The sequence below is a fragment of the Rhinichthys klamathensis genome, unplaced genomic scaffold, assembly GCF_029890125.1.
Source record: "Rhinichthys klamathensis goyatoka isolate OS25496 unplaced genomic scaffold, OSU_Roscu_1.1 h1tg000196l_1, whole genome shotgun sequence".
Lineage (NCBI taxonomy): Eukaryota > Metazoa > Chordata > Actinopteri > Cypriniformes > Leuciscidae > Rhinichthys > Rhinichthys klamathensis.
In genome coordinates, this window is record NW_026606722.1 from 3,106,855 (window position 1) to 3,214,320 (window position 107,466).

Consider the following 107,466-nt stretch of genomic DNA (forward strand, 5'->3'; position numbering starts at 1 on the left):
AGATTCACATCATGAATGTGCAGCTGACAAATCGGCAGCAACTGTGTGATGCGATCATGTCAATTCAGACCAAAATCTCTGAGGAATGTTTCCAGCACATTGTTCAATCTATGCCATGAAGAATTAAGGCAGTTCTGGAGGCAAAAGGGGGTCCAACCAACCCCGGTACTAGCAAGGTCTACCTAAAAAAGTGGCTGATGAGTGTATATTCAGCCAATGCGACTGACATCATAATATATACTCTCAAAAACAGTCAATGTTGCTGCAGATATGGACTTGGTGATTAATACAGCTAATCCCTAGTTTTTAGCATACCCAGGGCAGATTGTCTATTAAAAATCAAGCATGGAGGTCATGTTTGAAATGCATCCTTGCAATATTTAGATATAAAAGGCTTTTAGGGTGCATGTATACAAATATATAATGTATAATAATTCAAATGTATACACAAAGCTTTAGGTCTAGACAAACTCTGTATGTCAAGTATTTTGAGCCAAATTCCTGCCCATGTTTCCTGGCAACTTGTGGCAAACCAAATAGCAAGGAGCAGGCCAAAAAAACAACCAATGGAACAGACCTGTCAATCAATATCTGTTGCCACATGAGAAGCCAGTAAACTACTTTGTAAGTAAAATGTATTGGTCATGTTTCTTGCATCAATCTGAACAGTTTCTTATGATTCTTTAATTACAGCTTCCACCAACCAAAGTTTCACAATTCAGCTTAACAGACAGTTTTTTAACAGCAACTTAGTGAAAAATGACTGTATAAGGGTTTTTTATGAGACTGTTTTGTAAGCTTTATTGGGTGTGTACATGTGTGTGAACTACAGGAATATTTCAGAGCCAAATACAATAGATCTATGGAATAAAACTAACAAAAAAAGTAAGGATAATCAGTCAAACAGTCAAATGTACCACTGCTACAAAACATCGCACAATGTTTAAGCTATTAAAATAAGATTGTGGATAAAACAAAAAGGCATTTACATTACAACAGATATTATACCAAGGCCATTAAGTGTACTAAAGGATCGACCAACGACTGAAGAGTCAATGCTCTTTCTTCATCAGGCAGTACACATTGGAAATGAAGAATTTCATGGTAACCTGCAACAGGAAAAAAAGACAAGTTAAAAAGACATGAACAGAGAATTTTTAAAACTTGTTTGTAATAATGACAGTGGGTCGCATTCACTACTAAGAACATAACCATGGGACACGTCAACCCAAAATAGAAAATAAAAATAAAAAACTACAAAAGCTGTTTTTGTTGGATTTTATGCTCAGAATGATCTTAGGCTTAAAAGGTTAGTTCACCCAAAAATTTTAATTCTTTCATCAATTACTCCCCTCATGTCGTTCCAAACCCGTAAGACATTCGCTCATGTTCGGTACACAAATGAAGATCTTTTTGATAAATTCTGGGGGATTTCTGTCCCTCCATAGACAGTTCAAATTTTTTGAAGAGACACAATCGCTTTATATGATGAACAGATTGAATTTAAGCTTTTATGCACACAGACATTCATCAATGCACACATCAGTTACGATAAACAGAAGCTCAAGCATGTTCACTTGACGTGCGAGAACCAATGAGATTCATTCTCGTTACACAGAATAAATCGTAAATTAAATATGTTCATCATATAAAGTGACCGAGTCTCTTCAGAAAATTGAGTAAACCGCTCAATTCATATGGATCAATTTTACGATCTCTTTATTAACTTGTTTGAAGCGTCAAAGTGGTAGTTGGAGGGACAAAAATCTCTCAGATTTCATCCAAAATATCTTTATTTGTGTTCCGAAGGATGAACGAAAGTCTTGCGGGTTTGGAATGACATGAGGGTGAGTAAATGACAGCATTTAGATTTTTGGGTGAACTAACCCTTTAGGCAGCATTTGATGTAAATGAGTAACCTGATGGAAAACATGTTCTAAAGTTTAGAAAAATGGGAACATTTAACAAAACAGGAAACAAAACTCATGTCTCTAGCTTTCTATCCACATAGAGCAATTACTATCAGTCTTAGCTACTCAAAAGAGCTGAATTACTAGCAACTCACCTTAAATGCTGTACAATTGTCATTACAAAATCTCCTAAAAATACTTGGTGCGGTTGAGAGCTCTCTGAGCAAGCTGGCCGCTCTCGTCCGTGATTTTCTCCCAGTCCGTCTGACCGACTACAAAACCAATCGCACGTTTTCTGTCGGCATCCTTCTTCTCTTCGAGATCAGCCCAGCGCACCTGGAAGATCAGCATGTTTAATGAGTGCAAAATGTTTAAATCATGACCCTCCCCAAGAAAAGCAATGCAAATTCAAATGAGATGGTCAGCAACTGGTGAGAGTCTTTGTTCAGAAAAATAAAAATACAGACCAACAATTCAATCATTTTTAAAACAGGGCTCTCAATCTGCAATTCTCAAGAACATTCAAAATGAAAAACTGAACAATAGGTGACCACAAACAGTGAGTGAAAGCAAATACATAACATAATATGTGCACCACATTACCCTTTTTTTGCCAGGTTCAGACATGCGACTGGCATAGTCATCGGGCAGCTGAAGGAAGTCTTCCATGCCAGACACATCAGTGTCTCGTTTTCTCTTGCCTCCTCCAGCCAGACCATCCAACTTGTCTGGAAGGACAAAGTAGCATCTAAAGTCATCATCAATTCGACATCTGATGAACACTTATTTGTGTCAAAGCTACTAACAACTGGTAAATTACATAGTAATATGAAAAAAAAAAAGCTATTATGTCTTTGCACAGCCACATATTATAACAGAATATGTCTATCACAGTTCATTAGGATTAAGTAGTTACGAAGGCTTTTTAAACAGGGCTGGGCCGGCATTTTTTACACCAGCTAGCGCTCATGAAAAGCGTTAGACCTGTAGATTGTTCGAAACAGGGATTAAAACGGTTGGATTTTCTTCTTGGTTCGGTTCGCCTTCACAAGGCAACATTTCTAAATGGACCAAAAGTCATGTGCAAGTAAACTGTCCTCTCATTGGTCAGCAATCCCGTTTGTGTTCCGGGATTCTGCTCATCCATCAGGATGGGATAGACAACAGCTCCACAGGCTTATTGTGGCTTTGTAGCGGTCGCTATATTACTTTATCATTTTGAGCAAGAATAAAGGCTGTTTTGGACATTAGTTCTGAAATATGTTCATCAGAACAAATTTCAAATGGGTATTTTACTTTGTCTTTGCTCCAGGTTAACCCACAATTCATTTTGAGAGGCATAAGCAAAACAAACAATGCTGCTTTCCAGGCAACATGTGTAATGGTAGGTTGGGTTGGATTGCTTTCTCACCACAAGCGAACCACTCAAGACCACTTTGTTCAGGTGATCAACGGCCGATTGTTTTTGGTGTGGATCCGAACGCGACTGCAGCGTTATATATATGCCTAATCGAACTAAGGGGGAATTTTTAAAAACGAGTTTACACGGCATGTTCCGAAACAAGCGCTTCAAATGCGCCAGGTGTGAAAACGCCCCTAAACATACATGCATATACTTTCATGCAGTGTGTTTAACTGTCTGACAGCAAAATTAATGTTTCAGGTGACTTAAAGCAGCCATTCGACGATATTCTAACAGATGGACAACCAGTTAATAAAACAGTTCAGATGCAGTGTTTGTCCAATTGTTGTTACTGACCTAGTAAATGCAAATAGAATGATTTGAATTTGTACATTTGAAAATCCAGGGATAATTTACAATCGTACAATGTTGCAAATGTACAGTGTGAAATCTTGAAACCTTAATTAACCCAGGGGAAAAGTTTTAAATCACCCATTAGACACCAAATATTTAAATAAATTATATATAAAAAATTAAAATAAAAGACAACATACAGTACAGACATAAACTGCTTTGATTATCTAACTTAATAAATAAATACCCACCAAGCTTTGCTTCTGAAGTGTCCATCTCCCATTTGCTTTTCGGAAGGTATCCCTATATTACAGAGAGACACTCCAACTGTTAATCCTCAGGGGATGAGAGACAAGAGGGGACAGACAGTGTGACAGAGGGTGGACAGGGATAGAATAGGGGCTGGGGAGCAATGATGATGCTTTGGATGATGAGAGAATAAGCTTGAAAAAGAGATCATTAATAAGTCACAAAGGCATCAATGAGCTCTCAGCAATTGATAAACAGTCCTTATTCAGAATGAGGAAATGTCTACTGAATACAGAAGAGCATGCAAATATTAATACTACTGAGGTTTTTATATATTCCTACATCGTTGACTGCTTTACACATTCATTTCATTGTAAATCATAAAGCCAAGACACATTTTTGCAGCAGAGATCGGTCATTATGGGATAAGACAAAAAGCCAACAGCACAACACACAGAGGAATTACTCAAGACTGACAAAGGAGTCCACTTTTAAATGCAAAAGGATTATTCTCTGCAGCCTTCAGAAGTATTTCTCAATCCTGCCCAAGAGAAACAACCACAACACTGGATTTCTGGATTGAGAAACACTGACCTAAAGGACGCTTTTCTTTCATCTCCCGAATATATAAATAGAAAAGTAGGAAGTTCTGTCATTTTTTTAATTAAGAATTTCCATTCAATTATAGGGATACAGTTAAAGTACCAATCCGTAAAACTGACTTCACCCAATTAAAATCTGAAAAGTTAAAATGTAAATACCCATATCATAATTTAAATTAAATGTCTACGTGTTAACTCTTTCCCCGCCAGCTTTTTCTTTTCTTTTCTTTTTTAAAGTTGCCAGTCACCGCCATCTTTTTTGGTCATTTTCACAAAAGAAAAAAGTTTCATGGCCCCCAGAATATTTTGTTGTATGAATATCTGAACATGCATTTATCAAAAGAAAGAACAGACCCCCTGTTTTATTCTAGCGTCATGCATTCTTTTTTAATCAACACTTGAATGTGGCTTACTTTAATAAAAAAAAAGCAACATTGAGCAAAATCACGTTTTTGTCAAAGACTACATCTGGATCAGATTCAGAATGATGATCAAAAGCCAGATGGAGTAGATCAAGTCTATCAACACCACTAATGCTTTCACAGTCCTATAGCTCGTCCCGGGTCGACATTTCATTCGGTAACATTAGGCAGGTTTGATTTATATGCCGTTTAATGTTAGTGATTGCTTTATTTTACATATGCATGATTACATATGATATAGCTTGTTTTTGTATCTTCCTCGCAAGTGTTTTGATCAGGAGGTTTAGTACTCTTTCAGAAGGTGTGTAATAGCGCCCCCTAACATATAACAGTGAAAACACAGATTGCTGAAAAATTCTGTCAATGGCGGGGAAAGAGTTAATACTGGCTTTTTACACAAATATCAAGAATGAAAACAAATCTTTGGTATAAGGCAGTGGTTCTCAAACTTTTTTGGCCACACCCCAGTTAAAATCAGTCTGAAGAAGAACTACTCAGTGGAATTGGCGTCCGGTGCCGCTTTTTAAAGGCAGAGCGCCCCACACACTTTGAGAACCACTGGTTAAAGTCATCCACACAGACCATCTACACCAAGGATAAGGCAACGTAGGTCCTGGAGTGCCGCTGTCCTTTAGCTCCAACCCTTAAAAAAAAAACTCACCTGCCCGTAACTCTCTAGTAATCCTGAAGACATTGATTAGCTTGTTCAGGTGTGTTTAATTGGGGTTGGAGCAAAACTCTGCAGGACAGCAGCACTCTAGGACCGCCGTTGCCAATCCCTGATCTACACTGTAATAGCACTAAAGATAAACACATTCATTCATTTTGTTGGACAATACGTTAATTTTCTGGATAAGAGATTCTAATGTTTTATAATGAACACACATTTTGCCGCAATGCATTTTTTTTTTCTATTGTGTGTAGAATTGAATAAAATTCTATATTTTCAAGTTTTTACAACCACAAATTACACAGCCACAAGTACAGATCGCATGCTTGCTTCAGTCCAAAAGCACTTTGCTGCCGAGTACCAAGTCTATAGACAAATAAACTAGTTGATTATAAAATCTTACATAGATTTAGAACTGTTTGGTATCATTTCTCAAAGATACACAAATATACATAATCAAAAATAGTAATTGGTGTTGCAACTTGCAACTAATCATGACAAAGTTTGAAGCTGTAAATATGCACTCTTTGGTAAGAGTGTGAACACTCAAAACACCCTGGAACATTGATGCATCAACTAAGTTAAGGATCATAAAGATCCCTGTGCAGGTCATAATTGTGTCATATCTATAGTTTATAATAGGGATGTGTGAAAGTACTCGACTAGACTGCTCTAGTCGACATTGGAAAAGCTAGATGTTTACATTCATGTTTTTTGCACATTTATGTTTGCTTTAAATTTTTACAAAGGCTGCATTAAAAATTCTGCCATGTTACACATTTCAAAATAATGTATTGTTTTTAAAGTGTATACTAGAGCAGGAAATTATTTTCTCAGACCTTGCATGCATTCGTTTTTCCCATGTGTCCACTCAGTAGATGAGCAAGATAGATTGTTTTGTCAACACTTTTCAATTTTCTTCTGCGTCATGTCAAACTGGCATATCAAAATGACCTTGATCAAAGGCTTATTAGGGAAATATGAAATTTGATACCAGCTTAAATGGGAAACGTTATGAAATTAAACTTACTTGACAATATGTCAGGGCTTTTTTTTTCTGCCCATTCAAATCAGGACTTTTATTTGAGGATTTCTGTTTATTCTGGCTATTGGGTTTGTACTTATTGGTCCTGCACTGCCAATTGATTCAGTTGATTTTATAAATTTGGCTTATGTTGAATAAGTGAACGCTTTAGTTTAATTTGACAAGGATCACCATTGAAATGATCTCTTCCAATAATGAATTATTCATGGCGCACATGCCTATTTTAAAGGACATAATTGCCCCAGTTCCAATAAATATAGAATTCAAATTAAATATTGCTGCATAATTTGCAAGAACATGGAACAATTTTAAAGATCTGAATAAGTATTGCAAGGTATGGGACTGAGCAGCCAGGTTGGAAGAGATCTAGTGTTTTACAAAGATCTGAACGGTCTCTTACATCCCCAGCTGTTCATTAGAAATATATGAATATTTAGAATGCATATAATCATGGTTAGTGGTTGAAAGTAATGTGTACTGAAAATGGTCCTGAAATATATAGCATTTTTTAAGCTTTACATGACTGCTACTGACACCAGCAAAGAGGGATGGATTAAATGTTGAGACCAAAACAAGGATACATAGATTTTTTTTTTTACTTTTCTTTATGCTTTACTTTGTTTCAAGCCAAAATACATGTATTAAGTTGGAATCTTGGAGTATGGAAAATGTAAATGGCTTCCGGCATCTGCAATGATTTGTGCTTAAGCTTTTTCTTCATTCAGTGCTACTCTTTAACTCATATTCTAAAATGTCAGCTTTACAGTGCATAAAAAGCAAGTTTACAAAGACTGTCAACTTAATTTTAACAATACTTCAACGAGCAAAAGGGGCCACAAAGCTGGATGTACAAAAATTAGACAAAAAAATAACCATTTATGAATTTTGTATTGCAAGTAACCAAAAGCATATGGACAAACTTTATCGAAAACAACACCTGAGTTTGAGCTTGCTTTTTTAAAATAAAAGAATCCTTTACTTAGGCTAATGACACGGTGTATTTTAGTTTGTTTAAAACAGTGCTGTATAATGCCAGGTTCAGACTAGATAAAAATATAGTCTGTTACGATAATCACTGTCAGATTATGTGATTTTGACTCCTAAATTCGTGTCGTGGACAAGAAACATGTCGACTACACGTTGCTTCCAGACCAATCATAGCTTGCCATCTTTAACAACATATGTGATGTCATTGAGAAGGCAGAACTAGCGACTGACTTTCGGAAACAAGAACTTAAAAACAAAAGCTACAGAAGCGGCCTGTCAGCTTCATGCTAATTCCAGAACTCACCGGGTTGCTGAGGCGCCTCTGCTATCGTTCGCCAGCATTAATCTTTTTTCACTCTGTCGTGGTAGTCCCTCGAACAGGAGTATTGTTGCCATAGTTCCACAAACCTTTTCTCCATTGCATATTTCCACCTAGCAGCACCAAAACCATCGTCTCGCTCTCGTTTCGCCATGTTTGAAAGCTGTGTACGGAAGAGCTTATTGTGCTGCTATTGGTCAATGCCACTCGTCGTGAGAGTAACGTGAAGGCCAAGTATTGTAACCCATACTCGGAATGTGTCCTCAGCATTTAACCCATTCAAGTTAGTGCTCACAGGAGTAGTGAACACACACACCAGAGCTGTGGGCAGCCATTTTTGCTGTGGCACCCAAGGAGCGATTGGGGGTTATGTGCCTTTCTCAAAGGCACCTCAGTCGTTTCCTGCCGGCACTGACAATCGAACCCACAACCTTTGGGTTAATAGTCTGACTCTCTAACCATTAGGCCACGACTGCCCCTAAAACCTCCACCCTTTTTTCAGTGTACCGAAAAAAAAAAATTAAATATGCAAGTCTTTCTGTCGTGAAGCATCACAGACGTGGCGTCAGTTGTTGTCCACAGTGACACACTTAACGAGAAAAATCGATCGATTGTCTTTTACGAATGATTGTCTTTTACGAATGATATCGTGTAGTCTGAACCCAGCATAAAACAGACTGAAATAGTTCTTTTTTTCAAATGTAGAAAAGCTTAATTGCCCTCATTTGGTAAGCCATCATTCAGGTCAACTGTTCTTTAAGCCCCCCAATCTCCAATTTTTAAATGAAAGGAAAAACCATCATCTCTTTAGTGTGCATGTTAAAGCTGCTGTAGGTAACTTTTGAAAAAAATTATTTGCTAAAACTGTCATTATGTCCTGACAGTAGAATATGAGACAGATAATCTGTGTAAAAATCAAGCTCCTCTGGCTCCTCCCAGTGGTCCTATTGCCATTTGCAAGAAATACACGCTCCCGGTCAGAAACAACCAATCAGAGCCAGGAGGAATGTCTTAGCAGTGTCAATCACGCTCGTGTACGCGCTGATCACACCCCTCTCTTGCACAGCGCGTTGCGCAGCCGTCGTTCAAACTCAAGATTGCCGGCGTGCTGCAGCTGTGCTTATGACGGAGAAACAACCTAAACTGCCAATTCTCGAGTGACACCTGCTCATAAAACAAAGAGGTAAAAGGAAAAAGACTGATGACGATAAACAAGCGAAAAAGAAAGAATTACACAGAGCCCATTGACTCGGTGTCAAAACTCTAGCCGCATAACATGTAGATAAAATGTCACGCACTCTGCTAAGCAACAATTGAAACCTGCTAATTCACTGGCTTGTCATGTTGCTGAAATAACGTACTAGCACACCTTATCTAGCATTATATATCGCTAGAATAATTACTTGCATACTGTAACGTTAGTTACCGTTATATTAACGTTATCTTACTAGCTATTTATAACTTATAGAAAGAGTGCAACGTTATAAAGTTACATGTAGGCTATTGCAAAATACATAATGATTTGAGGACCAAGTTTGTAGTCAAAGTATGGGCAGGCCATAGTCAATGTAAAGCATATTATTGACGTTTAGTCCCTATTAGTGAATGTGCCATATAACTTTATCTGCTGTTATCGGTGGCCCTGTTTACTAGCCTGCGCGTTCACGACAGGCTCCGCTGTGGAGGACGAGCTGTGGAGGGAGGGCTGTAGCGCAGCAGAGAGCAAGGGGGTGGGACCTGTAAGTTATGCTTGTTCAAATTTTCAGGCTAAGTCAACGTTTTCTCAAAACTCCCTACTGCAGCTTTAATTCCTCATGCAAGAGCTTCCTCACTTTCTTACAATGTTCTGACAATATCCAAAATTACTACATTTTTACTGTAATTCCAGCTTGTTAGAACAATCCTAGTTTAAGCTTTTATCAACATAATAAAGACCAACTTGTATGGCAAGCTTGTGATTTAGGTTTAGGTCTTCACACATCTACAGAATTAATGGCTCTATTGTGAGACCCGTTTTAAAATAAGCCACAAAGACAATAGTGCAGAGTAATGTATAGCTTCCTACAAGATGAAACTGAGATGCATTCAGCCTTGCATTGAATTTCAAGTCCCACAACAAAAGGTCATTATTAGGAGTTCAACAACTAAATCAAGCAGGACATACAATACAGGTGTGTATCTGTGTGAAGAGCATACTAATTGTTGTGAGGTTGTTTAATATTTGGCTACATAATATAAGATTTATTACACAAAACACCTACATCATGAGAAAAACTTCTCCATAGAAGCCAGAGCACAAAAATGCTCTAAATAAGCCATCAAAAGTCTGAAGTTTTACTAGCTGACTTGTATTTTGATGCTTAAATCTTACACTCAAGAGCAGCCATAGCAATGCTTGAGTTGAAAATGGAGACTTATCAAAAGTGAAATGAACAGATTCACTTCATACCATACTAATAAAGTTGTGCTTTACCTCTAAATTTGACACACTGTAACTAACGATTCTGCTGAAGGAGTTACAGGTCTTAGTTTTTTAAAAACAGTTTTAAAAGCTTAGCTTACATTCTACTCAAGAGATCAGTTTAAAAAATATATATACATTACCAATTACAAGTCTCAATGGACAGTTTCGTAAGTAAAATATTATTTTAAATGAGCTAAAATGTTGTGGATCTTAAAATAAGGATTAAGTAAATGTGAAGATTTGGGAGGATAAACAGAGAAAGACAATGATAAATACCATTATAAATTACAATACTTTTGGACATCAAAGTTTGTTAGTTTTTCAAACACTTTCAAGTTAGGTCAACTAAGTGCCTTTAGTGAGACAACATGATATTTGCTGTTGCCAATATATTTGCTCGAGAAAGCATTTAATAATCCATATTTAGAATATGGATTGCAATTATTTAAAAAAAAACCCAGGAGATCCCATGTCTCAGGAATATTCTTTTTTATTTGTTTCATCTTTGTCAACTTGGATTGGGAAAGAATATCCTGAAACATTGATCAATAATAAGAGTACTTACCTTGTTTAGTTGAGAAACTGGGTCAAGTAACTATAAAATCACAGTTTAAATTATTGGATAAAAGAAGCATGCATGCAACGTGAGGTCCTACCATATCCGTCTCGTCGTCATCCTCCTTTTTCACTTCAGCCTTTGGTTCTTCTTCAGATGGGTTGAAGTCTTCCATCTCCACCTATCACAAAAGCAGTTTATGTTACTATGAGAAGAAAAGAATAAGAAAAACTAATTTACAATTTCTTTAATGAACATAATAACGGCACAAGTCATCAACAAACGTACATCTTCAATTGCCGCATCCTGCAGAAGAGACCTGATATCTAGTCGTATCATATGGGGTGGTGCAGACTCCCAGCCACTGGCCAGCTGTGCACAAAAACAAAATGCATATTATTAGTCAGGCTCATGAAAAATGACATCATGTAGTTCTGGTGGTTTTACTCAAACCATACATTAAGTTCAAGAAAATACCTTTGTAATATCCTTTAGTATTCGCCCATGTATGTTTCTCTTTGTACATGTTTGGTGATCAGTGGTGATTTCAGCCAAGTACACCTGAGAATAAAAAGTGAGATTTAATGACGTAGATCTAAAAAGTATATACTGCAGCTCTACATAGATGGCTAGCATTTCAATTCATTCCTAGCAACGAACAACTTAAATTTACATTAAATAAAGATAAAGCTCACCTCGAAACCTTTTGTCTTAGCAGCACTCCAGAACTGGTCAAAGTACTTCACTTTATCATTAATGGCATCCAGGATTATGAAGGGAAAAAATCCATCATCCAGTGTTTTCTTAAATGTCTTCAACATGCTGTTTCGATATGTGTCTTCCATCTCCGGTTCATATTCATATTCGAGCACCTGATGAGGATGGCCAGGAAAATTTACATGATCAGTTAGAGAAAATGAGTAGAGGTTTTCTACTCTAAAAAGAACTAGTTCAAACCTTGTTCTTGACGCGCTTCCCAGTATCAGGGTCCTTCTCAACTTTTTCCACTTCAGTCATAAAATAATCGTCCAGACCAAGCACTCTGGGTGGTGCACCTCCACATTCAACCTCTTTGTCCTACATCAGTAAAAGCATAATTACTTCATGGATGAATTGAAATGACAAAGTCATTTACAAAAAAAAGAAAACTACATTAGCAAAAGTGTTATTTTGTTCTTTCCTTTGGCTTTGTGAAGTCTCTCTGGCCCAAAACATCTAATCTCAAACACTTCTAGCTATGCGAGCTTGATGAAATCATAATGAAATGCAAAAATGCACTGCAGTCTCATTATTGCCAGCAGGGGCAGTAGAGAGAACATTAGCATGAATGGTTTCCTACTGCGGCTAGTTTTCTGTATATTTATGAGATAGCTTAAAGGGATACTCCACTTTTTTTGGAAATAGGCTCATTTTACAACTCCCCCAGAGTTAAACTGTTGAGTTTTTACCGTTTTTGAATCCATTCAGCCGATCTCCGGTTCTGGCGGTACCACTTTTAGCATAGCTTAGCATACATCATTGGAGTTGACAAGACCATTAGCATTTCTCAAAAAAAAATGACCAAAGAGTTTTGATATTTTTCCTATTTAAAACTTGACTCTTCTGTAGTTACATCGTGCACTAAGACCGACGGAAAATGAAAAGTTGCGATTTTCTAGGCTGGTATGGCTAGGAACTATACTCTCATTCCTGCGTAATAATCAAGAAACTTCAAAGCCGTACCATGAGAGCAGCAGGCGTAATGATATGACGCAGCGCCTGAAAATAGGTCACCTTCCGTCAACACAACGGAACTATTTTCAGGCGCTGCGTCATATCATTACGCCTGCTGCACTCATGGTACCGCAGTGAAGTTTCTTGATTATTACGCAGGAATGAGAGTATAGTTTCTAGCCATATCAGCCTAGAAAATCGCAACTTTTCATTTTCCGTCGGTCTTAGTGCACGATGTAACTACAGAAGAGTCAAGTTTTAAATAGGAAAAATATCAAAACTCTTTGGTCATTTTTCTTTAGAAATGCTAATGGTCTTGTCCACTTCAATGATGTATGCTAAGCTATGCTAAAAGTGGTGCCGCCAGAACCGGAGATCGGCTGAATGGATTCAAAAACGGTAAAACTCAACAGTTTAACTCTGGGGGAGTTGTAAAATGAGCCTATTTCCAAAAAAAGTGGAGTATCCCTTTAATAACAGCCTCTAGTTTAGTATTTAGTCATTTGAAGGCAACTCAACATTCACCCTGAGGGACTTGTCAAATTCCATAAACGGCCAGAGTAGACCAAGCATACTTTTCCCAAACATTTTTGGGAAAAATTATAATAATTATGAACATTAAAATATCTTATAAAAGATCTTATGTATTACCCTAATAAGTTTTGCCACATGACTTTTGCCACTTCCAGGTAATCCACGCATGATGACTACAATCTGAAAAGAAAAAAAATACTGTGGGTAAAGCATGATATTCAAAAGTAGAGCACAATTATAATAATAACAACAACAAAATAATTATGGCATACCCTGTCAGGTCGAGTTGATCGACCTGGGTGTTTGAGGATGTCCTCAGCATTCTTTGTCTCTGGTTTCTTCTCCACACGAGGAGGGGCAACAGGTGCAGGAGGGGGCAGTGATGTGGAGGGTGGGGGGCGCTCATCTGGATAGCTCCTCCGATCACCTGGGTAAGAAATATAGATATCTTACACAGGTCCCAACTTTTCAGGTGATTACTCAGTTATTCATGATATATTGACCAGGACTTATTGGTTAATAACGTTTTTTGTTTTGTTTTGCCTATAATTTATTCCAGAGCTTGAATTGAACTTTATACTAAGAGCTTGTGACTAAACCTCGAAACTCCAGTGGATCCTCAAACTGTTGGCAAAACCTTATACACTCATTTTGGAGACTGTTTGCAGTGCAGAATTCATGATTGGTTGACTGCCAAATTAAAATCTTAACAGACCGATAAAATAAGGATAGTAACCAGTTAATGTTAATTTCAAGTAAGCGTTTCTGTTCAGAGCATTTCAACTTGATTTTGTTTTTATGTATGTGTTCACCATGTCGAAAATAGCCAAAGTTACACTTTCATTTAAAGTGAAATGTGTCATTTCTGGGCCACTAGCTGTTTTCAAAGAGGTTTCCCCAAACACTGATCCCAATTCTCATCCCATATTCACAATAGCTGAGCCAATGTTGTTTTGATCAGGTTGTTCAAACAAACAGATTTTGATTAAACCACTGTGTTTACACTTTACAAGGGGAATCAACCAACAAGTGTATTTCTTATACCCGTCTTTGCTCTTCGCATTACAGATGGAATAGGAGAAAGAATTTTAACATTAAAAGAATTTCCCATTTCATCTTTAAAAGTTGAGTTCTTTATAAATCACTTACTTCCATAGCTTGAGGATCCATGGTCATAATGCTCAAGACTCCTTTCATAGGAAGACCTCTCATAGCTTGATCGGCTATAAACCTCTCGGTCCCTGCTCGAGCGGCTTGGGTGCTCTCTTTCTCTGTCTCTGTGTCCTGGACGAGGCCCAAGTGGAGGTCTGAAACCAGACATACGAAAAACAAATCTAGATTTAATACTGCACTCTTGTTTTCCAGTCTGTGACAAACTAGTGCTCTTCACAGATATTTGGATGTTTATAATTAAATGTTTTAATATTCATGAACCAACATGGGTATAAAATACATAAAATATCAAATGCTACAGTGAGAAATGAATGCAGCAGCAAGGTCTTGAAGTACCTACCGTTCATCTCGTAGGTAACGGTCCCTTTCATATCTGTCTCTCTCATAATCCAGTGCTGGCTTCTCCCTATATGGATCTCTCTCCCAATCCCTGTCATAATCTCTGGGACCACCATATGGGTCACTTCTTCTGTCATAGTATGGGTCTCTAGGGCCAAGCAGTTCTAACAAAGAAGATAAGTTCATCACACAAAGAAAACACAAATGAAAATAAACAAACCCAATATTAACAGAACAGAGCCAACCTTTCTCATACAGTCGCTCAGATGGCGGTGGGGCAGGCCTCAACACAATCCTCTCTCCATAAGATATCCTTTCCACTGTTGAACCTACATCTGTTAAATGAAAACACAATATAGTTTGACTAAATACATTTAAAATTATGTCAGTTGAGAGGCAGAATATATACTGACCACGGCCATGCCCATAGTCCACTGTTTTAGCAATGAATGTGGCAGTAGGGACAGGTGCTGAAGAATGAAGAAAGTCTGTAGATTGATTTGAAGGGGCTAAACCAGCTTCCAAGATCTGTCCCGTTTCTGACAATAAATTGGTAGCCTTTAAGAAAAACAAAATAGTCATTCAATCAGTGGCTTTTCAATAACATACTATCGCAATATTGGACATTAGTTTCTGAATCAAGGAGCATAATTTGAAACCCAAAGTTCTCGGCATACCTGCAGAGCACTTTTAACCTCAGGTGTAATTTCCAATCCAAGAATTCTAGGAGGAAGTTCTGTAGGCAACCCAGTTGAATCTGGGTTGGGAGCATCTCCCAAAGACCTCTGGCTTTCCTGGAGCTCTCTATGATGTTAAATAAAATCAGTAAGATTTCAACTTATGAAATCTCATCGTTGGCCTGTATGCCTTGAATGTTATTTAAATGATACACTGTTGGGAAATAAGTTTTACCTTATCATTTTCAACTCCTGAGCAGCTTTTAGAATGATCTCATGCTGCCTTTGAGAAAGAGCAAGTACAGTTTTATTTGCAGTAGGTGAAGACTGCTCAAGTGGGGTATCCGGGGCATGAGGTGCAGGCATGCCAGCTAGAGGCTCTGGGTTATGTTCATATTGGGGCTTCATTTCACCAACTGGATGAGAGTAACCTCTCTCTGGTGGGGGTGGAGGTGGTGGTCTTTCCCAATCAGGATGAGAGTGAAATGAAGGATCCCTATCTCGTTCTTGATAAGGTGGATCATCAGGGTAACAAGGTCGTCTTCGTTCCTCTCTATATCGATCCTCTTCCTCAAATGGGAATGATTTTTCTCTTCCCTCTAACCAAGGATCCTCTCTAATGACCTCTGGGCGATGATGTGGAGGATAGTCTCGGTCAGGTTGCTCCCTGCCCCATTCCTCACGAGAACCGTAATACTCATCGTCTTGCTCATAATCTGGATGATAATCATGAATAGGCCTTCTGAGTGCATCATCTTCTTCACCATATGGGTATTCCTCATCATAATTTCCTTCTTCATGGGGTGGTGGGACACGCCACCTCTCCATTGGCATTGGGGGCCTCATAGGTGGTCTTCTCATCTCTCTGCCCATTTCTTGCGGAGGTAAAGGAGGACGTCTCAGCCCTCGACCACGTGGATGAGGCCATCCAGGTTCTCTGTCTATTTCTTCATCATACTCAAGAGGTCCAGCTGGTTCCCTTGCCAAGATTTCATGAGGTGGTGGTGGCCGTCTCATGTCTCGCTCCATCATGTCATGGCGGGGTGTTGGTCCCCATGGGCCTACACCGCGTCTGAATCGTGGTACCATTCCCCCACGTGGTCCCATGTGAGGAGGTCCATGTGGGTTGTGTTGCAAACTTCCAGGAGGAGGGGGGCGCCTTGGACCATGAAGCATAAATCGTGGATTGAAAGGGGGTCTTCTGGGTCCCCCTGGAGGAAAAGGAGGTCTAGCAAGCATTGGAGGTCTTCTCTCTGCCCAGTATGGATCTTCTTCCTCCCAATAATCTTGTGGTTCTTCTTCCCAGTGTTCACCTGGAGGAGTGCTCTCTGGATACTCTTCTGGGAAGTGTTCCTCCTCTGGATGCCACATCTCAAGGGGTGCTTCCTGGTCCTCTATTTCACCAGGAACATCTAAAGAGGGATCTCTCCAAACCAAATCCTGGTCCTCTTCATGCCTTGTGTCATCAGTTTCCGGATGGTCATAGGGATCCTCCTGCATAATTTCTCTTTGGCAGTTGGGATCAGCCATTTGTCCCCCATACTGCCCTCGACCACGTGCACGGCCCCTGCCCCGAAGAGGCACTGGCCCTTGGCCCCTGCCCCGAAGAGGCACTGGCCCTTGGCCCCTTCCTCTCCCTCGTGTGGCCTGAGGTGGACCAGTCTGAGTCATCATGTGTGGCCCCCTAGTAGCCTCCTTAATTGTATCAGGTTTAAACTTATCATTTTGAGGAGGCTTTGCATGTTGTGGTGGCCCATTTGCAGCATGAACGGTTTTAGGAGGTTGTGAGCTAGAGTTCTGAGATTTCTTGTTTGTGGTGTTTGGACTTTCCATAGGTAAGGATGGTTTAGAAGCATCTTCTGTTAGCTTATCCTGCTTTGCAGTATCAGCAATGGTTTTATCTGATTTAGTATCCTTAGTTTGAGGAATGGGTTCACTCTGAATAAAAAATCCATCCACTGAGTCCAGTATATCATCTGTCAGTGAAGGACCAGTGGAAGCACCATCTTTTTTGCTACTTTGATCTAAGCGATCTTTGTGTTTTTCTGGGGCTGTTTGAGTTGGAGGAACTGGTGGTGCATCAGGTTTTGCTGATTGTTGCTTTGTTTGAATTCCAGGTACAGGATTGGATTGCTGTCCATGCCCTGGTTGTTGAGGGGGTATATGGGGTCTTTCAAAACGTGGAGGTGCATTCTGTCTAGGGGGGTTATCAAGTCTTGTTGGAGCCCCCGGGAGTAGAAGATTACCTCTGGGAGGTCGACTAAATCGCTGGCCACTGTCAAATCTGGGTGGCCCACTAAACCGTTGCTGGGGTGGCTGTTCAAACCGTGGGCCTCTGGGACCTTCAAATCTGAAAAGAAATTAAATAAAATCAGAAATTAGTAGCTCCAGAAAAATAAAATATTACCCAATTAAACCTTATTCTAAATAGAATACCTTGGGCCATCAAATCTTCCATGAGGCCCAGGGGGTCGGACCCCCAGTCCAGGTGGTCGAACCCCCGGCCCATGTGGTCCAGCATGTGTTTCAGAGACAGAATCTGGACCAGATGATGGGAAAGGTTCTCCAGGTGATGGCCCCTGTGGAATACCTGGTCCAGAAGGTGGTGGGCCCTGTGGTCTTGACATGGCATCCATGTTAACTGGTGGAGGCATAGATGGAAGCCCTGGGCCGGCTAAATGCATGTTTCCATCTGGTCCGGGCAGTCTGTGCTGTCCATATGGTCCCATCATGCTCCCATATGAAGGACCTGTACCATACTGAGGCTGCATAGCTCTTAGAGTAGTGACTCTCTCTTGCAGATGAGCTGAAGTTGAATTCATTTGCTCCTGCCATTGCCTCCACTGGGCTTCATAATCCTGCAGCTGGTCTTTGTGTGGGTATGTCTGAAACTGTTCTAACCACAAATTAAAGTGCCGGTCCCATTCTTGGTACAATGGAGAAAATCGCTGTTGCTGCATTTCATAGTGTTGCAACTGCATTTCCATGGGCAATGTCTGGTGGATATAATTGAACAATTGTAAATAATATTGTAACCTTATTTTACACTTTTTCTGAGCCAACCATGCAAATTAAGAACCACTGAGAAATTTAATAAGACAGGAGATTGTACCTGGAGATGCGCCGGCTGTTGAATAACCTGTTGGTACTGTTGCAGGATCTGCTGTAGTTGAGCATGCTCTTGCATCAGTGCCTGGTACTGAAGGCTGGCCCTTTGATGCTGCACATGCTGCCAATGGGCAGCTGCCGCCTGCAGCTGCTGAAGACGTGCTGCTTCAGCGGGGTCTCCTGTATCATTGATGCCACTGGGCTGTAATGAATTTCAGTAATCAGTTAAATATGATATAAGTTATTAGGGGTGTGACGATACACAAGAGAAAATGATACACAATACTTCACGAGCACAAGATTATTACACCCCTATAAATTTTATACAAGTAATCAATTAATGCTGTACCACATTTCTAAAGGTATAAAACTGGTTGGGTGAAAATAGTGTGAAAAAGAAATTACCTTCGATTCCTCAGGTGGTGGGGGAGGAGGGGGTTCCTCTTTGGGAGGTGGTGGGGGAGGGTTGTTCTTTGGGGGTTCAACTGGAGGCGGAGGAACTGAAGCATGGCCTCCATTAGCTGAATTTTGATTCTGCTTCGCCTTCTCATTTTTCAGCTTTTGCAAATTTTGACGGTGCTGCTGATACCAATAATCCTGCTGCTCCTGTACACATTAAGACAAATATAACATTTGTTTGAATTCAAACACTGTACACTGTACAAACTAAATACTTTTAATAACATAAATATTTCACTCAAATGAAACACTAAAAATGTATATATTAATGTCCATGTCTATTGAAAAAAAGCCACCAACAAAAAAAAGCTATATTCCAAGACTTCTGAAGACTACTCAATTAAGTAGTTATATCTCTAGTTATACTCCATTGCACATATTCCAATATGTGTGCCATGTTTGATTACGACATACAATTTTTGAATGAGGCAAGGAAGCATACTCTCTTTAAATGAAATTAATTAATTTGTTAAAATTGACCATAATAAATAGATAAAGTCATTTGTACGGCACTATCATCCCACACACTTTGGCTTCAAGCAGGAAAAGAGAATTCTTTCATGAACAAAATGAAAGAATGAAGGGAAAGAGAGCATTCAAAGAAGCTAATAAAAAAACACAAGGTCATTAATGTGCAATGAGAGAAGGCCAGAAAGTATGCAACATCCTGTGATATGTTTTAGTGTACTTGAATATCATCATGGCAGTTAAAATATAGATAAAATAAATCTTTGAATGTAAACATTCAAATTTGTAAAGTCGTTCATATATGATTTTTCCGACTGAATGTTAATGTTACTGTCCTGCACTGTTTTTTGACCTGTGCCTTTTCTTATAGGGATAGTTCACCCAAAAATTAAAATTATGTCATAATTTACTAGGCTAACCCTCATGTTGTTCCAGACCTGTATGAGTTATCATCTGTTCAAAAGAAGGTATTTTGAAGAATGTTGGTAATCAAACAGTTGATGATCGCCATTGACTTCCATAGTAAACTACTATGGAAATCAATGGCTACCATCAACTGTCTGGTTATCAACATTCTTCAAAATATCAGAAGAATGAAGAAGAAAGAAACTCATACAGGTTTGGAACAACATGGGGGTGAGTAAATGATAACAGATTTTTTTTTTTTTTTTTGGTGAACTATCCATTTAAGAATTTCAATGTGTATGCTCTGCTGTACAAATGTAAAAAAAAAAAAAAAAAAAAAAAAAAAAAAACTAGCCTACATGAACTTGACAGAATATTTACTTAAATGAGTATGATATGATAATTATATTGTAGGCTACTCTACCCAAAGTCTAATGTTCTGTATACATGTCTTTGTTGTTACAGTAACACAACATTAATAAGAAGAGGAAGAAGAAAAGGAAAAAGAAATGCAAGAGAAGCTTGCCTGCTGAGACATCGACGAAAAGTCTGGCTTTTCATCCGCCACCGATGAACTGGTTTCGCTAACCTGTGGTACTGGAGCTGCAGGTAAGGAAGAGGATGCGGGCTCGGGCGCTGGAGGCTTCACCTCAGGCGGAGGAGGCTGAGGCGGGCCGGCAGGACCTCTCTGGGTTGAGGGATCCTGAAAAGTGTTGGGTGGTGCACCGCCGGCCTGCCAGTACGGAGCAGGCCCGCTGCTGGTGTTGTTGTTGCCGGAGTGGTGCAGCACAGACTGAAGCTGCTTCTGATGGAGCTGCTGCAGTTGCTGCATTTGTTGTAAATGCTGTTCGTGTAAACTAGAGAAATTAGATGACGCTTGCACCGGCGGAGCTCCATATCCTCCAAATCCTCCTCCTCCAGCTGCTGCTTGTGCTGGTGGTGGTGCAGCTGCTGGTGGGGGCTGAGCTCTAAACTGATGAGGCCGCGGGCCGAAGTGTGGAGGAGGTTGGGGTCCACCTCCGTATCCTCCCCAGGAGGGATGCATGGTTGAACCGAGACACTGCGGGCCAGGCGAGGCCTAGCCGCCTGATCGCATAAAGCCGGTTCCTTCGAAACTATCGCTACTACAATTTGAAAATATGAACGCAGTTATAGACACAGACTGTAACTATCTCATGAAAATATAAAAAAATTATTTATCTTTACAGATGTTCAAGAAAGAAAACGCTTACATACATAATTATTGTTTGAGTGCTATTTCCTCGCCGAGCCTGTGCGTGCGTGCGTGTGCCCGACTGCGCCTGCGCCCAAGCGTCAGTGTGTGACGCCCACTTGCGTAACACGTCATCGCATTTCCTTTACTCTTCTTCATGAACGTGCGATGGCGCATTACCACCACCTGTCGCACTGGTTCAGTGACTAGGGCCTGTGCTTCAGATGAAATTGATTCGATTTTTAAATCATAAATTGAAAAAAAGTATTGTCCACAAAGCTCTCTTAACTTAACTTAATGAGACATAGTTGCTAGGATTTAGTTTTTTTTTTTACCTTTACATCATTGTGATCACACTCCAACTCAGTAGGTGGCGGAAATGAACCATAAGCTGGTTTGCCAACCGCCATAAAACAAAAAGAAGATTCTTGAAATTGTATTTTTTTTGTTTGTAAATAAAAACAATAAGTTTAGTCTAACTTATTAACACTGAGTAGAGAAGAATGGGTCTGGTCCACTTACTTGCCCTCCCAGCACAAAATGATCTGAAATCGCATAATTTCTTGAAGTACTTTTTTTTCTTTTTTAATAAGACATTACTACTGGGTATTTTTTGCCTACTCTTTTATGAGTAGGCCTACTGTGAATTCGGACATACCAGTACTACTTCTTTTGTCACATACTGTTTTTCGCTTGGCTAAGGAAGTATACGATTTTACGATTTTACAATGTTTTTACAACTTCACAAAGTTGTATTTAGGTAGGCTACTGCTGCAGTATAACATTTTAAAAACGCACCCAAATGTAAAAATTATGTAGGCTTAAACCGAAACATTGAACAGACCTTTTATAAACATTGTGAAAATTATAAGCTGATGTAGGCCAGAGTTTTTAGTTCTCAAAAAAAAAAAAAAAAAAAAACCTGGGGGAAGATGCCTCAAGAACAATGTGCATTTTTTTAACCAAGGGGGTAATCCACCAGCCAACTCTGGATTTTAGTTATAGCTTGTAGTGCTGCTCATCACCATAGTAACTTACATGGGGAGATCTCAAACCAAAATTGGACCAATCAGGATCCAGTTGCAAGCATAGCCTCTAAGTTAAGACCGTGTCTTAAAGGGATAGTTATGTACATGCTAGTTATGATAGCATGTAGTCTAGGATGGCTTGAGGGTGACTAATTCATGGGCTAATTTTCATTTTTGGGTGAACTATCCCTTTAAGAACTAGTAGTTAACCGTCTAGCTAACTAGGGCTAATCACTTTTTGGATTCAAATTAGACCACTCAACCTTTTTATGACTTAAAAAAGTTATGACCAGTCTTGAAGAAAATGTTAGAAGACACTTGTAAGACTAGTCTAAGCAGTTAATGCAATAAAGTCTCTCCCCTTGTTTCTCTTGCTCTAAATTAAAAGTCACTATATAATAAAAGTTTTTTAAATACAAAAATTGTGTGGCTTTTAGCGATGATAATTGATTTAATAATAATTACACTTAATACGTTAAACATTAGCAATTTTACTTTAACAATTATTATTAAGCATTTAGTGTAAATTAATATACATACTAGTATTTTGATGTAGGCTACTTCATATTCTTCAATCTCTTAATCTTCGGCAGAAGAGAAAATTGAATCACACTGATTCTCTCGCGTTAAGTGAATCGCAGTTTCTCAATGTTTCAAGGCATGTGATTGGCTGTCCGCTACTGATGTCACATTTTCATGACTTCACTCCATGAACTCAGGATCCAAGTCTGAGTTGACAGAGAAAGTTGATGATCAGCGTTATGGTACCAACACACCCAACTATTGGGTTGATTTGGTTTTGTTGAATTGAAACTTATCCCGTTACCCTGAGTGTGTTCAACTACCATCATGTTATGGGCCCCAAGTCTTAAAACACTAACTGAACTCATAGCCCCTAAGAATCAAATCTAAAATCTTATGTGCAATATTTTATGAGCTTGATTCCAGACTGTTGCCATTACTGTTCGCATATTTGCATTATAGCTCAAATAGTAGAACACTGTGACAATAAGGTCATGAGTTTGATTCCCATGCAGGGATTGAATGAACTGAAAAAACAATACATGCGATAATGCATTTGGATAAAAGTATGCCAAATGCATAAATGTAAGTTTGATGCAACAGAAACCAGTGTTTAATTCCCTTTGTTTGCAGTTGCTTACCATACTATTCAACTGTTGTCACATTTGATGAAACGCAGCCAAGATGTATGGACAGAGGCTGCAGTTCAAATATGTAATAGCTGGTGGTGTTGCCAAGCGACAGGTTGAATGCAGGTTTTGCTAATGGATGCATTAGTGTTTATTATATTCATAAGAACTGGATGGGCTACAAGCAGGTCTATAAGCATGGATGAAGAAAAAACATTTTTTTCATCCTTCTTTTCCTTTATCGTCTTTATCTCCGTGGTTTTCTTCATCTTCTAATCACTTGTGTCCGCTCACTACATCTGGTCTCTCATGCTTTTGAGAGTTAATTATGATCTCTTTCACATACTGTATAATATGTCCTGTCCTTTAATCCCACACACTGTTTCATTATATCAGTGTCTTTACCTTTGCAGACCAAACAGCACAGTTGATGTGTTCATTACAACAAATTTAATGCAGAAGAGCATATATGGACAACAGTTTACACCTGAAACCATGATATTGTTCAAAAACGTTTTGTTATTTAGGCATTGGTCACGCTCAACATTTACACAAACTCCTTGTCTTATTGGAAATGCATCTCAGCCTGAGCACAAGGAAAGCTGGTGAGAATCTCTGAAAGGTTATCGAGCAAGAAAATGTCATCTGAGCTGTGATCATTTGAACCTTGAGAGAGTTTGGGTGATATTCACTCCTACACAACTGCGGTATAGTCGATCTGGCTGAGCACACGCTGTTCCCTACTAAACACACACATAAACACACACACGCACATACATAAACACGCTCAAGAGCTCACAGATGCAGGCAAAGGTCTTTTGTTTAGTCTTAGAACTCTCTGTGCCTTTGCTCATTAACCCCAGCATGGCTATTATACCATATAAACCACAAGCTGCATACTACTTAAAGTCAAGAAATATGTTTGTCAAATTTAGTTCTGTCTCAAAACTCCATTTAGAGTCTTCATTGTTTAATAAAACACTGGATATGCATGAGTCATAATGTCCTTTAAACCTTCATGGACCATTAAATATGGAATATTGACCATATTTCCAAATGTAGCATGTGATATCAAGCCAAAATGGAGTGATACAGTATAGTAGCCTTAGCCTGTACATGAACTACAAAGTCTTATATATTTTAACATTTCATGAATGGATTTGAAAGTGCAAACATAATTTAAAAAAAAAATCATAAAACTGTGAGAGACATTCATGCGGTTAACAACAATTTAATGTCACTAGCACATGTTTGAAACCACCCTCCATACTCTCATTCACTATCCTCTACATAACTCCACTAATATACAGTAGTCAGCATTTGAAGAGGGTCAAAAAAAGTTAGTCTAAGTTGTCCTAAGACAAGACCGGGTATTGTTCAAAATTCATGTATAACTTTGATGAAAGGTTTTGATCCACTTCATATGTTGACTACTTGTAGTTCACTTGAAGAAGTGAGTGAATTCGGACACCGAGTTCGCCGGAAGGCTTGCCGCTTGTGGGCCTATAGTTTGTCAATCATTTGAAACTTAGCAAACTGAAAGATTGATCTTGAACTCTGTCATGGAAACTAGCATGCACAAAGCTTAATTAAACAATTTAATAGCCAATTAAAAAGGAATGCCTGTATGATATATTACGCTGTAGCCACATTGGACCAGCGTTTTAGAAAAGGCATGGATGGATGATTCAGCGGCGGACGTATCTTCTGGTCAGATGCGGGAATTCATTTGGCGTGCGACTCTCACAGTGCATTATGGGTATTCTAGTCGTTGAGAGTACATCGGTTGTACACCACTGATCTATATGAGAACATTATACAGATCAGTGTTGTACACTTGTTATTGCGGTGCATTGTGGGATTGAATGAGGGCACTCGATAAGGTCCACTATGGTTTCGGACACCACTAAATGGCTGTATAGGGTATAGGGGACAAGGTGTGTTTGACTTGGGGCGCGCTGTGCAGACCGATCTGAGTATGACATCAAAGTACCACGAGATTGATTCGAAAGCATTCTCTTCTCTCTAATCGCTCTCGCGGTACTTTGATGTCACACAACGATCGGCATTTGCAGCGCCGCTTCAAGTCAAACACACCTTTTACACACCAACTTAACTCAAACTGATTGAGCCATCTCTGCCATCTGTTTGAGGTATGTTATGCCACAAAGATCCACTAGATGTCACAGTGTCAATCAACAGCACTTGTCACAACACTTCTTCTAACATGGATGTCAGAAACAAATAAATCACCTCAGCCATGTGAACAATGCACTATTAAAACTTGGTTGTAATGCTTTGGAATAAAGACTTAAGTTTGGTCTTTAAAGAAAACACTCAGCAGATTATTGCTGAAGTAAAAGGACTTCAAAAAATAAAAGTATGAAAAAGTTATGGAAGTTTTAAATTTACATTAAATCAAATATACTGTACTATTTTTTCTTTTATATAAAATATATATTTTACTAAATATTTTTTACTATAAAATGACTATAAAATCAAAGCCATATACAGGTCCTTCTCAAACAATTAGCATATTGTGATAAAGTTCATTATTTTCCATAATGTAATGATAAAAATTAAACTTTCATATATTTTAGATTCATTGCACACCAACTGAAATATTTCAGGTCTTTTATCGTTTTAATACTGATGATTTTGGCATACAGCTCATGAAAACCCAAAATTCCTGTCTCAAAAAATTTGCATATTTCATCCGACCAATAAAAGAAGTGTTTTTAATACAAAAAAAAAAAGTCAACCTTCAAATAATTATGTTCAGTTATGCACTCAATAGTCAATACTTGGTCGGGAATCCTTTTGCAGAAATGACTGCTTCAATGCGGCGTGGCATGGAGGCAATCAGCCTGTGGCACTGCTGAGGTGTTATGGAGGCCCAGGATGCTTCGATAGCGGCCTTAAGCTCATCCAGAGTGTTGGGTCTTGCGTCTCTCAACTTTCTTTTCACAATATCCCACAGATTCTCTATGGGGTTCAGGTCAGGAGAGTTGGCAGGCCAATTGAGCACAGTAATACCATGGTCAGTAAACCATTTACCAGTGGTTTTGGCACTTTGAGCAGGTGCCAGGTCGTGCTGAAAAATGAAATCTTCATCTCCATAAAGCTTTTCAGCAGATGGAAGCATGAAGTGCTCCAAAATCTCCTGATAGCTAGCTGCATTGACCCTGCCCTTGATAAAACACAGTGCACCAACACCAGCAGCTGACATGGCACCCCAGACCATCACTGACTGTGGGTACTTGACACTGGACTTCAGGCATTTTGGCATTTCCTTCTCCCCAGTCTTCCTCCAGACTCTGGCACCTTGATTTCCGAATGACATGCAAAACTGAGCAACAGTCCAGTGCTGCTTCTCTGTAGCCCAGGTCAGGCGCTTCTGCCGCTGTTTCTGGTTCAAAAGTGGCTTGACCTGGGGAATGCGGCACCTGTAGACCATTTCCTGCACACGCCTGTGCACGGTGGCTCTGGATGTTTCTACTCCAGACTCAGTCCCACTGCTTCCGCAGGTCCCCCAAGGTCTGGAATCGGTCCTTCTCCACAATCTTCCTCAGGGTCCGGTCACCTCTTCTCGTTGTGCAGCGTTTTTTGCCACACTTTTTCCTTCCCACAGACTTCCCACTGAGGTGCCTTGATACAGCACTCTGGAAACAGCCTATTTGTTCAGAAATTTCTTTCTGTCTTACCCTCTTGCTTGAGGGTGTCAATGATGGCCTTCTGGACAGCAGTCAGGTCGGCAGTCTTACCCATGATTGCGGTTTTGAGTAATGAAACAGGCTGGGAGTTTTTAAAAGCCTCAGGAATCTTTTGCAGGTGTTTAGAGTTAATTAGTTGATTCAGATGATTAGGTTAATAGCTTGTTTAGAGACCCTTTTCATGATATGCTAATTTTTTTAGAAGGAATTTGGGGTTTTCATGAGCTGTATGCCAAAATCATCAGTATTAAAACAATAAAAGACCTGAAATATTTCAGTTGGTGTGCAATGAATCTAAAATATATGAAAGTTTAATTTTTATCATTACATTATGGAAAATAATGAACTTTATCACAATATGCAATTGGTTTAGAAGGACCTGTATCTAACCAAGTTGTGTTCCAAATTTGAAGTTGATATCACAAAAATTGAAGTTCCCATGAGATTTTGTTTAGGCGTAATACCAAAAATAGCCCCCGGGTGACAATTGTCTGCATTCTGCCGTTACAAATTATCCAATAATTGTCCAAATATCACTTATGTCACAAAATATGGAACCTTGAGACTCAGACCATTCTGACAATGTGTTTTGTCAAGATTAGAAAAGGTTTTGATCATAAATTATGATGGGCAATGAAAAAAAAAAATCCTGTTGCTCTACCACACTTGACGGCATGTTTCTTGAAACATAAAAGCCTAAAATACCATTATATTACTATCTTTTGCTCTCTTTTTTATTAAGTTTTTGAATGCAGAAAGAATGTAATTTCTTTGGTTTTGTTACTTTTAGTTATTTGTGTTATTTATTTTTCTGATTTTCATAGTATATGTGTATGAATTCCGGTACCATTTTTTTTTACCATTAAGTGACATCTCAAGCATTTGGTAGAGGCCGATATTTTAAAAATGATGGGATGTGCTGAAAAACAATACATTGAGTGTGGTTACTAGCGACATAAGGAGATAAGAAATGCAAAAAAAAAAAAAAATTCCATCACTTTTTTCTTGGTGCGGACTAAATAGGCTATAATTATTGTTTATTCATATTTATTAAATTATTAGAATTGACTTATTCTTTTTTTTTCTTAACCCTGATGACATTTAGCCTATAAATCTTACTATAAAATTTAAAAAATATATAAATAAATCATGTTTTTATCTATTTTGCATTACACAGGCTGCATCAAATATATGGAATAATGTGACTAATGTTAATTATATCAGTAATAAATTAGGCTATAGCCTATCTTAATGCAGGAACCATAATTAGACTGTGGATCCCGCATGGAACCCTGTCCCCTTGGAGCAGCGATGAAAAATTAACTTTCGCAGTTCACATTGCTCGAAGAATGATATGCAGGATAATGACAGATAGCCTACATCTGTGCTTCATACACACACACACGTGTGCTTCTGGGTGCCTGGAAATATATGACGTGACTCGCTAAGGCAATTCCACATCCCGTGAAAAGGTTGCGCTCTGACGCAATTGCCCTTTTTAGGAGACATTCGCCAAATAATTATAATTAGGCCAGCAGCGAATGCCTGTTGCTCCACTGATTGAATTGAAAGAAAAGTGGATGGGCGGAACTGGAATTTCAACACCGGGACTAATAAAGCTCAACCTTGGTAAATCCTTGATAGCTTTGACGTTTCTTTTTAATGTATCCGTCAGCAAATGGGGGAAAATACCATTTCGTTTGGAGATATCTGGAATGGAGCTATCTGATCTCGCAATTGAACGAAACTGCATCTCTGGAGGCGAAATCTCCAATTCCATCAGGTGAGTAGAATTTATGTGTTACGTCAATCAATTCGCGTGTTTTTTTAAACCATATTTGTACGTACAAACGCAATATTTTCCATGTTTTCTAATTTATTTACAGCATGTTTTCCCCCTCTCCCCTTTTCAGACATATCGAAATGCAGGTCTCCAAAAGCCCTTTCATCTCCACTGTCAATGCAGTCACATCGAGGCAAGAGCTGCGGTGGATAATCGAGCCAGTGATGGCTAGTGAGAGACTGGACCAGAGCAGAGAGTCAACAACAACCGACAAACGAAATGTACAGGTACAAATACTTAACATATGAAATATTAAGGCATTTTCACTGAATATTTTTTCAGGGTTAGCTTAATTTCAGAAGTGATTTCTATAAACAAAACAAACAAAAAATAAAAAACAAAACATAAAATAACTAGACAGTTGACTGTAGCCATTGAGATGACTTGGAAAAAGTGTCCCAATTAACCCAATTGTGTTTTGCAACTTCAAAACCATGTACTGAGATAGCGCTTGTGACAAATTCCAACTTCCCAGTTTGACAATTAGCTCCTCTATATATAAAATTACTATCAATAAAGATCAGTAAACCAATGAAGGACAGAAACAAATTATTCCAGTTTTTTTAAACAATCGCTGACACATTTCTCAATGTGCATACAGGCCAATTTGCACGTTTACTTACTTTTTTCAAAACTGTTAAACTTAAGTTCAAAACTTAACATAATATATATGACAGTAATTTGCTGCATTTCTACTGTAATACCATTTTGAAATGTATTCTAAGTCTAAAAAAATGAAATACTATCAAAACTATGTAGCTGAAGCCCTACACAGGTGTAGCCTTTCAATTTCATTACCATCTATACAAAAGGGACAATTAAGGAATATTTTTGTTATGTAATCATGGATCATGTAACTTATACTGTACTGCAGTGACTTCTAAACAGTAGAGAATGTCACTCTTGTTTTGTATAGGAACTTTACAAAAGAAAACATTGCTATTATGTGTTGTAATTGTTTCTGCTAGTGTTATAGAAGAATAACTTGATTTGAGACAAAATGGTAGCTTTAGTGCATTTTAAATGGGAAATTAACTGCTGTGCAAAGTTGGTTAGGAGAACTGTGTGAAGAGTTTTGAAAAAAGTGACCTAAGTATTGAGAAATGTGTCCTAGCGATTAAAAAAAACTGTAATAGTTATGTATAACAATATAGTTATATTGCAAAACAGTTGTTTTGTTCCATTATTAGCTCAGTCCAGAAGAAGAGGAGAAGAGAAGACGGAGAAGAGAGCGTAACAAAATGGCTGCTGCCAAATGCCGCAACCGCAGAAGAGAACTTATTGACCTTCTGCAGGAGGTGAATAATATGGCTGTACTGCCAATTTTTCATTACGTGTTCAGGGTGGTGAACATGTATCTTGTTTGTCCAGTTTTAACTTGAGACTTTTGTAATTATGCAAAGAATCTATCACGAATGACATATGATGAATGAATCATCCAGGTATTAAAGGGATGGTTCGCCTAATAATAAATGATTTCATCAATTACTCACTTCAATGTAATTTCAAACCCACAATACTTTTGCTCATCTTCACAAATGAAAATCTGAAAGATTTTTATTGTCATTTAAAAGTCAATTCACCCAAAACTCGGACGCTTCAGAACGTTGTTACGGTTTCCTGATTGGTCTAGGGCAGGGACGCAACCGCAAAATGGATGGTGGTGAATGAGTGTACAACAGCATGAAACCACCCCAGAACTGTTTCACAACAATAACCCAAATAACCACATTATATTTCACAATAGACAAGTGTTTATTTAAGCAAAAGAAAAAAAAGGGTATCTATTTTTTAAAGGCGGTATCAAAAATGGATAAAAATAGATACCCTCAGTAACCAAACTACCTAAACTAAAAGAAAAGAACACAAAAGTACAGCAAAATAAGCTAACTGTCTAGATAACATACCAGAGCCTGGGGCCCAACAGACGGAGGCAGAGATAGCGACAGTGGAGAACCCCGCAAAGCTGTGAGGACAATGACCCATGGCGAAGTTACAGAGTTAGAAGTCCGAGGCGACACTGCCGGCTTGGGTGGCTGAGGGAAAAAATTGGCACAGACGGAAGGAAGAGGGAGCTTGGTGGAGCCCAAATGACATCGGGCCATTACGAAGCTGAGGAAGAGTAGAGCCAGGGTGGAGCCAATGAGCTGATAGGCCGAGGTGGAGTAGATGAGTCCTGGGGACTGGACGGAGCCAGCGGTGATGGATACAATGGGGTTGGCAGGTGACAGCGTGAATGTGGATCATCTAGAGTTTCGAGGGACTAGGCAGAGCCAACAGTGATGGAAACAACGGAGTGGGCAGGTGGCAGGGTGGGAGAGGATTGCTTAACAGGTTACCAGGTGTGCTGGCTCCGTCGAGAAGCTGATAAGCCAGCGCTTCTCGACTGGCTCTTGAGAAGACGGATGTACCTGGTGGTTATGGGCTCTAGCCTCAGGTGGAGGTTCTATCCGACTCTAGCTCAGAGACGGACGCATTGGGAGGACTTGGTTATGTGGTGGGAGGCGGCTCTCACACATGGTCAGTGACAGGCCCTAACTCTGGCTCAATATCTGTGGTGGGCTCGGAAATCAAATTCAGATCCACAACGCAAGATCTCCCATGCTGTCTAGGACACTCCAGGCTGGGATGAGATCTGTCTGAAGCAGGCAGGAAGATTGCTGCTGCCGATGGAACATGTGCCAGGGAGTTGGAGATGGTGTTGTTATCCTCAATGACTCCCATGGTGAAAGGAGAGCGATGCTCCCTCAACAGCAGCATCTGGCCAGGTATATTGTCCATCCCACTCCAGAAGAGGTGTTTGAGTGTTTTTTTGTCCCAGCATGCCTCGTTCTAGAGCTCTAGGAAGCCCTCAACATTTTCCTCCAGCGTCCAGCCGTCTTGTAGGAAACAATCCTTCTCCATTTTGGCTTGGTCGGATATTCTATCACAAACACTGTGGTAGTGAACAAACGCATGATGCATGATAACTCACCAAAAGATACTATAATGAACACAGAGTAGAATCAGGTATATACACAGAGTATAAATACACTAACTACATTTACCAACAATGAGGACCGACAAAGCACTGAACAGAACAGGGAGTAAATGAGGGCCCAAACGAGAAACAGGTGAACAAAATCAGTAACTAAGGAAACTAACTTGGGCACAATAAAGACTAAACTAAGGGGCCATTTACATGACACTGTTATCAACTAAAACCTGAACACTTTTTATCCAGTTTGGCCATTTATTTACATGACAATGGCGTTTTGGGGGCCTGAAAACGCAAACTTTTGAGAACTGGTATCAAAGTATATTTTTGAAAAACCCTACGGTTATTGTCTCCATGTAAACTACAAAAACACGAATTTGTAAAAACAGTGACATCATGCATGTGCGTATTGCGTGTTCATTCTATAGGCGAGTTTGTTTCTTTACGAAGTGACATGATAGTGCAGCGTTTTTAGTCGTTTTCGCTGATCCGTGTGAACGGGGATCGTTTTAACTGCGTTGTAGTCACATGCACTGAAAACAAGATAGAACCCTAACAGTTCCGAAGATTAACACAAGTCTTATAGGTTTGGAATGACATGAGAGTCAGTAATTGATGACAGAATTTTCCTTTTTTTTTGTATACCCTTTAACAACACTATTAAATGTTTTGATAGTTTCAGTTCATAGTTTTCAGTCACATGACCTGGGGGGCAAAACATCCATAGGACTGCGGCACAGGCATGTTAATTTTGTCAATCCACGAATATCTAGATCACTTCTCAAAATAAGAAAAACAAAAATATGTGAACAAATTGCAAGTTTTAGATGCTTGTGAGATATACAGCACCTGCTGCAGTATTTCAATCACTAAAACCAGCAGGACATTCGAAAACACTAAACGTGAAAATATGTAATATTAAAAGATCATCGGTAGGCCTACGTAGGGTTTACACTGAATTTGATAAGGAATGCAGACAAGCAGATGAACCCAGAATATGAATGCAACACAATCTTTATAATAGTTTTCTATGGAAAAACCCTTAATGAGAATATGGGCTCATGATCAAACCTGCACAAACATAGTATGCATAAGTGTATATTGAATTTGGTCCCACTATATCAGTACTTAGTACAAACTTGACTGGTAAAAATCAATGGTGGGCAATGGAGGAAAGCCTCGTTCCTAAGTGTTTGACGTAATGTGAAAATTATGAGTTGAGAAAATGGAAACAATTCCATTGGACAATCCAGCAGTGTGTTTCAGGGAATCTGGCACTGCTACGTAATTACCAGAAGCACATGCTAATGAGAACCAGCTGTGAATTTGTTTTCAGGAGACCGAGCGCCTGCACATGGAGCAAGTCTTGCTGCAGAGGCAGGTGAGCTTCCTGCAACAGGAGAAGGAACAGCTGAAAATGCTGCTGGCGTCCCATGCATCCACCTGCACGCTGGCACAGGACAAGCCTCCTTCCTTGGATACCTTTCTGTCAAGAGAGCTTCTACCATCCAGAATTTCCATCGCGATTAAACGGGAACCTTTGGATGATGTTAGCGGGTCAGAGAGTTTGGCGCTCCAAAATGCAGACATACAGAACTGACAGAGAAAAGCCATGACTTACACTAAATTCAGTGAGGAAGATGATGCACTAGCGCTTTTTAATAAAATATCTTTGTAAATACCTCATTACCCTTACCTTACGCAAGAGACATTCTGGATTCAACATTCAACTTTTCCTGTGGTAAGAAACCCATTCCAGATGGGGATGAAATCACTTATGGTGCTCTGTCATAAGTTTTTTTTTCCCTTATTTGTTGAGTGACATGATAATTAGTCTATTATACCATTTGTCTTTGAAATAGTGATACTTTGTAACAATGGCTGTTAATGTTTGGTATTTTTAAATGTGGTAAGTCTGAGTCTAAATGCACTGACCTTATACATTTACCTGATTTGTCAAATACATAGCAAGGGCTTGACAAAAAGAACATCCTGATGTTGAACATATTGAACATGGTTGCCAATCGTGCTGACCAACGTTATCTAATGATTTGTAATGGTTAGAAGGCACCAGTTAGAATGGTTTGAAAATTATAAACCAAATCAATGATGTTTAACACATCACAGCGTATCATTTTCTAGCCAAAGTGTGTTTATGAATTTATAACTGTCAATATATATATAAAAAAAAACATGTTTAAATTTGTGAACTATAATAATTATATATATCAGAAATATGTCATTTCATTTTTGTCTGTGCTATACTGCAAAGTTATCAGCGAAACTCTGTTTTGAACAGAAGGCACAATAACTGTTGGTTATACTTTTCAGATTATGTAACTTCATAAGTATGCAAAAACATATTCTACATATTCTGTCTGTAAATAATTGCAATTTACGACTATTACGAACCCACTGACTATCATTGTTTAGACAAAAATATAACAAAAAACTCTAAAACATTTTTTTTTTTAAATATCTCCTTTTGTGATTCACAGAAGAAAGAAATGCACATAGGTTGAGTAAATGATGAAACAATTTTAATTTTTGGCGTACTATCCCTTTAAGCATTTAGCTTACATGCAACAAGACAGAACATGCCCCATGGAGGCTATTTTGACATCTGCAAAGGAGTGGCAATACTCAGGCACACATGAAGAGCCCCCTTCCCCATTCCATTACAACAGGAGGAGGATTTCCACTACGCTGTGGGCATGAGTTCCTGTTTGGGATTTGGGAATTTGACTTTCAATTCACACAGGCTTTTGCGTTTTCTATTTAAAGGGCACAGGATATTGTGAAAAATCCCCCAAACTTTTAATAGCCTTCTTCAGGTGTGAAGAAGGAAGAGTACTGTTAGGTGTCCGGTGTTCACACGGAGATGAAACCTTGACTCACGTTTCCTTCGATAAACAAAACTTAGTATTTTGCTCAATCAGTAAGATGGATAGGCCTATCTACTGTAGGCCATATGTTACTCAATCAGTAAGAAGGAAGGAGAGAACTTCCGTATGAAATGTCTTGTAAACTTTTTAACACTGTTATATTTCATTGTCATATTGATTAGCATTGTTTAATTTCTAAGATTATTTCAAATCCTGTTGCAAGTGTAACAGGATTTGAAATAATCTTAGAAATTAAACAATGCTAATCAATATGACAATGCGATAATATAATGTTGGAAAGTTGGTCACACAACCACAGATCTCAGATCTTTTAACTCTGCAGAGAGATCAAGACAAAATAAACCACCGATGAAAAAATGTACTGACTGAAAGAAATGTTATTTCATAGAAATAAATAATATTTTAATGTAGATTAAAATAGTAAACTATTTTAAATTGTAATATTTGACAAAATTACTGTTTTTTTCCCCTGTATTTTTTATCAAATAAATGCAGGCTGAAGTTGCCCTGTGTATCATCACCTTAAGAGACTTACAAAAAAATAAAAAATAGAAATGTTTCCAAACATTTGACCGGTACTGAACATTTTCGTAAGTGGAACTTGTCCATTGTTCATGAGATGACATACAAAAATAAAAAAGTTTATTGGCATCAATGGTTCGGTTTCATGAGGAGCCTTAAACATCATTGGAACCTTTGTATTGGAAAAAACAACAACAACAACAACAAAAAAACGTTCTTAGTGGAAAAGTGCTCTTTAGATTATTCAAATGTTCTTGGAAAATTGTTGTTTTAAGAACTATTACATGGTTATATTACATGGCTACTCTGCAGTTTGACACCTGTGTGAACTTGTGCAGAACTGACTTCATACATCGATTAAACACCTTAATTACAAAAATGACTAAGAAGAGTTGAGTTCTGAGTTCTCTTTGTCATCGAATGTTTTCATAGTCTTCATACTTGCGTCATTAAATATGTCTATACTTTAAAACTAAAATGTATCTTAGAATCTATTACAGAGCAAAAACCAAAGAAAACCTCAGGAAAAATCGTAGCCTCAAGCAAATCCGGACAGGCAGACACTCCTCGCGTTCACACTTGCAGGCGTGGTTCCGAATTCAACTTCCCCCTCACCCGCATCATTACTAGTAACACATCACCAGAAACTTGGGAGACTTCAACAACAGTGTTTGCTTGGATGTAACTGAGCAGAGAAAAAGTAGGCTACTCCAATATTATGGCAGACAAAGGACCTATTTTGACCTCAGTCATCATTTTCTACTTGTCCATCGGAGCCGCGATATTTCAAATTCTCGAAGAGCCTAATTTGAAATCAGCTTTAGAAGATTATAAAAATAAAACTGCCATATTATTAAATAAATATCCTTGTTTAAAGAAGGATGATCTGGATGACATCATTAAGGTAAGCTGATTTTTGATTCCAAAAGTTTAGGCAAACTGTTTGGTGGTTATAGGTAAACATTTCAGAAACTCTTTAGAAAGTTTTCAAGTGTTTTCAAAGTGTTTATCAAGCGTCGATTGTTGCCGACGTAAAACATTCACCGTTGCTATGGTGTTTCTCAAGCACAAGCGACTAAGAAAGTCTCGTCTGAACTTAATATGAGTTTAGAGTTTTCAACCCCTTTTCACCTGGTTTTGTTACGCATGTACGCATGGGCTACATAACCTTCATACAAGTATGGGCTATACAAAACAAACCGAAACTTTGTCGTAAACGTGTCAAATATCTGGAGGTGACGGGGTTCGTGATCCTAAAAAGACTGAAGCGCTATTGTTTCATGTTTGTGGACTTTTCGCCCCATGGGCAATAAAAGTGGCGAAGTCATTCTTAGGAATGTGCCTTTGCCAGTCATACATTGTACACTCGCTCAGGCGCGACAAAGTACCACGAGAAAGCGCGCGCCCACGTGCTTTGTGGAACGAATAGGAAAACAAAGCAAGCTTGTATGTTTATGATTGTTTCACTTTGATGCAGTTTGTTAGTTACTATTCAAAACTACCTTCAAAACTTCTAGGTCTAATCTTAGTACTATTTTCCCCAAACTGAATTAAGTATAAGACACAAAATCACCTAGTATTTTTAACATTAAGTTCCATATAGGCTAAATGTAACCTAATACAGTTAACTATTTTCTTTTACATCTCATTCTGGTTCATTTGACTATGATTTAATCCAGCAGATAGTAGTTAATAGTTAATTAATAAACCAAGGTTTGTTATGCACTTTTGTGTAATCGATCAACATCTAAATTACATGTTTGAAACATGATAATTGTATGCTCATTTCATTTGGTAACCACAGATGTTTAATTTGTCACCAGAGAACATGATATACTGCAACAGAGAAGAACCAGACAATTCCTTTGCAGAGGCTACACAATTACTGAAAAGATGAACTAGTTTAAATTCAGTCATACTATAAGAACATTATATGAAGAACACCAGTAACTATGCAGGTATTGAGTATGGCATTCCTCCTGTGTGCATTAGTGCAGATACTAGTTTCACAACCTTTAGTAGGCTATTTGATTTACAGTATTGATACGGGCAGTAATGGCAGTGTCATATCTACACTGATCACAACATTTAAAACAGTAAGGATAAATATTATTTATGTAAAGAGTTTTTTTGGTTTCTGTTTTCAGTTTGTTTTGGGATATGTTTTCTAATATGACACTTAACATTTTAAGTAGTGTAACATGTCATTTGGAATCTCTAAGGCTCTAATTGTTTGATATTGAATTAGCTGATTGTTAAATTTGACTATAGTGCTAACATGATTATACTTTTTTTTTTTTTTAAAGCCATCATATTTATGTTTCTTGGGCGTGATGTAACATGATGTGGCAAAATAAAACCTGTTCCTCGGGTTTTCATACTACAATACTGAGGTGACGTTAAAGGTTCCATGAGGGTTTTTGCATTGATAATTTTTTTGTTTCCCCAAAGAACCTTTCAGCAAAAAGTTCTTAAGATTTGAACAATCTAAAGAACCTTATTCCTATATAAAGAACAAGTTGTGCAATGGAACCATAGATGCCAATAAAGAACCTTTATTTGAATGTAATATACTGTTATTCAAATAAGTGAGCTGGAAGATGCTCAATAGAAGTTGTTTTTGCTGTATTTGAAGGGATAGGAAAAGAACATATGAGTTGTTTCAGTGACATATAAAGTCAGAATGAGATCAAGACTGTAGGGCGTCCTACTGTTTTAGTCATTTTGGGTAGGGTGTGTGTGTTTGCGTAGCCGCTAATTTAGGCATTTAAATAATAGCCATGTTTACCGTCTGCAGAGTAGGCTGACTCTTATTAGTGTATATGAAGACAGGGCTTTATTTTGCTGATATCTTCACAAACGCTAAACACTCTTCCTCTTTTCCTGTTGTTTTGACTGTCTGACTGACGTATATGGAAGCCCGTTTCCGTCTCTTGAGTAAAAAATAAAACGGTTAACTGTAAGATAAGGTAAAGTAAGAAATTAAGATTTCTTAAAATAAGAAATGAAGTTGCAATTGTGGAATACATTTTTAATTATTAAGTCACAGTTGTGACATTAAGTCTTAAAGAATTAAGTCACAGTTACCTTTTTACTCTGAGGTGGAAACTGGTTTCTATTGCTACTAATGTGATTTGCAACACAAATGAAATAAACCCTAAAGCTGTATCTAATTATAGTTTGTAAAGGCGAAGAATTCTTCTTTCATCCCCATTGTTTACATACAAACATTGTGTATTTCTCTTCTAGTTTCAGACTCTGCTCGCAGTGTCCTCTTTTGGCATTTGTATTTATTGTTATATATTGTAGTTAATATTTTGTTTAATGTTTCAACATCAGGTTATGGCCGAGGCAGCTGGAAGAGGTGTGACTGTAACAACAGAGAAACAATTCAACAACTGGAGTTGGGAGAATGCAGTTATTTTTGCTGCCACAGTCATCACTACCATAGGTAGATATTCCCTATAGAGACATGTTTTTTTTTACTGACTTTATTGACTTATTGCAGGCTTAAGTTAGAACTAGGGATAGCTCGATTCCACTTTTTATCAGAGCTTTTATCGATACTGTAGCCTCGTGTATCTGTCTATACCAATTCGATATTAGTAGTTTATATATATATACTGTATATACAGTGTATATATATATCCTATCCTAGCCTATCACTTGAAGAAAAAATCCATCCTTCTTTTAAATGTCTGGGTTAAAAGAGCACGTTCGGCCGTTTAGTGAAGCTAATTGCTGTATAGCCTATATCCAATTTAGGCATGGGGTCTTCCTTCATTTTGTAACTGTTGTTTGAATGGTAGTTTAGTAAATTTTTGGGGGGCTGGGCCTCCTTTGCCTCCCCTGACGAGCCGCCATTGGTTCTTTGGCGGTGGTTTGGTGTGTCCCTAATAGTGTTGTCACGATACCAAAATTATTGTTTCGATACCGATACCAAGTCAAGAATTGCGATTTCGATACTTTTTCGATACTTTTCCTGAAAAGGGAGAAACACTCTCAAATATCATTGCTGTGCTTTATTTTAAAACTGGGACAACATTCCAATCATAACACACTAATAAATGAACATTTGAACAGCAGATAGGCTATAATAACCATTTGATCAAAATATGAAATATGAAAAATATAAAAAAATAAATTAGAGCAATGACATTCAAGGTAAAAAAAAAAAAAAAATTTAGCAGCATTATCTCAGTTATCATAAGAAACATAAGATTTTATCAATATCAATGCCACTGACGATTCTGCTTATCGATCCGATTCTTTAACGATTCTCTTATCGATTCATGATAGCATTGTGTGGAAAAAAGTAGTCATAAGCTTTTTCGGGGGGAAAAAACAAGTGTTTTTATTTGTTTTATGTAATTTATGTAATAAATGAAACCTTATTACAAAGTGTTAACGAGACAGATCAGTTGTTTTAACCATTCATTAAAACGAATCGGTTCAAATGAGTCATTAGTTCGCGAATTGGACGTGTCATTATCGGACGTGTGCGCGTTGAGTGATTATCCAGGCGGTTACATCCCACTGTCATCACAGAAAACATTTCATGACTGGATAGTTTTTTTCGATTATTTAAAGTGTGGTTTATGTCAGCTGAATGTGCGGAACGATTCAGAGAAGATAAGGCAACGTATTTTACCACAATTTACACCCAGCGGTAATTCAAAAAAAAAAAAAAAAAACTCCGAATGCTCCACATGAAACTTTAGTCTCCCGACCTTACCATCGTGTCGAATTATTTTGATTAATATGTGCGAGGGAGAGAGAGAGAGCAAGACAGCGCTTAGTTTTGAGACGGTGAAGCCTTGTTTATAGGCTACTTTCGCCTGGCTCCGCAGAGAGAGAGAGAGAGTGCGCGCGCGCGACCGGGGCTCGCTCACTCTCTCTCTCTCTCTCTCTCACTCTCTCTCTCTCTCTCTCTCTCTCTCTCTCTCCTCTCTCTCTCTCTCTCTCTCTCTCTCTCTCTCTCTCTCTCTCTCTCTCTCTCTCTCTCTCTCTCTCTCTCTCTCTCTCTCTCTACTTTCGCCTGGCTCCGCAGAGAGAGAGAGAGTGCGCGCGCGCGACCGGGGCTCTCTCTCTCTCTCTCTCTCTCTCTCTCTCTCTCTCTCTCTCTCTCTCTGCTCGTTCAGTTCACGCGCCCTGTCACACGCGCATGAGGAGAAAAACACAGACGTCCATAGGGAGGCACTGGAAGCGTGCGTTGCACACACCAACATGCAATACTCTCTTACAAATCTGGAACGCGGTCATTCTTAGAAGTATCGATACTAATAAATTTAGGTATCGTGAAGTTTTTAATTTCCGAGTATCGCGATACTTTTGAAGTATCGGTGCACCTTGCAACACTAGTCCCTAATCTAACAGCCAGTAAATGTTGATTTAACCCTGAATAAGATATTCATCTTTAAAAGAACAATTTGTTGAGTAAAAAAATTCGTTTTCGGAGTCAACGCATTATTATTAGTATTTGATTGAGTCGAGTGTCACTTGGATTTGTAAGTACAATAATGGTTCCCAGATCTCCTAATGACAGAAAACAAATATTTAACATGGACTTGTCTACACAATGATTTCAGGTTACGGTAATGTTGCTCCGAAGACAACTGGAGGCCGTATATTCTGCATCCTGTATGGACTCTGTGGCATTCCTCTTTGCCTCACCTGGATAAGTGAGCTGGGTACTTTCTTTGCCGGCAGGGCAAAGCGCCTGAGTCAGGTGCTCCTCCACAGAGGCCTCACTGTGGTAAGAACATCATGATCCGAGCCTTTCACTTGTCTAAAGAGAAAAACAATGGTTTTACCATTTCCCTGTTCATGTTTTCTCCTTCACTACAGAAAAAAGTGCAGTTCATCTGCACTCTTGTATTCCTTTTATGGGGTTTCCTGGTTCACTTGATCATCCCAGCCTTTGTATTCATGACCATTGAGGACTGGACTTACTTGGAAGGCCTGTATTTCTCTTTTACCACCATGACGACTGTTGGTTTCGGTGACTATGTAGCAGGTATGTAGATTTTTTACATTTTTGCTGCATGCAACATGTAAGGTTTCTGTAATACATTTATATCATGCACACTTGCACGGATTAATACACAAGCTCCAGGACACTATTAGCAGCCTGTTAGCCAGTGTTCAAAGCGCCAAATGCGAGTAAAAGTCAAAAGAGTTGGAACGGTGTTACTTGCCAGTTGCCCGGTAATTTTTTTTTTTATGAATTTTGACAATGCATGGTGGTGATAATGTGATTATGATTTAGTGCAATAATCAAATCGCAACAGTTGTGATGTAATTATATAAATATATAGTCTGATGGGGGTGCATGTTTTGTAGGGATGTAACGATTCACTCATCTCACGATGCGATACGATTCACGATACTGGTTTCACGATACGATTTTCTCACGATTTTTTTAACAAATGAGATTTAAGACAAAAGTGTCCCTTTTATTATTTCTCAGACAAAATGCTGCACATTTCTTTTTAATTTAGAATATATTTGTCAAATAATAAAACTACATTAAAAAAATTCCCTTCAAGGTTGTTTCAACTCAGTCTTTCTGTCTGTTTGGTCAAGAGGCTGGACACTGGTACCTTCGCACACTATGTAAAAGACTGTGTAAAATTAGTAGTACCAGATTGACAGGGGTTTTACATTGTAATAAAGGCAAGATTCTAATTTTGTTATAATTTGTATCATTACACTAGTAAGAGTAAAAAAAAAACACATTTAGAGAAAGAGATAGTAAAATAAATACAACACCTGGTTGCCACGGAAACACTGATGCACCTTGTGATCTCCGTGGCTCTCGCAATTGTAGTATTAATGACTTTTACATGAAAACGGAGGTGACTGGTGTTACTCACGGTGGTGATTATTATTAGTCTACGGAAAGTCAAAATGCCGCCACACCTCCGATTTGAATGAGTCAACGTCAACATCTACGCTTGCCGTCGCCAAAGCCATGTCTACTGTTTGACGGCACGTGCACACCAGTCTATGGCACACACTGGTGCGGCGCGAGCGGAGCAAACCGAGCGTTTTCAGTTCATTCCTATGGAAGTTGAGCTTGGCTCACACAAGATCAAGTTCCATGAATGAAGTGAAAACACTCGCTAGCTTCACGCCAGTGTGTGCTCGCTGCTATTGTGCTATTGTAAAGCGAGGTTCACAACTTCACAGTAGGCTATAGTAAACGCGCCCTGCGGTTTAAAACGTGTATCGCGATTCGTTTAACATTTCAACCGACTTGAATCGTCACACATTTTTATCGATTTTCAACCGGTTGCGAGTGAATCGTTACATCCCTAATGTTTTGCCTTGCTAAAACTGTAACAGTACTGCGTTTTCAGTTTCGATTCACTGTAAATGCTACTCTGCAAGTGCTATGTGTTTGAATCGCTTATATGTTATATGGGAGTGCAACATTCGCCATGAGAATCGTTTCTAAATCTCTTGTTGTATCAACAAAGAGAAGCAATATTGTCTCCCTGCGGTTTTCCGCCCCAAAAAAAGCTCAATGGTTTAAAGGGATACTCCACCCAAAAATGAGTGAATGAGTCAAAATGAACAGTTGTTTGGCACCATTGACTTCCATAGTAGAAAAAAAAAAATACTATGGAAGTCAATGGTGCCAAAGTTCCAATCGTTCTTCAAAATATCTTCCTTTGTGTTCAGCAGAAGAAAGAAACTCACAGGTTTGCAACAACTTGAGGGTGAGTAAATAATGACAGAATTTTCATTTTTGGGTGAAGTATCCCTTTAACTTTGTAAAGTTAATAATAATGATAGTAAGAATTAATAAAATTGATAATAATAATAATAACATTATTGAAATAAATATAACATTACAATATGTTGTTATAACATATTGTATTATAATATAATATCATGATTATTAAATAATTTTTGTTTTATTATTATGCATTTATTCATTTTTTTAATCCAATTCTGGAATTGGATACTTAAGGTCAGGAATCGGATACTTATTTAAAATGAAATTTTCAGTTCTGCTTATTGATTCCTGTGTACGCACTTTAATGTTATTTTTAAATCGTTCAAGCGCAAGAATATGTGAAATAGGACTCAATTCGGCACTTGCGTGCTGTTTTCTATGAGCAAACATCCGCGCAGAAAGCCGCCTCTGCAACAGATTGTTTTCCATGCATAATTTTATTATATCCATGTATGTGGTTACAGACAAATCATATAAAACAGTGAATCAAATCACTCTGGAACTCTGTTCTGTCTTGCCTGCAGTCGAGACTCGAGACGGTGACGTGAGCTCTACTGACAGTCTTCACTCCTATTGGTTGTCGCTCGTAAAACTTAGCTTCTCATTTGCATAAAGTTGAATTTTCTGAACTTGTGTCTCGTGTCTCTCGCCCACATTCTGTCGCCAACGGTCAATGTCGCTCGTGTCGCGGGAAGTCACCAGCCCTCCATTGAAATGAATGCGATCATGTCGCTTTGTCGCTGCGTGTCGCTGGCGGTGTGAACGGGGCTTAAATAGGCATATAGGTGTAGGCTATGTTTTGAATAAAGGAAATTCACTTTTGTTCCTATATAGGTGTGAACCCAGAAAACAACTACCCGAATCTCTACAGATTCTTTGTGCAGCTATGGATCTGCCTGGGTCTTGCCTGGTTGTCACTGTTCTTCAGCTGGAATGTGCATATGGTGGTCGAGGCTCATAAAGTGCTGAAAAAAAGGAGGCTGAGACGCTACAAGCTGCCCATTGATGACGTCCCGGATAAAAAAGAAGTAAAAAAAGCCCAGAAGCTGCCGCGTCGCACTGGCGCCATCGACATCTTTGAGTTCATGTCTGAGAAAGTCGAAGACTACACCGATGTCATCCAAGCTATCGGGGCAGCCGAGAGAAGGAAAAAGAAGCAGGAGGAAGAACTGGCACGGTCTAAGAGCTGCAGTGACCTATTGCAGGGCCTGATCATCCCACTCGATCACTCTCCTCGACTGAAACGGCGTTTCAGCGTCAGTGCGAACATGCGCATGGACATTTCTGGAGAGTCAACGGATTGCCTCAACAACAACCAAGAGGAACAGGCACTACTGAAAGAGCACCACAGAGACAAAAAAGACCCTAAGATTGATAGAAAGGGAATTAAGAGAGCTGAGAAGCCTGGACTCTGTTCATGGGAAACCAGAAAATCTGACCCATCAATCTTTCAGAGCCCTGTTCAAAGCCCTACCGTTACTACCAGTAATAGGGGTTCAAGATTCTCAGTGTCCAAAGTCTCAGAAGACCATTTAGTAGGAAAGAGAAAAAGCATTGGTTGAAGAAGAGACCGATCTACGATGTCTTCAAAACCAATTCAGCTCTGCTTTAAATCTGTAGTGAGGGAACACGATTATCCATGTCTAAAGTATTGAAGACTATTTGTTAAAGAGAAACAGCATTGGTTGAAGAAAAGGCTTATCTACAAGGTCTAAAAGACTGATCTACAAGGTTGCAGATCGAAAGGTTGATCCACAATGTCTTCAAAAGCAATTCAGCTCTGCTTTAAATCAGTAGTAGGGGATCAAGATTCTCAGTGTCTAATGTATCAAAGACTATTTGTTAAAGAGAAAAGGCATTGGTTGAAGGAGAGACTGATCTACAAGGTCTGAAAGACTGAAGGAAAGACTGATCTACAATGTCTTCAAAATCAGTTGTAGGGGATCAAGATTCTCAGTGTCTAAAGTATCGGTGGACTATTGGGGAAAAGAAAGGGCATTGGTTGAGGAAGACTGATCTACAAGACTAAAGAAAAGACTGATCTACAAGGTCTAAAAGACTAAAGAAAAGACTGATCTACAAGGTTGCATATAGACTGGTCTACAATGTCTTCAAAACAACTCAGCTCTGCTTTAAATCATGAATTTTCAGATGTGAAGATCATTAGATTGAGCTGATACCAGAGGAGCTAAAATGAGTAACTTCAAGACCCAAGAATGTTGCTCTGATATGCAGACCGCTGCGTCCTCTTGCGAAATCAAGCTGCAAAATTATTCATTGCTTTTCACAGTATTGAAAAACATTCAGGTAACACACATGGTCTTGCGGACAGTCTGTGACCAAGATAAGGATATGAGGGTTGGCAGAGGAAATGAAACCGATTTCCTTCCATGCCCTGGACCTTCACAGACTTTGGACAGTTTGGGGTGTGGTACTGTGGTTTTAACCATGGGTTTTTCATTCTTTCTCTGGATTTATGTTACCAAAATGACTGCCAGGACAACGTTTGAAATGGAATACTAGCGCACTGCTAACTCTGCAGTATATACTGAATAATGCGCTCTTTTTTTTAAAGTTTTAAATTTGTTTCAAATAATGACTTTTCAAGCAGGTTTTACAAACACTACTTGTAGCTTGGTCGGACAACCAGATAGCCCTGCCCTGAACTCACGCCATTGGTTGAGCCAATATTGCTGTGTCTGGATGCTCAAGCAAACAGACCAATGTTTTGATACCATTGCAGTGTTTTACAGTGTTGTCAGATGGAATCAGTTAAATATTAAGCTGAGATTGTCAATATCCATATTTAGTATAGACAGATGGAATAGAAAATGACATCTATTGAACCGGGAACTTCCCTTTAAAAATGGTTTGTGAAACAGTATGAGTATAATGCTGTTGTTGTCACGACCTCATTGTATGTATAAATCTGTGTTTTATCCAGTTTTCATTTATGAGAAGGTTTTACCCAATTTTATGTAAACAAACAGTACATTCTGAGTCTGATCAACGAACTATTTAAGAAAGGGCTGTTAGAATTGTGCGTTTGATTGTGCTTCCAGTTTATTTCCAGTCAAACTGGAATTGAAAGGTCAAGTTGATCTCACTGCATTGTGGGATACAGTATTCCACACAGTGTTGTTTCATTGTACTGAACATTTTGGCAAATGTTGTAGATTGCTTTTGCAATATTTGCATACGGCAAATAGCATGCCGTGTAGTTAATGTATTTTAAATTCTTAAGGATACCTTCTGTCTTGAATGCTGTGGCTGTTCAACTGTTTGGATGCGTTTAAACACGGGCCGACTGAGGAAGCACCTACTCAGGCTTCCAGAAAATTGCCTCCTCATGAAAGATTTGTCTATGAAAGATGTTATGGGACGTAACTTGATCTTACCACCTGACTGACTATGGATTTTTATCAAGAATTTTGCCTTCCATTCTTTTTGATTATCCTTTGTATTTTCTGTTTTGTTTTGTAAGCCATTTTTGCTAATAAAAAAAAAGTATTTTTTCACAGTATGCCTCTTTTTGCTGTTGCCAAACCTCATCCGGCCTGTTGTCAGAAGTGATGAAATGAATTATTAAGCATGACTGAGCATGATGAACACCTAAGTTCTTCTTAGTTAAGTCCTTCTCATTTGCATTTACAGCATTTCTAAAAACATTGATCTTCTCAGTAAGATAAGGTATAAACGTGCATTTGAATTCCATTATCAGTTAACTGTAAAATTGTTTTTCCAAGCATAGTAAAGTTCATAACATCACTAATGATTGCATAAGTGTTTTTAAATTCAGATTTTATTAAATGTTTACATTGTTCAAAGATTAAAAATGAACCTGAATCAGCGTTAACATACATAATGCAGCATTTACTTCCACAATATGAAAACAGATGACAAAAATAACGAGTTAAATTACTCACATTTGCATCAGTAACATTTAGGCATCAGTTAAATGGTTACATTTAGACAGTCTTCAGCAGCCCTACTTTTTGTACATTTTCATGTTAAATATTTTGCAACATTGCTGGTGTGAAACAGTCCTTATATCCCTTCATAAAACAGAATTATGTATGTGAACTTGCGCTTTGGTCCTATATTTATTATGAATTTATTCTCTTGATGCTTCAGCTGTTACCATGCAGTGCATATTTGCATTTGCATATTTGCAAGTCAAGTATAAAGGCAAAACCTCAAGTAGTTTGAATGCTTATGCAACTGCCAACGGTACAGTTATAGTTATGCTATGATGTGAATAAACAATTGGTACAGATGGCAGTGCCAATGGCAGTGGGTCAGTTCTGTATAGTATTCATAAGGCGTCTTTTTTTTCAGTCGGTCGCTTTTCTCAACACTGCAAAAAAACAGCAGCTCCATTACTGATATCCTGAGGATTATCTCAATTACTAAGTGGTCAACAGCTCCTCCAACATGGAGGATTCCTGTACATTTCAAATTAAGGTGCTGTCGCATTTACGTTTAGTAGAAGTTCCATGGACGAAATAGTCATTCCAGAAGTAGCCTAATCAACGCGATTGGGAATTTAGCTTGAAGAGCTAATGACTTGAAAACTCCCCCATGCGGATTTCGCATCGGATTCATGATTTTGCATCAGATGCAAAATTTACTGCGTTAACCGATATAAAGCTGCTTGTTTTAGAAGTGACTACTAAGCAGTGCTTCATGCATGGACAATGAATGATAGACCTAATTTGCCCGCATAATTTCGCTGACATTTCGTTAACGTGACTGCGACGTCACCCACTTCTTTCGGAATAGTTTGCTCAAAAATCAAACGTTCTGTAATAGTTTACTCGCATCCATGCCATTCTAAACCCTCTATGACTTAATTAAAGTTGATTAAATAAGGTGTGTCATACTCCAAAAATGACACAAAAAAAGTATCATAAAAAGTACTTGATTTTTGTACTAAATTGCCAGTTTTCTGAAGCCTAAAGATAGCTTTATATGATGATCGGATTGCAATTTAAGTTTATAATCTTGACATCAACTGAATCTGATCATTCCGGTTGTTATTTCTGACTATTATACACACAGTGTCCTTTTTGAAGCTTGACGAGTTCCAATTGAATAATTGAAATAGCATGGAAGATAATTAACATTATTTAAATGTTCTCCCTTTGTGGGGTTTGGAGTGACATGAAGGAATAAATTAGGATTGAATATTCAATTTAGTGTGAATAAATCCTTTAATATTTACTCATACTAATTCCTACTAAAGCCAGGGGTGTCTAAACTCAGTCCTGGAGGGCCACTGTCCTGCAGAGTTTACCTCCAACTTGCCTCAACACACCCGCCTGGAAGTTTCTAGAATGCCTACTAAGACCTTTATAAGCTGGTTCAGGTGTGTTTAATTGCAGTTGGAGCTAAACTTTGCAGGACAGTGGCCCTTCAGGAGCATGATTGGACACCCCTGTACTGTACAGATGACCAAAAACCACATTTCACGTCTTCCCCCTATGGATTAAGGAGCGTGTGCCACTGGCAGACCTGCTGTCCCTCTGACTCTTTCATCTGGGTCCAGTGTTCCTCTTGTTCCTCTGTGGTGCTGTTGAGGCCCAGAGCGACCCAACCCACCCGCTCTCTCCTCTTCATGCTGCTCCGCCGACTGTACACCGACACCTGCAGGGTGACCTCAGATAACTGGAATAGTGCCACCTGGAAGACAAATGTCTCTTTGTAGCTTGGGTTGGGCTGGCCATGGCAGACTGAGGTCTTACATTTGGACATCTCTTTCCCTTTGGAGTCCACCATTGTAAGCTTCACATAAGTGTCTGATGGAATGGGAAGGGGAAAAGTGAGTTACCACCACCTGGTGGTGATGTTGAGCTCATGCAACAAGTCAAACACATGGGCTATGTTCAGAAATAAATACTAGCTTACTATTTACTGAATACTGTGCAGTATACTGCATACTATTTTAAAGTTAAACAGTTGGCACTATAACATGACAAATATTACAGTAGTATGCTATATTATCACATTGTTTATCACATGACTTTATCACCCATTCATTTTCATGCATTGCACAATAGACATAAATAGAAAAAGTATGATGATAGTATGCTACTCCTATGGGTGAATCATAATTTGAGTACACTCCAAACTATATATTATGCCAGATTAGACCAAATGCCAAATCTTAGCACATTGGCAAAATTAGTTCCCGCCTCCAGCTCGGACTACCTGATCCACTCACTAAACTGTAGTAAACGCTACACAATGGCAAGTGGAAATAATTGGTTTAATTCAGCGATATATGTTTGAACCAGAAAATGATTCCGAAGAAGAAGAGGAAGAGCGAATTATACAAATTTATCTACAAGTGAATGTATCAGAATGCTAATGCGTTTTATGTATCGCTCTCTACAATGCCGGATACATTACGGTAATTGATATGATTAGCCTTGGCTTGACTACGTTATTAAACGGCTAATAATGTGATGCAAACCATGTTCCCATTCTCAGAGTCAGAAAGCTGCTTTCTAAAAACCAGCATCCTTAGAAACGCTTTGAACAACTTAGAAAGGGATTGGCTACATGTTTGTGACGGTAGCAAACATCCGCGTCAAACTTCTTTTTTTAGACTGTTTCACGAGTTCACACTTACAAATGATCAGAGAATAATGGTTATGTGTATTTGGCGTGCTGTCTGGGGGGAGGGCTCCGAGCTCGGAAATTGGGCCCGAACCCAAAGTACTCCCCCCGTATCTCTGTTTAGGAGGATAACTAGGCAAGTGTGAGGAGATGGGGTGGTGGAGGGATGCTGAAAACTGTCGAGGAATATGGGTAAGTCGACTGAGTATATTTATAGGCTTTACTCGTGCTGATTGAGTGGACCTGTTGATTACTGTTTGCTGACAGCTGGCTGGAATGACTTGATTGTTTGATCATTGGAACGTGTTCCTCCCGAAACTTATTAATAAAACATCAATTTTGGTGCAGTGCAGTTTTAAGGAGAAAACACTCAGCAAAGGTGTTTACTGATGAATTTCCACATGGTTTTGTTTTAAAGCACATTAAAAACACCACATAGACATACAGGGGTTGGACAATGAAATTTAAACAACTGGCCACTATAGTGTTGAAGGTTTCAAAAGTTCAAAAGAGGACAACTTGTTGGTGCAGGTCTCACTGGCTTATCTGTGACCAGGACAGCAGGTCTTTTGTGGTGTATCGAGCGCCACAGTATGCAGGGTAATGTCAGCATACATCCATGAAGGTTGAACCACATTTACAACAACAGTAACTGTGGACGCAAGAGGAAGCTATCTGAAAGGGATGTCGGTAACGCTTCCTTTTACAGTACAGTACTTACGTGTACTTACAGTGTACTTACCTAGAAAGTACTGGCTAATATAAGGTAAGTACATGGGTTAGGGGTAGGTTCAGGGTTAGTACCTAGTTATTACCCAGTAATTATAATTACTATAATAAGTACATAGTAAGTACATGGGTAACAGGACTGTAAAAGGAAGCGTTACCGGGATGTCTTGGTACTATCCTAGATTGTATCCAAAAACATAAAACCACAGCTGCCCAAATCACTGCAGAATTAAATGAGCATCTGAACTCTTCTGTTTCCAGCCAAAACTGTTTGTCGGGAGCTCCACTGGGTCAATATTCATGGTTGGGGTGCAATAGCCAAGCCTTTGTTCACTCGTGCCAATGCCAAAAGTCGGGTTTCATTAGTGCCAACAGTTAGCCTGGTTAAAACCAGACCATTCTCAGTTGTAACTGAGTTATGGTCTGGCAAAGCGTCATAGACAAATCATTTCCAGACGGGCGTCACCAACGGACGTCGCGGATAGACCTAAACCCAATCAGAGCGATGAAGGAGATGACGTATGCAGAGCGGCGGAAAAAACATCTCCGAGTGTTGTTCTTTGCTCGGTTTTTAACAAAAAGGAAACGTTCAAATCGCTTAAAACAGACGCGATAGCTGATTCGAACAAGTGATGTTCGATGGCGGCATCCATCTTTGTAATGTAGGCTACAAAATCTGCTTCAAAATCCCAGCGCTGTCGTCATCGTGTAAAGCCCGCCCCAACGTTTCTGATTGGTCCCGCGATTTCGGCGGATTGGAAATGAGCTTGAATGAGCTCTTTGCCAGACTAACTTTCAGAGCAAATCTAAATTTGCCAGAAGTTGTCTGGGTTTTCCCAGGCTAGCCAACAGTGCAAATCTTGGGCTGTGGACAATGTGAAACATGTATTGTTCTCTGATGAGTCCACCTTCACTGTCTTTTCCACATCTAGGAGAGTTACGGTGTGGAGAAGTCCCAAAGAGGCTTAACACCCGGAGTGGGGTGGATCAGTGATGGTTTGGGCTGCAATATCATGGCATTCCCTACTGTCACTGCCAAGGACTACTGAACCATTCTGGAGGACCATGTGCACCTAATGGTTTAAACATTGTAAATGTTGGGGGGGTGCCGTGTATCAGCATGATAATGCACCAATACACACAGCAAGACTGGTGAAGGAGTGGTTTGATGAACGTGAAAGTGAAGTTGAACAACTCCCATGGCCTGCACAGTCAGCACATCTAAATATGTTTGAGCCACTTTGGGGTATTTTGGAGGAGCGTGTCAGAAAACGTTTTCCTCAACCAGCATCACATTGTGACCTGGCCACTGTTCTGGAAGAGGAATGGCTCAAAATTCCTTTGGCCACTGTGTAGGACATGTATCTGTCATTTCCAAGACGAACTGATGCTGTTTGGCTTCAAAAAGAGGCCCTATATCATACTAATAAATCACTGTGGTCTAAAACCAGGTGTTTCAGTTTCATTGTCCAACCCCTGTATAAACAACATTAAAAACTTTACGTTCACCACAGGGGGTCTTTAACATTTGTGTTGTTGAAAAACTGATCAATGAATGTAAGGCGAAGCTGTGTTTAAATGTCTGAATATTAAATCATTATGCATTTTTTGGGGGTAATGAAGTTAGCAAGACTTTGACATCACCATTGCATTACAATTAGTATCAGTAGAATTTATATATAAATTATGATTCACCAATGGGTGGATTATAAATATCCCTCATGCCTTTATCAAGTGATATCACTGAAATAGGTGTCCTGAGAAATTATAAATTGTTTCTATAAATCTCACAAATGTCTTTCTCTTTTGAGTGAAGTAGAATCTGAGTGTGAGCTGCAGGTGCTGGCTAATTAGATAACTGAAAAACCTAGAGAAAGCTAACCGTTAACATTCCCATTCTCCATGGCAACTGCTTGGGATCTCGCAGAAGTATGCAAGTAGAATTTGACCAATTATTCTAGAGCTAGAGCCACAGGAAGGCATAGGCTGCATCCAAAATCGCATACTTCTCTTCTATATAGTAGGCGAAAAACAGTATGTGACAAAAGAAGTATGTCCGAATTCACAGTACTCATAAAAGACTAGGCAAAAAGTATCTGGCTCAAATTGTAAAAGTATGCTTGGGAGGGAGTATGGAAATAAATGTTGTGATGTAATTTCCATCAAGAGGTGCATACATTTTTGGTCAAGATCTTGTATTGACAATGCAAGAGTCCAGCACTCTGTAAAGTCTCCTCTAGCACATCCTAAAGACTTTCAATGAAGTTAAGGACTAGACTTAGGGCTCGTTTACACGACAACGATATGCTTAAAACGGAGAAGTTTTTCCTTCGAGTTTTCCGCGTTCAGACATTGTCAAAACGATCCCCATTCACACGGATCCGTGGAAACGACTAAAAATGCTGTGTTCTGCTGCCAGGCCATTATATGGCGATGAAACACTATAGATTGAACACGTAATACGCATGTGCATGACGTCATCGTCTTCAGAGATTCGTGTTTTTGTTGTTTACATGAATACCGTTTTCAAAAACTTGCACTTTGAAACCCGTTTTCAAAAGTTTGCGTTTTCAGGCACCCACAACGCTGTTGTTGAGTAAACGAACGGCCAAAACCCAAAAAAGGTTTTACGTTTTTTACGTTTACGTTTTTGTCTTTTTACGTGTCGTGTAAAACAACCCCTTAGAGGTACCAATTCATGTGTGAAAATGATTATTCATGCTCCTTCCAACCATTCTTTCACAATTTGAGCCTGATGATTCTTGACATTGTCATCCTGGAATATCCTGGAAGTGTATATTCTACAAGATCTACAGGACTACAGCTTGCAAATACAGTACAATTAAACTTTACTGAAAGTCAAATGTTGAGGCAGTTGAGCACAGCAGGTAAAGACGGAGAGTCTGTTAAGCCTGGAACACACCAAGCCGACGCCGACGAACTAGCGCTCAGTTAATGTGACGTAACATAAGATATACACATACCGTTTTGACTTCTTTGCTCGTTGTTTTGCTATTATTCTCGTGCACTGACTAGTTCACTAAGCTGAACAGCCAATCAGAGTTCCCTCTTTCAACGACGGCCCGACGCCGATTCAACATGTCGAATCGGCCGACCGTCGGCTTGGTGTGTTCCAGGCTTTAAGTTGGTGGTTTTGACATTTTGACATGGCAATAGACTTACCTCTCATGATATACAGTTGCCCACTAATGAAGTGTTTTACACAACAAAACAGGCCAACTACAGGACAGGACACAGAAAAAGGAATATGATAGAAAATACAGTGACTAATAAAAAGAGAGCAGTTCAATTTACAAGCAGAACAGAAAAAGGGAAAAACATTAAGACTGCACATGCATGAAACGGGTTTGCTTTTAAAAGGATTATCCAGGTGCATTTCTTACTTGGCAGTTTATCGGTGGCAGAGTTTTTAAAATGGTTGCCCTTAATAACCTCGGCGGACAGTCTCCCTGTGGTGGCGTTGTAAAGGAGACCCAGCAGAAGCTCTGGAGTGGAGGATTCACCAGTTGAGCGGTGCGACAGAGCTCCCGCACTCCGAGAGACGCTCACCACTGATCCACAGCCCTGAAGAACAGTGACATTACAGGATTCCCATTATAAAATGGATTGTTATGACTCTAAAACCTGATTGGCTATGGAAAATGTATCCTGCATGCACACAAACACTGCTTACAGGAACTGAGGTGCCAGGCTCCAGAGTGACAGGAAGAGCGAGCTTGCCCTGCATATTGAGTTTGGTTAAGTAGAACACCTTCTCCCCTAGGACCTTCTCCTTTTTCATGCGCCGCACACTGTAGAGACGAAACCGGACTGCATAGTCCCCCAAGGCCTCCTGCTCCACACATGAGAACCGAAATGTTTCTGTGAAGACGGGACAGGGTCCCTTCTGGACTCCTGTTTTGGCTCTCTGCTTTTTGGTGGGCAGTAAAACCAGGTGGACCTGCCAGGAAATGTTTCCAGTGCTCTTAAGTGTTGGGATATCTGTGGCAGCGGTCACTGTCACCGCAAGCCGTTGTTCACCAGGGTCGTATTCGAAGGCCACATCCAGTGTGCCATATTTCCCCAATGCCTCTGGTTCATATGTTTCTGGAAGGGGTGGGATTAAGCTATCCTGTCAGAGAAAAGGAAAGACGGGGCAGGTTTGATGGGGGAAATGGATGTGCATGTGAAAAAAATGAACAGCTCAAAATTCTTGAGGGTGCCTGTGTTGGTGACATGGCAAGTTACTGTATATAATTTTGTTTATGATCATTTTTCCACTCTCCTGCTTACTCACAGAAATAATTTGCTTTTGCTTTTTTGTAAACATTATGTTTACATCTATGTAAACAATATGTTTATAAATCATTGTGACTGCATATCAACAATCCACACTGCAATGTGCTACTGAAACCATTATGATTGGGCATAAATGATCAGAAATCTTGTTAGGAATGAAAGTTAGCATGGTGGCAAATGCTACACACATCCATGAAAAGTAAAAAGCTAACATAACTTTCCATTTTACTCTTACAATATTAAATTGACGGACCGTTTCTAAACACTGAATAGCAAGCTCAACACGTTTTAGACCCCGTTTACACCTGTATTTAGCGTCGTCAACTTGTCATACGACCGACCAACGCATCCTAATGTACCACCAGCTGTCTTTTTGGACTGGAAGTAAGTTTTGAGTTCTGAGAGTTACTGTATAGAGTACTATAAAACTTTTTCTCCAAAAATCAATCAAGCAGTCTGATCTTTGGAGTAGCCTGAAGTAGTCTGGCTTTACGCACAAGATGTCTATATCTGCATTCAGGCTTTCAGTGTCTCCAATCACAAGCAAACTCAAAGGAAAACTTACCAGATGTGGCCAGAATGAACCAAACCTGCCACAGCCTGAGAATCCATGAACTGTCGTCCTTGCTCCTCATAATTAAAACCATCAGTGATATGACTCATTCATGTGACAATGAAGTGATATTTTAATAAACAGCTGAAAATGTTACTGTTACAATGGTCTCTAAAAGAGAGGACACTAGTTAATGGGAATCCAAACAGACAGAAATGTAAAAAAAAAAAAAAAAAACATGGAGAAATGGATGACAGGGGCCAGTTGCATAAACATAGGCATTATGTTAAAGGTGCTCTAAGCGATGTCACACGTTTTTTAGGCCAACATTTTTTTTTGTCACATACAGCGAACATCTCCTCACTATCCGCTAGCTGCCTGTCCCCTGAACACACTGTAAAAAACCGCGATCTCTGTGGACAGCCCAGGCTCCACAAACAGCAACAAAAACAAACTGGGGCAACCCACTCCACGAAACAAAACAAACAGTGTTCCAGCCAATAACCGACAAGAAGGGTTTGGGGGTGGGGTTAGTGCGCGTACACATGAAGGGGGGTGTGGAGGAGAGAGAAGCATGAAGAGGGAAGTTAGAATTACAACTCTTTAAGTTTGATATGGCCGACACACGACCAAAGAGACGACGTTCCGATGAACAGATTGCAAAAATGCAAAGAAAGGGGGAAAAGAAGAAAGAACGCGTGATTGTCCCAAATTTACATTGGAAAAGCCTTTGAAACATGGCGAGAACTCCGCCGGCAGAAGGGCTTCCAATCCGACATTCAGGTAGCTCTGTTTTTGCTGGACAGGTGGGTAAATCCAGTTTGGTTTTTCTAAATGGACTTTCATGTTCGCCTAACAAACACAAGGATATAATTAGCTAGAACAATGCAGTCAGTGCTAACTTTGGTGAATACAACATATAGGTTTCTAGCAGCTAGCTATCGACCTCTATTGTAAATGATCAAGCAAACTCACAGTAGGGTGACAGTTTGTGTGAATGATTCAACTGTTTGTTATGAATTTGAATGCTCATTCATAGCCTGTTGACAACTTTGACTAAATTTGTTTACGACGGAGCCGTTGTTTATGCTCACTGGGAAACGCGAAGCTAACGTTATCTTGCTATTATTGCGTCCTTGTATGGGAGCTAAAGTTATAACCTCAGGTGGCGAAACGTTTTATCTGGTAATGTTTCTCTTTTTCGGCATTATATGAAAGCATTTATCTAACTTGGCGACATTACACATTGAATGAAGTATCAGTAAAACTACAGGGAGAGGGGGCGGGATGAGGAGGAGTGAGGGTCTAGCTAGCCACCATTTTGTTTGACAATACTTCGAACGTCAACAAGAAGTGACGTCACCCAACATCGCTTAGAGCACCTTTAAGACTGTGTCTTAAGAACTAGGACGCAACTAGCTAGTTAGGGGTAGATTAGGGGTAACTAGTTAGGGGTACTCTGTCTTAATTTATGGTTTCAAATTAGACCAATCTACATTTTTATGTACCTGACTTGATGGTTATGAACAGTCTTGATGACTACCTTGTAAGAATAGTCTTAGCAGTTTATGCAACCGGCCCCAGGTGTCTTAGTTTATCAGTTTGGCATTGCATAAGCATTATCGTAGATGAACACAATATTACTCAAAGAAAAGAAAATGGATTAAAAAAACGAATCTCATGTCAAAAAATAAGGGATTGGTGAAAAAAGTAAAAAAAACATGCAAATATTTGTCACAACATACACTGAAGTGAACAGCTCTCTTGGAGACATAACAACACTGTGTGAGGATTTTGATAGTTTCATTGGTGAATAAGAGCATCGGAGGGTGGGGCCAGGATTCTCATAGAAGAACACATCGGAAACGACGGGACGAGGCGCTCACCTCCGGGCCCAAAACGGCTGTGCTGTCACTGGGTGCGTCCTCCTCATAGCCCTTATTCAGGTAACTCTCTGTGTCCTCAGGGTCTTCACTGCCCTCACTTCCACTGCCCTCTGCTGAATCACTGCGGCCCCTTGAGCCACACTTGAGATCGTCTTTGTCCAGGTATGGTGGAGGCTGGAGTTCATTCAGGGAACTTGAACCTTTTTTCCTTTTAACTGGTTAGTGAGACAGAAATACAAAAATGATTACATCCTGATTGCAGCATAATTAAGATTATTTCATCATTCAGACAGTGTACAATATTTACCCTGCTCAGCTGAGGCTTCACTGCTGCAGTCCTCGTTTTCAGCATCCCTGTTTTTCCACCCACTTCTATGCTGGTGAGAGGACGAGTCTTTGTGTTTTTTTGGTGTTTCGTCCCCACTCTCAGATGATCCTTTATCTGGACAACCCCCGTCTAAGAAAGAACAGAGAACTTTATCTACAGTCAAAATACCCTACTGTAAACGTTTTTGCAGATCAGTGGTATGCAAAAGCAGAGAGTCATTGTTAATTTCTCACCCTCTTGTAATTTATAACCCATCCCCATGTTACAAACAAAACTATTGGCACCAAACACAAAAGTAACGATTGTTTCCAAACAGGTTTCCCTCCTACTCCACACCCCAAGTGCACTTCCATTGTTTGAAGAAACAGGTAGTCCTGCCACAAAACTGACACCACTTTTTAAGCTAGAAGATGACAACCAATAAATGGCTCATTTAAAGTCATTGTCAATTTGGTATATGAAAGTATTTTACAGTGAACATATTACACTCTTCATCTATAAAAAGGAAAACATCAGTAAAGGGAGGGCCATCACTAAAATTCACAAGGCCTGGGACATCATTTTAATGGGTGCGTCTCACTCAGCTCCCTAGTTCAGTAGTTCAGTAGGGCACTGATCAGGGAGTCGGCCATTATAAGGGCTATCTCAATCGCAAAATCCTTCCAGTGCACTGGAACGTTCGCTCCCTAAAAAAAATCCCATAATGTACTGCAAAAATCAAGGAGCATCGATGCTCCCTTACCGGAAATTAGGTCACATTACTGAAGCGTGAGCATAAAATGTTCTACAACGTTGTACGTTGATGTTGTCTGTAATCATGTCGCTGGAAATTGAGTAATAATGTGTGGTGAATGTGTGGTGAACCAGGGTCCTTATCAGTGCCCGGATTCCTGTACACGATATACTGATTCACAAACTCGGGAGCTGATTGAGACGCACCATATGAGTTCAGTTCCAAGCCTGCATCAACACACATATTTGCTGGTTCAGGTGTATTTCATTAATGCCCGGTACACATTGTACGGTTTTGGGCTATCCCAGAGGGAAGATGACCAATCGTGGCGATTTCTGTGGTTTTGGCTCCTACGTCGTACAGTGAGAGAGGTTCAAAGCCGGCTGTTGTCACAGTCTTGTGACCAAAGATAGCCTGCGATAATTTTCTGATCAAAATTGACGTGTTTTGGGCATAACGTGCAATAAACCAATCAGAGTCTCATCTCCCATTCCCTTTAAAAGCCAGTTGCTCGCGCACCATGGCGGATTGCTATTTACATGGCGGAATTTGCAAGCGGAAAGACTGCACGCTTCTCTAGAGAGGAAAAAAAAGGTTAAGGTTTCGCGAGGTTAAAGCACACAAGCAGACCGTCTACGGGACAAACCGGATTCTACCATATCTTTATGTACACAATAATAATCTTTTACATGGTAATCCTTTTATTTTTAATATTTGGCATGTTTGTGTGCTGCTGAGTGTGAGTAATAAGCTTTGTGTGCCTTGAGTGTGTAATAAGCAGAGTGTACGCGCGTTGTGCATCCGCCTATAGGCGCATATTACTAATGCGCCCTTTAAATAACAAAGAAAAATACTGCGCCATTGACTTTAGACCAGGTTTCAGTTTTGTCAATTTCAGTTGCCTCAAAATAGCAACGCGCCAACCACGAGCCTGAACACACCTCGTTTTCAGACCAGCAGCCCATGGGCGCAAATGCATTTGCTATTTAAACAACGTGGCTCAGGACGTGAAAATGATAACTGCGTCAAGCTGAAACTACCAAAAAACACTTGCGTCACGCCTGGCGCCGCATTGCGCCGGATGTATGATATAGGGCCCATCTCTTCAATATGTGTCATCATCATAGTCTACATACATGTCATACCCAAGTTTATTAGATCCATGTCATACAGTGTGATTTGTAATGTTCTTATAGGATTGCCGAAATTGCACAGTCTGTAGCACGCATAAGATTGTAGGTCAAATTTTCAGGAAGGTAGATCTCCAGGTACAAGATTGATCACCCGTGGACTAGGCCAGTGGTTTTCAATCCTGGTCCTGGAGACCCAAAGCTCTGCACATTTTGTCTCTCTAATCAAACACACCTGAACCAACTCATTAGATGATTAGTAGAGACTCCACGACTTGAAATAAATGGCTGCGTTCGAAATCGCATATTTCTTGAGTAGGTGCTTATTTTGAATACATGTAATCCGGACATTCTACATTCACCATGCTGTCATTTTCATGTGACCTTCCAGCATCAGTTGCGCCACTTCACTGCCATTGACAAATCCTCTTCCGTGGCTCATGGGATAGTAAAGTGTCCATCGTATGCGCACTTCAGAATCTCGCCATAAGCAGTAGGTCATCCGGGTACTTTTTGCCTACTCTTTTATGAGTACTGTGAATTCGGACATACTTCTTTTGTCACATACTGTTTTTCGCCTAGTAGTAGGGATGTATGCGATTTCGGATGCAGCCAGTGTGTCAGAAAAGGGTGGCATCCAAAATGTGTACTGTTGGGAGCATTCTGGGTCCAGGGTTTGGGACCACTGCAATAGTCTCTAGTGGGCCACCCTGGCCACGAGACAATTTTCCAGGTTGTCCTCCCCTTGTGACAGCCCAGGGCTGCTTCTCAAAAGCATTGTGAGCTAAATTAATTGCAGAGACCATTGGTGCCAATGGTTCAACAATCTACTTTAGCATACAATGCTTTTGAGAAACACAGTCCTCGTCAGGAGTAAAACAGAAAATATTATGAAGAGAAAGGTTTTAAAACCTATAAAACACTATCCATTTTTATGTGTCAATCAAGGGGTGCAATAAGAAAGCCAAAGAGAACCAGTGATACAGAACCAGAAGAGCACAGCAGCACAGCAAGTCCAGCATACAGTCTCACCTCTACCATCTTTGTCCTTCTTTGCCTTTGAGCTCTTGGACTTTGAGTCCTGAGTGCCCTCCTCCTGTTCTTCATCACTATAAACTTGTCCTTTCTTCTTTTGTTTTGATGTCTTACCTTCTTCACACGATGCTTTGTCTTCATCTTCTTCATTTCCATCTTTTCGTCTGCCTTTAGATCGTGTCGTTTTCTCACATCTTTCAGAACTATCATCTTCCTCAAGACTATTGTGCTCTCCATTCTTTTCATACTTTGATGCTGATGTAACAGGATCACCAGACAAGTCCTGTTCTTCCAGACTATCATATGGGTGCATCCCATTAGCATTTTCATTGTGGTTGTCACCTTCATTTTTGTGTTTGCTGGACAAGGAGGCACTTTCTTCCTGAGAGGCAGACTCTACCTTTTGTGACGCCTGGTCACTGTTCCCTGTCTGGTTGTCTGTACTCTGAGATGAGCTTTGTGGCTGGTTTGGGTCCCTCCTTTTACGATACCATCCTTTAGCAGGGGCGTAACACCACTCCCACTCATCATCCTCAGCTTTTCTTGCTTCCTCTTGTCTTTTTTTCTCTCTCTGGATTTCCTCTTCATCTATTTCAATAGTCCACATAGAGTTCTTTTTTGATTTCCGGCTCTTTCGACCTTCCCCATCAATGTCTGCAGCATTAGCTTCTGTCTCCTGCCGCTTCAGCTTGCTGTTTCTCTTGTCCTTTTGGACTTCGTCAGTAGACCCTTCAGCCTCATTTTCATCCTCTTCAGTCTGTACTTTATTGATGATTGTATTGACCTGCTCTGTTAGTTGGTCACTGACAGTATAGGTGACGTCACTCACTGCAGAGGACAAATCGTCCACAGCAGTCGAGACAGTGTTTGAGACAGAGTCCAGAAGGGAACTGACGGAAGGGAGACTCTGTTGAAAGTTCTTGAAAAATGCCATTGCTTTGTGCCTTTGGTATGTGTCTGCTAACTGACCGCAAATTCTGTTGAAGAGTCAGCTTGTACATTAATCTTCAGGATTTTTCATCAGTAACATTTTGTCTGTAAGCATCTCATATTTAAGGAACAAGGCTAAACAGGACAAACAGGTGTTTTAAAACCTAGTGAGCTAACTTGATATAGGCTGCCTATGGCCAACCTGCTCACAGATCTATTTGCTTTCAATACTTTTGAAAATTAGAAATAATTTTAATTGTAAATAATTTTAAATGGACCTTGATGGTTATAAATGCTAGAAAGACTGCTCATTTAACCCCAAAAAAGTCATTTTGGAGATGATTTTATTTCCCCCGAAAATGCTAGTTAACGTTATCGCATTAGACTAAAACTTACTGACTTTGCTCGCCCAGTGAATAACTACTTCTACAAACATTTTTGGGAATTTTTTTCAATTTTTGTTCCCGCCCCTCCCCCAAATTTGGTGTTCCTGGTCAAAAATGATGACTACAAAAATTACTTATAAATCTCTCATTACTCTATATTATCACACACCAATTATTGGATTTAATCTTTTTTTCAACTTGTTTTCTTTCAATATGCTTTATGCACTGCTTCACTGCTTCCTGAACTTCAGCCAGCTCCTTTGTTTCCTGTCTGCCATTATTGGACAAACTGATTAATCCAGGTGTGCCTGATTATTGTTACTGAGGCCAGGCACACCTGGATTAGTCAGTTTGTCCAATAATGGAAGACAGGAAACAAAGGAGCTGGCTGAATTTCAGGAAGTGCTGCAGCTGTGCATAAAGCCAATTAGCACAGGTTTTGTATTTCTTTTTTGATCTGATTGATCGTAGGCCTCCTTTATCTGAGTTTAGGACCTCAATGTTTGGCAATATTGAATACAATTTAAAACATATTCTGTACAATTTATCACGCTAGTGTGCTTTAATGTTTAACCAGGAAGTTTGTTTTGAAATGCTTTTATCTTGTACAAAATTGCACAAAGTCACACTTGTGGTGTTCCAGGTCAAAAATGACCAGCCTGCAAAAAAAATTGCTTACTGTATAAATCTCACATTACTCTATATTATGACCAAATGTTGGATTCAATCTTTTTGTCAACTTTTTTTTTTTCAATTACCACAGGTTTTGTATTTATTTTTAAAGTATATTTAAGTATACCCAGGCCTTCAGATTTGATACACACCCATATATATAACTGAACAGTGAAAAACATTGAAAACTCTCCAAATATTTACCTTGCAAGTCCTTGTTAAAACCCTCAAAATGTGGCAAATCACTGCTTGGGCTCTCCACTGACAGCTTGCTGCTGAGGTAAAGAAAAAACAGAGCGATCACGGCCATGAAGAAAGCAATGGAGGACAGGACACCTAGCAGTTCAGGAGATACTAAAGGAAAAAAGAGAAACAGAGAAAGAGAAAGCATAGGGTTGGAGGACAAAAGCTGAGAAAGTAAAGGTCAAGAGCTGAGAACTTGATCTACCAAGATAACAGATAAGCAATGTAGATGGTGATGGATGCTACTGTGATGACAGGGCAACAAACCTTGGTATAATTTCCTTAAAGGAAAAGTTACATTCTCAATGTCAATATGGGACAAATCACACTGCCACTGCTCGATTACCATTATTTTTATTCACATGGACAGATGACAAGACATAAGCCTTTTAGAGATGTTTACTAAACTTTCAGACACGTTTTCTAAAAATTGCATTAGATCAATGAGAGAAAGTTTTAAACAACCATTAAACCTGTACAACTGCAACTCACTTATAAGTTATACACAAGTCACTCTTTACAAGTGCAGAGTATAGACCAAAAAAAAAAAATGTGGGGACCAAAAGTTATGAACACATTACTTCTATTTTGCAAGATAATAATATTTGAATATAAACCTTTAGTGAACCTCCTATTTAGAGTAGAAACCTGAGAGTAAAGCACGGACTTCCTCTGCTTTTTCAACAGACCATGAAATACATAAGACGCAATTTAAAACTAATAGTGCATTACGATCAGCAACACTGTAAAAGCACTAAACACTCCAGCAAATATTACCACAATTTGCAGGTAGCAGGAGTCCATCAATGTGTCTTAAATCCAATTATCCCGTTGTTCAGTCTGCTCCTTATTCCTCATAGATCAGTTAAGCCATGATATTTAAAAGGTTTTGCCTTCTATCCCTTACAGTGAGTGAATCTATAGCTCCTGTCTTCAATCTATCTCTCCCAGTGCTGAATAATTCACTAGTCTAAGGTAATCGGATGCCCCTTGACACTTTGTGCACACAATACTATTGGACCTTCCATTGGAACCTACCCTACATTAAAAGAAACTGGAACTGGATTGACAGGGATATAAGTGGCAAAACATGTCCTTATGCTAATTGAACCAGATAGACTATGATTTAAATATAATTTGAAACACCACCAAGTTCAGATTATAAAGCAGTGTTTGTAGTGCATAGCATTTAGAATAGCACTGAATGGCATTTTATGCTGTACATGTCAAGAACAAATATCTTTGTACATGTACTTAACAGTATACTCAGATCTGTGAGTTACCCCATTTGTGACAATGCAAGCAAATGCAGTTTTGCTAATCCAAATGAACTCAAATCCCATAAGGCAAAGATGTTTTACATTTCACCCTTAATCTTTCACAGTTGCCAACTCTTATGTAACAGAATCTTCCTCTTTCCTCTGAGGCAGTTATAGACAGAGATAAAGACATGATTATTTAAATATCAGGGACTAAGTAGAAATTGTGTTGTTTACACATAAGTCTTCCGGCTCGTAACATAATCCTTTGCCATGAATTAATAACGACGCTTGTTTTTGTTCACCAAACTCGATAGGTCATTCATAATTGATAGAAGTATGGGACAAGGGAGGTGAAGGGGTACAAATTATTTACTTATATTTTATCTATTTAAAAGTATAAAGCACTACAAGTCAGGCACAGTTGGTGCATGTTATCATCGAACAGGAAGATGCTCTCACCTCGTCTAGCGCAGATGAGTTCATGAACACCACAGCTCCGCCCCCCACCTGAGGACAGGATACAGCTCTTTTAAGATAGCACTTTTGATAGAGAAAAAGCCTACTGACTCTTTGACGTCATAGCAATATATTTATGTCACTGACTTTACAATTTATATTCTACATGCACACTGCAGAGACACCATTCAAAATAAGTAGCTGTTAAAAATGTTGCCGTGACATTTTGATTAATGAAGATGCATATCTCACTTACTTACACACACACTCTCTCTCTCTCTCTCTCTCTCTCTCTCTCTCTCTCTCTCTCTCTCTCTCTCTCTCTCTCTCTCTCTCTCTCTCTCTCTCTCTCTCTCTCTCTCTCTCTCGAAGGAGCTTCATTTTGTACACAGTGGGCTGTACTACACCTTTCTGGCTCAAGCTATTCCATTTTCTTTCCATTAATATTGTCACATACTATTCTTAAAGCAATAGTTCACCCAAAAATGAATCACTGAATCAAAATGTTTTTTTTCTTCTGATCATTTAATCGCCCTCATGTTGTTCTAAACCCACATGACTTTGTTATTTCTTTGAAAACACAAAAAAAGTAAAATTTTTGAAGAATGCCATTGTCTGTCTTTTCAATGCAATGAAAATGAACGGTGACTGAACGTTGTAGGCCTACATAAAGTGTTAATGTGCAATTGATACCTTAAACAGCTATATCTACTTGATTAAACTTTGTTTTGTTGGTATACATTTTAATTCAGTGATGTTAAATAATACATTTGATTGGAATAAAATCAGTTAATTTTTGGGTTACCATTTTTTTCTTCCAGTGCAGATTCGAGAATGGATCATTCAGATTGGTTTTGTTAATTTTATTAACTGATTCATTGCAAACATCTTCCTCAGACATATTGCGAATTCATGAGAGAACCACCAATGAGAGTATTAATCTGTAAGTGTTGTTACTGTTACCCAAAACTAAAGCAATTAAAACGCGTTTTCATTAATTGAATAAAATAAAATATAACAATTAGATCAAAACAAACAAAAGTTAAGAATACAAATAAAAATAAGTAATTAAATTGTTAAAACATTTATTTTGTGTTCGTTCGAAGAAATAGTCAGACAGGACAACATGAGTGGCAGTGACTGGATATTTTTAAAGGCAATTTTGCTTTACTGCTAGTTTCTTTACTTCATACTCTCAGACATTTCCACTTCTAATTTTCAAGTGTAAGTTATTTGGTGTCTAGAGATTTTTTTTAATTAGTTTTATTTTATCTGACCATGTAGGCTAAGTTATTGTCCCCATCCATTCAAAAAACACTAAATACAAAGAGGGGGGGGGAATATAAAATAAAGCTATTATATTATTATTTATATACAATTATTATGCCAACATCCTTCAGGTATTTTTTTTATTACACATTTTTCTTGTTTACTAATATGTCAAAACTCACAGAAGAGTACAATGTATCAGTAAGTAAGCCATCTTGTAGCACTACTAATCTAACTTTACGTGGCCACCTGGCTGGTCAAAGACATGAACAACACAACAGATGGAGACCTCGCTCACATGCTGTTATAAACACTGTAGCTTTATAACGCGACGACATCATAACGAAAAAACTAACAGACTAAAAATTAAGCACGCTATAGCCTAAATGAAGACTTTAACCACTTCATTAAAACACGTTATTGTGTTCTACCCTTTAGCTGTTATTTCAGAAGCGCTTACGTTACTCCATATGTCTGTCCGCAATGGTGCAGTAGCACATAACCAGCTATGGCCACGTCAAAACACATTTAAACTTACACTTAAAAAATAAAATCGCTTACGTTTAACATTCCTATAAACGTCTCGCGCAAAGTACGTTCAGACTGACAGACTGTTACATGTTGTTAGCCATAAAGATCACGGTGTACTCTAGCCACGCTGGTCAGTGATGATACTCACCCTCAAACGCCATGATGCTGTGAATGGGACGTGATGAGGGGTGGTTTAGAGATGTGAGAGGAGGAGAGGAGAGAATCAGTGACAGTGTACTGGGACAGTGATGCATGCTGCAGCACGCGTGACACAAACACACACTGTAAAAAGTGCCAACGTGCAATTTTAATCATAAAAATTTTAACCCTTAAAATTGCTATCCCGAATTTCATCAAGGTTTGGATTCATTAGCTGTATGAGAGGTAGTTCAGGAAATGTATTATGTGAATGTGCCATGTAGGCTCACTTGTCGAAATGTATGGTTTAATGAAAAATACAATGGTTCATAATACATTGGTAAACACACTTATAGTTTTAGATACATCGGTTTGTTCAAGTAGCCTATGGGTTTGTTCATTTATACAACAGTTTGTTCAAATAGGTATAAGTATAGTTAAAGTACAGTCTGTTCAAGTATAAACAACATTAGTTTCCTCAAGTATGCAATGGTTTCCTCAAGTCAAGTACATATTGTTTCATATTGTTTCATATAGTTTGTTCAAGTATATATCTGTTTGTTCAACTAAATATTTGTTTAGATACACCGGTTTGCTCAAGTATTTATTGGTTTGTTTGAGTATATATATATATATTTTTTCAAGAATACATTCACATTGTTTTGTTCAAGTATATTGGTTTCTTAATTAAGTAGGCTATATATTGGTGTCTTCAAGTATTGGTTTGATCAGTAAACATTGTATATTGTTTTTTTTTTTTTTTTTTTATTGGTTAAAAAAAATTGTGTTATCAAGTATGATTTTTTTATTTATACATTGTAGTTGTAAAACTTGCCTAAATGCCATGGACAGATATAGGTGAACACTTTACGTGATAGTTACAGTCATGATTAGTTATTGTCACGATAGGTTGCAGAAAGACACACAACGATGAAGAATCAGATTCAAAGCAGCCTTTAATGGTATCCATAGGTAACTTGACACAAAGGCAGGCAAGGAAACACAATCGTAGCGTCAACGAGACCGGACAATTCACAAGGCCTTAAATACAAGGAACAAACAAAGGGGACAAATTAGGACACACCTGAACAGAATGACTAATCAAATGAGTAACCATAGAAACTAATAACGACCTCAGGCAGGAAGGAAAACAGCAATGACATAAAACAAACTCAAACAGAACATAACTGACAGTATGCCCCCTCCCAGTGTTGAAGGAGGGAGGAGATATGGTGGGGATTTCCTTGATGAGGGCATGGGGATGACTGATGGTGACAGAGCCAATGGTGGTGGAGACCTAGGTGCAGACGGAGAGCCGATGGTGGTGGAGCCTTAGGTGCAGACGGAGAGCTGATGGTGGTGGAGCCTTAGGTGCAGACGGAGAGCCGAACCCTAGGTGCAGACGGAGAGCCGAACCCTAGGTGCAGACTGACAGCCGATGGTGGTGGAGCCCTAGGTGCAGACGGAGAGCCGATGGTGGTGGAGCCTTAGGTGCAGACGGAGAGCTGAACCCTAGGTGCAGACGGAGAGCCGATGGTGGTGGAACCCTAGGTGCAGACGGAGAGCCGATGGTGGTGGAACCCTAGGTGCAGACGGAGAGCCGATGGTGGTGGAGCCTTAGGTGCAGACGGAGAGCCGAAGCCTAGGTGCAGACGGAGAGCCGAACCCTAGGTGCAGACGGAGAGCCGAACCCTAGGTGCAGACGGAGAGCCGATGGTGGTGGAACCCTAGGTGCAGACGGAGAGCCGATGGTGGTGGAGCCCTAGGTGCAGACGGACAGCCGATGGTGGTGGAGCCCTAGGTGCAGACGGAGAGCCGATGGTGGTGGAGCCTTAGGTGCAGACGGAGAGCCGAAGCCTAGGTGCAGACGGAGAGCCGAAGCGTAGGTGCAGACGGACAGCCGATGGTGGTGGAACCCTAGGTGCAGACGGAGAGCCGATGGTGGTGGAGCCTTAGGTGTAGACGGAGAGCCGAACCCTAGGTGCAGACGGAGAGCCGAACCCTAGGTGCTGACGGAGAGCCGAACCCTAGGTGCAGACGGAGAGCCGATGGTGGTGGAACCCTAGGTGCAGACGGACAGCCGATGGTGGTGGAGCCCTAGGTGCAGACGGAGAGCCGATGGTGGTGGAGCCTTAGGTGCAGACGGAGAGCCGAAGCGTAGGTGCAGACGGACAGCCGATGGTGGTGGAACCCTAGGTGCAGACGGAGAGCCGATGGTGGTGGAGCCTTAGGTGTAGACGGAGAGCCGAACCCTAGGTGCAGACGGAGAGCCGATGGTGGTGAAGCCTTAGGTGCAGACGGAGAGCCGAAGCCTAGGTGCAGACGGAGACCCGAACCCTAGGTGCAGACGGAGAGCCGATGGTGGTGGAACCCTAGGTGCAGACGGAGAGCCGATGGTGGTGGAGCCCTAGGTGCAGACGGAGAGCCGATGGTGGTGGAGCCCTAGGTGCAGATGGAGAGCCGATGGTGGTGGAACTCTAGGTGCAGACGGAGAGCCGATGGTGGTGGAGCCCTAGGTGCAGACGGAGAGCCGATAGTGGTGGAGCCCTAGGTGCAGATGGAGAGCCGATGGTGGTGGAGCCCTAGGTGCAGACGGAGAGCCGATGGTGGTGGAGCCCTAGGTGCAGACAGACAGCCGATGGTGGTGGAACTCTAGGTGCAGACGGAGAGCCGATGGTGGTGGAGCCCTAGGTGCAGACGGACAGCCGATGGTGGTGGAGCCCTAGGTGCAGACGGAGAGCCGATGGTGGTGGAGCCCTAGGTGCAGACGGACAGCCGATGGTGGTGGAACCCTAGGTGCAGACTGACAGCCGATAGTGGTGGAGCCCTAGGTGCAGACTGACAGCCGATGGTGGTGGAGCCCTAGGTGCAGACGGAGAGCCGATGGTGGTGGAGCCCTAGGTGCAGACGGAGAGCCGAAGCCTAGGTGCAAACGGAGAGCCGGTGGTGGTGAAGCCCTAGATGCAGACGGAGAGCCGAACCCTAGGTGCAGACTGACAGCCGATGGTGGTGGAGCCCTAGGTGCAGACGGAGAGCCGATGGTGGTGGAGCCTTAGGTGCAGACGGAGAGCCGAACCCTAGGTGCAGACGGAGAGCCGATGGTGGTGGAACCCTAGGTGCAGACGGAGAGCCGATGGTGGTGGAACCCTAGGTGCAGACGGAGAGCCGATGGTGGTGGAGCCTTAGGTGCAGACGGAGAGCCGAAGCCTAGGTGCAGACGGAGAGCCAAACCCTAGGTGCAGACGGAGAGCCGAACCCTAGGTGCAGACGGAGAGCCGATGGTGGTGGAACCCTAGGTGCAGACGGAGAGCCGATGGTGGTGGAGCCCTAGGTGCAGACGGAGAGCCGAACCCTAGGTGCAGACGGAGAGCCGATGGTGGTGGAACCCTAGGTGCAGACTGACAGCCGATGGTGGTGGAGCCCTAGGTGCAGACGGAGAGCCGATGGTGGTGGAGCCTTAGGTGCAGACGGAGAGCCGAAGCCTAGGTGCAGACGGAGAGCCGATGGTGGTGGAGCCCTAGGTGCAGACGGAGAGCCGAAGCCTAGGTGCAGACGGAGAGCCGAAGCCTAGGTGCAGACGGAGAGCCGAAGCCTAGGTGCAGACGGAGAGCCGAAGCCTAGGTGCAGACGGAGAGCCGAAGCCTAGGTGCAGACGGAGAGCCGATGGTGGTGGAACCCAAGGTGCAGACGGACAGCCGATGGTGGTGGAACCCTAGGTGCAGACGGAGAGCCGATGGTAGTGGAGTCCTAGGTGCAGACGGAGAGCCGAAGCCTAGGTGCAGACGGAGAGCCGAAGCCTAGGTGCAGACGGAGAGCCGATGGTGGTGGAACCCTAGGTGCAGACGGAGAGCCGATGGTGGTGGAGCCCTAGGTGCAGATGGAGAGCCGATGGTGGTGGAGCCCTAGGTGCAGACGGAGAGCCGATGGTGGTGAAGCCTTAGGTGCAGACGGAGAGCCGAAGCCTAGGTGCAGACGGAGACCCGAACCCTAGGTGCAGACGGAGAGCCGATGGTGGTGGAGCCCTAGGTGCAGACGGAGAGCCGATGGTGGGTGAGCCCTAGGTGCAGACGGAGAGCCGATGGTGGTGGAGCCCTAGGTGCAGACGGAGAGCCGATGGTGGGTGAGCCCTAGGTGCAGACCGAGAGCCGATGGTGGTGGAGCCCTAGGTGCAGACGGAGAGCCGATGGTGGTGAAGCCTTAGGTGCAGACGGAGAGCCGAAGCCTAGGTGCAGACGGAGACCCGAACCCTAGGTGCAGACGGAGAGCCGATGGTGGTGGAGCCCTAGGTGCAGACGGAGAGCCGATGATGGTGGAGCCCTAGGTGCAGATGGAGAGCCGATGGTGGTGGAGCCCTAGGTGCAGACGGAGAGCCGATGGTGGTGGAGCCCTAGGTGCAGACGGACAGCCGATGGTGGTGGAACCCTAGGTGCAGACGGAGAGCCGATGGTGGTGGAGCCCTAGGTGCAGACGGACAGCCGATGGTGGTGGAGCCCTAGGTGGAGACGGAGAGCCGATGGTGGTGGAGCCCTAGGTGCAGACGGACAGCCGATGGTGGTGGAACCCTAGGTGCAGACTGACAGCCGATAGTGGTGGAGCCCTAGGTGCAGACTGACAGCCGATGGTGGTGGAGCCCTAGGTGCAGACGGAGAGCCGATGGTGGTGGAACCCTAGGTGCAGACGGAGAGCCGAAGCCTAGGTGCAGACGGAGAGCCGGTGGTGGTGGAGCCCTAGATGCAGACGGAGAGCCGAAGCCTAGGTGCAGATGGAGAGCCGATGGTGGTGGAGCCCTAGGTGCAGACGGAGAGCCAATGGTGGTGGAGCCCTAGGTGCAGACGGAGAGCCGATGGTGGTGGAGCCCTAGGTGCAGACGGAGAGCCGAAGCCTAGGTGAAGACGGAGAGCCGAATTATCACACCCTATATCTTCAGTGTGAAGATGGTGACTTTAAGCACTACAATTATTAAATTGTATCGTCAGTTACATACTGAACAGACATTTATCAGTTTTATTAAGTGTTTAAAATATTGAAAATCAAAGTGTTAATAAAACTTTATTTGCAGTTTTACCACACTTGTGTAGTAGTGTGTCCCAACAGGTAATCAAAAGTTCCACACACACACACTTATGGTCTTTCAGCACACTTGAACTCTTAGGCAAAATACAGGAAATACGTCATGTAGACAAGTGGTCAAGTGCAAAGACCACACGTTTGGGTATTGGGACAGACCCTGAGTCTGCTCTAAGCACCACATTCTTAAAAATAAGGGCTCCAAAAGGTTTTTTTTTTTTTTTAGAATGCTATAGAATAACAATTTTTGGTTCCCCAGAGAACCTTTCAGTGAACGGTTCTTAAAATAACCTTTTTTTTTTCTTAGAGTGAAGACCAAAAATCATCTAAAGAATCATAAAGAACCTTTTGAGAATATTTGAGTTCCATTGATTTTAAAGGTTCTTCATGGAACAATATGCCAATAAAGAACCTTTATTTCTGAGTAATTGTAACATTCAACAAAAATGTGTGGTCAAAGTTTAAAACACATTATTATATTATATTACATTATATTATATTATATTATATTATATTATATTATATTATATTATATTATATTATATTATATTATATTATATTATATTATATATGCCCAAACACACAGTATCACAGAAAAATGTGAAGCTGACCTATATTTTTAAAATATTTTTACAGGAGTTAAAACTGTGGCATGGTCTTGGATGGAACGCATATTTGTTCACAGTGAATACAAATGCCGGCTGTGAGTGAAAGCACCAAACGTCCTGCGTCAAAAGGGAACTCCTCCTCCTCAGCATCAAACCCCCTTACATTTCCTCGATATCTGACATTCATAGGCTACAGCCCTGACTCAACATAGGAAGTTCAGCAAGCACACTAACATTATCAGCAGACCTGTTAATACGAAACAATGAGCGAAATAAAACCAACAGTAGCGACTTCCACGGATAAAAAGGAAGCTACAGCAGAGGAAAAAGACTGGGCAGCTGCTAAAGCTCACTTTGAAAGCTTGAAATCAACGAAACCGCGACCCGTGAGTATTCTGTCAAGATCAACAAGGCGTTATGTTAGGATTGGGTGCCGCTAACACTGTTTTTGGATGTGTCTTTTAACAGCCCAAGCCGAAACATGCAGTAACTATCGCAGTTTCTTCTCGGACATTGTTTGATATGGTCGCGGAAAGGAAGATATACGAGGAAGAAGGAGTTGAGAAGTATGTTCAACATCAACAAGAGCACGAGAGCGAGCCACTGAAGCCAGGAGTTGCTTTTCCTTTCGTTAAAGTGAGAATAACACTTCAACATTATAACAGCATCCAGATATTTTTTTTAAATTTGTTTACTTAGCCACCTTACCAACTTTTACTTACTTATACTACTATAAAAACTATCTGGCACACCCTGTCACACCCCCTACAATCCTTATTTTACAGTTTCGCATGAACATACTATATTTATTGTAGTATGACACTGGGTAATAATATTAGTAACCCTGAACCCTAAACCTTAATTCCCACGTAGGCTAGTTACCTTACATTAGCCTACTTAGTACTTTTGTGAGTAAGGTCACTGTTATAAGTACATTGAATGTCCACGTACTGTAAAATAAAGTGCAACCCTCTACACTGGAAGTGAACCTAGGCCCTGTCCCAAATGGCGCACTTCATGCGGACTTTCGGTCACGTGGACTTAAATTGCGCGTGCTCGCCGAGTCTATGAGTCCGTAGGCTGTCCCATTTAGCATTTTAACACTTTGAAGTGTGCTCAGCAGCGCCCCCTTTGTACCCTTGAAGCGGTCTTCCGCGAAGCCCGCATAGATGCAGGCTCCACGCACTTTAACTACCCAGGAATCCTTGCGAAAGGCCAATCAGACAACGGATGGGAGGAGATTTCGCTCACGGACAATTGTTAACATGGCTGAGAAGAAAATATTTAAGTGTAATTATCATTATGGTTTTTATGACAAGTTTATACAAACATTATGATCATCGACCAGTGGTTGATGTCTCAAACATAGGCTAATAATAGCGAGCTGAATAATACGATCGTATTATGATTCATTAAATAAATAGAACAGAATGTCAGGGCTTTACTGAGTCATATGTAAACACAACAACAATAGGCAGCATATTTCCCCGAACCTGTAGCTCCTGTCCATAACAACAATCAGACCGTCTTCCTGTTTCCGGCGTGACGATCGAGTCTGTCCCAAAAATACCTATCAATGCGCCCTCGCGCTAAGGGCCCTATAGGTCTGCACTACATGACGTCACCGAAGTGTGGACTCTGAGGAAGTCCACAAGTCCGGAGTGTGCCATTTGGGGCAGGGCCCTAGAACGCTCGATGTCCGATTGGAGAATGCTTGTTCTTTTGAATCAGATCTTTAATCGGATCTTTAATGACTCGATTGCTTCTGTCCAAAAACTCGTTCTGAACGATCACTTTACGGCGCGGACCCAGTCCGAGCAGTTCTCGACCCAAACGCTTATCGACTCATCGAATTGAGAACCTTTTGGACATGTCCCATCTAAAAGCATTAAAAGCATTTATCAAGGTTTTGCCTGATAGGGTAAAAATTAAGTTGCTTTAATATCTGAATAGCAGAAATGTTACAAATACTGGAAAATATTTATGTAAACTTATGTGCAGTACACATTAGTTCATTTTTGTAAGTTAAAAAGTTAAAAATTATATATTTATGTTCTAAATGACATTTTAGTGAGCTGAATCGTGACTGGAACAGGGGACACAACGGGGACAAAAAAAAATTACAATGAATGAACACGCCCTTTTTTAAACTCAATAAAAAGCAACATGTGCAAACATATTTCTTTAGTGGAACATTCCGAGCATGTGGGTGTTGTGATGATGTAAATGTCATGACATAAAAGAATCACTGAATCACTGCTTCTTTGAAATGAACTGATTCGCAGAAGTCCCACCATTAGAACAATCCAATTATAATCAGGGAAGCTGTCCATACTGCAAGTGCACAAGTTATAATAGAAACTTTCTATTTACAATAATATAGGCCTGATTTTATGTTGTGTTTTGTTTGGCCAGCAGTCGTCAGTGAGGGGCTGCTGGTTTATACTTTCGTTTTGTATTTGTTTTATTTTATTAAAGTCTGTTGAATGTTCGCCGGTTCCCGCCTCCTCCTTCCCGGGTTTCGGCACCAGTGTAACGCGGTTCAGTTGTTATGGGAAGAAGGAGGCGGGAACCGGCAACGTTCAACAATATTTAATAACATAAAATAAAACAAATACAAAACAAAAGTAAAAGACAGCAGCCCCTCGCGGACGACGGCTGTCACATATAATAAAACAAAACACAACATAAGTTCAGGCCTGTCCTCTCTCGATCTATCGTCGCTCCTCCTTTTAAGCATCCGCTCCTCCGTGAGAGATACGAGACCGGTGCGTCGCGCAGGTGTCGCACATCAGAAATCCCGCCACCGGCCTCGCTCCGCTCTCCCACGGCCCTCGGCCTCGTCCTGCACGCCACAACAACCACCTAACCAATTCTTTCTTTCCAAGAAAATGAATTTATAACCAGATTAAAGGAGCTCATATATTGAACCAATTTAGGTTAGAAATGTCAAGACGGTCACCAACAGTAATGCTTAGAGTTAAAGGTAGGGTAAGCAAATTCGGAGCGGCTAGCAATAGCTAGCTTTAAAAGCATTAGATCCCACCCTCCCTTCAGAGCGTCTCCAAAGCCACGCCTCCTTCAAAACACATGAACACACACAGCGAGAGCAGATTCAACAAAGCGTCATAAGAGACGGCGTTAAATTACCTCATGTCTCAAAGAAGCACAAAACATTGCAATAACGAACGTAAACAACTTACAAAGCTCTGACCTGTACCACCTGACTGCTGCAGATTCACTTCGGTGTTGACAGTGTTGACATAGAAACGCATAAATCCGAGTCTGAGGATGTGAACATCTCAGAGTAGAACGTCACAGGTCGCCTTCTCTAAATTACGGTTACGACATGGTATGAACGCAGCATAAGCTCATTGTTTTGATTCAGGAGGAACTGTAAAAGGCGGCTACTGTTTGTTTGTGGCACTCGATGACTGTGTATCTACAACTCTGCATAGCCTTTTGGAACGCGCTGACGACGTCCAATCATTGCATTCGGACCGAATGCAATGATTGGCTGAACATTTGATTAGTCCTGCGACTTCCACAGACAATATATGTAAAAATTTTAATAGTTAGACCAAATTATTGATTGCTATCAGGATGTGAAGAGAGTTTCAATCAGAAAAACAAAATGTTTTATGAAATAAATTGCCCACTCTACCTTTAAGGAATAGTAAATGCAATGAAATAGTATAAACTGTTAGTACAGTTTATACTATTGTTAGGGTCCTAGAAATTAGGTCCTAAAACTGCAGCCTCAGGTATTGCAGGATCATTCAACTCTCCATTTATGTCACATTGCTAGTAAAGATTTTCCAGAATAACTTGTACACACAGATATTTGCTTCCTTTCTTATGAAAACAAAACCTTAATTCACAGGCACTGATGACTGTAAATGAACGGCTGAGGATTCTCTATCCGGACAGCGAAGAGCTGTTTGACATTGTTCTCATGACTAATAATCACGCCCAAGTTGGGGTGCGACTCATTAACAGCATAAATCACTATGGTAGGTGTGCAATTTCTCACTGCATTCTGGTCTGAATGTTACATAAGCTTGGACAAATTGTCATAATTCTGAGCAACCCTTAAAATTTTACAGTTGAAGTTGATCTGAAAGTTGACTTTGGAGTTTATTGGACAATTACGTTTGCACATACAAGGAGTTTGTCTTAAGGATATAATTAAATACAGTACAATGTACAACATACAAGGGAAGATATACAGTCAATAATACACAGTGTGCATCTATTAGAAGATAAAGTAGCCAGTAGCTGAATGATAATATGAAAATTCCCCTCTTACAGATCTAACGATAGAGCGATTCTGCATGACCGGAGGTCAGAGCCCAATTGACTACCTCAAGGCCTACATGACTAACCTTTACCTCTCAAAAGACTCCTCAAAAGTTCACGAGGCCATTGAGGAAGGTAAATTGATGACAAACACACAAATGTAATGTAGCTAAATCAAGGATTTACAGTACATTTAAAGTAATAATGGGTTCTATGAATGTTCCTCTTACTTTAGTAGCCAGTGTTTTTTGCTTCGCATTCAATTGGCTGTTGTAACATTTTGTTTATTGTAATAGGTATAGCGGCAGCCATCATGTTTAAGCCTGATATGGAGACTCAGCGGTCTGAGACTCAGCTGCGTGTGGCCTTTGATGGGGACGCCGTGCTCTTCTCAGATGAGTCCGAGATCATAGTGAAACAGCATGGCCTGGACACATTCTTCGCGCATGAGAAAATGAATGAGAACAAACCGCTTGCACAGGTATGTCAGGTGTTTCGACTAAACGTGGATCACATGATATTCTTCTTCTATGCATGGCATCTACTGGATACACTGTGTATCAGACATTGCCACCTTGAGGAATAAAGGTGAATTGCATTTAGAGTCATCCGAGATTAAATTAGGGGAAAGGTATTGAATGACCTGGGTCACCAAAGACCCAAGGAATGTGTTTAAGGGTCAAAGGGATAGTTCACCCAGAAATGACAATTACCCCATGATTTACTCACCCTTAAGTCATCCTAGGTGTATATGAAATTTTCTTTCAGATGAAAACAATCAGAGTTATATTTAAAAATGTTCTGGCTCTTCCAAGCTTTATAATGGCAGTGAATGGCCGTTTCTGTTTTGAAGTCCATAAAAGTGCATCCATCCATGATTAATGTGCTCCACACGGCTCTGGGGCGTTAATAAAGGCCTTCATAAGTAAGTTTGTGTAAAATACACACATTAAATATACATATTTAAAACTTTATCGACTAAAATAACTAGCTTCCGGCAGACGGCCTACGCAAGTCAACTTACGCCAAAAGAGGAACACTTTACGATGTATGACGTAGGATGTAGGACTAGCGTAAGCTTTGACTCCTCTCGCGGTTGAAACAAATGAAACAAAAATTCTCATTTTAGACTTCTAATTTGTGACTGGTGTTTTGTTTTGCTCTATCCTCTGTGCTTCCGCGTTCGTCATTACGTCGTGCGTCAAGGTCAAGGGTCACTCTTTCATTGTAAATCGATGCGTACGGCCGTCTGCCGGAAGCTAGTTATTTTAGTCGATACAATTTTAAATATGGATATTTTTCTTACACAAACGGATTGCTTTACTTCAGAAAGCCTTTATTAACCTCTAGGCGCCACGGTCGAGTTTACTCGACAAGATGCGGCCCTGAATAAAACGGCCGATTTTGTCAAATTGGGTGTCAAATTTCGTTCGACCTCCCCTCCACTGGATGTCAGACATGTCATACTTCATCCCCGAAAAAAAACCGTCATGCTTCTATACAAAATGTTCAAGTTAGAGCGCATTGAATCAGTGTGATCAAAAGCGGAGCTAGTGTGCGAGTGAGCCATTTTATCAGATCCTCTCCGCAATCGCGGCGACAGTATTGTGGTGGAGACTTTGTCTAATGCCACTGGGTATGTTAGACGAGGTCGAAGAAGTATTCATAGGACAGTTAGGAGGCAACGTGGAGGCAGGGTGGGGAGTCGCAATGACAATGACAGTAGTCTGAGCTGTGCACACTTGGCGCACGCGCGAGTCAGATCTGGCCGCGCTGCTCGTATCATCTCACTCATGATCTGTGCCTTGCCGTGGCGAGTGAGCTTTTGAACTAAACAGGTCTTGTCTACTTGTGTTTGTATGTCATATGAATAATATATATGTGCCCCATACATGGAATCAGAGTGCCTACTGTATGTAGTAAATGGAAGATCTCTACAGCAAAAGGCCAACCACTACATGCATTCGGTTCGTTTCTACCATTTATTAGTAATGATTTACACAGTTTGTTTACTACTTACTATATACCTGAGCATTCAGTATTGTGCAATATAGCATACAGAAGGTGATGGACATTTTGGGGGGAAAGAAGTGCTGCATTTTATCATTTAAACGTGCCTTTTCATGAAAATTCTATAATCCAAGATTGCCGCCACCATATGACGTCATAATATGCAAATTAGATGGGAAAGTGTAATCCCTACATAAACTTTGGGTCATCCTTAATATTTCTCTAATTTACAGAAAGTCTCTATCTTTTATCACTTTTAAGATATAGCCTTTTGAAATTAAGATGTCAAAATCGAACGTTTTAGGAAAACTCTGGCGCCTAAAGGGTTAACCCCCCAGAGCCGTGTGGAGCACTTTTATGATGGATAGATGCATTTTGATGGACTTCAAAACAGAAACGGCCATTCCCTGTCATTATAAAGCTTGGAAGAGCCAGGACATTTTTTAATATAAGCCCTATTGTATTCGTCTGAAAGAAGAATGTCATACACCTCAGATGGCTTGAGGGTGAGTAAATCATTTAATTTAAATTTAAGGGTGAACTATACCTTTAAGACTCTTATTTCATGTGGATGGTGGACTGCTGTAATTGCTCCAGCATTGGCAGCTGCCAATAATAGATGATCAGGTTCTCTCTAATCCCATTGGCTGACACGTTGCTCTATTTCGTGTTCAGGGTCCTCTTAAGTGCTTTCTGGAGGCTCTAGGGAAGCTCCAGAAGAAATTCTACGCCAAGAACGAGCGTTTGAACTGCCCTATCCGTACCTTCTTGGTGACGGCCAGAAGTGCAGCGAGCTCTGGGGCCCGTGTGCTGAAGACACTCAGAAGCTGGGGCCTGGAGATCGATGAGGCCTTGTTTCTCGCTGGGGCCCCTAAAGGGCCCCTGCTGCAGAAGATTCGCCCTCACATATTCTTTGATGATCAGATGTTCCACATTGAAGGGGCCAAGGAGATGGGCACTATTTCTGCCCACGTGCCATATGGGATAGGGCAGAAATATAACAAAGGGAAACTGATTGAACCAGAAAAGCAGCAGCAGCAGAAATAAAAGATGACACTCGGATTGTTACAGGTCAGCCTTAGTCACTAAGGGAGTTTATCATATAGTTAATATTGTGTAGATGAAAATATCTACCCCTGTTTTATGAAATTTATGGAAATATATTAGAGGAACTGCTGTGTTCTTGTAAACAGAGTAGAAATATGTTTTATAGACATATTTTTGCAAAACTTGTTTTATTAGCAATAATGCTGGAAAAGTATTTTTTGTTTTTTTGGACAAGTAAATGCCTTATGTTTGATACTGTTATCTATCTATCTATCTATCTATCTATCTATCTATCTATCTATCTATCTATCTATCTATCTATCTATCTATCTATCTATCTATCTATCTATCTATCTATCTGTCTGTCTATCTATCTATCTATCTATCTATCTATCTATCTATCTATCTATCTATCTATCTATCTATCTGTCTGTCTGTCTGTCTGTCTGTCTGTTTGATACTGTTTATCTATCTATCTATCTATCTATCTATCTATCTGTCTATCTGTCTATCTATCTATCTATCTATCTATCTATCTATCTATCTATCTATCTGTCTGTCTGTCTGTCTATCTATCTATCTATCTATCTATCTATCTATCTATCTATCTATCTATCTATCTATCTATCTATCTATCTATCTGTCTGTCTGTCTGTCTGTCTGTCTGTTTGATACTGTTTATCTATCTATCTATCTATCTGTCTATCTGTCTATCTATCTATCTATCTATCTATCTATCTATCTATCTATCTATCTATCTATCTATCTATCTATCTATCTATCTATCTGTCTGTCTGTCTGTCTGTCTGTCTGTCTGTCTGTCTGTCTGTCACTGTTTATCTATCAATCTGTTTGATACTGTTTATCTATCTATCTATCTATCTATCTATCTATCTATCTATCTATCTATCTATCTATCTATCTATCTATCTATCTATCTATCTATCTATCTATCTATCTGTCTGTCTGTCTGTCTGTCTATCTGTTTGATACTGTTTATCTATCTATCTATCTATCTATCTATCTATCTATCTATCTATCTGTTTGATACTATCTATCTATCTATCTATCTATCTATCTATCTATCTATCTATCTATCTATCTATCTATCTATCTATCTATCTATCTAATCTATCTATCTATCTATCTGATGCTGTTTATCTATCAATCTGTTTGATACTGTTTATCTATCTATCTATCTATCTATCTATCTATCTATCTATCTATCTATCTATCTATCTATCTATCTATCTATCTATCTATCTATCTATCTATCTATCTATCTATCTATCTCTCTCTCTCTCTCTCTCTCTCTCTCTCTCTCTCTCTCTCTCTCTCTCTCTCTCTCTCTCTCTCTCTCTCTCTCTCTCTCTCTCTCTCTCTCTCTCTCTCTCTCTCTCTCTCTCTCTCTCTCTCTCTCTCTCTCTCTCTCTCTCTCTCTCTCTCTCTCTCTCTCTCTCTCTCTCTCTCTCTCTCTCTGTCTGTCTGTCTGTCTGTCTGTCTGTCTACAAGATCTATCATCTATCAATATATATTTTTTAAATCTTTATTTGGATTTACCTATATGCTATATTTATATGGAATATTTGATAATATTTGTTTTACTTTGATTTGCTTTATATTTTAATAAAGAGATATTTTATAAATAGAAAATTAAACAAAAAACACTCCACAGACTCATTTTGTAATGTATTTAGTCAACTTATCATAACAGATATTATCTGTCTGTTCTGAATGCACTGCTCTTATTTTTGAGGAGGATCTACAAGGTTCACATTAGATTTCATTAAAGTGAGACATTCTTTATCATTATTAGTTTTCTTTGCAATTCAGGCTGATCATCTGGCCATTATGCTGCTCTATGGTTGCAATCATTTACTGTTGTGATATGTTCTCATCAATGTTCTCCGGGGTTAATTTGCTTTCCACACATTGCTTGTTTTGCATATAAGAGTTACATAATGTGTTGGTGTCTCTGCTTGTATTAAAATGATCAAAAACACGATTGATTTTAAGGTTATGTTGCATGTCATTGAATCTCATAATTATTTTGTAAAGCTGTCATCTGATGTCTACATATAAGCTCCTAATGGAAACTCCTGATGGAAATGCATTGCTATTTGTATGTTGTTTACAAATGTGATCAGGCGGTTTCAATAAATTACATTTTATGCTGCATTGGTTTTGTTCCAGACTTGTAATTAGGATAGCTAAATAAAGGTTTTAAGGCGAAAGTTAAAGGAAGAGTTAATTGAAACTTTCATGTGGTTCCAAACCTGTATTGCTTTTTACTGTGGAATACAAAAGGAGATGCTACCAAAGAACCATAAAAGGCATCCATAACACTTGCAGAACACTATGTTCCAAGTCTTCTAAAGCCATATGATAGCTTTGTGGGATGAACAGCTACAAATTTAAGCCATTATTGGCTGCAAATCCTCCACTGTAGTTCTCACAGCTCTTGGTACAAGTGTTATATTGCTACAAGTTCATATTAAGTGACTTACATTACACACAATATTACAAGTTACATTATCTGTTTTCAACCCGTCAACCAAAATATGAACAATGCCAAACAATGTTTCTCATGAGCAATACTATTTTCGACAACACTAGCCGTTGCAATGGCCAACTTCCAAAAATACAATCAATTCCCAGGGACGAAATCAAATCAACACTGGGTCCGAAAGTCTGTTTAGGCAGCTGACTTTGTTGCCTCACTGTATAATCACTAACATAATTGTTGCCAGACCCATAGAGCTTATGTAGCTCCGCCCCTTTGCATTCTGTATTCCGGTTTGTACTTCCACAGTATAAAGGTAAGGTCTTATGGATTTATAAATGAACCGCTCGTCTTAAACCAGCTAATTACTCTTCGACAGCGATGCTGCGTTCACGCCACGTCGTAATTACCATAATTAAAGCTCTGAATGCTTTCAAATCGCTTGTCATATAGTTCTTTATGTTCCGACACCAACGAGACCACGTCAAAAACTATCCGACCATTGAGATTGGCGCTTTTGCTCACGTGTCTGGAGCTTCTGAAGTTACAGTAAAACACAACTTGGGGGCGCTCAAACACAAAACGGTCTTGCCGAGCACACATACGTAACGGCGAAGAAGATGCGCCGAGTAGCGTCTGTCTACACCATAGATATCCATAATAAAGGCTAGATGTCTCGTCCGCGCTGCTGGCCAATGGCCTTTATTATGGATATCTATGGTCTACACTGCCGGGAAGAAATAAGATGAGGAAGATGCAAGGCGAGATGAATGTATAGAGCTGCTCGTCTCGTTGGTGTCGGAACATAAAGAACTACATGACAAACGTGACAGCGACTACAAAAATCTTGATAAAAGAGAACTGTTATGGAGTGGTATTGCAGAGCAAATGGGCGCCATCTAATGTCAGGGAATGAATTTGCATGTTCACTCGGCTCATCGTCAGCGAAAATCGCTTGGGTGTGAACACAAAAAACGCGTTGAAAAACGCTGGCGAATAACGCGCGCCGATATTCGTCCTGGTGTGTACGAGCCTGCCGAAAAAGCGTAAAGGCTCGTACACACCGGGACGAATATCGGCTTTCAGGTGCTTTCACTCTTTGGTCTACTCTTTGGTGCTTTCAGTTTGGTCTACTGCCGAGGTTGCTGTGACCACTGACCGTGTACGACGTTTCTTTGACAACAGTGGATAAGCTGGAAGCGTTGATAAGTTCATACATCAGGAAATGGTTGGGAGTTCCACGCTGCCTCAGCAGAGTGGGACTTTATAGTAAAGGAATATTGCAGCTGCCAGTCTCTGCTTTAACCGAGGAGTTTAAGTGTGCCAAGGTCAGACTGGAAATGACCTTAGTAGAGTCACGCGACAAATGTGTGAGGGAGGCAGCCCCTGTGTTAAAAACTGGTAGAAAGTGGTCAGCAAAGAAATCTGTTGTAGAGGCAAAGGCTGCCCTTCAAATTGGGGATATCGTGGGACAGGTACAGCAGGGAAGAGGGGGTTTTGGGCTAAGTTTAGCTCCTCCTAAATGGCACAAGGCAGGCCCAGCTCAAAGGAGGAAGCTGCTAGTCAACGAGGTGCGAAAGCAGGAGGAGAGGATGAGGTGTATAAAGGCCATTTCCCAGGCCAAGCAGGGAGAGTGGATGAGATGGGAGAGTGTGGAACAACGCAAGATGGGCTGGCAAGACCTTTGGTCAATGGAAGAGAGTAGGATCAGTTTCTTTATTAGGTCAACATATGATGTTCTCCCATCACCGCAGAACCTAAACCTCTGGGTAGGAGAGGATCCCTCTTGTCCTTTGTGTTCATCACCTGCCACATTTTGACAGGATGTAAGGTGGCTCTTAGCCAAGGTCGGTTTACTTGGCGCCATGACCAAGTACTGCGATGTTTGGCTTTAGCATTGGAAGGCAAGCGTAGTATGACCAATAAGTTGCCACCTGTTCTAGCAAGACATTACACGCAGAAGACAATATTCCTCCGCCCAAGCGAGCAACCACCAAGAAAAGGTGTTAACACCAATTCTCGCCCAGGACAACTGGAAGCTGCTAGGGACTGGAAGATGCTGGCTGATCTTGATCAACGGCTTATTTTTCCACCTGAGATTGCCACCACTAACCTACGATCAGATATTGTTTTGTGGTCTGGATCAGCACGCATTGTTCAACTGATAGAGTTAACAGTGCCATGGGAGGATGCGGTGGATGAGGCATATGAGAGGAAGAAACTGCGGTATGCTCATCTGGCCACTGAAGCAGAAAAGCGAGGATGGAGAGTCCAGGTTTATCCAGTGGAAGTGGGTTGTCGAGGTTTTGTGGCACACTCTACAACCCGGTTCCTCAGAGACGTCGGATTCAGCGGCGGTTGCGTCGCACAGTAAAGAACTTATCTGAAGCAGCAGAGAGGAGCAGCAACTGGCTGTGGTTGAGACGGAAAGATTCTGGCTGGCTGTGCACAGGCCGCCACGCTACGGTTTCGTAGAATTCTAGAAAACTTGAAGAGTCTGTTGGTTTATACGTTCCTGTGGATATTGCGCGAATGACGGGTGGTTGGGCAGATATTGTGTTTTGCGTTAGGTGGTAACCCATACGGAACCGTTGCCACTGAAACTGCCTATTAACGCACCAGTGGGGCTCGACAGCCTTAGTCAAACGGGGTGGCGCGTATGGTTGGGTTGCGGAGAGATTGTGAGATTGTGGTTAGGTCTCAGCAGCAGGAGGGATGTAGAGGTCAGTAAGCTGGGCTGAGATGAGTGGGGGACGGAGGGGGGTGACTCTGGGACGCCAGAGTCACTGTCGAGCCCTCTTGAGGTGTCGTGGGCTAGTCGACGAAACACTGAGGACGGAAGGTGCACACTTGAAGACCCTATGGATGTCCCCTACTCGGCTCAATCCAGACGGTTGTCGTGCTGGTCCTGTAGTTGCAGCCGTCGCGTGTGCTGACGCGCCAAGTACACTGCAGCCGTTAACGCCGGACAGAAGGGGAGTCACACCACCGTATGGAAAGAATCGTAAATGGATGGAGAAGCATAGTTTACTGTAAAGCTACGTCTTAGTTCTTATCTTGGCGAAAGCCGAGTACAAATCAGCATGAATTTTTAACATCTACTCTCGTGTAATGGAAATCAGAGAATCTCTCCTCAACCACCATTAGTGGTTATTAAATCTGAGGAAATCACGGGATCTGGCCAAATGATTGGATACAGAATGATGCACTTAAAATGTATCCAGAACGTATTTACGGTAAAGAGGGAGACAGAACGGTTACTGTTATGTTCTCGACCCAGATAGTGTTGCCTAGACGAGCACGAAAACACCTCAAAAACACTGCCACATAAAGTTTAGACCAGATTGTGATACCTACTCTGGCGGAGTCTGTGCGCTCGTCTATAGGCAATGCGCCAGATAGCACACGTACGTCTGCAAGATCTCTGTTAAAGATCACTTCATCTGGAAAGCATCTGCTGTTTACTAACATCTGATAGACATCTTTAAGATGTCAGTTAAACATACATTCTAAATCATTACATCTTAAAGACATCTTCTAAACGTCTATTTGACATCTGACAGGAAACGTCCTATAGACGTATTGCAGATGAGCAAACACTCTAAAATATACGTCTTCCAGACGTAAACACACACACATCAAATAGACGTCTCCATAATGTACGTGTGCTATCTGGCGCCATGGTAATTCTTGTTGGTAGATTAGCACCTGTGTAGAATTTTGTTGAAAGCCCAGATAAAAGTAAAAAGCTACTATTTTGTGTTGATCCATGGCAGTTCGAATTCACAAGTGCATTTCTTTACACACACACACACACACACACACACACACACACACACACACACACACACACACACACACACACACACACACACACACACACACTCTGAGCCAGTGGACGCACTGTAATGAATGCACACACTTCTATGGAAGACTGTATTATCGTAATGTTTCGACTTTAATCTCGAAATGTTTCGCCTTTAATCTCGAAATGTTTCGACTTTAATCTCGAAATGCTATATATATATATATATATTTTTGACCAATATATTTTTTTTTACGTTGCGGTTCAGGGCTTCCGTATTAACATGTTTGCTCTTAAACATTAGTTTTGGATTGATCTATTTTTAGAGTTTACACCGAAAAAAATGGTCTATAAGATAAAATGCTTTATAAGATGTTTTATAAGAGAAGTCATAGACAATTGCGTGACAAGTTTAATTCAGTTTTCAGAACTTCTCATTCATTTCAATGGTATTCGCTAACAGTGATCGACTGTCACACAACCCTGAATAAAAATTAAATTACAGCAAGGCTGTAATGTGATTGGTTATCAACGCACACGTAATCCAAGTAAGTTGTTACACTTTTTACAATGGTAGAGCCACAGACCCTCTTATCTCCCAATAATGAGACCATCTCTGGAACACACCTAAGGGATAGTTCACCCAAAAATGAAATTCATCCCATATTTACTCACCTTCAAGCCAGGTGTATATGATTTTCTTCTTTCAGCCAAACACAATCAGAGTTATATAAAAAAAATATCCTGGATCTTCCAAGCTTTGTAATACGAGTGAATAGTAACTGACATTTTGAAGATCCAAAGAAGCGCATCCATCCATCCATCATTAAAGTAATCCATACGGCTCCAGGGGTTAATAAAGGCCTTCGAAGCAAAGCAATGTGTTTTTGTCAGAAGAATATCTATATTTATAACAATATAAACTATAATCACTGGCTGAAATTAAACCATCATATTTAAAAAAAAAATTGCTATTAATCATATCTTAAAATATAATTTATTGTTACTACTGTAAATCTATATTCAATTATTATGGGATATCCTTCAATGCTTTCAGAATCTTTACTTTTTACAATTATTTTGTTTCTGTATATAGGCTAATTTTTAAAATATATTTTTATATTAACATTTTAATGACAGAGTATTTATTGAACAAAAATTAATTATTTTATTTATTAAAATTAACCAAAAATAGTTGAAACTTTGCCAAAATGGTTGTTGAACAAGTATAAACTTAGACATTATTAAAAACATATCATTTTACCAAAAATACTTTGACCAAAATGTGCCTTTTGCCCCATGCTGCGAGTCAGTGAACCCCATGTGAGGGGTAAAAGGCCCCCCTTTTATTTAAACAAAACAAACATTTTATATTATTCATTTTCATTTCACTTTTTCTATTTATTTAAAATCTGCTGCTCCAGAAATGTTCAATACAAACATACATATTTTTCTCTGCAATCATGCACTAATACATTTTTTTAAGGGCATCACGTTTTGTTTTCCACAGAAGTGAGTAAATACCGACAGAACATTAAAAGACAAACCCTTTAAATCATAATTTCTTTAATAAAAATCCCTTAACTAATCAGAAGAGGGCACTATGAGACTAAAGTATGTTTGTGCCATTAATCCAAAAGCCTTGATATCGCCACAGCCCACTCTATTTTTTCAAAAAGAGTACATTTAATGCAAAATCCTTCGTATTTACTGAATAACTTTTAATGATATTCCAAAGAGTGAATAGAACCAAAACTGAAGCACAAGGGGGCCAACGTCCCTTCCCAGCCCCATTGAAACATTTGTCCATTCTCTTTTCTGTTGGGCAACAGACTGCCTCTCTTTATGAGCTCTGCCTGTCCTCCAGTTTCCATGGATACTTCAGCACTGACTCCAGGAGAAGTGAGTGGGCTCAGTATGTTTGAGACATAATTAATGACAATGGATTACAGTCAGTGAGCGCCCTGAGCTCCCGCAAAAGAAGCTTAACCTCACATACCTATAATTAGTGTTCATGAAAGAGGACTAAACATAAAAACACAGACTCAGAGTCCTGGCTGAATTGCACTATCCTTTCAGTCAGAGGTGATATTTCTGCGGGTGAGGTGATGTGCGTATGTGCCAGTTTGCACGTTCTGGGTATCGGGAGAAAGTGTGGCTGCGACACGCGTGGGTGTAATAGCATTAGAAAGTCATGCTTGGGAGGTTGGATTTTTCAGAGTGTAACTGAGACTGAATGTGAAACATGAATTTTAATTTAGTGTTGTTGGTGATGTTGATACAGCGTATGTTGCGTTCAAAATGGTCACCGTTTCAAATTTTGATTATAAACTCATTGTAGTCGTTACTATAAAACATATTTGCAAAACTGATTCAAGTGACCCAGTTCCCAAACTGCTTTGAATCTGAACGCCAAGTGGTTTCAACAAAAAAGATACTGAGGAAACATCTTGAAACAGATCTGAAATACTATTTCTGTGAGCCCTTGAATGTTGAGTATGTTTACACTGTAAGCCAAACCCACAGACTGAGCAGACTGGTGTTTTTCCCCTCGGATTTTCTGTAATGTAACGTAATGAAATGCATTCAGGTCAGACCAACCCTCGTCTTGCCTGTGGGACTCCCAGAGCACAATGGTTTCCAGGTCAACAGGAACCAGAACCAGTAGTCGGTAAAACACCATGACAGCATGTCTTTCACAGTGAAGCATTTAAAAGATTCATAAATGTATGATTGACAGCTCTAGTTTCTACCGCCCTGTGAGTTCTCCTGAATTATATTTAAATCTGTCCCAGTGCGACACATCGACTATGCTGCTTCATGGCTTCTACAAAAACATCATGCCTGGTCCAATAAGGCCACCTTTCCCCTGTGATCCAAAGCTCCAAGCCCCACCCATCTGGGAAAACCTGCCGTCTGTTATTTTCCACACGTTTTCATTTGCTTGTGCAACACATTTTCTAGGTAAAGGCAATGCTGAAAGGTAGAGAGCTCCTGTGGGGTGTAATGATTTACTGTTTTAATTCTCTCTCCATCATTGGTTCCCACAACGTTACTTACTCAGCCTGCCGATGTTTTCAGATCTTTAGATTTTCCGAAGAACATGTCATCCTCTTTTCGTCTTCAGGGAATGTTTTGTCTGATTTGCAAATCACCTGAAAAAGTAAGAACAATTATGGCAAGTGATAAGCATTTCAAGAAGTGTGTGGATCCGTGACTCATGTTTCTGACACCAGATGACACACACAACTTGTGCGTTTTCTGTTTGGACTCAGAGCATTCACAATCAGCTCTTGAGGGATCTGATTGTGCAGAATGTGAGAGTTTTCTCCAAGAAAACTCTGCTCTCGTCTGGCCATCTTCTCGAGGGAAGAGGGACAGACATCTGTCCCAGGCGATTCAGGTCGACTCCAGGCGAAAACAAGCTGCGCCGCACTACAGATTATCTCTCTGGGCCACCATACAAACAGCCGCCGCGATCGGACGAACTCGATGGCGGCAATGGTGGCCGAACTTGTGGTTGAACTTGGATGACATTGGGGAGAAAGAAAGCTTTTCTTCTCGATGCACCAGGATCGCCTTCTGAACTTTTCGGCACCTCCATTGAGACGGTGATGGGGAAGTTAAGAGAGGCGAAGGCGCTTGGCTGCATTAAATCTTGCATAACCCTGCGGTCCGAATCTGCACACTTCCTACACCCCAGGCACTTCTTGCATCAGCCCTGAGGCTGGTCCTGTGATAAGTGATTCCATCAATTTGGAACCCTTCTGTACGTCTGGCATCGGGTTTGGTAGTAAGGTCTTTATGGTGATAGGCCTCCATTTTATGAATGTTGTTTAGGCCATCGCACTACGGGCAGCAGTTTGAGATCTGTAGGTCTCCTCCCTTTACGAGAGTTTTTGAAGTAAGGTTGTACAGTAAACCTCGGTTCCCTGTTAGAAATTATTAAGGGGTGTGTTAGGTACGGTTTTTATAGGAGTAGAAATAGGGCCTTGAAGTTCCCATATATAGGTAGGCTATGCATACCCTTCCCTTCCCATAAGCCTCCTTTTGATTAGAGTCGTCAGGCTTATATAGTGGGTAGTTCCAATCTGTGGTAGTGAACAGGTTGGCCGTATTATATAAAAAAATTCTAGTCAGGCCACCGTTCATCCGAGCATTAAACAGACATATGGCTTCCTCCCTATCGGGAGTCTTTCTACTGAGGCTACCGCTCTTTCAAGCTCCAGATAAAACTACAGAATCAAGCGTTGATCCTCATCAGGCCACCTTGATAGCCACCTTATACTAAAGCAGTTGTTCTCCTCTTACTTTTGAGAGTCGTTTTGAGATTATAGCTCTGAACTTCAGACATATACTGTACATTCGTGTGTCGGGCCCTCATGGGGCCGCCTCCATATCTGGCTTAGGCTTAGTATCTAGGATTTTTGGTGGCGGTCTGCTAAGCATTCCTCAAATATACCTCTCAGTATCCGAGTGTAGGTTCAGGCTCAGGCCTCCGCCCTTCACAGCATCGAGTGTGGTATCTGGCAGCAAGGCCTCAAGTTAAAAAAGGATTTTTCTTCTGAGCCCCTTGAATATAAGAATTCAAGTCATAAGGTTGAATGTTGTTGGCCAATTACTGAGGCCTCCATTCCCTTGGGTTTAGTAGAGAAATATAATATACGTCTTGTAAAATTACAAGATAATAGGCCTCAACCCTGATACATCCTTCAGGGTCATGCTGATATTGCTCCCCTTGTTAGAGTCATTAATTAGAGTACTTTGCTACCCATAGCTCGTATGTTACCTTCACCACCCAGGCTCAGGTAGAGACAGATTAGTGACTCCCTCCCACTTGGGATGGTTCAGTATGCTCCCTTAGAGCCAAATCACTGCCCAGGCTGACACCCGTGACTGTCGAAGCTGTAGGCCTTACAGAAGGCCTCCTCAATACTCCGGTAGTGTAAGATTGTACTCTCCTTGCTTTAAAGGATTGATAGCACTTCTGCTGAGTACACTGCCTGTTGGCAATGTTAAATAAGTATATCCAGGCCTACAGAAATGTCTGTGAAAGCACCTAGGCTTCTGATGGCTCTGCATACATCCTCGCTATCAAGTAGTTAGGCCTTAACAGGCCTCCTTGAAGGCAGCTCCCCATATGAGTTGGATGCTTAGCATTGCAAAGGGATTTAATATCATGTTGCAGGCCCCATGGAGCCTCCCTGATTTTAGCCCAGAGCCTGGTCAGTACTTATCAGGTTGAGCATAGTGTTCCAGAATCTATCTGAGGATCGCTGTGTTTGAATACTTAACTCCCTAAGTCTGGTCGGAAGGTGGAAGGACTCTCACGAAGCCTCCCTGTTAGATCAGCCCACCAGCTGGAGGCGCCCCCCTTATTAGGGTCCCTTTAGAGTGCCCAGCCTCCACAGGGCTTTGAAACACTGTGTAGATCCAGGATCGAGTAGAGTTACTCCCCTCGTTTGCAAGGGTTAACAAGCGCTATGCTGAGTTCTACTCTCCAGGATGTCCGTCTCTATGATCCGGTCTGTGAGTGAACTACTGCCATTAATCGCAGTTTTTCCCTATTGGATTTTGTGAGAGACTCTGTTCAGGAAACAGACAGGTTTTTGGCAAGACCAGGTCTATCTATTTGACCAGGTCAGCCTCCCTGGTGGCATGTGGGGTTGATTTTAGGTTCCCCTCAGAAAGTACCTGGACGGGACTCCTTTCGGACCCCCTGGCCATATTCCCTTAAAGGAACCCCTTCCATGGAAGCTGTTGGTTCCAAGCCTTTGAGCAGCCTTAGTAGGCCTTCGGTGGTTCGGTGGCCACTTTGAGGCTTATAGCTTAGGCAATGACCGTAGGGAATAATGTCACTGACAGCCTGTATGTGACCCGAAGGGGGAGTGTGTTCTTGGCATTTCAGGTTGAAACTGCCAGTTCTGACGTTTTTGTCACAAGCCATAATTGGCATGCACTCCCCTCAGCATGGTGAGATTGTACATCGTTCCCCAATAGCGTCATCGACGCAGTGCGATTTCCCTTTCGAAAGGGAACGTCTAGATTACGACTGTAACCTCTGTTCCCTGAGAATAGGGAACGAGACACTGCGTCGTTAGCAATTCCTCGGGGATGCCTGCTGAACAGTCCCTTCAGATGAAAGTGGATGCCATGTTCTCTAGGCGCCCCTTTTATACTTCCGGGTCACACTAGTAGTGACGTCATAGGCTGTCGCCGGTCAATATCGATTGCCGTGATTGGAAATTTTTTCAGACACCGGTTCACGTGGAGGGCGTTCCCCAATACCGTCATCGACGCAGTGTCTCGTTCCCTGTTTTCAGGGAACAGAGGTTACAGGCGTTACCTAGACGTTTTTTTATTGACAAAACTTTATGTCCTTGTATAATGCAGGACAAGGAAAGATGTTTTTCATTGACAAATAGGCATTTTTTTCAGTAAAAAAATATGAAAATATTTCCAATTTTCTTCTTTAATGTCTTCTGTAACAATGGAGTTCAGGGATAATTATGTCAGTGTTTTTCCGACATTTCCATGTTTTTCATTACATGAAACTAGCATTTTCTTCTTCAAAAGAACAGCATTTATTTTAAATAGATTAATTGTAACAATGTAAATGTCTGAATCAAAAAGTCAAAATTTACAAATTTTGTTAATTTTAATGTATCTTTGCATAAAAGATAAAATGATTTTTAAAAATCATTTTAAAAAGGCAATTAAATATAACTTATTAAAAGACAGGTCTAAGATACTGTAATTTCAGAGAAAAACAAATGTCTTCTCTGAAGAACAAATGTAATTGCTGGGAACCTGAAAGATAGGATCTCTCCAGACGAGCCAAATGTAAAACTCCAAAGGGTAGAGCAGATTGTCAGATGAAGAAAATGTGCAATTAGCTTTGAGTAAATAACGGTGATGTTATGGTTACTGCAACAAGTGAAGAATATTCTGTCATTTTTAGAGATTGGGAACTGACTCCCAGTCTAGGATCCTAGACCTGCCTGTTTCAGCGTATGTCCAATCAAGGATTCCTGATGGTGAACGATGGGGCTGTCTATTAGAGTAAACAGAGAGCATATTTTTGCCGAGCCATCACCAATTATCCCCGCTTGTGCTGATGTAACAGAAATCAATTTCACAGCTACGATCTCCCAAGGGTGCCATCACCTCATCGTCTTCCCGTCAGAGGATGTGGGGCTAAATTTTCCTCTGGCACCATCGGAATATCGAGAGATTATTAAAGGCATTCAACATAGGAGAATTATGAAGTACAGTTCATATAATAGAGATCTGCAGCACTTGTGGGATAAAGATCCCCTTTGCTTGGGCTCTTCCCACACTTGGCAGCGAGAAGGAGCCCAGAAGGAGTTGTTTGCCTGAACGTGTGCAGAAGGCTGGGCTTGTAGCACAGCACCAGGGGGAAATCAAGAAAATGCCCTCAAGCCAAGGCTATATTTAGTAACATCCACAGCATAGCACCACAGGCTTGGGGTAGTTCTGGGTAACCATGTTAATTCTCTTAGGGCTACATCCTGCAACTAAATAGTTACATTTTGTGACCATGTTTGCTACCAATGCAATATTGTTCTTTTGAGGTCCAATGACAAAAACGTCAGTGCTTGATATATCAGTTATTTGCAGGGTCAGTTTACTGGCCAGTGACAGGCTGCATTCACCATAAAAATTGTGCACATTCCCAAAACCTTCTCAGCTCAAACATTAGAGCATTGAGCAAACAATGCTAAGGTCATGGGTGTGATTCCCAGGGAACGCAAGAACTGATTAAAAATGAGCATGTGCACCTTGAATGCAATGTAAGTCTCTTTGGATACATGCATTAAAACCAATGAGAATATGTTTCTGTGAAGCCCATAAGGGGAAAAGGTGTTGGAACAAAATATAAAATGGGTGGAAAAATCAACACAATCTAATGGCAATTTGTAACTATTTTACACATTGGCAGCTAATTAGTATGAATTCGTACAATCTCATTGTACGTTTTCGTACAATCTGTTTACACCCCAGTGATGGTACAGTTAGGAGTGGGGTTACGGATGGTCCTTCATGATTACTTTTTTTTTTTTTAAATCATTTGTTTTTGTACGATTCACCTTGTACAAATTTACACAAAATCGCCACCTTGTAAAATATTTGCGTTTTTTTCTGTGAGATCAGGTTGAAAAATTCACTAAAGAAATTTGTATTCGCTCTCAGAGCTAAAAACTTTTGTGGGTGCTCACAAAGAGTGCAAACAGTTTACAAGAAATAGTTTAGGGAATGTAAGAGAGAACGCAAAAGCATGGAAAAATGTGGTGACAATATAAACAATCAATCAGTTGAGATTCATGATATGTAAGAAGTTGAAATTGGATGCATGTAAACTTGACATTTTAAGTTAGTAATTTGGTTTTACGATGTTATTGAGAATTATGAAAGGTTTTGGTTTCAATTTATATAATTTAAGAGCTAGCTAAAAAAAAATTTGTGTAGCTTCCCTAACAATATAGTAATGATGCAGGGTGTAGAAAGAGTCAGCAGTGATTTTTACTGTGTTGTCTCTTCTGTAACAGTTCTGCTCAATAAAATCAAAATAACTCATGAACAGACCCTGGTTTAGCGCCATTATTTTCCTCACTCCCTTATCGTTTCCAAACCTCCTCTAGTCCTCTGCCCCTCTAATTTAGATGAATATTCACTATGGCTATGAAGCGTAAAGTCTGTTTTAAGACACATGGCAGTAAAAGTAATTTGTGTGTTGGTTTAGATTAAATGTACCGAAGGCATATGAGGCACAGCTGAGCTGGTGGTTTGTTCAGGCTGTAGCTGGGGTGTTTTTGCATGAGACACTTCACAGATGTAACATCACAGAGGAACATCTATCATTGGGTTGAACTTTTGGCACACTTATTAGCCACACAAGCAACCTAATTAAAACTATAGTCATCAGTGACTCATCACTTCACCCTCAAACAGTGGAGGGAGGAACGGTCAATAATGTGTAATGGTGACATCTGGAAATAATGAATTTCTATTTACACACCTAAACGATAAAACAATCTCATTCCTGTGTGACAGGTGACTTTATATTTGATGAGCATGTTAAACTCTCAGGCTATAAAAATGGGTCTCTGTGCGGTTATCTGGTTATCTGTGATCAATGTGCAGTAGAAGGCATTGACCTGGAAGAAAGACGTTCGAGAGAGAGAGAGAGAGAGAGAGAGAGAGAGAAAAAACACCCAGTCTGTTGTGCTATCAATAGATGTCCTAATTAAGGACAAACTTCTAAAGCATGACTGGCTTTGGTATATTTTTTTAAACATGCAGAGTTCTCAAAATGCAGGTCATACAGTAGATCTTTGAATACATCTCTTCTATGATGAGAATGTTTTTAATTTTGTAAATTAAAATTTTGATATACGTACATCAGGATTGTCAGTGGGCTTTAACAGTCATGATTTAAGTACAGAAAGTGTCAAGCGTTGGAAGGGAAAAAGAAGGGGCGAGGATCCAATGGCAGTAAAGTTTATTTGAGAAAACACATAAACAGAGTAGATACAAGCACGGGTGCAGACACAGGAAGTGGAAACAAGGAACATAACATAAATCAAAACAAGATATCCAGGCAAAAAAACGAATGCAAACGAGGCAGAAACAAATGCAACAGTTTTACAAGGGAGATGTAAAGACAGTAACCAACCAACAAAGACTGAAACACAGGGGTGTATATGAAGACTTAAGATGCAAAAGCCTCTAAGTCCGTCAAAGGTTTTTCTTTAATATTAATATTTTTATCAGGCTCCTATTCCTATGTATATGTTTCTACCCAAGTACCGGCATTTCTGAATGGGCTGAGGCTGGGATTTAGTGAGTTTGAAGTGAAAGTATTTGATATGTGCGGAGAGCATTCACTCAATATTATTATCTCATTTTTGACAGAGGTGGCTTTTAGAGGCTTTTGCATCGGAGGTCTTCATATATATAAATATATACACTCACCGGCCACTTTATTAGGTACACCTGTCCAACTGCTCGTTAACACTTAATTTCTAAGCAGCCAATCACATGGCGGCAACTCAGTGCATTTAGGCATGTAGACATGGTCAAGACAATCTCCTGCAGTTCAAACCGAGCATCAGTATGGGGAAGAAAGTTGATTTGAGTGACTTTGAACGTGGCATGATTGTTGGTGCCTGAAGGGCTGGTCTGAGTATTTCAGAAACTGCTAATCTACTGGGATTTTCACGCACAACCATCTCTAGGGTTTACAGAGAATGGTCCGAAAAAGAAAAAACATCCAGTGAGCGGCAGTTCTGTGGGCGGAAATGCCTTGTTGATGCCAGAGGTCAGAGGAGAATGGCCAGACTGGTTCGAGCTGATAGAAGGGCAACAGTGACTGAAATAACCACTCGTTACAACCGAGGTATGCAGCAAAGCATTTGTGAAGCCACAACACGCACAACCTTGAGGCGGATGGGCTACAACAGCAGAAGACTCCACCGGGTACCACTCATCTCCACTACAAATAGGAAAAAGAGGCTACAATTTGCAAGAGCTCACCAAAATTGAACAGTTGAAGACTGGAAAAATGTTGCCTGGTCTGATGAGTCTCGATTTCTGTTGAGACATTCAGATGTTAGAGTCAGAATTTGGCGTAAACAGAATGAGAACATGGAACCATCATGCCTTGTTACCACTGTGCAGGCTGGTGGTGGTGGTGTAATGGTGTGGGGGATGTTTTCCTGGCACACTTTAGGCCCCTTAGTGCCAATTGGGCATCGTTTAAATGCCACGGCCTACCTGAGCATTGTTTCTGACCATGTCCATCCCTTTATGGCCACCATGTACCCATCCTCTGATGGCTACTTCCACCATGTCACAAAGCTCTAATCATTTCAAATTGGTTTCTTGAACATGACAATGAGTTCACTGTACTAAAATGGCCTCCACAGTCACCAGATCTCAACCCAATAGAGCATCTTTGGGATGTGGTGGAACGGGAGATTCGCATCATGGATGTGCAGCCGACAAATCTGCGGCAACTGTGTGATGCCATCATGTCAATATGGACCAAACTCCCTGAGGAATGCTTCCAGCACCTTGTTGAATCTATGCCACGAAGAATTGAGGCAGTTCTGAAGGCAAAAGGGGGTCCAACCCGTTACTAGCATGGGGTACCTAATAAAGTGGCCGGTGTGTGTATATATATATATATATATACACACACACACAAGATAACAAGGGGCTAACAAGGGACAGGTGAATGTGATTAATAGTCATGGAAACAAACAAAGCAGCAATGTAAACAAAGGAAACAGGAATAAATCACAAGGGTGAGATACTAGATATGTCCGAAACCGAATACTTCCTACTATATAGAAGGCAAAATACAGTACACCAAAAGTGTAGTATGTCCAAATACATATTTTCGAAAAACAGTAGACGAAAAGTACCCGGATGACCTACCACTTCTGGCGTGATTCTGAAGTGCGCACTCGATGGACAGTGGACACTGTAATATCCCATGAGACCTCAGGTGAGGATTTATGAAGCGGTGTGACAACTGACGCTGGTAGGCCACGTGACAGTAACAACATGGCAGATGTAGTACATAAGAATTTCATTCATACCACTCATGTTCATATTAACTATATAAAACATTATTTTTTAACAGCTGCAAAGTAAATTCAAATTCAAATGTAGTACTCGGAGAGTATGCAATTTTGGAAGCAGCAACTGAAACAAGGGGAGCAGAAAATACACTTTAAAATAAAAGTCCTACAACACAAAACCAGGGAAACCAGACACCGATGTAACACAAAGCCTCATCCAAAATTTCCTTTAAAAAATGTAATTCAAGTATGAGCAGTAGGAGCAGTTTTGTTAAAATAATATTAATATTTTAAAAAACTAAAAAAACTTTTGTACTCAAATCAAAGTCATGTGGCACAACCAAAATGCAGAAGAAGAACAAATAAATCCAGGAAAGGATATCACAGAGAAGACCCATACAGACCCTCATGACTACAGTATATGTTAATAAGTATTTTACTAAATAAGATTATTTCAACTTTTTTTTTATATCTGAAAAAAGACATTACCTGTATGAATTAATAATATATGATATTTGTCAAAAATACTAAATACATAAATAATAATACTGCTTTAAAAAAAAAAGATGTGTAGACTCACACGTGTTCAAGCTGTAAGGATTTTTTTTTTGATTGACAGTTGTACCATTTGACATTTTGTAGAATCATTGAAATTAAACCTTTCTTGGAAATGGTATAATTTTTCAAATCAAATATAAAACAACATGACGGGTACACATCGAAGAACATTTCAACTACTTTTTTTGGTAACTTTTCTTTGCCGTGCACCAAAATTCTATATTAATAAGAGTGTGAATAATAGTGTGTCCATTTTTGTTAGTTAAATAAAATCTGGATGGTAAACTCACACATTGCAGCCAGGGCACTGAATGATTCTCTGGCCTAAATATTGAGTTTTTCCCAGCCACTAATGCAGACGATGGGCAGTGATTGGGGCTAAACGCTTTAAAAACTGGGTTTCGTGCTCATTAATTGTCTAGGCATCAGATCCAGTGGACATTTCCTACCTCCTGCTTAGGCCAACAGGATTACTGAGTTTCATGGGATGATGGATCCTGCTTGCAACATGCACCACCAGTTCCAGTTAAGGAGAAGATCATGCAGTTCCACGACCTCCTCTAACTCGTCCACCTCCCCTCAGCTATATTATTCGTCTCAAGGACGTGTAGGTTGGTATCTTGCAGCCTGGAAATCATGCAGCCTCACCTCCAGTCCCAGTGGAAGGAGTACCAGCACCAGCAGCAGTCCACAGGCCTCTAGCTGGGATAGTATGAGCTCGGAGGCAACCACCTGCCTAAAGCTCAACACCGACAGATCCCATGAAGCAGAGCAGCGTTGTGACCAACCAAGAGGCCGTAGCCCCCTTAGAGAAGTCAGGTCCAAAGCAGGGAGCTGCCAGCAGGGGTCAGTATTGACCAGTGGGGAGGTAGGGAGGGGCTCCAGTAGGGGTGTCAGTGTGACCTCTGATCCGGCCGTGTCGCATCCTGTGGTGTTACAGCATCAGCTGGAACATAAAATCGAAGCCAAATTGAAGTTCTCGCAGTTCTTGGATGAAGTGAGCAGCCGAGTTCTTTGTTCTACCAACACGTTCGTGTTTTCCAGGCAGAAGGAGTCCTCTAGGTCTAGCTCTTCCAGGACACCAGACCCCCAACAGCAGCCAGGGGACGTGGATTTTTCTCAAAGCCCAGTTCAGCCTCAGGACATCCCATCAGTGGACGGGATGCAGGAAGAACAAGGTGCCCCAGAGACTGTAGGAAAAGCTTACCTCGAGACGGACATCGACTGTGTGCGAAGGGAGGATGAGATAAAGGAAGTTAAGACCAAGAAAGAGACGGCCATTACATTTGAGAGTAATGAGAGAAGAGAAGTTAAGACTCCTCCAGAATGTCATTCACACCGCATCCTGAGAATCAGACCCTCGAGCCCGCTGCTCTATAGAGAGGAAACCCTCTCTAGAAACCCCTACCGATCTGTTTCCCTTCCCAGGGACATCAACATGGTAAGTTATTCCTGTCCTGTTTTCACAAATCTCATCCCTTTAATATATAACTTACTTCTCCTTGACAGCAATAATGTTAAATAGAGAGCAATATGGTTACCGTGATTTCGCCGAGTAAGACATGTTCCTGGGTCGACACATTTTGTTGATCCTGGAACAACATTACTGTCCGAAAATGTTGTGCTAACCCTATCCCTACTCTGTAAAAAAAAGTTTCTGCCGAACATTTTTAAGTACAGTCAACTTGGATGTTTAAGGAATTTCAACTTAAATTGCATCAAGCTGACTTAAAAAAATTAGTTGAATTTTTTATAACTTGAGTTGAAGCAATGTAAAAACATATGTTGTTATAACTGATTGATCATATAATTTTATACAGTGTATCCCTAAACGTAACACTACCCATAACTTACCTTTAAAGACAGAGGCAAATGATAGCTGAATAACACTGATGTAGAAGCACCTAACTCTGGTTGTAAGCCTAAACTTGACATAAACTGTAGACGTGTCCCTCAAATCTGATTGGTTGATTGCAATGTTGTTCCAGGATCAACAAAGATGTTGATCCAGGAACATGTTGCACTTGGTGAATTCACATTCACCTATATAATTATTATTGTGATAATTATCATTTTGCAAAAACATTCTCTCAAGACCAAATTATCACAGCCAGAGTTTCACAAAAAAATGTTTCTAGATTTTATTTCGCCTTCAGAATTATGGTTAAAAAAATAAAATAAAAATTTGCCAAATGTTTTTTCCCACAAATAAAACAATTAAGTCCATAAAGTCTCCTGAGAACCTCTGAGCAATGAAACTTTCCTTTAGGTATTGCTGCCATCCAAAAAGAAAAAAGAAAAAAAGAAGCTTTCTACCAACAGCAGATTTTTGGAGATGTATAAAGGCCGGGCTGTGTAGGATGCGTTATAATACAAACCGTAGTAAACAATGCAGTCTGTCCATTGACTCATTAATATATCAGAAGGCATTGCTGTTGAATCAAGCTTTTAGTCGAGCTGAGCTCTGAAAGGATAAGAGTGCCAGAACTCACACAGAATTGAGCCATGCCACTTTACTATCCATATTAAACTAAGACACAGTGTATGCTACACTTGTGATGCTGTGAGCTTATACTCTGTTCCTCTGCATGTGAGCTAATAGTCGATAGCCATATTTTAAAGAGATAGAAGAGATGCAGGGTTCGTCCCATTCTGTTCTGGTGTGATTTCAGAAGAAGAAACCGTATGTGTGGAGGATAATCAGATCAATAACTAATCCGGCACTAAGGGAAATGGGTTTCTCATTAGTTTGTGGATCACTTACTGTATCTGCCAAAGTATTGGATCGATGTAGCTTTACATAACTGTAGTGTAAACATGTGTCGTGTCATACTGAATTGGTGTGATCGTACACTTTTCAAGTGCAAAATACTCATTATTTATTAGGCTTCATTATTCCGGATGTTTACCTGTTAAATTCACAAAGCATTCATTTGTAGAACACACACACACAAAAAAAATCGTTTCCTTAATTTATTATCTTATTAAAATGCAGTCTTTGCCGTCACCTTAGCAACTGCTTGAAAAAAGGTGGGCGGTGAGGGGGCAGAGAGACAAGTCTGTGTGTGCCTGAGAAGAGAGAGAGAGAGAGAGAGAGAGAGAGAGAGAGGGCCTGACAAATGAAACTTGCAGTGCTCCCTTGCCATTTGATGGAAAGTGAGATCTCAAGTCGTTGCCAGAAACAACCTTCATTTGAAAGAAGATGCTAATCTTTATATTAGAAGATTGAGTCAGTTTCCTGATTTAATAAACACTGCAGTTAATAAGTGTGAACCTTGGTGTCATCAACTACAGTAGTACCAAATTTGCATAAACGTGTAGTTCGTCAGAACTACAAAGATAAAAAAAATATGGATCTTGATCAGAAATGTAAGGGTGATGCATTTTTTTTTTCAATGGGAAAATTGGTTGCAGTTTATTTTACAGTAGGGCACTTATGTGTACTTACAGTGTTAAGTACTGGGTAATGTAAGGGTTTAGGGGTAGGTTCAGGTTTGGTACCTAGTTATTACCACATTATTGTAAATATGGCCACACTTTAGATTAGAGTCCAATTCTCACTAACTGTTAACTACTGTTAACTGTTAACGAACTAATTTTGCCTCAATAAACTCATAATTACTGTTATTAATAGTTAGTAAGGTAGTTGTTGAGTTTAGGTATTGGGTAGGATTAAGGGATGTACAATATGGTCATGCAGAATAAGTAATTAATATGTGCTTTATAAGTACTAACAGCCAATATCCTATATGCATACTAATAAGCAACTACTTCATAGTGAGACTTCGACCCGAAACTAAAGTGTTACCGTAATTACTATAACAAGTAGGCTACATAGTATGTATATGCAGAACCGGAGTGTAAAATAAAGTGCTACTGATTTTGTTTTTTGTTTTATCACAGCATTATACTGATTTTATGATTGACTGTGAGTGTAAACACTGTGGTTTTGTTATTCTAATGGTTTTGTTATTCTATCAAAATATTGCTGTTTATTGTGGTGGTCCAACATGGCAACATTGGCTTAAGCAGGGGTGTGAGTTGTTTGTGCAAACCAAGGGCTCAGGGTTTGGCCGATGCTGTAACTCGGGCACTTTTATTTGATTTGATTTTCTCATTTCTTTTATTATGTAAAATATTATAACATGTTGATATGATGTAATATGTTGAATGATATTATAACGTGTTGAATAGTTGACTCTATTCATCTTGGTGAGATGAATAGAGTGAAGCTAATCATTTCAATATTTATTGTGTAGAAATTAAATCTGTACAATTTACCAAAATTACGACCCATTATGAATTATGTATAGTTGTGGCATCATTTCCACTGTGACCAACATTTTTGCCTCTGTTTTCTTTTACTTTGTGTTCTTGTTACCAAGCCAACATTGATAACAATCAATAATCAAGCTGTCAAATTATTTAAAAAAAGAAAGTAAAAATATATATTATTTAATTGTATGTATTTAAGATACATGCTTTCAGGTATGAAATTACCCTTACCAAGACAAAAGATTTGCCATTTCATTCAAGAATCAAATATACGACAGTACATCATTTATACATATATGTGGTGGAAATGTTCATGACTAAAAATTACAAATGTTACAAAAAATTACAAATGTTATACAATTCTCCTGGTAAGTACGTTCAATGTTAGACATTGTTGATAAGAAAAGTAATGAAACCACTGAGTATGAAAAGTGTTTTATGAGAGTTTTTAAAAAACATTTTTAAAGGGCCTAAAGTGCTATGTTGAAGAAATGCCCATCTGCATCATCTTTATTAATTCATACAAACTGGGCGCGAACTACAGCCTCAGCTTCATTCATGTTGCCTCTTGTGATGCTTTTAGTTCTGTTTTGTCCTGAAACTGGAATTTATTTCTTAATTTAGTAGTACAGTGCAAGTAGCAGATGGTGGGCTTTGCATAACTATACCCATAGATATGAAAAAAGCAGGCATGTTTTCTGTCATTTGTTTTCTAATAAATATATAAATAACAAAAATTACACTATATATTATATTAGAGGAGATGTGTAACATTTTTGAAGAGCTCTTAACCGTGGACCATCTATGGCCCATTCATGGCATTTAAAGTCCAGGTGGTTATAGCTAAACATATATATTTCTGAGTCTTAGTGTTAAAGGTGCAGTATGTAATTTTGACAGCTATTCAAAATATAGGAGAGGGTTGTTTCCCCCGCCCCCTCCTCCTCAGACTCGACGCTCACACGGGTTGCCAGATTGAGGACACGGAACAGGAGCGAGCGCAATTGACAATGGAAGGCAGGGAGACTAATGCCTAAGACTCGAATGCCGAAGACTAACACACTGTACCACATGGATCTAATAAACTTGGGTACGACATGTATGTAGTCTGTACAATGATGACACCTATTGAATCGTAGGCTACGACACAAGTTAGTATAAAGAACCTCCTCAGCATGGGCCAGTGGTAAACAAATAGAGCAAGATGAATCGCACTTTGGTAATTGTGGTTTTTATATGGGCTGAAAAAAAGAGGAGGAAGTGAAAGAGGAGAAAATGGATGCGATCATGGCTAAGGAAAAGAGGCCAACTTGGCATGTCAATTTTGCAAATGGAGCTTGAGGTAAGTAGTTTTAAATTTTAGCACCATGTCACATTGATCAACACGCCATTTCATGTTGCATTTTTATTGGCTAGTCAGTAGACGTTAAAACGCTAAATCATGCAAAATTTCTGACACTGTCAGAAAATTATCGCAGACTATCTTTGGTCGCAAGTCTGTCACAATGGCCGTCTTTGAACCTCTATACTGTACGGAGTAGGATCAGCGTTTAGGAGCTACGACTACAGAAATCGCCACGATTGGCCATCTTTCGTCTGGGACAGCTCAAAATCGTACAATGTGTATTGGGCATTACACACTTGTTAGAATGCCGAAGCTTTTTAGAATCTGCGATCTCTGACCCAGTTTGTTTGCTGGCTTCCATGGCTGTAATACGCTGTGTTTCGCACCAACTGGCAACCCGGGGTGTCAAAATAATGTTGACTAAATTGGCAGCGGGCGGGATCAGACCAAAACAAAAATTGACATTCCGACAAGGAACGTAAATTTCAAAGCTGAATAGCATTGTTTTTCAGAGAAACCATTATGTGAACTCAGGATGTTTCCTTAAATATCTGCAAACATATTATGGTATTTTTATGCTTCAGTAAAATCAAAAAATGACATAAAGGACCTTTAAAGAGGCAAAGATCTTCCGGGGTTGCCTGCATCAGCCGATCAACTGTCTTTGAGAAGAATGGGAATGCTGGGTATATTTTTTACACGTCTCGTTTGGTGCTACAAGTGGTGTAGAAATGACATAATTCACAGTTAAATATTTAGATGACAAATCTAATAATTGCCTGCACAAAATTGTAACAAACTTTCTATTGTGTAATTACAAATACAACAGCGGTGTAAGACATCCATGTGAAATTCTTTATCTATTAAGAGGTAAAACGAAGGTATTGACTATGTATGCAACCAGCGCTTGACATTAACTTTTTTGCTCACTAGCCAATGTGGCTAGTGGTTTTCCAAAATGACTAGCCACGCAGCATTTTTACTAGCCACAGTTTTGTTGTTGTACGTTTTATATGATTAAAATTGACAATGGGGCTGAAAACGTGCTAAAATGAACTAATATTATCATTAGCTCTGATAAGGTTGTTAAGCTCCTTTTTTGATAACATGTTGTCTAAGATACACACATAAAATAGCTTCTTATTGTATATAATAAAAGTGCTGCATTGTTTGTTTGTTTTTTGTTTTACAGCAGTAAATACTGCAATACAGAGTAGAACAATTATCTGCATTAGAAACAACGAGCAAAGAATAAATAATAATTTTAAAGAAAAAATCCACAATTAAGGCACCAGGATTACAACTTTATATAGGCTATATAGGACTATATAGGACTTTGGATTGTTTGTTTTGCATCAGCTTTTCCTCAGAGCTCTGACTTAATAATTATCATCATGAAGCTCTGAGTAACTGGAGATATGTCCACCTGAAACAAGTATAGGCCTACAGGTCTTTATTTTCCAGATTATTCCCACAAGCGCATCTCCTGCTTTCTTTCATGGCATGATTAATTTTATTAAAACATAGAATTAACTCTGGAAAGATAGTTGTGATATGACGTGACATAAGGGCAGCCCTGCTAGTAGTTAGGCCTACACCGTGGCCCTTAATCATGAAGATGATTTTTGCTTTAATACCGGCCATGCACACTCACGAACTGACTGAACGCTGTGTTGATGTGTGTGTGTATGCGACCAGTCGCGTGTGATGATCGCAGAGATGCTCACAAGTCTCTGAGCTAGAGTCCAAGTCAAGTCTCAAGTCTCTGAGCTAGAGTCCAAGTCAAGTCTCAAGTCTCTGAGCTAGAGTCCAAGTCAAGTCTCAAGTCTTTGAGCTAGAGTCCAAGTCAAGTCTCAAGTCTCTTGTGGTTATAAGTGTTGCATCACGTACAGCAACCCATCCAGGTTGCTTAGAACACTGCATAACTTTATATAAGGAATTCGAAGCATGTAATATGTTAGGTTACACTTTATTTCGATAGTCCACTTTAGACATTCTACTAACCATGTACATTTTCAACTACATGTCAACTAACTCTCATTAGAGTATTAGTAGACTGTCAGGTTATGATGTGGGTTCGGGTTTGGAGAACAAGTTGACTTGTAGTTGCCAAGTTACTTATAGTCAGTAGAATATCTGTTGGGGAACCAACAAAATAATATATTATAATACATAATTAGCAGATATTAAGCCTACTAATACTCTAATGAGAGTTAGTTGACATACAGCTGCAAAGTTACTTATAGTTAGTCGAATGTATAAAGTGGACTATCAAAATAAAGTGGTACCATATGTTATTATGACTCCTTTATCTATTAGCATACAGTATCAGCTTAGATTTTGGTATATAATCAGTGTAAACAGGCTATTGCAACATGACAAAAACACCAAGAATGCTTTACTTTTAGTTAATTTCTTTATTTTGCCTTGTAGCTTGAACATGCCAAGACATAAGACCAAATATAGAAAATGATATAACTCACAACACTAAAATTGACACACTCCTATTTAGTGCAAAACATCAGTGTAGCTAAATGCAAATAAACTATTGTGTCCAAATGAAATTAACACTACAGTGCACTTCCAAAACATTCAAATGCTCAAAATCTTTAGTGTAAATGTGAAGCAACTGACCAACTTATGGCATGTAACTTGTTAAGAACAAAATGTTTAGAAATAAAAAAATCCAAAGGGTGAGATCAGACTGGTTAACCTTCTCTTCTCTTAACACACTCACTAGGTATGGGCCACAAAACATTTCTGGCTTCTTCTGGCTGCACTGCCTATGCAACTAATCATAGCTTAACGTTATACTGTAAGTCAACACATCCCAGACTCTCAAACCAGTGTAACGTTATAACTAAATGAAACTGTAACGTTACATAAACAACAATAATCCTGTAACCTGTTTGTAGACAACGGGCAGCCAGCGGCACGTAAATGATTAACGTTACGTTAATCGACCATCACAAGTTTGGCAATTAAACAATCGCTCATTCATATTTCATAAGGAAGACAATCGGCGTTAACCTCCCGTAACGTTAGGTAGCTAAAGCAATAAGCAAGCTAACGGTAGATGGTCAATGCTGAGCTAAACATGTTTACTCACCTATCAGGGTGCGTTTTCAGACGCCTGATAAAATTAGATGTAGTTGAGCCAGAATCTTTTATCGTGATACTGCATCATTTGCATTGAGCGCTTCTTTTGAGCGCGTCTTGTTTGAAGTTTTTGAACCTAAAGCTAACGATGAATGGCACAGCAGCGGCCGGTGCAGTTGAACTTTTTGTTTGTTATCCTCTCATGGTCGCGCGCGCGCTGCCAGCAATAGGACGTAGTACGTGGTTACGTAGGCAGGTTATAGGTAACGGAGGGAGGGGGATAACAGCGAGCTCATCAGACGTTTCCTAAAAATAAACATTGTTCACGAGTCCCGCAGCTCGAGTCCGAGTCGAGTCTGAAGTCTTTCGAGGACGAGTCTCAAGTCGAGTCTGAAGTCACTGTGTGTGGGACTTAAGTCGCACTCGAGTCCGAGTCTCAAACTCGAGTCCCCATCTCTGGATGATCGTTCGTTTGGCGCGCGCACCCTCGCGCAGCGGCACTGCAGGAGAGCGTGAGACACGCCGGTGGTCTGGATTCTCCTGCTATTAAAAAAAGATCGCTATATCATCACATTAAGTTGATAATTAAGGGCAGACTAAAACAGCCCAGTTCGTCGCACAGTCCGCGAGTTTAATCTCCGCGTGTCTTCTTGTTTGCAGTGTTGTCGTTCAAGAGGATTCACGAATGGACCAATGAGCAAACACTAAACTATGTGCAGGTGGTACTCATGGGAGTGGTAGTGGCATAGTGTCAAATTGCAATTCGTTTGTTATGTCAGATGTCCTTTGACAAGACTACAAATCTTCAACACGCCAAAGTGGCTAGTGAGAGTGACTGTGTTACCCGCCACGGGTGAAATGCACCCGCATTTGGCGGGTTGGCGGGTGTTAATGTCAAGCCCTGTATGCAACACAAACAAATATATAACTTAGTAAAATTAGCATAATGTACAAACATAGCATAATGACTTTATATTTTTTTTATATTGGCATGAACATTATTAAACTAACTTGAATGTCTCATACTACACTGGATCACGCACTTCCTGCCTGGTGTTGAATTAATAGGACTGCTGGAACGGTCCTT

At 40.2% G+C, this 107,466-nt stretch overlaps 5 protein-coding genes across 11 annotated transcripts; 3 read left to right on the plus strand and 2 right to left on the minus strand.

The window, feature by feature from the left end:
* Window positions 1–774: 774 nt before the first annotated feature.
* Window positions 775–21,152, minus strand: ylpm1 (YLP motif containing 1). Of its 3 annotated transcripts, XM_056262694.1 has the most exons (22): window positions 20,383–21,152; window positions 18,930–19,130; window positions 18,529–18,726; window positions 17,853–18,412; window positions 17,027–17,766; window positions 15,652–16,996; window positions 15,417–15,543; window positions 15,153–15,297; window positions 14,985–15,074; window positions 14,741–14,903; window positions 14,377–14,534; window positions 13,500–13,654; window positions 13,345–13,407; window positions 11,938–12,057; window positions 11,676–11,852; window positions 11,458–11,541; window positions 11,269–11,352; window positions 11,081–11,161; window positions 3,918–3,969; window positions 2,514–2,638; window positions 2,066–2,246; window positions 775–1,109 (listed from the first exon to the last, which is right to left on the minus strand). In XM_056262694.1, exons 1-21 carry the CDS (start codon window positions 20,899–20,901, stop codon window positions 2,100–2,102), a joined length of 5,334 nt encoding a protein of 1,777 aa, XP_056118669.1. In that variant the 5' UTR covers window positions 20,902–21,152; the 3' UTR covers window positions 775–1,109; window positions 2,066–2,099. The 3 variants fall into 3 exon arrangements, with proteins under 3 accessions (XP_056118669.1, XP_056118670.1, XP_056118668.1); XM_056262695.1 differs by having other exon boundaries at window positions 15,652–17,766; window positions 20,446–21,152; XM_056262693.1 differs by having other exon boundaries at window positions 15,652–17,766.
* Window positions 21,153–28,448: 7,296 nt separating this feature from the next.
* Window positions 28,449–33,809, plus strand: fosl2l (fos-like antigen 2 like). Its single transcript, XM_056262875.1, has 4 exons — window positions 28,449–28,744; window positions 28,875–29,031; window positions 29,995–30,102; window positions 33,118–33,809. Exons 1-4 carry the CDS (start codon window positions 28,503–28,505, stop codon window positions 33,379–33,381), a joined length of 771 nt encoding a protein of 256 aa, XP_056118850.1. The 5' UTR covers window positions 28,449–28,502; the 3' UTR covers window positions 33,382–33,809.
* Window positions 33,810–35,844: 2,035 nt separating this feature from the next.
* Window positions 35,845–44,999, plus strand: kcnk5b (potassium channel, subfamily K, member 5b). Its single transcript, XM_056262696.1, has 5 exons — window positions 35,845–36,113; window positions 38,549–38,660; window positions 40,798–40,964; window positions 41,057–41,225; window positions 43,788–44,999. The coding sequence occupies exons 1-5, from the start codon at window positions 35,928–35,930 to the stop codon at window positions 44,513–44,515; spliced, it is 1,362 nt and encodes a 453-aa protein (XP_056118671.1). The 5' UTR covers window positions 35,845–35,927; the 3' UTR covers window positions 44,516–44,999.
* Window positions 45,000–47,863: 2,864 nt separating this feature from the next.
* On the minus strand, window positions 47,864–66,224 carry syt14b (synaptotagmin XIVb). 5 transcript variants are annotated; one of them, XM_056262700.1, is made up of 10 exons: window positions 66,165–66,182; window positions 64,220–64,267; window positions 62,460–62,530; window positions 60,382–61,244; window positions 57,349–57,498; window positions 57,042–57,256; window positions 53,998–54,435; window positions 53,708–53,888; window positions 53,487–53,543; window positions 47,864–48,751 (listed from the first exon to the last, which is right to left on the minus strand). In XM_056262700.1, the coding sequence occupies exons 4-10, from the start codon at window positions 61,199–61,201 to the stop codon at window positions 48,435–48,437; spliced, it is 2,178 nt and encodes a 725-aa protein (XP_056118675.1). In that variant the 5' UTR covers window positions 61,202–61,244; window positions 62,460–62,530; window positions 64,220–64,267; window positions 66,165–66,182; the 3' UTR covers window positions 47,864–48,434. The 5 variants fall into 5 exon arrangements, with proteins under 5 accessions (XP_056118675.1, XP_056118676.1, XP_056118672.1 ...); XM_056262701.1 differs by lacking the exon at window positions 60,382–61,244 and having other exon boundaries at window positions 62,460–62,609; window positions 66,165–66,224; XM_056262697.1 differs by lacking the exon at window positions 53,487–53,543 and having other exon boundaries at window positions 60,265–61,244; window positions 66,165–66,183.
* A 5,788-nt stretch (window positions 66,225–72,012) lies between these two features.
* nt5c1bb (5'-nucleotidase, cytosolic IB b) lies at window positions 72,013–79,362 on the plus strand. Its single transcript, XM_056262702.1, has 6 exons — window positions 72,013–72,215; window positions 72,298–72,465; window positions 75,713–75,842; window positions 76,141–76,263; window positions 76,425–76,609; window positions 78,814–79,362. Exons 1-6 carry the CDS (start codon window positions 72,093–72,095, stop codon window positions 79,183–79,185), a joined length of 1,101 nt encoding a protein of 366 aa, XP_056118677.1. The 5' UTR covers window positions 72,013–72,092; the 3' UTR covers window positions 79,186–79,362.
* Window positions 79,363–107,466: the final 28,104 nt, after the last annotated feature.

Bases quoted from the DNA above. Each gene is read 5' to 3' on its own strand.
- kcnk5b (XM_056262696.1), top strand. From the start codon at position 35,928: ATGGCAGACAAAGGACCTATTTTGACCTCAGTCATCATTTTCTACTTG. The intron at 38,661-40,797 runs GTAGATATTCCC...CAATGATTTCAG, and splicing joins CACAGTCATCACTACCATAG to GTTACGGTAATGTTGCTCCG. The intron at 40,965-41,056 runs GTAAGAACATCA...CCTTCACTACAG, and splicing joins TCCACAGAGGCCTCACTGTG to AAAAAAGTGCAGTTCATCTG.
- nt5c1bb (XM_056262702.1), top strand. From the start codon at position 72,093: ATGAGCGAAATAAAACCAACAGTAGCGACTTCCACGGATAAAAAGGAA. The intron at 76,264-76,424 runs GTAAATTGATGA...TTATTGTAATAG, and splicing joins TCACGAGGCCATTGAGGAAG to GTATAGCGGCAGCCATCATG. The intron at 76,610-78,813 runs GTATGTCAGGTG...TTTCGTGTTCAG, and splicing joins AGAACAAACCGCTTGCACAG to GGTCCTCTTAAGTGCTTTCT.
- ylpm1 (XM_056262693.1), bottom strand. From the start codon at position 20,901: ATGCATCCCTCCTGGGGAGGATACGGAGGTGGACCCCAACCTCCTCCA. The intron at 13,655-14,376 runs GTAAGTGATTTA...TTTCTTACCCAG, and splicing joins TGGATCCTCAAGCTATGGAA to GTGATCGGAGGAGCTATCCA. The intron at 11,853-11,937 runs GTTTGAACTAGT...CATCCTCATCAG, and splicing joins GGAAGCGCGTCAAGAACAAG to GTGCTCGAATATGAATATGA.
- syt14b (XM_056262697.1), bottom strand. From the start codon at position 61,201: ATGGCATTTTTCAAGAACTTTCAACAGAGTCTCCCTTCCGTCAGTTCC. The intron at 57,499-60,264 runs GTGAGACTGTAT...GTTCTTTCTTAG, and splicing joins GAAGGACAAAGATGGTAGAG to ACGGGGGTTGTCCAGATAAA. The intron at 54,436-57,041 runs GTGAGCGCCTCG...TTTCTCTGACAG, and splicing joins CAGCCGTTTTGGGCCCGGAG to GATAGCTTAATCCCACCCCT.
- fosl2l (XM_056262875.1), top strand. From the start codon at position 28,503: ATGCCTGTTGCTCCACTGATTGAATTGAAAGAAAAGTGGATGGGCGGA. The intron at 29,032-29,994 runs GTACAAATACTT...TTCCATTATTAG, and splicing joins CCGACAAACGAAATGTACAG to CTCAGTCCAGAAGAAGAGGA. The intron at 30,103-33,117 runs GTGAATAATATG...ATTTGTTTTCAG, and splicing joins TTATTGACCTTCTGCAGGAG to GAGACCGAGCGCCTGCACAT.